Below are 121896 nucleotides of genomic sequence, written 5' to 3' on the forward strand. Positions count from 1 at the left end.
GTGTGTATTGCCTGCGACACTCCCTCCTTCGCCTTCTCCAACACACACCGCCGATGTTCATTCCCTCCATCCCTATGTCCCTCGCCTGCTCCATCTTAATTCTTCTCTGTCTATTCCCTTACTCCGTCCCACGCATGCTCTAACATACTGCCTCTGTGTTTATTTCCCCTCCCTCCTTGGCTTGCTCAAACACACGCCCACTGTGTGTAATACCAACCACTCTACATCCCCTGCTCCAACACGCACCCCATGTGTGTATTCTCTCCCTCCCACATTTCCCTGCGCTGACACACTCCCACTGTGCGTATTTCTTCCCCCCACCCCCGCCTGCTCCAAAACAAACCCTCTGTTCCAAAATAATCTCTCTTTGTGTATTCCCCCCTCTCTCCCTCTCCAGCTCGAAAACACTCCCGCTGTGTGCATGCCCTCACTCCCTCCCTCGTATGTCGTGAGGGAGGAACTCCCATGTGGCCTACTCAGTTCCTCCCTCAGTTCACCACTAGTAATTTCAGTGTAGGGTCACCACCAATATAGTTTGAGTAGATAATGAAAGAGTAGGTTCGCCATCAATATTGTTGGTGTAGACTCACCACGGGTAACATAAGAGTAGGGTTACCATTGATATTAGAATTGGGTCACCACCAGTAATGTTAAAGTAGAGTCACTACCATTAATGATGGAGTCTGTTCACCATCATTAATAATAGGTCAACACCAGGAATATTAGAGTAGGATCTCTAACTGTAATTTTAGGGTCATCAACAGTAATGTTAGAATAGAGTCGACACCAGTAATGTTAGAGTAGGGTCAACCCCGGTAATGTTAAAGTAGGTTTACCATCATTCATATCGGGTAGCGTCGCCCCCAGTATGTTAGAATACGACAAACACAAGTGAAGTTTGAGTATGATTACTATCAGTAATGTTGCACACGGTCACCACCAGTATTTTTAGTGTATAGTCACCAGCAGTAATGTAAGAGTAGGGTTACCACCAGTAGTGTTAGAGTAGAATCACCAACAGTAATGTTAGACTCGGGTTTCCACCAGTAATATTTGAGTAGGGTCATCAACATTAATGTTAGGGTAGGTTCCCCACCACTAATGTTAGAGTAGAGTCACCACCACAAATGTTTGAGTGGGATCACCATTATTAATGTTACAGTAGAATCACCACTAAAAATGTAAGAGTAGGAACATCACCAGTAAAGTTAGAGTAGGGTAACCAACTGTAATGTTAGAGCAGAGTCACCTCCAATAAGGTTAGAGTAGAGTCATCACCAATAATGTTATTGTCGAGTCACCACCATTAATGATGACCACCAGCAAAGTTTCAGAAGGATCACCATCAGTAAAGTTAGATAAGAATCTCCACTAGTAATGTTAGAGAAGGGTCACCACCAGTAATGTCAGAGTAGGGTCACCACTAGTGATGTCAGAGTATGGTCACCACCAGTAATGTCAGAGTAGGGTCACCACTAGTAATGTTATATTAGAATCAGCAGTATTAACTTTACAATACGGTCACCATCGTTTATTTTGGGTAGCGTCACCCCCAGTAATTTTAGAATAGGGCCAACACCAGTAACGATTGAGTAGCATCACCATCAGTAATGTTAGAATATGGTCACCACCAGAAATGTTGCACAGAGTCAACACCAATAATATTGATGTCGGGGCAACACCAGTAATGTTAAAATGGGGCACTGCCAATTATGATGGAGTAGCTTTAACACTAGTAATGTTAATGTAGATTCATCGTCAGAAATGTCAGTGTGGAGTCACCACCAATAATGTTAGAGGAGGATCACTACTAGAAATGTTAGAATAAAGTCACCACCAGTAATATTAGAGCAGTGTTACCACCAGTAATATTAGAGTAGTGTAAATACCAGTAATATTAGAGTAGTGTAAATACCAGTAATATTAGAGCAGTGTAAATACCAGTAATATTAGAGTAGCGCCATCACGATTAATGTTAGAGGAGCTTCGTCACTAGTCAATGTTAAAGAAGAGTCACCATCAGAAATGTTCGAGTAGATTCACCACCAGCAATGTTAGAGTAGAGTCAACACCAATAACGATGGAATAGAGTCACCACCAGTAATGTGGGAGTACGGTCTCCACCAGTATAGTTTGTTTACGATCACCATCAGTAATAATAGAGTAGGGTCACAATCAGTAATGTTAGAGTAGTGTCAACACCAGTGATGTTAAAGTAGGGTCACCACGAGTAATGTTAGAGTAGGATCATCGCCATGAATATTATAGTAAGGTCACCACCAGTAATGTTAGAATAGGATCAACACCAGTAATGTTGTTTTAGACTCACGACCATTAATGATAGAGTATGGTCAGTAACAGTAATGTTAGAGTTGTGTCACCAACATTAAAGGTGGAGAAGCATCACCATCAGTAATGTTAGAGTAGAGTCAACACCTGTACTTGTAGAGCAGGGCCAAGGCTAGTAATGTTCGAATGCAATCACAAGCAGTAATGTTACATTAGGGTCAACGCTTGTAATGTTAGAGTAGAGTCACAACCATTAAAGTTACCGTTGGGTAACCACCAGTAATGATAGAGTAGGGTCACCATCAGTCATGTTAGAGTAGGGTCACCATCAGTCATGTTAGAGTCGGGTCACCACCAGTCATGTTAGAGCAGAATCACCAGCACTTATATTAGTGTAGGGTCACCACAAGGAATGTTAGAATAGAGTCAACTCCAGTAAGGTTAGAGTAGGGTCAACACCTGTAATGTTAGATTAGGGTCACCAGCAGTAGTGATAGAGTATGATCACCATGATTAATGTTAGAGTAGGATCACCACATTAATGTTAGAGTACAGTCACCACCAGTAATGTTAGAGGAGGATCACCAACAGTAATGTTAGAGGACGATCACTACCAGAAATGTTAGAGTAGAGTCAACACAAGTAATGTTAGAATAAAGTCACCACCAGTAATATTAGGTTATGGTAACCACCAGGAATGGTAGAGTAGGGTCACTACCAGTAGTGATAGAGTAGGATCACAACCAGTAATGTTAGAGTGGAGTCAACACCATTTATGTTGGAGTATCATCAACACGATTAATGTTAGAATAGGGGCACCCCGATTAATATTAGAGGAGCTTCATCACTAGTTATGTTAAATAGAGTCACCATCAGAAATGTTCGAGTAGAGTCACCACCAATAATGTTAGAGTAGGGTCACCATCTGTAATGTTAAAATAGGGTCACCACCAGTAATGTTAGAGAAGAGTCAACACCAGTAACAATAGAATAGAGTCACTACCAGTAATGTTAGATAAGAGTCACCACCAGTAATGTTAGGATACGGTCTCCACCAGTGAAGTTAAAGTAGGGTCAACTCCAGTAATGTCATTATAGACTCACCACCATTAATGATAAAGCATGGTCAGTAACAGTAATGTTAGAGTTGTGTCACCACCATTAAAGGTGGAGAAGTATCACCATCAGTAATGTTAGAGTAGGGTCACCACCATCATAGAATATTAGTGTAAGGTCAATGTTAGATTAAAGTCACCTCCAGTAAGGTTAGAGTAGGGTCAGCACCTGTAACGTTAGAGTAGGGTCACCAGCATTAGTGATAGAGTGTGATCACCACAATTAATGTTAGAGCAGGCTCACCACCATTAATGTTAGAGTACAGTCAGTGATGTTAGAGTTGGGTCACCAGCAGCACTGTTAGAGTAGGGTCACCACCTGTAATGTGAGAGTAGGGTGACCAACAGTAATGTTAAAGTTGGTTCAACACCAGTAATGATACAGTAGAGTTGCTACTAGAAATGTTGGAGTAAGGTTATCAGCAGTATAGTTTGTGTAGGGTCACCATCAGTAATGATAGAGTAAGTTCATCACCATTATTGTTAGTGTCGATTCAATACCAGTAATGTTCGTATAGAATCACAACTAGTGATGATGGAGCAGAGTTATTATCAGTAATGTTAGAGTTGATTCACAACCAGTAATGACAGAGTAGGGGCACAAGAATTAATGTTAGAGTAGAGTCACCAATAGTCATGTTAAAGTAGGATAACCACCAGTAACGTTTGAGTAGTATCACCACCAATAATGTTGGGTTGGCGTCACCACCGCTAATGTTAGAGTAGGATCACTACCAGTGTGTTAGAGAAGGGTCACAATCAGTAATGCTAGAATAGCACAACCACCAGCAATGTTAGAGTAGAATGACCACCATTAATATTAGTGTAGGTTTACCACCAGGGATATTACAGTAGTGTCAGCACTGGTAATGTTAGAGTAGGGTCACCACCAGCAATGTTATAGTACGGTAACCACCAGCAGTGTTAGAATAAGATCACAATCATTAATTATTTGAGTAGAGTCACCACCAATAATGTTAGTGTAGGATCAGCACCAGCAATGTTAGAGCAGAATCACCACCAGTAATTTTAGAATAGGGTCACCACCAGTACTGCTAGAGTAGGGTCACCACCAGTAATGTGAGAGTAGGGTCACGACCATCAATGTTAGAGTAGGCCACCACAAGTAATGTTAGAGTCGAGTCACCAGCGGGAATATTAGAGTAAGGTCACTACCAGTAATGTTAGAGTAGCTTCACCGCCAGTATTGGTAGAGTAGGTTCACAACCAGTAATGTTAGAGTAGAGTTACCCCCATTAATGTTAGAGTAGAGTCAGCACGTTAATGATAGATTAGGATAACACCAGTAATGTTAGAGTAGGGTCAACATATTTAAAGTGAGGGTGGGTCACCACTAGTAATGTTAGGGACTGTCACCACCTGTATCGTTTGTGTAGGATCACCATCATTAATGACAGATTGGTGTCACCACCAGTATTGTTAGAGACGAGTCACCAACAGCAATGCTATAGTAGACACCATCAGTAATGTTAGAGTTAACTCAGCACAATAAATTTTAGAGTACGATCACTACCAGTAATGTTAGAGTAGATTCACCATGCGGAATGTTAGAATAGAGTCACCACAAGTAATTTTAGAGTGGGGTCACCACCATTAATGATAGAGTAGGTACGCTGCCATTAATATTAGAGTAGGGTCACCACCAGGAATGTTAGAGTAGAGTCACCATCAGTAACGTGAGACTAGGGTCACCACAAGTAATGTTAGAGTAGAGTCACCACTAGGAATGTCGGTGTGTGGTCACGACATGGAATGGTAGAGGAGAGTCACCAGCAGTAATGTTAGATTAGGGTCAGCACCAGTAATGCTAGTGTAGAGTCACAACGATTAATGATAAGAGTATATTTACCACCAGTAAAGTTTGAGTACAGTCACCATGAATAAAGTTTCAGTCGGATCACCGTCATTAATGTTAGAGGAGTTTCGCCACCAGTAATGAGAGAGTAGTTTTACGATCAATAATGTTAGAGTAGGGACATCTCCAGTAATGTTGGAATACGATCACCAGCATTAATGTTAGAGTAGGTTCACCACCAGTAATGCTAGAGTAGTTTAACCACCAGTAATGTTAGTGTAGGGTTATCATCATTAATGATACAATAGGGTTACCACCAGTAATGAGAGAGTAGGGTCACCACCAGTAACGTTAGAGTGCAGTCACCACCGGTAATGTTAGGGTAGGGTCACCAGCAGTACTGTCAGAATAGTGTCACCACGAGTAACGTTAGAGTAGAGTCCCCACCAGTAATGTTAGAGTTGGGTCACCACCTGTAAGGATGGAGTATAATCACCTCCAGGAATGTTAGATTAGAGTCACCACCATTATTGTTAGAGCAGAGCCATCTCCAGTAATGTTAGAGTCTGGACACCACGAGGAATGTTTAAAGTAAGGGAACCACCAGTAACGTTAGAGTAGAGTCGCCAGCATTAATGATAGCATAGGGGCACCAACTTTAATGTTAGAGTAGGATCACCACCAGGAATGTTAGAGTAGGGTCATAACCTGTAATGTTAGAGTAGAGTCATTAGAAGTAATTTTACAGTCGGTTCAGCACCAGTAATTTTAGAATAGGATCACCACCATTAATATTAGAGTAGGCAAACCACAATTACTGTTAAAGTAGGGTCACCAACAGTAATGTTGGAGTGGCGTCTCTACCAGTAATATTAGAATAGAGTTACCTCCATTAATTTCAGTGTAGGGACACCACCAGTAATGTTAGAGTAGACTCATTACCAGTAATGTTAGACTAGGGTCATCACCAGTGATGTTGGATTAGAGTCACCACCATTAATGCTAGTGAAGTGTTACCACCTTTAATCTTAGAGTTGGTTCAACACCAGTAATGATAGGGTAGAGTCACCACCATTAATAATAAAGTAGTGTCACCACTAGTCGGGTCATCACAAGTACTGTTGGCGTGAGGTCATCACCAGTAATGTTAGAGTAGAGACACCACCATTAATGTTAAATTAGGGTCAACACCAGTAATGTCAGCGTACTGCCACTACCAGTAATGTTAGACTAGGTTCATCACTAGCAACCTTAGACTCGGTTCATCACTAGCAATGTTGCAGTAGAGTCACAACGATGAATTTTAGAGTAGGGTCACCATCAATAATGTTAGAGTAGTGTCACTGCAAGTGATGTTAGAGCAGAGTCATCACTAGTATTATTAGAGTTGGGTTCACCAACAGGAATGTTAGAGTCGGGTCTCCATCAGTAATGTTAAGTAGGGTCATCTGCAGTAATTTTAGCGTGGGGACACCACCAGTAATATCACAGTAGAGTCACCAATATTAATGACAAAGTTGGCTCAAAACTATTAATATTATAATTGTGTCAACTTTAGGAATGTAAGAGTTAGGTCTCCACCAGTAATGTTAGAGTTAGTTCACCACCAATAAAGTTAGCGAAGGGTCACCATGAGTATCGTGGGAGTAGGGTCACCACCTTGAATGTTAGAGTAGGTTCACTGCCAGTAATGTTAGAGTAGGGTCACCACTAATATTATTCGAGTTGGGTTCACCACCAGGAATGTTAGACTAGGATCACCTCCAGGAATGTTGGAGTAGGGCGACCACCGGTAATATTTGAGTAGAGTCGCCACCAATAATGACAGTGCAGAGACACCGCCAGTAATGTTAGAGTAGAGTCATCTCTATTAATATTAGTGTAGTGTCACCATCAGTAATGTTGGCGTAGAGTCACCGCCATTAATTTTAGATTAAGCTCACCACCTGTAATGTTAAAGTAGGGTGACCACAATTAACGTTAGAGCATGGTCATCACTAGTAATGTTAGAGTAGGGTCACCGCCATTAATGTTACGCCAGGGTCATGACGTGTCACCGCCAGTGACGTCACAGTTGGTTCATCTCAAGTAATGGGTCACCAGCAGTGATTTCAGAGTAGAGAAACCGCAGGAATGTCAGACTCGCGTCACCACCAGTAATGTTAGAATAGAACCACCACCATAAACAATAGAGTAGGAACTCAACCATTAATATTAACGTAGGGTCTCCACCTGTAATGTTAGAGTGGGGTCACCAACAGTAACGTTAGAGTAGGGTCACAACAATTAATATTAGATTGGGGTCAGCACCAGTAATGTTAGAGTAGGCTCACCAGCATTCATTTTAGAGTAGGGTCACCACCAGGAAAGTTAGAATAGCGTCACCACAAGTAATGTTAAAGCAGAGTAACCACCATTAATGTTAGAGTAGGTTCATCACCAGGAATGTTAGATTAGGGTCACCACCAGGAATCCGAGAGTAGGTTTAACAGCAGTAATGTTAGAGAAGGGTCACTACCAATAATGTTAGTATAGAGTCACCACCCATAATATTAGAGTATGTTCACCACCGGGAATGTTCGAGTCCTGTCACCACCAGCAATGTTAGAGCAGACTCATCAGCAGCAATGTTGGAGTAGATTCACCAACAGCAATGTTGGAGTAGGGTCACTATCAGTAATGTTAGAGAAGGGTCACCACCATTAATGTTAGAGTAGGGTAACAACCAGTAATGTTACAGTAGGTTCATTAAAAATAATTTTAGAGTAGGGACACCACCAGCAATTTTTAATAGAGTCAACACCAGTAATGTTAGTGTAGAGTCACCACCATTAATGTTAGAGAAGTGTCACCACCATAAATGTTAGAGTAGATTCACCATAAGTAATGTTCTTGTAGATTCACCACCAGTAATGTTAAAGTGGGTTCACCAGCATTAATATTATAGTAGGAACACCACCAGTAACGTTAGAGTAGCATCAACACCATTAATATTAGAGTTGGCTCTCCACCAGTAATTTTGCACTAGGATCACCCCCGCAATGTTTAGAATTGAGTGACCACCAATAATGTTAGAGTCGGTTCACCTCCAGTAATGTTAGAGCAACGTCATCACCAGCAATGTTAGAGTAGTGTAACGAGCAGTAACTTTAGAGTAGGTCATCATCAGTAATCTTAGAGCAGGATCACCAGCAGTAATTAAGAGTAGAATCACAATCAGTCATATTTAAGTAGGGCCACCACGAGAAACGTTAGAGTACGGTCATCACCAGTAATGTTAGAGTAGGGTAACCACCAGTAAAGTTAGAGTCGGGCCATTACCAATAATGTAAGAGTAGGTTCAGCGCCAGCAATGTTAGAGTACGGTCACCACCAGTAATGTTAGGATAGGGTAACCACCAGTAATTTTAGAGTAGGATCACCACCATTAATATCAGCGTAGGGTCACCACCATGAATGTTAGATTAGAGTCACCACCAGTAATGATTGCGTCTAGTCAATAACTAGCAATGTTAGATTTGGGTCACCAAAAGTAACGTTAGAGTAGGTTTACCACCAATCACATCAGATTTGGTTCACAACAAGTAATGTTAGAGTCGGGTCACCACCAGTATTGTTAGAGTAGAGTCACCACCATTAATGTAAGGGTATGGTAACCACCAGTAATGTTACAATACGAACACCACAAGTAATGTTGGAGTGGGTTCACCACCAGTAATGTTTGAGTACAGTTAACACCATTAATGTTAGAGTAGGGTTACCACTAGTAGTGTTAGAATAGGGTCACCACAATTAATGTCAGATTAGTTTCACTAGCAGTAATGTCAGAGAAGTGAAACCACCAGTAGTGTTAGAATATGGTCACGACACGTACTGTTAGCGTGGGGTTACCACCAGTAATGTTAGAGTAGTGTCACCATCAGTAGTTTTAGGGAAGTGACACCACAATTAATGATACAGTAGTGTCAACACCATGAATATTAGATTGTTGTCATACCAGTAATATTAGAGTAGGGAGACCACCATGAATATTAGAGTAGGGTCACCAATAGTAATGTTTGAGTAGGGTCATACCATTACTGTTAGAGTAAACTCACCACAATTAATGTAGAGAAGGGTCACCTCAAGTAACGTTAGAGTAGAATTGCAACCGGTATTGTTAGCGTATGGACACCATAAGTACTGTTAGACTAAGGTTACCACCAGTAATATTAAACTTGTATCACAACTATTAATGTTAGAGTGGGGTCACCAACAGTAATGTTAGATTAGGGTCATCACCAGTAATGTTAGTGTATGGTCACCACCAGTAATGTTAGAGAAGAGCCAACACTAGTAATAATAGAGTAGGGCTACCCCAGAAATGTTAGAGTAGTGTCATCACCATTAATGTTAGAGTAGGGTTACCACTGGTAATGTTAGAATAGGGTCTCCAAAAGTAATATCAGATTCGGGTCACCACCATAAATGTAAGAGTAAGGTCACCAACAGTAATGTTAGAGTAGGGTCAACACAAATAATGTTAGAGTGGAGTCACCACCAGTAATGTTAGAGTAGGGTCACCACCAGCAACATTAGATTAGAGTCTCCACAAGTAATGTCAGATTAAGGTCACCTCCAGTAATGTTAGAGAAATGTCACCAAAAGTAATGTTAATAGGCTCACTACACGTACTGTTAGAGTGCGATTACCACCAGTAATGTTAGGGTAGTGACACAATCAATAATGTGAGGAAAGAATCACCATCATTAATGATAGATTAGAGTCACCATCATGAATATTTGTGTAGAGTCATAAGACCATAAGACAATAAGAGATACGAGCAGGTGCAGGCCATTCGGCCCCTCAAGCCTGCTCCGCCATTCAATGACATCATGGCTGATCTGATTTTACCTGAAATCTACTTTCCCGCCTTTTCCCCATATCCTTTGACTCCCTTGCTCATCAAAAATTTGTCTAACTCACCCTTGAATGTATTCAATGACTCAGCCTCCACAGATTTTTGGGGTAAAGAATTCCAAAGATTCACGACCCCCTGGGAGAAGAAATTCCTCCTCATTTCGGTCTTAAACGGGCGACCCCTTATCCTGAGACTATGCCCCGTAGTTTTAGATTACCCCATGAATTATAACATCCTCTCAGCATCTACCCTATCGAGTCCCCTCAGAATTTTGTATGTTTCAATGAGATCTCCTCTTATTCTTCTAAACTCCAATGAGTATACACCCAACCTGTTCAATCTTTCCTCGTAAGACAGCACTTCCATACCCGGGAACAACCTAGTGAACCTTCTCTGTACTGCCTCTAATGCAAGTATGTCCTTCCTTAAATAAGGGCACCAGAACTGTACGCAGTACTCCAGGTGTGGTCTCACCAGCACCCTGTACAGTTGTAGCATGACTTCCCTGCTTTATGCTCCATTCCTCTATAATAAAGTCCAAGAAATAAAGGTCATACCAGTAATATTAGAGTAGCGAGAACACCATGAATGTTAGAGTAGGGTCACCACGAGTAATGTTTGAGTCGGGTCATACTCTTACTGTTAGAGTAAGCTCACCACAATTGATGTAAAGAAGGGTCACGGCAAGTAACCTTAGAGTAGAATTACCACCAGTAATGTGAGAGCGCGGTCACTATAAGTAATGTTAGACTAAGGTCACCACAAGTAATGTTGGAGTTGTATTACAACAATAATGTTACAGTGGGATCACCAACAGTAATGTTAGATTAGGGTCATCATCATTAATGTTCGTGTATGTTCAACACCAGTAACGATAGAGTAGAGTCAACTCCGGTAATGTTAGAGTGGGATCACCACCAGATATGTTAGAACCGGGTCACCAACAGTAATGTTAGAATAGGGTCACGACAAATAATGTTTGTGTAGAGCCAACACCAAAAATGTTAGAGTAGACTCAACATAAATAAGTTAGGGTAGGTTCACCGCCAGTCATGTTAAAGTAGGGTCACCAGCATTAATATTAGAGTAGGAGCACCACCAGTAATGTTAGAGTAGTGTCAACACCATTAGTAACATAGGAACTTAGGAACAGGAGTAGGCAATTTAGCCCATCAAGCCCGCTCCGCCATTTGATAAGATCATTGCTGATCTGTGATCTAACTCCATATACCTGCCTTTCGCCCATATCCCTTAATACATTCGGTTGGCAAAAAGCTATCTATCTCAGATTTAAAATTAGTAATTGAGCTAATATCAATTGCTGTTTGCGGAAGAGAGTTAATAAACTTCAACCACACTCTGTGTGTCGAAATGTTTTCTAGTATCACTCCTGAAACGTCTGGCTCTGATCTTTAGACTGTGTCCCCTTGCCTTAGAATCCCCAACCAGCGGAAATAGTTTCTCCCTATCCATCCTATCTGTTCCCCTTAATATCTTATAAACTTCGATCAGATCACCCCTTAAACTTCTAAACTCGAGCGAATACAACCCCAATTTGTGTAATCTTTCCTCGTAACTTAACCCTTGAAGTCTGGGTATCATTCGCGTAAACTGACGCTGCATTCCCTCCAAGGCCAATATGTCCTTCCGAAGGTGCAGTGCCCAGAACTGTTCACAGTACTCCAGGTGCGGTCTAACCAGGGTTTTGTATAGCTGCAGCATAACTTCTGCTCCATTGTACTCTGGTCTTCTAGACATAAAGGACAGCATTCCATTAGCCTTCTTGATTATTTTCTGCACCTGTTCAGGACACTTCAATGATCTGTACCTGAACACATAAGTCCCTTTGGACATCCACTGTTTTTAACTTTATACCATTTAGAAAGTACCCTGTTCTATCCTGTTTTGGTCCAAAGTGGATAATTTCACAATTGCCTACATTGAATTCCATTTGCCACAGATTTGCCCTTTCACCGAATCTATCAATATCCCTTTGTAATGTTATGTTTTCATCGATATTGCTTACAATCTTTGTGTCATCGGCAAACTTAGATATGAGACTTTCTGTGCCTTCAACTGAGTCGTTAAAACAATTCTGAATAATTGAGGCCCCAAGACAGATCCCTGCGGGACTCCACTAGTCACATCCTGCCAATGTGAATACCTACTCATTATCCCTACTCTCTGTCGCCTTTCGCTCAGCCAACTTCCTAAACAAGTCCGTACTTTTCCCTCGATTCCATGGGCTTCTATCTTAGCTAACAGTCTCTTATGTGGGACTTTATCAAATGCCTTCTGAAAGTCCATATAAATAACATCCATTGACATTCCCCTGTCCACTACTTCAGTCACCTCTTCAAAAAATTCAGTCAACTTTGTCAGGCACGACCTACCTTTCACAAATCCATGCTGGCTCTCAGATTAACTGAAAATTTTCGAGGTGTTCAGTCGCCCTTTCCTTAATTATAGACTCCAGCATTTTACCCATAACAGATGTTAGGCTATCTGGTCTAAAATTCCTTGGTTTCTGTCTCTCTCCTACTTAAAAAGCGAAGTGACATGTGCAATTTTCCAATCTAGAGGGACAGTTCCTGAATCTAAAGAACTTTGAAAGATTATATTTAGGGCATATGCAACGTGCTCACCTACTTCCTTTAAAACCCTGGGATGGAAACCATCTGGTCCTCGGGATTTGTCACTCTTTAGAGCTATTATTTTCTTCATTAGTGTTGTTTTACTTATGTTAATTTTATTGAGTCCCTGTCCCGGATTCAATATTAGTTTTCTTGGTATTTTCGGCATGCTATCCTCTTTTTCCACTGTAATTAATGTTAGAGTAGTGTCACCAGCAAGAATGTTGCACTCGTGTCACTACTAGCAATGTTTAGAGTTGGCTCACCATCAATAATCTTAGAGTAGCGTCGCCACAAGCAATGTTAAATGAGGGTCACCATTACTAATGTTAGCGTAGGGTGATTACCACGAATGTTAGAATAGCGTCATCACCAGTAATGTTCGTGTACGATCAGAGAAGGGCCACCACCGGCAATGTTAGATTATGGTCACCACCATTAATGTTAGAGTCGGGTCATCTCCAGTAATGTTAGAGCAGGGTCAACACCTCTCATGTGAGAGTAGAGTAACTAGCAGTAATTTTAGAGAAGGTAATCACCAGCAATGTTAGATAAGGGTCAACGCTTATTAATGTTAGAGTAAGATCACCACCAGGAATGTTAGAGCAGGGTCACCACCAGTAATGTAGAGTGGTGTCACTACCAGTAATATTAGAGTAGGGCCACCAAGAGGAACGTTGGAGTAGGGTTATCACCAGTAATGTTAGAGTAGGGACAACAGCAGCAATGTTACAGTCGAGTCTGCAACATTAATGATAGATTAGTGTCACCACCATGAAGATCAGAGTAGGATCACCACCATGAATGTTAGAGTAGAGTCACCACCAGTAACGTTAGAGTAGAGCCACTACCAATAATGTAAGAGTAGGTTCACCCCCAGTAATGTTAGAGTAGGGTCACGACAAGTACTGTTGGCATGTGGTTGCTACCAGTAATTTTAGATTAGAGGCACCATCAGTAATGTTAGAGTGAGGTCAACAAATATAATTTTAGAGAAGAGTCGCCACAATAAATGATAGATTTGTGTCACCAACTTAATATTAGTGTAGTGTTCACAAATAATGTTAGAGTAGTGTCCCCACCAGTAACGTTAGAGTAGGGTCACCACTAATAATGTTATCAAAGGTTATTACCATTAACTTTAGAGCAGGGTCACCACCAGTAATATTAGTGTAACATCAGCACCACTAATGTTAGAGCAGGTTCACAACCAGTAATATTAGAGTAGCAGAAGTGCGGTAGTGTTAGAGTAGGTTCACGACAAGTAATGTTAGGGTAGGGTCACCACCAGTAATGTTAGAGAAGGGTCACAACCAGTAATATTAGAGTAGAATCACCACCAGTAATGTTAAAGCGCGGTCACCATGTGTACTGTTAGACTAAGATCATCAGCAGTAGTGTTAAAGTTTTATCACAACTAGTAATGTTACAGTGGGCTCACCAACAGTAATGTCAGATTAGGGTCATCACCATTTATTTTAGTGTATGATCACCACGAGTAATGTTCGAGTAGAGCCAACTCCAGTAATATTAGAGTAGGGCCACCACAGAGAACATTGGAGTAGAGTTGTCACCAGTAGAGTAGAGTTGTCACCAATAACATTGGAGTAGAGTTGTCACCAATGTTATAGTTGCGTCACCACCATATATGTTCGAGTAGGATCTCCATCAGTAATATTAGGGTAAGGTCACCACAAATAATGTTTGAGTAGTCAACGCCAAAAATGTTAGAGTAGACTCACCATAAATAATGTTAGAGTAGGTTCGCTGCCAGTAATGTTAAAGTAAGGTCACCAGCATTAATATTAGAGTAGGATCACCACCAGTAATGTTAGAGTAGAGTCAACAGCATTAATGTTAGAGCAGGATCACCGCCAGGAATGTTACGCTAATGTCACAACCAGTAATATTTAGATTTGGGTCACCATCAATAATGTTAGAGTAGCGTCGCCACAAGTAATGTTAGATAAGGATCACGACTAGTAATGTTAGCGTAGGGTCCCCACCAGTAATGTTCGAGTAGGGTCATTACCATTAATGTTAGAGTAGCGTCTTCACCGGTAATGTTCGTGTACGATCAGCGTCAATAATGCTGGAGAAGGGTCACCACCAGTAATGTTTGAGTAGGTTCACCACCAGCAATGTTAGATAAGGCTCACCACCATTAATGTTAGAATAGGGTCACCTCCAGTAATGTTAGAGTGGAGTAACCAGCAGTAATTTTAGAGTAGGTCATAACAAGCAATGTTAGATAAGGGTCACCACCATTAATGTAGAATGCTCTCACAAGCAGTAATATTAGAGTAGGGCCACCACGAAGAACATTGGAGTAGAGTTGTCACCAGTAATGTTGGAGTCGGGACAACAGCAGTAATGTTACACTCGAGTCTGCAACATTAATGATAGATTAGGGTCAACACCATGAAGATCATAGTAGGATGACCACCATGAATGTTAGAGTAGGGTCACCACCAATAATATTAGAGTAGAGCCACTACCAATAATGTAAGAATAGGTTCACCACCAGTGATGTTGGAGTAGGGTCAGCACAAGTACGGTTAGCATGTGGTTGCCACCAGTAATCTTAGATTAGAGGCACCATCAGTAATGTTAGAGTGAGGTCAACAGAAAATATTTAGGAGAAGATTCGCCTCAATAAATGGTAGATTTGTGTCACCAACGTAACATTAGAGTAGTATTCACAAGTAATGTTAGAGTAGGGTCACCACTACTAATGTTAGCGAAGGATTTTACCATTAATTTTAGAGCAGGCTCATCACCAGTAATGTTAGTGTATAATCAGCACCAGTAATGTTAGAGAAGGGTCACCACCAGTAATGTTAGAGAAGGGTCACAACCAGTAATATTAAAGTAGAATCACCACCAATAATGTTAGAGTAGTGTCCCACCAGTAATGTTAGAGTAGGGTCACCACTACTAATGTTAGCGAAGGATTTTACCATTAATTTTAGAGCAGGCTCATCACCAGTAATGTTAGTGTATAATCAGCACCAGTAATGTTCGAGCAGGGTCACCACCAGTAATGTTAGAGAAGGGTCACAACCAGTAATATTAAAGTAGAATCACCACCAATAATGTTAGAGTGGTGTCCCAACCTGTAATGCTATACTGAGGTCACCACAATTAATGTTGGTGTGCATTCACAACCAGTCATGTTTGAGTTGAGTCAACACTGGTAATGTTAGCTTACAGTCGCCATCAGTAATATTAGCGTAGGGTAACCACCTGAAGGATCACCACCATAAATGTTAGAGTATCGACACCACCAGTGATGTTAGATTTGTGTCACCACCGGTAATGTTAGGGAAGTGTCCCCACCAGTAACGTTAAAGTGGGGTCACCACAAGTAGTTTTAGAGTGGGTTAACCACCAGTAATGTTTGAGTAGATTAAGCACCAGTATTGTTAACTTAGAATCACCACCAGTAATATTAGAGTAGGGTAAACACCAGTAATGTTAGAGTATCGTCACCACCAGTGATGTTAGATTAGTGTCCACCACCGGTGATGATAGAGAAGTGTCAAAACCAATAATTTTAGATGAGAGTCACCACCATTAATGTAATAGTAGGGGCACCACGAGTCATGTTCGATTAGGATCACCACCAGTAATGTTAGAACAGGGTCACCATAATACTATCAGAGTCAGGTCACCACCAGTAATATTGGCGTAGAGTTGACAGCTGTAATGTTAGACTCGAGTCAGGACCATTAATGTTCGAGTGGTTTCAACACCGTTATTTTTAGTGTGGGGTCACCAGTAACAATGTTAGAGTCGAGTCATCACCTGTAATGATAGAGTGGAGGCAGGAGCATTAATATTAGAGCAGGGTCAACAACATTGATGCTAGTATGGGGTCACCACCAAAAATGTTAGAGTAGGTTCACCAACTGTAACGTTATAGCAGGGTCACCACCAGTAATGTTAGAGTGGCGTCACCACAATTAATTTTAGGGTAGGGTCACCACCAGTAATGTTAGAGTAGTGTCAATACATTTAATGTTAGAATGGTGTCACGACCATGAATGTTAGAATAGGTTCACCACCAGTAATGTTAGTGTCGGGTCACTACAATTAATGTTCGAATATGGTCACCACCAGTAATGTTAGATTAGGGTCACCAACATTAATATTGGACTAGGCTCTCCACCAGTAATGTAAATGTAGGGTCACCAATAGTTGTTTAGAGTGGGGCACCACCATTAATGTTATATTAGGGTCATCAGCAGTAACGTTAGACTCGGATCACCACCACTAATGTTAGATTAGGGTCACTACATTAATGTTGGAGAATAGTCACCATAATTACTGATAAAGTAGGGTCACTAGCATTAATGTTAGAATAGGTTCACTGTCAGTAATGTTTGAGTAGATTCAACACAATTAATATTAGAGTAGAGTCGCCACCATTGACGTTAAAGGACGGTCACCACCAGTGATGTTAGATTAGGCTCACCACCAGTAATGATAGAGTAGGGTGACCTCCAGTAATGTTGGAGTCGGGTCGCCAATAATAATGTTAGTGTATGATCACCATCAGTAATGTCAGAGCAGGGTTGCCACCATTAATATTAGAGTATAGTCACCTACAGTAATGATAGAGTGGGGTTACCACCAGTAATGTTAGAGAAGGGTCACCACCACTAATGATAGAGTAGCTTCACTACCAGTAATGTTAGAGTAGGGTTACCACCAGTAATGTTAGAGTAGGTTCACTACCAGTAATGTTTGTGTAGAGACAACACCAATAATGATAACTTAGAGTCATCATCAGTAATATTAGATTGAGGTAACCACCAGTTATGTTCGAGTAGGATCACCACGTGCAATGTTAGAGTATCGTCACCATCAGTAATATTAGACTAGGGTAAACTACAGTTATGTTAGAGTAGGGTCACTACCAGTAATATTGGAGTAGAGTCAACACCAGTAATGTTAGAGTCGAGTCACCACCACTAATATTAGAGTCGGGTAACCCCCATTAATTTTAGAATAGGTTCACCACCAACAATGTTGGAGCAGAGTCACAACGAGTATTGTTAGAGTAAGGTCACTACCAGTAATGTTTGTCTAAAGTCACCACAATTAACGTTAGAGAAGAGTCACCACCAGTAAGGTTACGCTAGTGTCAACACCAGTAATGTTAGAGTATGATCACCAACAATAATACTAGATTAGGCACACCACCAGGAATGTTAGTGTTGCTCAATATCAGTAATGCTAGAGCTGGGTCAGCAGCAGTAATGCTAGTGTAGGATCACCATCAATAATGTTAGATTAAAGCCAGCAGAAATAGCGTTAGATTAGGGTCACCATCATTAATGTTAGAGTAGCGACATCGCCATTAATTTTAGAGCAGGGTGCCAATGAATAATGTTACAGTAGATTCAACACCAGTCATAATCACAGTAGAAAGCAATTTTAATTATGTAATGGTTGAGTTAAGATTTCACTGATTTATTGTGAGGCCCCAAGAAGCTAACACAATGCTCAGCAGTGATATTCCCTGCACGGATCACAGTACGCGACCAGAGCACATTGGGCCTGGCATTACTTTCCGTTCATTTATTCTAATTGACGGAGTTCCATCGACTGAGGTACATTATTTCCAGATTGGCCCTCTCGGGTTCGCTGAAGTGGAAAATCTCACCTTGTTTGTTAAGTGACTGTAACTAACGCCAAATATTGTGTAATCTGATTTTCTTACCGGGCACTGTCTGGCCTATAAAGGAGGAGCATTTACGAATTTTAGATGCACTCCAGTCGGAACCGTAAAGCTGGACGGAATTCACACATTCCTTTAAAAAATGGAACGGCCAACAATTCTACTGATAACGGATATTTACTACCCCATTCTCGCCACCTTTGGTGTGCCCGGTAGGTATCCTTTTGTCTCCTAGCTGTCGATTATCTCACTGTTATTGATTATGTAACAGATTCCGAGAATGTCCTCATTGCAGAGTCTGTTATCCTCCGCGACAAATTGGTGAATATCACCGATAATCCTATCAGTCAGTTTGGCCGGTGAGGCATTGCTCTGGTCGGTAGATGGTGGGCACCGGGCGCTCAAGTTCGCTCCCTATACTGATGGAGGGCAAGGCTGATTCCCCGGTCCCTCCAACAGTATATAAATCACCAAGGGATGTGTTGCTTAGTGTCCATGGTAATCATTTCATTTGTACAGTTGTTTTTTTATGCTTTAAGTTGATAATTCCTTAGAATGCAGCCACCAGCACCCAACAGGGGACTTTAAAAAATATTTGGATAAATAATTGCCGCTCACAGAACTGTTTCCCTCCCCTCGGCTGTAAAGAACTTTCACGGTCCCACCCTAGGGTGCCATGAACTGTGTGTACAACGTCTGGTGTACAACTGCATTGATTGCACCGGCACCGTTGAATTGCATTGTACGTACCGTTGTAAATTGTATGACCTGTATTGTGTTTGAAGCATGGCTTGAATTGCATTGTATGTACTTCTACAAATGTTATCAATCAAGTTTATTTTGAAATATAAAAAAAAATCGCACCAGTTGCTGCTCTGTTCCCGAGCAGCTCCCTCGACTCGATTATAAATAGAAAAAGGCCAGAGTTTTCACCTAAATTAAATGATTATTTTCTCAGCTGAATGTTTCATTTGAATTCATATCTTTCCAGTAATTTCCGCAACATTATATTTCATACCTGAAACATGCCGGAAGGACGGCGGATTTTCAGTTCCTCTATACTGCGTGTTTAATCATTTCTTTATTTTAAACACATTGTCGTCAACGCTCGCCTATATAATAAAAGAAACAATCCGTGTTTATCAACCTAAGTGGGAACACATCTGTACATTACGCACAATATGCTGTGAGATTTATCAGAGTGGCCCCGTTACTTAACTCTTCTCCCCCTTTCTTACAGCGAACATAATGACAATCGTGATTCTCTCCAGAGGAAATTGCGGACTTTCCAAATGTATCTCTGGCTACATGGTGGCCATGGCAACCGCAGATCTCCTGGTCATGATCTTCAATGTAATAATGTATCATATTTTCAGTTATCTCTTTGTACTTTCATTCCTGTCCTACACTGCCGTTTGTAAGTTCAATCTATACATGAATGCTACTACCCTGAATGTGTCGGTATGGTTTACAGTCTTGTTCACATTTGACCGATTTGTAGCTATATGTTGTGAGAAGTTTAAGGCAAAGTATTGCATCGTGAGAACGGTAGCCTCGGTTTTAACAACCGTCACTGTCCTGCACTGTTTAAAGGACATCCCCTTTTGGTTTGCATATGAACCTGAACGAATAATTAACAATATTCACTGGGGTTGCCGCATCAGGGTGGAATTTTTTTCATCGCCTGCCGGTGTAGCGTTCTCCTGGTTGGAAAGTATTTTCATGACATGGCTTCCGTTTGCTTTGATATTACTGTTTAATTGTTTGACAGTCAAACGTATTTTAGTGGCCAACAGAGCCCGCAGGGGCCTTCGGGGTCACACTAGTGAGAATCAGAGCGATCCTGAGATGGAGAACCGAAGGAAATCCATAATATTACTGTTCACTGTGTCGGGCAGTTTTATACTGTTGTGGATGACAGCTGGCGTGAGTTTTTTAACCACCAGACTGACCAGCACCGCGCAATATCTAGGCGATTATTCAGCTCCCGCTTATATAGCAACTGAAACCGGATATATGCTTATGTATTTGAGTTCCTGTACAAACACGTGTATTTATGCAGCTACCCAAACTAAATTCAGGGAGGAGCTGAAGCAAGTGATGACATCTCCTTTGACATTTATTCTGACATTGGTAAAAAAATAAACAAGAAAATAAAGCTTCCTGTCCTAACTGGAGTTCAATTGCATCCGTGCTCCATTTTAGAATGGCCTCCTTGCTGTTACGATGAAAATGGATTGTTCTTGTGAAAATGAACAGGAATCAGAGAATATTTTTTCCATTGTGTGCCGTGTGTTTGATGTCTGCCGCTTTCCCAGGGTGAACAGAATCGTTGCCTGGTAAGAAAGCGCGCTTCCCGCTCAAGATTCAAAGAGAACAGTTCATGATTGAGCTTCAGCAGTGGTGTAGGACATGTGGGCATCAGAGTTAACTGCCTTGCACCGCAGGGACCGGAATGATACGCGCCAGTTTAATTAATAGTTTTCTTTAGTGTCGCAACATTGAAGAGTGCTATAAACTGGGTTATTTGTAATTCTTCTGTAATTTTGACGTGAATGTTACAGGCGCTGGTCTCCACATTGCCTCCCAGCCCAATAGAAAGGGGCCCTGTCCACTGATAAGTGATCTTATGAAGGAGACAGTAGGAACTTGGCTCGACAATGTGAAGTTAGGCATCTTTATTTACTTAACATATCAACTGATCAACAAAAATTTGGATTGTTATACCAGGAGAACAAACCATTCGACCCGACCAGTGCTTGTTGGCGTTTATCCTACACACGGGCAAATAGTTCCAATCACTTTACCCGCCCTGTCCTAACATGTATTCAATATATTTTTATTCAGACATCTATCCAATCTTGAATATTAACGTAATTTTTGCCTCCGTTAATTCACAGCTTCACAACTCTCGGAGTGAAGAGGTTTCTCCGACTCGAAATCTCTTTGATTTATTCTTTTATCTATGGCTATTAGATTTTGATCCCCCAACTAATGGGGGCAATCTGTTTCTATCTATCATGTCCCATCCGTACTTAACCTAAATCACCTGGGTACAACGCGACAAAAGTTATCAATCTGTTATCAATACGCAATCTAGTGAAAATAAGGACAGCTTAATTAAGATCGTTAGTTGATAGCTTTCTCTTGGAGATGATTGTGTCCTTGATTATATTGAACAGTGGGAAGAATGAATTTTATAGCTTGGCCACTACCCTATACATCGGGACCATGCAGGGGGGGTGATACTAATCAAACACCTCCAGACACCGGGGGCCCGATGTTAGCAGGCCTGCGGGTTCCCGGCGGAAGGGGGCTATCGGGCGCATGGGTATCGCGCCCGGTGAAATGAGTGCGACTCCCGCGCGATCACAGGATAATTAAAGTCATTTACCTGAGGTGACGGGTTTTCCGCTGCTCAGCTGCGCGCCGGCGGCCTGCGCATGCGCAGTGACGCCTGAGTGATGGTGGAGCTCTATTTAAAGGGGCAGTCCACCAATGCTCCTCCTGCTGCAAACAAGAAGGAGCACACCATGGAGCACCCCAGGGGTAAGGCTGCCCCACGATTCTCTGACGACTCACTCCAGCTGCTGCTGGACGGGGTAAGGAGGAGGAGGGAGACGTTGTTCCCCAGCGATGGAAGGAAGTGCCCTGCCTCCGCCACCAGGAAGGCATGGGCGGAGGTGGCCGCGGAGGTTAGCAGCAGGGGCAACACCACAAGAACATGGATCCAGTGTCGCAAGAGATTCAATGATCTCACCAGGTCCGGCAAAGTGAGTACACTAACGCATTCTCCCACACTCCGTCTTCCACATCACCTCAAACACCTCACAACCCCTTCTGCACTGCCACCACAGCGCTCCCGCATCAATCCTCACAGCCACTCAACTATCATCCTCACCGTGCCTGCACATACCCACCGTCCCTGTCCCCATTCGAACACTACCACACACCCCAATCCCCATACAATGGGATGGGCATGTGGCACACGCATCCTCCCATCCATCTCCCACACGCTCAACCCACCCACACCAATGCTTGAAGCGTCTCACAATGCAATCATCACTCAATCACGCATCTGTGTTTTGCCTTGACAGGAGAAGAGATGCAAGAACGCCCGGGAAAGGGCACGCACCGGAGGGGGCCAGCAACACGAGGTGGTTCTAACGCACGCAGAGCTGGACGCCTTGGAGATCAGCCACACGCTGCATTGCCTGTCCATGGCGGATGGCGAGGCTGGGGCTGCAGAAAAGTCCGGTAACGGAAAGCTGACACTCAGCAGTCATGATCGCGAATGATCTTAGCATCACTTGGCATCTGCCGCACCTCAACATTTGTCCACATGCCTGATATTGCCCTTTGTTCTCTTGCAGGGCCATCTGCGAGCGCCGTGTCTGTGGAGGGCGATTCCTCAGAGGACATGCCGGTCTCTGATGGTCCATCGTCACATATGAGCCAAGCATCCACCAGCGCAGATACACACACCTCGGTGGGTCCCCCTCCTCAATTAGTTGGGATTTCACATGGTGAGTCACCGCGCACATGTGAGCAAGAGCAGACCCTGGTGGCAGGGGCAGCCGCGGAGGGTCCGCGTCAGTGGGAGCACTCTTCTCCAGGCTCTGCTCAGCCGGACCCAGATGCTGAACCCCGGGGGCCACCAGTCAAAAGGAGAGTCGTCGAGGGGCACCAGCACATTGCCGAGGTACTGGAAAAGGTGCCACGCGCACTCCCCACAATCGCTCAGGTGATGGAGGAGTCCAACTCCTGCATGAGGGGAATGGTGGCACAAGTACAGGAGGGTATCGGCGACATAGTGTCGCGGGTAGGTGCGGGAACGTCTGCGGTGGAGGAAAGGCTAGCCTCCCTCGAGCGTCACGCACAGTTCAACATTGAGTCCATCCAGGCCCTGACAACGGCTGTTCGGATTCAGAGTGAGCAACATTCTGCCGCCATAAACAGGCTGACAGATACATTAGAGGTGGCCTTGCAAGGTCTCACACAGCTCATCCAAACTGCCGTCCAGCAGGGTGGAAGGAGTGATATGGGCCTAGGCCATGAGAGGGAAGATGGTGAACGGGGACATGGAAGTGGGGACACTACTCAAAGTGCCCCAACGTCTCACCCGTTGCCCCCCTCTCAACCAGTTCCCGCAATGCTGCCTCCTCTCCAGGTGGCTGAGTCTGCCCCTGCACAGGTGCAGGAGGAGCAGTCTGTGGAGGTGCCCTCACGGGCACCGAAACCCAGGGGGCGTCGGCCCAAAGCATCTACCCGGTCAGGGCACGAACAAGAGCAACCTGCCACTACCTTTGCTGGAGAGACAGGGGTAGCACCACGTAGGGGTTCCCACAAACGTGAGGCTAGGGTGTTATGAACACAAAGGGAATGCACCAGGGTGTATGACAATTTGTTATGTTTTTATTTATAGTCGTTTACTGCACATACACAATAAACACAATTGTTCTCACCACTACTGCCACCTCTTGTCCATTCTTGAGCGGCTTGTGCAATAGGTCCCTTTCGTGGGGCTCATCATGACGACAAACACCTGGTCCCACCCATTGGGTCACACTACAGTGGGTGCAGGAGTAATGGCACCGCTCTTCTGTGGAGGGGGCTGGTATGGCCGCTCCTCTGTGCACGTGATGAGGTCTGGACGCCTCAGAGAGTCTGATGTTAGAAGAACCGTTGACATATGAGTGCCTCCCTGGCCTGACGAGCATCCAGGTGAGCCAGTGTTCGGCCCATGGGTCCTTCCTCCTCCTCTTGTTCCTTCTCCTCCTCCTCCTCCTCCTCCTCATCGTCGTCCTCAATATGGGTGGCGGATGTGCATGGGGCCTCCTCCAGCGGCACCCCTCTCTGTTGTGCCATGTTGTGCAGGGCACAGCAGACAACTATAATTCGTCCCACTCTGAGTGGCGCGTATTGGAGCGCTCCCCCAGAACGATCGAGGCACCTGAAGCGCATCTTTAGCACCCCTATAGCCTGCTCAATTGTAGACCTGGTAGCAATGTGGCTGTCATTATATCAACGCTGCGGCTCGGTGATGGGATTCCTCAGAGGTGTCATAAGCCACGTGTGCAGGGGATATCCCTTGTCGCCGAGGAGCCAGCCGTTGCCGGTGTTGGGTGAGTGGAAGAGGGGCGGGACGGTGGACTCCCTGAGGACGAAGGCATCGTGGCAGCTGCCAGGGTATCTGGCGCACATGTGTAGGAATCTCTGGCGGTGGTCACAGATGAGCTGGGCGTTCATGGAGTGATACCCCTTCCTGTTGATGAACAGCCCTGGCTGATGTGGAGGTGTCCGTATTGCTATGTGGGTGCAATCGATTACACCCTGCACCCGTGGGAAGCCAGCCACAGCATGGAATCCAACCACCCTCTCCATCTGGCTGCGGTCATCCATGGCAAAGTTGATGTAGTGCGAGGCCCTGTGGAACAACCCATCGGTAACCTGCCTTATGCACTTGTGTGCAGACGAATGACAGACCCCGGTGATGTCCCCGGTGGCACCCTGGAAGGATCCAGAGGCGAAGAAGTTGAGGGCAGTGGTGACTTTGACGGCGACGGGTAAGAAGATGCTGATTGGTCCATCCGGGAGCAGCTCGTCATTAAGGAGGCTGCAGATGTCGGCGACTACCTGGTGAATGACTCTGAGCCTACGTATGCACTGCTGCTCAGAGAGGTCCAGGAAGCTGAGCCTCGGTCTGTAGACCCTGTGCCGAGGGTAGTGCCTCCTGCGACGCATCTCTCTCTGCAGTTGCCCTCCCTCCTGCTGTGCAGGTGGATGTGCCACAGCACCGTGTTGTGGGGCTCCACGTGTCTGAGGCGGACGGCGTGGCCTGCGAGGCTGCTGAGGCTGGTGATGCTGTTCGTCCTCCGAGGAGGTCAACGCGGCCCCCATCTGGAAGGTGTAGGTCTGAGGGGTTCTGCAAGGTCGGTAAGTGTGTCCTCGCACCGGGGTTGCGGTTCCAGGTCGGTGAATCTTCTTGCTAGGAGGAGGGTGGTGGAGGGCAAGCGTTGCCCTATGTGACGGAGTGGCCTCCTGCGTTGGTGAAGGGTCTCCCCCCGCCCCACCCACCTGTGGAATGCACCTTGGCAGCTGCCGCAGGCTGCTGGCTGCAACACGTCCGTTTGGAGTGAGAGTGTTTCCCCCAGTGTGGGAAACAGTCTCAGTTCAAGGTAAAATCCCACCCTTCCTAATAAAACAGCTCAATCAGGCCTGTAAACGACCTGAACGAGCAAGATCAATACTCACAAGTGGCATCCCGCTGGCTTTAATTGCCTGCGGGATTCCCACCTGCCGGGTCTGCGCGCGCACGCCGGCGCGTCCGTGGGGAACCCGGAAGTGGGCGGGTTCGAGACGGGATCCGGTCCCGCTCCGGGAATCCCCGATTTTCGGGCCCCCCCCCCCCGCCGAGAACGCACCCGATATCGGGTGGTAAAATCAAGCCCCCGATCTTTTGATAGGTAGCCAGAAAGGGCAGGAATGGAGTGCATCGGATGTTTCGTGCTGCATGATCTTGGGATATCGTTGTGTGTACAGAAGTGACAGGTGAAGCAACCAGCGTGGATCATGAATAATGAAGATAACCTGAAGAACGGGTCCAAGACATGGTTAGTCACGCTGACAACACCACTATGGAATGGTTAATGTGGCTCTGGAGAGGGAGAAGATGTGTACAATCAATGACGAGATATCTGTGCAATATAATAGTTCAAGATATATATGACTGATTAGCTTTGTTTCGTGTTGATCTAAAATACTCTAATGCCAACAGAGGGGGCACTGTAAGGAAAGGGTTAATCAGACTGTCCTTAAATCTGCTCATGTTAGACTGTATTGGTTTCTCTTTATCTTGTAGTGATGTTAACATTTAGCCTTTGCTTTTAAGCTGGGAAGCAATAGTCAATTTAAAGTACCATTGAGCTGTCGGGCCAGGGATAACCCTGCAGCAATGATGAGTTTCAGGATGAAATAACAAAGATTTAATTGAAGTCATACCATTGCATACTGATTCATACATTTCAGAGAACATTAGTCATTTCAAGATAGTGTGGGAAAGGAATCAGTTCTACAAACACCTCGGCATACATCATAATTGTTGATTGGTATATATGTTACCAAAACAAAGACAGACGATAATTAAAGTTTTAATTTGTAGAATTGCAATTATATGGATCAAGAGTGAAATTATCGACAAGATAACGAACTAAGGGAGATATAATTCTTAGCTCAATGGAAAAATAGCTCGTTAAGAAAGGAGAACTATTGTTAATATTAAAGGAGAAACTAATATCATTCTCCTTGTATAGAGTTGTATTTTAACTTCATATAATTATGTAATGCAGAATTGTGTGGAATGTCACGTGGAGGCAGTGGAGAAATGGATACAAACTAGATGTTTCTCATGAGTATTTGAATTCGTAAAGACCTAAGATACTGAGCTCAGAATTAGAAAACGATTGAGTTCCGAGCCAACCATCATCCGGTGTGATAATAAGTTCTACCTTCTATTTTCACTCAAAGGGTGGTGAGTGTCTGGAACGAGCTGCCAGAGGCAGTAGTAGAGGCGGGTACAATTTTGTCTTTTAAAAAGCATTTGGACAGTTACATGGGTAAGATGGGTATAGAGGGATATGGGCCAAGTGCAGGCAATTGGGACTAGCTTAGTGGTATAAACTGGGCGACATGGACATGTTGGGCCGAAGGGCCTGTTTCCATGTTGTAACTTCTATGATTCTATGATACTATTGCATGTACTGTATGGTTCGTAAAGCTATGATACCTCACTTCAATGTTCATGAACCTTTTTGAAAACCTTACACTGACAACAGCCTTAGCACTTCAATTGTGAATGAGCTTCATTGATTAAATTAGAAGAAATTTTGCACTCACTCTTTAACCTTCCGCTTCATCCTGAGGTTCTCCAAAAGCCAAACTCCACTTGATTTCAGGACCGCATGCAGCCGGGCTCTGTCAATCCGTCTGGCATCCAGCTTCTCGTGGAAGTGGTGATGGGTTGCCGGCAGTCGGTGCAATCGGCAGATTCTCATTTATCTGGATTCAGGTGAACAACAGTATTTAAGACACAAATCAGGCAGCAGGTAGAGGTTTTAAGTTGATCGGTCAGCGATGTATCTGCACCAAGCTCCAATCGTGAGAAGGCGATGCGTAATCATCCAAATCACCCAATGTCAACAGGTAAAATAAAAAGCTAATTAAACCAATGCATTACCGTGTCATATACAATCCCTTATGGTTGTGAATCCCGCCCCATGTTTCCAATTAAATAGTTGTTGTGTTCTCTTGGCTTTCTCTATCGATGACTAAACAGTTGCTGAGACCGCCGAATATTCCATTCTCCCCTATTTCTAATTAAACCGTCACAGTCTTCCCCTGCCACAACTTCTAAATAAGCGGTTGCTATATTCCCTTATATTCCATTTTGTTCTATTTCTAATAAGACAGTTGCTACATTCCCGTGACCTCTATTTATAATTAAACAGTTACTGTGTTTCCCAGCCGCCTACTTCGAAATAAATGGTGATTGTGTTCCTCCGGTCCCCATTTCTAATTAAACATTTGCTGTATTCTCCTAATTTCCACTGTTCGCAAAGGTGTTCCCCCTATATTCCACGTTCTTCTATTGCTAATTGAACAGTTACTGCGTTCTCCTATATTCCACTATATTATATTCCTAATTGAACAGCTACTGGGTTGCCCATACACTCCACTTCGTTCCATTTTTAATTGAACAGTTACTATGTTTCCCCGATATTCCACTTTATTCTATTTCTAATTGAAAGGTTAATCTGTTCCCCTGTATTCCAGTCTATTCTATTTTAATTGAACAGCTACTGTGTTGCCCTAAATACCCCTATCCTCTACTTCTAATTAAAACATTATTGTGTTCCCCACATATTGCACATTATTCTATTTCAAATTGAACTGTTACTGTGTTCCCCCTATATTCAACTTTATTCTATTTCTAATAGAACGGTTACTGTGTTCCCCCTATATTCAACTTTATTCTATTTCTAATAGAACGGTTACTGTGTTCCCCCTATTTTCCACTTTATTCTATTTCTAATTGAACAGTTACTTTGTTGCCCTGTATTCAATTCTATTCTATTTCTAATTGAAAAGTTACTATGGTCCACCGATATTCCAAATTATTCTATTTCTAATTCAACAGTCACTGTGCAACCCCGATATCCCATTTTAATCTATTTTTAATTGAACAGTTATTGCGTTTCCCCAATAGTGCATTTGATTCTATTTCTAATTGAACATTAACTGTTATCCCCATATATTCCAATTTATTCTATTTCTAATTGGACAGTTAATGTGGTCCCCCGATAGTCCACATTATTCTATTTCTAATTTTTAATTGAACAGTTACTGTGCTCTCCCTATATTCCAGTAGATTTTATTTCTAACTGAAAAGTTATTGTGGTCTCCTATATTCCACTCTACCATATTTCTAACTGAACGATTACTGTGTTGTTCTGTATTCCCCTGTCTTCCACTTTATTCTATTTCTAATTAAACAGTTACTGTGTACTATTATAATATACTTTATTCTTTTTATACTTGAACAGTTACTGTGTACCCCTGATATTCGACTTTATTCTCTTTCCAATAGAACTGTTACTGTGTTCCCCTATATTCCAATGTATTATATTTCTAGTTGATCAGTTACTGTGGTCGCCTGATATTCCACTTTATTCTAATTCGAGTTACACTTTCTCAAGGGCAATTATGGATGGGCAATAGAGGCTGGCCTTGCCAGCGACGCCCACAGCCCATGAACGAATAAATAAAAACAGTTATTGTGCTCCCCCATTATTCCACTTTATACTATTTCTAATTGAAGCGTTACTGCTTTCCCCATTTTCCACTCCATTATATTTCTAATAGAACAGTTGCTGTCTTCACCTATTTTCCACTTATTCTACTTCTAGGTGAAGAGTTACTGTGTTCCCCCTATTATCCACTTTATTCTGTTTACAATAGAACAAATGCTATGTTCCTCCGGTATTACACTCTATTCTATTTCTAACTGAATAGTTACTGTGTTTTTCCTATGATCCACTTTATTCTTTTTGTAATAGAACAGTTTCTGTGTTACCCTAACGTCCACTCTATTCTATTTCAAATTGAACAGTTAAATGTATCCCCCCATCTTTCACTTTAGCTAGTTCGAATTGAACCGTCACTGTTTTCCTCTGTATTCCATTTTATTCTATTTCTATTTGAACAGTCACTGTGTTGCCCCGATTTTCCACTTTAGTCTATGTATAATTGTGTATTTACTCTGTTCTTACCATATTACAATTTATACTATTTCTAATTGAACAGTTACTGTGTTCCCCCTATTATCCACGTTATTCTATTTGTAATAGAACAACTACAGTGCTCCTGTGATGTTACACTCTATTCCATTTCTAACTGAGTAATTACTCTGTTCTCCCTATTATCCACGGCATTAAACTGATAGTACAGAGATCTATATTGTTCGCTGCAACGTGACCTTTTAGCTCGCTGTATTGGTGGTGTTCTGTACCAGGCGCCTTGTCTCTGTGGCGCAATCAATTCGCGCGTTCGGCTATTAACTGAACAATTAGTAATTCAAATCCACCCAGAGACGATCGGGTCACATTCGTTGTCTCACATTTCCAGGTTTTTCATGTGAGTCTTGTTTGCAAGAAAATGTGGCATAAACATTGCCAGCTGAGCACGGCTGATGTTCCACGATTTAATCTGCGGTCGGATAGGAGGTCGAACAACATAGAAAAAACCGAGGTTGGCTTCACTCAAATCAGAATTCTTCTTCACAGACAAGGTCCGAAGCGAGGACTCATTTGTCGCCCGATAGCTGGTTCGCTGTGACATGGATATTTGTGTAATGAGCGAGACCAGACTGTTTCCTTGTTTCCATAATGAATGTCATTCCCTCTATTTTGGAAAACAGTGTTCACATTCGCACAGGTTTCATTTGCTTTGTGAGAGATTATTAAGGATCCTACAAAACTGCCTCCGTTAATAACCGCAGTTCTAAGCCGCATTTCGGATGCAGCAACAAACCTATCAGTTTCTCGGTGTTCCCCAGCTCCCGGAGTGAATGAGACCGTGACAGCAGTAACATTCGGGCCGCCTGTCCGGCCCCGCCCTCTCCAACCACCCGCTGCTGACTAAAAAGCAGCGAATGCAGTCTCAGACCGCATATTACTGTCCATCCCTGGGAAACTGGATACCACGGCCCGAACAAAACTCCCCATAAACCAAGCACAGGCAGAGGAAAATCCGGGGAGCTTGTATCCTGTTCACTCGGCCATCCAGCAGGATTAACAGAGAACCAGAGAGCGTGAAACTATCATTGGGCCTCAGTGCGAAACTGAGGGTAATTAAAAGCAAAGTTGCGGCGTTAGAATGGGCGAGCGGTCTAAAACACTATGTTTTTAATTGTAACATCCTTGTTTGGTAGGCGTGGATTCAAATCTCACTTCTGATATTTGTTCCTTTGCATTATATTTCATGTACTAAGTTGTCTTTTATGCCTTTGGCTGGACGGGATTTTTCTGCCCAGTTGATTTGCTCCTTCCAGAAAACCAACCAGACATCTGTCCACGTTAGTTTTGTTTTTATTTGCTATGATAATGTGTAGTTTTGGGGGTCAGCAAAACACGGCCCGTGGAATCAATCTATTGTAACATTGACCAGTGTTGCCCAATAACTCAGCTATTACCCTCATATGGCTAAATGGGAATCCAAATATACCTAATTATATTTGCGATTACGAAATAAAAATTGAGTCATGGATACAGTGTTTGGGCCTGTGATCTCAATACTCATATTCGCATGACGTATGCATGTGAGCTTTAACCTTTTTTGTGTTGTTAGTAAAACGGTAAAATGAAAAGCAAAGTGTGCGAGTGTTGTTTCGCTGTTGTGAATGTTTTACTTTTTTGGTTAATGAATGGTGGTCGATATTTGTTCCGGAATGTACATATGTGGAGTATATCTCCCTGTATTGTACGCGTGTAAGGTGTTTTCTACTAAAATTCGTTCATGTGGCTAAAATGGTGCCGCCATAGCCACACCTGCGACTAGTCAGCAATTTCTATTGGACAACACTGGCATTGAGCATTGTCGAGTGGTCTGAGCCCGGATATTGATGCTCCAGTATTGTCAGGGTGCGAACGATTATAAACTTTCCATAGACACAGATGGATTGATTGTTGCATAAACATCACAGTTAAACGAACACACTAGCACTTTGTGTATACATATTTCAGGTTGCACAATAGTGGAGGGCACTCGTTAAGATTCTTTAATTGAGGTGACACTAGTTGGAGTTGTATGATAGGGTGGAGCAATAGTTGCCCTTGTGTGTTAGTGATGAGGGGAATTTAACAAAGGCTGAACCAGATTCCTGGTGTCATAAACCCTTAACATTTTAACCAACTCCTAAAATACCGTCTGTAAAATGAGAACGGATTCAACACACGCAAATCACAAGGAACTTTTTAAACTTTGGACTGTCACTCGGTAACCATGTTAGGATTTCCTTCAGTCTGAAAAAGAATCTTTTCGGTTGATTAATGGCGTTTGTAACAATTTTCATCTTTTTACAGAGTTTAATGAGTTTTGTGTAAGTAATACTGTTTTGTAAAAGTTAATTCGCTGAAGAGGAATCGAAAGCTGCGCTGAAAGCCTTTGTCGACCGCAAATACGGTCTCTTCTGAGTTGATCTCATAATAACTTGCAAGCAACAGTTTCCGGAGTGCAGTGATTATCCTGATCACTTAACATGCGAAATAGTCCCCAGTTCGAAGCTGAGGCGGGAACACTTTCTTGTGGAATCTTGTGCTATGGGGAATGCTAACTGAAGAATTGGGTTTCGTTTTCATGGCAGTTGGATCTTTTCTCTTAAAACAGCAATTATGATGTTAATTGAAACATACTTGTGACAGCCTCAATTTCAGCGGGGTCACATTGCCGGGAATTCAGAGTGGGGTTCGCCCGGCAAAGTAGCATACAACTTTCCCATACGTCGGGACATATGGGGCGTCCAAAGCTAGAGCTCCCTGCACGACAAAGGAAATAGACGTTATAGTAAAACAGAGAAAGGAGGTTTGTGACAAATGTCAGGTAAAGATAACAGTCGAAAATCAGGCAGAGTGTAGGGGGAAATTGAAAACGGATACGAGCAGGGCAAAGAGAAAGTATGAGAAAATATTAATGGGTAACACAAAAGGGAACCCAAAAATCTTTTACAATTTTATAAAAAGTAAAAGGATAGTTAAAGGAAGGGTGGGGCCGACGAGGGACAGAAAAGGCAATCTTCTTGTGGAGGCAAAGGGCATGACTGGGATACTTAATTAATATTTGCATCTCTCTTCAAAAAAGATAGACGTTAATGTCGCAGTAGAGGAGGGCGGGAGTAGAGATATTGGATCGGATAAAAACAGACAGAAAGGAGGTGCTAAATAAGTTGACATCATTCAAAGATAACAAGTCACCCTTTCCAGATGGTTGGGGGATAACCTATTAGCAAGGATATAGGATTGGTTAAAGGACAGAAAATAGAGAGTAGGGATAAACGGGTCATTTTCAGGTTGTCAGGCTATAACGAGTGTGGTGCCACAAGGATCAGTGCTTGGGCCTCAGCTATTTACAATCTATAATGACTTGTATGAAGGGACCGAATGTAATGTATCCAAATATGCTGGTGATACAAAGCTAGGTGGGAAAGTAAGCATTAAGGAGGACACAAAGAGTCTGCAAAGGGATATAGACAGGTTAAGTGAATTGGCAAGAAGGTGTCAGATGGATTAAAATGTTGGGAAATGGGAGGTTATTCATTTTGGTAGGAAGAATAGAAAAACAGAATTTTGTTTTAAATGGTGAGAAGCTATTATATGTTGGTGTCAAGAAAGACTAAAATGTCCTGGTAAAAGAAACACAAAACGTTAGCATGCATGTACAGCAGGCAATTAGGAAAGCAAATGGCATGTTGTCCTTTACTGCAAGTTGTTTGGAGTACAAGAGTAAGGAAGTCTTACTGCAATTGTATAGGGCGTTGGTGAGACCTTAACTGGAGTACTGCATAGAGTTTTGGTCTCCTTACCTAAGGAAGGACACACTTGCGTTAGAGGCGATGCAATGAAGGTCCACTCGATTAATTCCTGGGACAAGAGGGTTTTCTTATGAGGAAAGGTTGACCAGAAACACAGAAACATAGAAAGTAGACGCAGGAGTAGGCCATTCGGCACTCCGAGCATGCTACACCATTTAATATGATCATGGTTGATCCTCCATCTCAATATCATATTCCCGCACTCTCCCAATACCCATTGATGCCTTTTGTGTCTGGAAATCTAACTAGCTCCTTCTTAAATATGTTCTGTGGTAGGGAATTCCACAGGTTCACCACCCTTTGAGTGAATAAATTTCTCCTCATCTCAGTCCTAAGTGTCCTACCCCGTATCCTGAGACTGTGACCACTCGTTCTGGACCCTCCAGCCAGGGGAAACATCCTCCTTGCATCCAGTCTGTCTAGCCCTGTCAGAACTTTATATGTTTCAATGAGATCACCTCTCATTCTTCAAAACTCGAGTGAAACAGGCCGAGTCGAACCAATCTCTCCTCATATGACAGTCCTGCCATCCCAGGGATCAGTCTGGTGAACCCTCGCTGCACTCCCTCTATGGCAAGTTTATCCTTTCTTAGGTAAGGAGACCAAAACTGCACACAATACTCCAGCTGTGGCCTCACCAATGCCCTGTATAACTGCAGTAAGACATCCTTGCTCCTGTACACAAATCCTCTTGCAATGAAGGCCAACATATCATTTGCCTTCCTAACTGCTTGCTGCACCTGCATGTTTGCTTTCAGTAACTGGTGTACAAGGACACCCAGGTCCCTTTGTACATCAACATTTCCCAATCTATCACCATTTAAATAATACTCTGCCTTTCTGTTTTTCCCTCCGAAGGGGATAATTGCACATTTATCCATATTATACTGCATTTTCATGTATTTACCCACTCACTCAACTTGTCTAAATCGCCTTAAAGCCTCTTTGCATCCTCCACACAACTCAAGATTCCATCTAGTTATGTGTCGTCAGGAAACTTGGAAATATTACATTTGGTTCCCTTATCCAAATCATTGATATATATTGTGAATTGCTAGGGCCCAAGCATTGATCCCTCCTGTACCCGATAGTCACTGCCTGCCACCCCGAGAAGGACCCATTTCTTCCTACTCTCTGTTTCCTGTCTGCCAGCCAGTTTTCAATCTATGCCAGTATATTACCACCAATCCCATGTGCTTTAATTTTACACACTAACCTCATATGTGGGACTTTATCAAAGGCCATCTGAAAATCCAAATGCACCACATCCACTGGTTCTCCCTTATCTATTCTACCATTTACATCCTCAAAAATCCCCAATAGGTTTGTCAAACATAATTTCTCTTTCATAAATCCATGGTGGCTTTGACTAATCCCGTTGATATTTTCCAAGTGTCCTGTTATCACATCCTTTATAATGGAAGCTAACATTTTCTCTTCCACTGATGTTAGTCTAACCGGTCTGTAGTTCCCTGTTTTGTCTCTCCCTCCATTTTCAAATAGTGGGGTTACATTTGCCACCCTCCATTCTTCAGGAACTGTTCCATAATCTATAGAATTTTGGAACATGACAACCAATGCATCCATTATTTCCATGGCTACCTCTTTTAGTACTCTGGGATGCAGATTATCAGGTCCTGGGGATTTATTGGATTTCAGTCCCATTAATTACTCCAGCACTATTTTTTTAGTAATATTAATTTCCTTCAATTCCTTCTTCTCACTAGTCCCTTGATTCCTTAGCATTTCTGAGAAGTTATTTGTGTCCTCTTCCGTGAAGACAGAAACAAAGTATTTGTTTAATTGTTCTGCCATTTCCCTGTTCCCCACTATAAATTCCCCCGTTTCTGACTGTAAGGGACCTACATTTGTCTTCACTAATCCTTTTCTTTTTACATACTTGTAGGAGCTTTTACAGTCCACTTTTATGTTCCTTGCAAGTTTACTCTCATACTCTGTCCCGTCTTAATCAATCTCTTGGTCCTATTTGCTGATTTCTAAACTGCTCCCAATCCTCAGGCTTGCTACTTATTTTGATAACATGACATGACTCATCTTTGGATATAACACTATCTTTAATTTCTTTTGTTTGCCATGTTTGGGCCGCATTTTCGTTTGTGTTTTTTTGCGCCAGAAAGGAATGTATAATTGTTGCAATTCACGTATTTGTTCCTTAAATGTTAGCCATTGCCGATCCACCGTCATGTCTTTTAATGAAGCTTCCAAATCTATCATAGCCAACTCACTCCTCATAACTTTGTAGTTTCCTTTGTTTAGATTTAGGACCCTAGTTTCGGAGTGGACTGCTTCACATTCCATCTTAATGAAGAATTCTAGCATGTCATCGTTACTCTTCCCTAAAGGACCAAGAAAAACAAGATTATTAATTCACCCCTTCTCATTGCACAATACCCAATCTAGGATAGCCTGTTCCCTGGTTGGTTCCTCAACGTACTGGTCTAAAAAAACATCTCGTAAGTATTCGAGGAATTCATCCTCCACAGTATTTTTGCTAATTTGGTTTGGCCAGTCTACATGCAGATCAAAGTCACCGATGATTACTGTAGTACCCTTGTTACATGGATCTCTAATTTCCTGTTTGATCCCATCCCCTACATTATCACTACTGTTTGGAGTCCTATACACAACTCCTACCAGTGTTTTCTGCCCCTTGGTGCTTCTTAACTCCACCCAGACTGATTCTACATCTTGATTTTCTGAGCCATTATCCTTTCTCACTAATGCTTTGAGTTCATCCTTTATTAACAACGCCACCCCACCACTTTTTCCTTTTTGCCTGTCCTTCCTAAATATCAATTAACCTTGGATACTCAGTTCCCAGCCTTGGTCACCCTGTAGCGATGTCTCTGTTATTGCTATTATATCATATCCATTTACATCTATTTGAGCTGTTAATTCGTCTAACTTATTACAAACGCTTTGTGCTTTCAGATACAATGCCTTTAGATTTATCTTTTTAACATTTTTAGACATCTTGATATTTTGTGTACTATGATCCTATTTGTCTTATGACCATTTTTTCTGACTCGGACCCTATTTTTTGTCTTTTGTTGGTACCCTCTGTCCCTTCCTGACACAATCGGGTTTTCCTTACCCCAATTACTTTCCAGCGCTGCTTCTTTGTCTTTTCTCTTTAGCATTCTAGACTTCCCTCCATTGGGACCCTCCCCTCCCCCGCTTATTTAGTTTAAAGCACTATCGACCTCCCTAGTTATTCGATTCGCTAGAACTCTGATCCCAGCATGGTTCAGGTGTAGTCCGTCCCAACTGTTGTTAGTACTGGTGCCATTGCCCCACGAATCCAAACCCACTTCTCCAAAACAATCTTTGAGCCATGCATTCATCTTCCTGATCCTATTGACCCTGTGCCAATTTGCTCGTGGTTCAGGTAATAATCCAGAGATCATCACCTTTGTGTTTCTGCTTTTTAATTTAGTCCTGAGCTGCTCAAGATCTCTTAGCAGAACCTTATTCTTAGTCCTACCTATGTCGTTGGTACATACGTGGACCACGACAACTGGATCCTTCCCCTTTCACTTCAATTTCTTCTCCAGCCCGGAGGAGATGTCCTTAACCTTGGCACCGGGTGGGCAACATAACCTTCGGGACTCTGGCTGCAGTGAACAGTGTCTATCCCCCTAACTATACTGTCGCCAACTACAACCACCTTCCTTTTCACTCCCCCGAATTGAACGGCTTCGTGTTCCACGGTGCCGTGGTCAGTTTGCTTGTCCTCCCCGCAGTCGCCGCACTTGTCCACAAGGGTTGCAAGAACCTCAAATCTATTGGACTAGCGCAGGGACTGAGGCTCCTTCAATACTAACTGCTGGATCCCCGTACCTGCCTCACTCGCAGTCAAACCTTCCTGTCCCTGACCACGTGTCAATTTTGAAGTATTTAATCTAAGGGGTATGGTTGTGTCCTGAAGCAAAATGTCCAGGTAGCTTTCTCCCTCCCTGATATCTTGCAATGTCCACAGCTCGAACTCCAGCTCCTCAACTCGGAGCCGAAGTTCCTCGAGCTGCAGACAGGGCTGTCGTCGCCCTGGACAAAATGTCCACAAGCTCTGACATATTGCAGCAGCAACACATTTCCTGTTCTCCCATTATTGTATTTAATTAATTTAGTATTAATCAAATTATTTACCTTGTTTAATTTTAGATTAATTAAATTAAGTTTAATTGTTAAAATTTAGTTATATGCTCCATGTTAACTTAAATCTTAGCCCACAGTCACGAGCAATCACTTACCTGTCTCACCTGTGAGTCACACTGCAGTGTTCTCTTGTTGCAGGTCTGCTGCTTTTATCCCCGCTCTCGATCTTCTGCTGCTCAGGTCCGCCGCCGCTCTGCAGAACAAGTTAGGAAAATCAAGGCAAATCAGCATCTCCATCCACCACTTCACCGAACTCCCACACTTACCAACCTCTGAAGCTGTTCACCCTGTGCTGGTTGCACTCACAAGCCCCTGTGTTTCTACTGTTTTTGACTCAGATGAGTCAGCCCTGCTCTGCTACTGATTCAGGAACCAGTTTAATCTAGCTAACCAATTAACTAACTACAGCAGCTCTGCAGTAGGAGAGCTTGCTTGTTTGTCTCTGCTTAAGCCTGACAGATACTTAAAAAATTAACGTTTAAAATTGAACTTTAACAGTTCATTCACACTAGATTTTAAAAGCGATTCACTCTTAAACTCCCACACTTACCAAACTCTCAAGCTGTTCGCTCTGTGCCTGCTACACTCAGAAAATGGGTCTATATTCTCTGGAATTTAGAAGAATGAGAGATGATCTCATTGAAACTTATAAGGTTCTGAGGGGGCTTGACAGGGTAGATGCTGAAAGGTTGTTTCCCCTGGCTGGAGAATCTAGAACTAGCCGGCATAGTCGCAAGAAAAGGGGTCGACCATTTAAGACTGCGATGAGAAGGAATTTCACCAATCAAAGGTTTGTGAATCTTTGGAATTCTCTACTCAAGAGGGCAGTGGATGTTGAGTCGTTGAGTCTATTGAAGGCTGCGTTGGATAGATTTTTGGACTCTAGAGGAACCAAGGAATAAGGCGATCGGTCAAGAAAGTGGAGTTAAGGTTGAAGATCAGCCATGATATGATTGAATGACGGAGCTGGCTCGAGGGGTCGTATGGCCTACTCCTGCTCCTATTTTTTATGTTCTTATGTTATGATCGATCAATCTAACTTCGATGCTGGGAAAACTGCGAGAGACCATTTTCAAGGACAAAATTAATTCTAACTTTGAGAAGCATGGGTTAATAAGGGAAGCCAGCACGGATTTGTTTAAGGTAAATCGTATCTGACTAACCTGATTGAGTTATTTGACGAAGTAATAGTCAGGGTGGAATGAGGTAGTGCAATAGATCTCCTCCAACTATATATTGGGAAGACTGAAGCTAATGGTTTTCAACCCTACGACAAACTCCGTTCCAGAGCCAGTGGCTTCATCCCTCTCCCCGGCCACTGTCTGAAGTTGATCCAGACCGTTCGTAACCTTGGTGCCTTATTTAACCCTGAGATGAGCTTGTGACAACATACCCGCTCCATAACCAAGGCAGTCTACATCCACCTTCATAACATCGCCTGTCCATGCCCCTGCCTCAGCTTATCTGCTGCTGAAACCCTCATCCATGCCTTTTTTACCTCCAGACTCGAATATTCCAATGCTTTCCTGGCCTTCCTCCCATCTTCCACCCTCCATAAACTTGAGCTCATCTAAGTCTCTGCTGCCCATATCCTAATTGGTGAGCAAGATAGCAGCAGACTTCAGGAAAACATAGACAGACGGGTGAAACGGGCAGACACATAGCAAGTGCAACTTAATGCCGATAAGTGTGAAATAACTCAATTTGGGAGGAACAACATGGAGAGGCAGTTTGAACTAAATGGTACTGTTTTGAGGGGGAGCAAGAGCAGAGGGACCTGGGGATGCATATTCACAAATCTTTGAAGGTGGCAGGACAATTTGATAATATGGTTCATTAAGTATATGGGACACTCAGCTTTGGTCTTGAAAGGGTCGTTTCTGAGAGGATGTTACCCATGGCTGGAGAGCCAAGAACTAGGCGACATAGTCTCAGGATATGGGGTCGGGCATTTAAGGCTGAAATGAGGAGGAATTTCTTCACTCAGAGGGTCGTGAATATTTGGAATTCTCTACCCCATTGTGCTGCGGATGCTGAGGCATTGAGAATATTCAAGACTGAGATCGATAGATTTTTGGACACCAAGTGAATCAAGGGATAAGGGGATCGGGCGTGAAAGTGGAGTTGAGGTAGAAGATCAGCCATTATCTTATTGAATGGTGGAGCAGGCTCGAGGGGCCGTATGCCCTACTCATGTTCCTATTTCTTATGTTTCTTAAATAGGGGCGTTGAATACAAAAACAAGGAAGTCATGCTAATACTTTAGAAATCACTGGTTAGGCCTCAGCTGGAATATTGTGAATAATTCTGGACACCACACTTTAGGAAGGGTGTCAAGGCCTTGGAGATGGATCAGAGGAGGTTTACCAGGATGATATCAGGGATGAGGGACTTCAGTTATGTGGAGAGATTGGAGAAGCTGGGATTGCTCTCCTTAGTGCAGAGAAGGTTAACAAGGGACCTAATAGAAGTATTCACATCTGTGAGGGGTTTTGATGGAGCAAGTAAGGAGAAACTGTTTCCTCTGGTAAGTGGGTCAGAACCAGAGGTCATAAAATTAAAATAATTGACAAACGAACGGGAGGGGAAATTAGGAGTTTTTTCACACTAAGGGTTGTTAAGATCTGGAACGCACTTCATGAAATTGTGTTGGTATCAGACTCGATAGAAACTTTCCAAAGGCAATTGAACATGTACTTAAAAAGAAATAACCTGCAGGGCTACGGAGAACAAGCTGGGGAGTGGGGCTAATTTGGACAGATCCTTCATAGAGACGGCACATATGGTTCTATGATTCTACACATCGACAAAATTCTCTCATCTCTATTTGACATCATCAGGATATATCTGTTATTCTTTATGCTTCTGGACTTCTGAAGTGCCGAGTAGATGATTCAACTCGGCCTCCTCCCGATATCCCCACCATCACAGAAGCCAGTCTTCAGCCAATTCGATTAATTCCACGTGATATCATGAAGCGGCTGAGTGCAGTGGATACAACAAAGGCTACGGGCCCCGACAACATCCAGGCTTTAGTTCTGAACACTTGCGCTCCAGAACTAGCCGCTCCTTTAGCCAAATTATTCCAGTACAGTAACAACACTGATATTTAGCAAACAATGTGGAAAACTGCCCAGGTATGTCCTGTCCACAAAAAGCAGGACAAATCCAATTTGGCCAATTACCGCCCCAGCAGTCTGCTCTCAATCATCAGCAAAGTAATGGAATGTGTCATCGACAGTGCTATCAGGCGGCATTTACTCACCAATAACCTGCTCACCGATGCTCAGTTTGGGTTCTGCCAAGACCACTCGGCTGCAGACCGCATTACAGCCTTGGTCGAAACATGGACAAAAGAGCTGAATTCCAGAGGTGAGGTGAGAGTGAATGCCCTTGACATCAAGGCAGCATTTGACCGAGTGGAGTGTGGCACCAAGGAGCCCTCGTAAATTGAAGTCAATGGGAATCAGGGGGGAAACTTTCCAGTGGCTGGAGTTATACCTAGCACAAAGGAAGATGGTAGTGGTTGTAGGAAGCCAATCATCTCAGCCGCAGGACATTGCTGCAGGATTTCCTCAGGACAGTGTCTGAGGCCCAACCATCTTCAGCTGCTTCATCAATGACCTACCCTCCATCATAAGGTCAGAAATCGGGAAGTTCGCGGACGATTGCACAGTTTACAGTTCCATTCACAGCCCCTCAGATAATGACGTAGTCCGTGCCCGAATGCAGCAAGACCTGGACAACATCCAGGCTTGGGCTGATAAGTGGCAATTAACATTTGCGCCAGGCAAGTGCCAGGCAATGACCATCTCCAACAATACACAGTCTAACCACATCCCTTTGACATTCAACGGCATTATCATTGCCTACTCCCGCATCATCAACATCTGGGGATCACCATTGACCAGAAACTTAACTCGACCAGCCAAATAAATACTGTGGTTACAAGAGCAGGTCTGAAGCTGGGTATTCTGTGGCAAGCGACTCACCTCCTGACTCCCCAAAGTCTTTCCACCACCTACATCAGATATATAATTGGATGCTTCATTGGGTATCATGGGGATCAGATGCACCGCTCATTCCATTTATTTGTCCAGCAGCAAACAGAAATCATTCTCTTCAACTGTTCTCGCCCGAAGGAAAAGGAAACAACATAAACTGATTCGCCCTTTGTTCTGCCTTGTTCTGTTGGTTTTCACCCACTCACCGAGAAAATGACGGAGAGACTGAAAGGTTAGAACGGCTGTTTCATTTTATAATTCATTACCATTTGTACTTATTGTAAGAGATGGTTCCATCCCAACTACCCATGTCTAATATTCTTATTGACACTAAGATGTGCTTTAAAAGAGTTTCTACTATTTGCACATTGCGGACAAAAGCTTAACATCGAAAACTGCTCTGAAACCAGCTTCGCTTCGCACCCTTGAGTGGGAGGTGGGTTGCTGGTTATAAATAAAGAAGTTCTTACAATCAGCCCCCAAGACCAGAATCCACAAAATGTGTTCCGGATACATTCTGCGTGTCAGCAGTATGGAGGAGCACTTCTGCGCTGCAATTCTGGAATCCGTTCCTTGTTGGCTCCTGAACTCAGACAAATAACGCCGTGGGATTTTTTTTTACTTCAATTCACAAATTAGTAAGTATCACTACGGAAAGTAAGACAAACGAAAGTCTCGCTGGGAGTCGAACCCGGGATCTAAATCCGATTTATTAAACAAGTTATTTCTTTAACTAAGCCACGGTGCCAAATCTCGCCAGCTCTCTCGTTGATATCTATCGGTTGCCTTAGAGCAGATCAGGTTAGTTTGATGAATGTGAGGCCACTTTTTACTCATCAATTTCTCTTGCCTATTTCCCTATGGTTTCCAGAGACTGCCTGTGTATCTCGCTGTGTTTATCTCTGTGTCCATCTGAATGTAAACGTGTGTTTGTGTTTGGTTCTTACATGAAATAAATGAGGGGATCATGCAATTCACCCTTTGACACTGAGGAACTAATCAGCCAAATTTTATTGTGATGCAGCAAAGAAAAGATGCCATCTTGAATGATGTAGCCTCAGTGACGTCCAAAAAGAAACTCTGACCACAACATATTTCGAAAACAACGCCTTTTAAGTTGATGTCAGGCATGCTATTATTGAACCTCGAGGTTTCGGCACTGCACTGATGACCTTCATTAATCTATGGGCTGTTCAGACACTTCGTGTGACACAAGACCTTTCTAATCACTACCAGCTCCTGGAGACGGAGACATCCGTCAGAAGCAGCATTCAACGCTCGGGCCGATATCGCGCTCGGATTCATGGCCTGCTCTCAGTGGACGGCAGCAAACCCAATGCTTAATATACAAAGCAATACGAACAGTGTCTGGAAACAGTTCACCGTTCAGTGAGCAGATTTTGGTGAGAACTGCAAACAGGATCCATGGAATTTATAAACTCGGCCCGTCTACATGACTGCGCTTTTGCTTTATAAAATATGGGAGTATATATATATATATATATATATATATATATGAGTGCGAGGTTTCCATATGAAGTGTGGGTGTGTATGAATCAGTGTGAAGTTTATATTGAAGACTGGGTGTGTATGTGATGTTTATAGGAACATAGGAACAGAAGTAGGTGATTCAGCCCCTCGAGTCTGTTTCGCCATTTTATTGGACCGTGGCTAATCTGTGTCTTCACTCATTCTACCCGTCTTGGTTCCCTAACCCTTAATAAACTCGCCTAACAAAAATCTTTCAATCTCAGTTTTAACATTTTCAATTAACTTCGCCTCTACAGCTTTTTTTGCGGAAAAAGTTCCAAATTTCCAATAGCCTTTGTATAAAGAAGTGTTTCCTGGCAACAGCTCTGAAAGGCCTAGCTCTAATTTAAAGGTTATGCCTCCTTGTTCCAGAAAATCCCACGAGAATAAATAGTTTCTCTCCATCTACCCTATCAACTCCTTTAATCATCTTGAACACGTCCATCAGATCACCCTTTAATGTTCTATATTTAAGGGAATACAAGACTTGTATAAGGAGCTTGTCCTCAAAATTTAACCCTTATAGCCCCAGTATCATTCCAGTGAATCTGCACTGCACCCCCGCCCCGCAAGGCCAGTATGTCTTTCCTGATTTGCGGTGTCCAGAACTGAATGCAGTGCTCCAGTTGCAGTCTAACCTGAGTTTTATATAACACCCCTTTGTATTTCAACCCCCTTGAGATTCTATTCGCCTTTTCAATTATCTTGTGTACCTGTGTACTAGATTTTAATGATTTATGTAATTTGATCCCTACATCTCTCTGCTGCTACACAGTTCCAAGCTACTCTCCAGTTAGAAAATATTCTGATATATATATATATATATATGTATATTAGGTCCAAAGTGAATGTCCTCACATTTCTCCACGTTGAACGCCATCTGCCACAGTTTGTCCACGCAATTATTTATCAATATCCTTTTGCACATTTCAGCTCCTATCTACATTATTTACGTTCCCACCTAATTTGGCGTCGTCAGCAAACTTGGATGTATATCTCTCCATTCCTTCATCGAAGTCATTTATAAATAAAGTGAAAAGCTGCAGCCCCCATAGAAATTTCTGGTAGACACCCCTAGTCACATCTTGCCAATTTGAATACATAATCATAATACCTAATCTCTATCTCCTACTTCTTAACCAAATCCCTATCCGTGTCAATAGGTTGCCTCCAATTCCATGTGCTCTCATTTTTTATTAACATTCTGTTGTGTGGAACCTTGCCGAATGCCCTCTAGAATTCCATATAAATAACATCAACAGACGTTCCCTTATCCACCACGTTGCTTACATCGTCAAAAGATTTAATTAGGTTCGTTAGACGTGACTTACACTTTAAAAAGCCATGCTTGCTATATCTGATCAGTTCATGTTCGTCGAAGGGCTCAGTAACCCTGTCCCTAATAACAGGTTCTTTGAACTTCCCCACAACAGACGCAACACAATTAGACCTATAATTTCCTAGTTTATCTCTCCCGCCCTTCTTAAATAATGGCTTGCAATTTTCCAATCCAAGAGGACATTTTCTGAATCAAGCGAGATGTGGAAGATCATGGCTAAAACATCTACAATTACCTCATCTATTACTTTTATTACCTTGGGGTGGGGACCATCACGTCCTGGAGATTTGTCTGTCTTTAGTCTCCTTATTTTCTCGATTGCCATTTTTTTTGCACAGATTCATTGGCAGCATGGGGCTGAAACGCCATACACACCTGGCACGATCCTGGTACACTGTGAAACCGCAAACAGAACTGGCAGGATCCTGATACAGTCTGAACGGCCATACACACCAAGCAGGATCCTAATACACTGAGAAATAAGTGGCTACCTTGCCATTGACGCTTCCACACCCTGAGAAAAAAAAAAATATATTATATATTTCTTAATTATGGAGCCCCTTACTTGCCAATTTGCTCCCGAGCAGAAACATTTTTGTAATTTCCAAAGCTGCAGTATCTGAATCTCATATATTAAAATGTAACAATGGGGTGTAATTATTGGCAAAACAATTGAAAAGAACTCCGAATGTTTTCAGTTCCAATATTACACTGATCGGTGATATGCCAGGGTTGTTAAAGAAAAGTATACATCCAGTTTCCGTATGTGTATAACCACTTAAAAACTCTTCGCATTTTATAAAACACAATACAACAGGAGAATGTTTAGGGACAGGAAAAGCCCATCTATCCCAAATAAGCCTGTCCCTGTTCCAGAGGACGCCACCTACTACTCCTCTCAGTGTATCGACAGAAACACATTCAAATTATCTTACACTGCCCCTTTAGTGTCCTTCCCTGGTACCCCCTGCTACATCAGAATATTCAGGCGGTGAAGGATTGGATAGTGAAACCAAGTCGTCTGTTGTTCACAAGCTTTTATTTACTGAGATGCACATCGCACACCATGCTTTACAAAAAGCTCTCCCCTTCCTAAGCTTGCTCCCTTATAAATAATTCTAAGAAATTTCCTGATTGATACGTGCTCCTGAACCCAATAACATAATTTGGCACAAATCGCATGTCAATAATTAACACTTCCGCTCTATTATTCTGAATTCCCTTCTTGATCCCGACATCCCCATTTCAGTTTTCTCCGTTATTAATTAATTGGGGTCACTCAAGTGTCTTTCCTGCATTAATTTTGTGAACTCCGTTCAGATATTTCAATAATTGAGACACTTCTCCAAATAAAACAAATCCAACTCCTATGCGCTTTCCTCAGCCTTAATTCCTGACATGTAATCACTGTTCTCATCTCCCTCTGTGTCAAATTATTCATCCTGTTCAGTCGACTAGACACAATACCCCAGGTAACCTGTTCAATGCCTGTTACAATAACAGTGGAAATTCTGTCCATTCAGAGTCTGTCCCCCTCCCAGTGCGCACAACACCCCAGATAACCTGCCCTGGGCCTGATACAATAACATTCACAGTCTGTCCCTCTCCCGTTGCACACAATACCCCAGATAACCTGCCCTAGGCCTGATAGAGTAATAGTGGAACTTCTGTCCATTCACAGTCTGTCTCTCTCCCATTGCACACATTACCCCAGATAACCTGCCCTCGGCCTGATAGAGTAACAGTCGAACTTCTGTCCATTCACAGTCTGTCCCGCTCCCACTGATACCCAACACTCTATTTGCCATTTCTGCAGCAGGTAAGCACCACTGACGGTTTCAAAGATCGATCCACTAGAACCTCTACTGCTGTATAACCAGAATCATGGGTGGATTTGTAAAGAAAGGTCTACAATACAAGGCAGGGCTGATAGCTATAACCATCAGAGGGAAAATATCACCTCCATAGATGTCTCCATGTTCAATAAATATTGGAATCAAGTGAGGATTTGAAACTTTTCACAGCCATTGGTTACCTTCAAGCGAGGTTTCCATTAACGTTGTTTTCATTTCCCACACTCTCCTCTAATGAACCTGTTAATGAAGTCTTGCAACATTTTACCAAATAGTACAATGATATTGAGAAGTTGTTTTATCTCAATACAGCTGACATTGAAAACCACTTTTTTCTATTCTAATTGAAGATGTTCAACAGAAACACAAGGAAACATTCCGGGAACAAACTGAAACATTGATTTCCCAGCTGGTTGATCGATTCGTTGAGCTAACGGTCATTTCTATTGTTCGACGTTGGACACTTGTGGAACATGAAATGTTGGCAAGAGGCCGTGGCCATGAAAAGTGGAGAGAAAGACCATCACCCAACTATATTCCTATTATATTTATAGTATTCTGTAAAACCATGGCCGAGAGATTGAAAGCCCCCATAATGTGTTACTGAAGATCGGTGAGATGGCCTTCACATGAGTCTCCGAATAGAACATTGTGTTTAGAAATAAAGATTTGAGTACAAGTACAATCTGCAACCTTCCCAGTTCCTGTCTAGGTTCATGATGGAACTTTTGGAGAGAGATCATTCTGCCCAGACCGTGGTGTACACATTCCCGCACGTCACCATCCAAGAGTTTGCAGCTGGCCTCCCACAATTCCTGACTCCAGATCCATGTGACAACTGGAAATGCCTCAGTGAAGCCCACAGCAAGGAAGATAGGCGGTTTGAGATCTTTCTCCATTTTGTTCCTGGTCTCTCCTCTCCACACAGTCAGCTCGGCACCTGAAGGAGATTCTGGGTCCATTTCTTCATCAAACCACCTGACGAGTTACTGACTTGTTGAAGGAGATGGTTGAAGGCAGATTGGAAATACAGGGAGTTTTACTGGTAAAAGGGACCTCCTGAACACATTTCACTACCTGTTTGAGTCTCAGAATAAAGCACTAACACGGGCCACAGTAGGAGCTGTGGAAAAAAATGTATTTGGAGACTGGAACCCACACAAAGCATTAAGACTGACCCGAATTGGCTGTGCAGTGCTGGCTCATGTCATCGAATTCTGCGATATAATATAACAGCTCGATCTACAGAGCTGCGACATTCTGTGTGAAAGGCTCCAGTGACTGGCACCCGCACTATACAAATGCCGGGTGTGAGGTAACTGTTTATTTATCTATAACTGTTAGGCAAATTATAGAACAGACTTGGATTGTGTTGTTGCTCAGTAATGAAAGAAAACAAACATTTCAGTTAAACCAGAAAGAAGCAGATTTTACACAACTGTGACAAAGGATAACAGGATCGGAGTATCTAAAATAGATCCTCTGAACAAGTAGGGATTTCACAGTCATTATCGGATCAGTAAATACAGGTCACTGAAAGAGTCTGATAATTTAATTGCAATAAATGACATTTATTGCTGTTTTTCTCACTGCCCAAGATACGTCCACAGAAGAGGCTCCTTCTCACTGTTTCTTGCACGTCGGCCGACACCAACTACAGCAGTCTGTATGTCAGAGCATCCCACCCTCTTGCTGAGTTTAGGGGCAAGCCTCAGCCACCGGACTGTCAACGTGTGTAGGAGAGGGAAGCAGAAACACCAAACATTCAGTAACAAAGAGCAAAACACAGCTTGCGAGTCCACGTCGGTTTCTATGCAAGAGCAATCCAGCCAGTCCCACTCCCCCGCCCTTTCCCCGAAGCTCTGCAATTGTTTTTACCTCCAAGTACTTATCCAGTTCCCCTTTGAAGGCCATGATTTAATCTGCCTCCACCACCCCCTCGGGCAGTGCATTCCAGATCCTAAACACTCGCTGTGTAAAAAAGTGTTTCCTCATGTCACCCTTGGTTCTTCTTCCTCATGTCACCTTTAGTATCAGTAATACTGTTATTAATAAACACTGTACATTATTAGTATGAGTAATAGTGTTAATAAACACTGCACATTATTATTATCAGTAATAATGCTATTAATGTGTTATTAATTAACACTGCACATTATTATTAGTATCAGTGACAGTGTTATTAATAAACACAGGTGGTTTATCCTGATTCCTGTTATTTCTCTCTCTGTCTCGTTATATGTCTCGCTCTCGCTTTCACTCTCAGTGATCCCCAGGCTGAATTATTACGGTCGCACAGAATCTTTTGCAGAGGATCTCGCCTCCGCTCTGAATACCAACCGGTCATTGACGGTTCTGTTCTTGGATAAAAATAATCAGGGAGATTCAGGAGTGAAACTGCTGTCTGCAGCTCTGAGGAACCCGGAGTGTAAAATACAGAAACTGCAGTAAGTACCAGACTGTGTGAGATTGTGTTTTTAATAACTGGATGCCTAACACTACATTATTATTAGTATCAGTAATATCGTTATTAACAAACACTGTACATTATTAGTGTCAATGTTACTAAAAGTAAAGTAGTGTTTATTAATATCAGTAATACTGTTATTAATGAACACTGGGGATTTACCCTGATTCCTGTTATTTCTCTCTCCATGGTCCCCAGACTGGATCGTGTGGGTTTCACAGATTCTTGTACTAATTGATCTCGTCTCTGGCCTCAGGACAAACCGATCACTGACGTTTCTGTCCCTGAGATTAAACTCCTTCACAGACCGACCTGTCCCCGCTCTCCGCTCCCTCATACTGACCCGCGAGAGTCTGGAGTGGATCGGGTGAGTATTTGTGTTAATGCATAATGTAATGAATAAAATATCAATGGGATTCAGTCCCTTTTATGGTGATACTTGTCTGTAATTATGATTGAAATATTAGCTCGAGTCTCCCTGTCACTTATACTGATGTGCATTCGGATTATTTCCTGTTTAATCTTTAATCTGTTTCAGGCTGTCGAGGGATCAAACGGCAGGAGACACCTGGAGTCGCTGTGGCAATCCAGACCCGGATTGAGAGCGGAATTTGATCATTTCAGTTTATAAACATTATTGGTCTCATTGTCTGGACATTTTTAGCTGATTCCCGGTCCCTCCCCTTTAACCGGCCCCGCTCCAGGTTTAAATCCTAACGGCCCTTTAACGGTTTCCGGCTCGAGCTGAGCGAGCGCCGTCTCCCATTGTGACGTCAGAGGCCCAGCGACAGGGTCACGAGGATCAGTCACCCGGTCCCCCAGCGCTGATTCCGCCGGTGACCCGGGACTGGATGGTCCCCAATGGGGAACTGGGTAAACGCACAGACAGTGAGGTCCCAGGGTGGGGCTCAGTCTGGGCTGCAGTGGGAATCTGGGTAAAATCACAGACAGTGAGGTCCCAGGGTGGGGCTCAGTCTGGGCTGCAGTGGGAATCTGGGTAAAATCACAGACAGGAAGGTCCCAGGGTGGGGCTCAGTCTGGGCTGCAGTGGGAATCTGGGTAAAATCACAGACAGTAAGGTCCCAGGGTGGGGCTCAGTCTGGGCTGCAGTGGGAATCTGGGTAAAATCACAGACAGGAAGGTCCCAGGGTGGGGCTCAGTCTGGGCTGCAGTGGGAATCTGGGTAAAATCACAGACAGGAAGGTCCCAGGGTGGGGCTCAGTCTGGGCTGCAGTGGGAATCTGGGTAAACGCACAGACAGTGAGGTCCCAGGGTGGGGCTCAGTCTGGGCTGCAGTGGGACTCTGGGTAAACGCACAGACAGGAAGGTCCCAGGGTGGGGCTCAGTCTGGGCTGCAGTGGGAATCTGGGTAAAATCACAGACAGTAAGGTCCCAGGGTGGGGCTCAGTCTGGGCTGCAGTGGGAATCTGGGTAAAATCACAGACAGGAAGGTCCCAGGGTGGGGCTCAGTCTGGGCTGCAGTGGGACTCTGGGTAAACGCACAGACAGTAAGGTCCCAGGGTGGGGCTCAGTCTGGGCTGCAGTGGGAATCTGGGTAAAATCACAGACAGTAAGGTCCCATGGTGGGGCTCAGTCTGGGCTGCAGTGGGAATCTGGGTAAAATCACAGACAGTAAGGTCCCAGGGTGGGGCTCAGTCTGGGCTGCAGTGGGACTCTGGGTAAACGCACAGACAGTAAGGTCCCAGGGTGGGGCTCAGTCTGGGCTGCAGTGGGAATCTGGGTAAAATCACAGACAGTGAGGTCCCAGGGTGGGGCTCAGTCTGGGCTGCAGTGGGAATCTGGGTAAACGCACAGACAGTAAGGTCCCAGGGTGGGGCTCAGTCTGGGCTGCAGTGGGACTCTGGGTAAACGCACAGACAGTGAGGTCCCAGGGTGGGGCTCAGTCTGGGCTGCAGTGGGAATCTGGGTAAAATCACAGACAGTAAGGTCCCAGGGTGGGGCTCAGTCTGGGCTGCAGTGGGAATCTGGGTAAAATCACAGACAGTAAGGTCCCAGGGTGGGGCTCAGTCTGGGCTGCAGTGGGACTCTGGGTAAACGCACAGACAGTAAGGTCCCAGGGTGGGGCTCAGTCTGGGCTGCAGTGGGAATCTGGGTAAAATCACAGACAGTAAGGTCCCAGGGTGGGGCTCAGTCTGGGCTGCAGTGGGAATCTGGGTAAAATCACAGACAGTAAGGTCCCAGGGTGGGGCTCAGTCTGGGCTGCAGTGGGAATCTGGGTAAACGCACAGACAGTGAGGTCCCAGGGTGGGGCTCAGTCTGGGCTGCAGTGGGAATCTGGGTAAACGCACAGACAGTAAGGTCCCAGGGTGGGGCTCAGTCTGGGCTGCAGTGGGAATCTGGGTAAAATCACAGACAGTAAGGTCCCAGGGTGGGGCTCAGTCTGGGCTGCAGTGGGAATCTGGGTAAAATCACAGACAGTAAGGTCCCAGGGTGGGGCTCAGTCTGGGCTGCAGTGGGAATCTGGGTAAACGCACAGACAGTAAGGTCCCAGGGTGGGGCTCAGTCTGGGCTGCAGTGGAAACTGGGTAAATTATCAATACTTTCCTGCCTTCCCAAAATGAGAAAACAATCGTTGCTGAAACAATTTCTTTAGTACAGATTCCTGTCATTTACACACTGAAGGGTGAATTTTTAAACAGCTGGAACTACACAAGGGGACTGGAGAGAGTGAAATTGAAGAACTTGTAATGATAAATTCACCCACCCGCTCATAAAGTAAAACGTTGTGAAAGTTTATTCAACCAGTGGAAATTATACTGCAGCAAGTGGGCAGGACCCATGTCAGGCCCTCCAGTCTGAACTACTCTGGGCCTAAAAAATAAGCAGAAGATGGTCTAAATACACAGCTCGTTCGTCAGCATTTGAGCGGAAAGAAGATAGTTTGATGTTTCTGGTCATGTTGCTTATGATGTAACTTTTTGTGATGAGACTATTTTTCAGGTACTGACGGATCTGCTGTATATTTATATTATTTTCTGTTTTCTTTTAAGTTCACCACCATAAGCAGTTTCTCTCCCCTCTCCACTCTGGGATAACAAAATACCAACATTTCTCACTGTCTTCATCATACGTCAAAAATCAAGAGATGGGACCCAATAATCCATTGTACTGAGCAATGTTCAGATTAGAACAAACACATACAAGGAATATGAACCGATCTACAGACTGACCGATCGAGGGGGCGGGAGACTAGACTATGGTTTAATGCCAAATATCACAAGACAGACATGTCATAATAATCACTATACACGAAGCAATAATATATATATAGTGGGTTGAACAAGTAATCGGAAGAAGAAAAGAAAATACTTGCATTTTCTAACACCTTTCATGTATTTTTGAGCTGAGTAACTGTGGTAATGTAGGCACACCAGGCAACCAATTCTCTCTCATATCCCAACAAATTGCAATGAGATATCAGGCCATTTAATGGACTAGCTTCCAACTATCACGATACGGTAGTGTAGTGATTATATTACTGGACTGATAATCCAGAAACGGTGTTAATAACCCAGCGAACTTGAGTTCAAATGGCAGTTTGAGAATTCTAATTCAGTTGAAAAGAAATTGGATCTTTTAAAAAGTGATATCACAGACCATTAAACTGTCCCAGTTTCATTTAAAAACAGGTTTATCAATGATTTTTGGGAAGGAAACCAGCCGTCTTTACCCGGTCTGACCTATATATGACTCCAATCCCTCAGCAATGTGTTCGACTGTTAGGTTACCTGCTCTCAGAAGTGCCCGAGTGAGCCATTCAGTTGTCTGAAACAGCGACGTCAACCGTTGAAGAAGGCCCACCAGCAACTTCTCAGGGTAATTGAAGTGAGCAATTAATGTGGCCTTACCAGCGACGCCCACAGCTCAAGAATGAACAAACAAAAACTTAACACTCGGGCGTAGAACTGGTGTTTCTGATGATTGAAATGAAAATCGAACAACTTCTGTGAATCCGCTGATTTCTACCGCCAGTTTCACACCCGAGCAGAAAGTTGGGGGATAAATGTTCATTGGAACATCGGGGGACTCTCCTACTCTTCACGCCTTAGTGCTGTCGGATCTGTTCCGTCCACTGAAACAGATAGAGGGGGCCCTGGTTCAACATCTCATCGGGAAAAGCAACAGTCAATGGAAAAGGAAATCGGACCGAGCACAAAACAGGGCTGCCTAATCGCTATCGCCCGTTTTGCTCCAACGTCCGAGGCGAAATTATTCTGTAATCTGTTCAGGAGACAGGCGAGCTAATGCTGTTAAAATGTCAGATATCTAAATAGTTCATCTTGGGGGAGGGGAATGTGTCAGATTTTTTGGGGAGGGAACTATGTCAAATTTTGTGGGATGGGAATGTGTCATATTTTAGGGGGAGGGGACTGTGTCAGATTTTGGAGGAGGGGACTGCTTCAGATTTTTGGGGGAGGGGACTGTTTCAGATTTTTGGGGGAGGGGACTGTGTCTGATTTTTGGGGGAGGGGACTGTGTCTGATTTTTGGGGGAGGGGAATGTGTCAGATTTTGGAGGAGGGGAATGTGTCTGATTTTTGGGGGAGGGGACTGTGTCTGATTTTTGGGGGAGGAGACTGTGTCTGATTTTTGGGGGAGGGGACTGTGTTAGACATTGGAGGAGGAGACTGTTTCAGATTTTTGAGGGAGGGGACTGTGTCTGATTTTTGGGGGAGGAGACTGTGTCTGATTTTTGGGGGAGGGGACTGTGTTAGACATTGGAGGAGGAGACTGTTTCAGATTTTTGGGGGAGGGGACTGTGTCTGATTTTTGGGGGAGGGGACTGTGTCTGATTTTTGGGGGAGGGGACTGTGTCTGATTTTTGGAGGAGGGGACTGTGTCTGATTTTTGGGGGAGGGGACTGTGTCTGATTTTTGGGGGAGGGGACTGTGTCTGATTTTTGGGGGAGGGGACTGTGTCTGATTTTTGGAGGAGGGGACTGTGTCTGATTTTTGGGGGAGGGGACTGTGTCTGATTTTTGGGGGAGGGGACTGTGTCTGATTTTTGGGGGAGGAGACTGTGTCTGATTTTTGGGGGAGGGGACTGTGTCTGATTTTTGGGGGAGGGGACTGTGTCTGATTTTTGGAGGAGGAGACTGTGTCTGATTTTTGGAGGAGGGGACTGTGTCTGATTTTTGGGGGAGGGGACTGTGTCTGATTTTTGGGGGAGGGGACTGTGTCTGATTTTTGGGGGAGGAGACTGTGTCTGATTTTTGGGGGAGGGGACTGTGTTAGACATTGGAGGAGGAGACTGTTTCAGATTTTTGGGGGAGGGGACTGTGTCTGATTTTTGGGGGAGGGGACTGTGTCTGATTTTTGGGGGAGGGGACTGTGTCTGATTTTTGGAGGAGGGGACTGTGTCTGATTTTTGGGGGAGGGGACTGTGTCTGATTTTTGGGGGAGGGGACTGTGTCTGATTTTTGGGGGAGGGGACTGTGTCTGATTTTTGGAGGAGGGGACTGTGTCTGATTTTTGGGGGAGGGGACTGTGTCTGATTTTTGGGGGAGGGGACTGTGTCTGATTTTTGGGGGAGGAGACTGTGTCTGATTTTTGGGGGAGGGGACTGTGTCTGATTTTTGGGGGAGGGGACTGTGTCTGATTTTTGGAGGAGGAGACTGTGTCTGATTTTTGGAGGAGGGGACTGTGTCTGATTTTTGGGGGAGGGGACTGTGTCTGATTTTTGGGGGAGGGGACTGTGTCTGATTTTTGGGGGAGGGGACTGTGTCTGATTTTTGGGGGAGGGGACTGTGTCAGATTTTTGGAGGAGGGGACTGTGTCTGATTTTTGGAGGAGGGGACTGTGTCTGATTTTTGGAGGAGGGAACTGTGTCTGATTGTGGGGGGAGGGGACTGTGTCTGATTTTTGGGGGAGGGGGCTGTGTCAGATTGTGGGGGGAGGGGACTGTGTCAGATTGTGGGGGGAGGGGACTGTGTCTGATTTTTGGGGGAGGGGACTGTGTCTGATTTTTGGAGGAGGGGACTGTGTCTGATTTTTGGAGGAGGGGACTGTGTCTGATTTTTGGGGGAGGGGACTGTGTCAGATTGTGGGGGGAGGGGACTGTGTCTGATTTTTGGGGGAGGGGACTGTGTCTGATTTTTGGGGGAGGGGACTGTGTGTGATTTTTGGAGGAGGGGACTGTGTCTGATTTTTGGGGGAGGGGACTGTGTCAGATTGTGGGGGGAGGGGACTGTGTCTGATTTTTGGGGGAGGGGACTGTGTCAGATTGTGGGGGGAGGGGACTGTGTCTGATCCTATTCATTCAATTCGGTGGGATCTGATAATATGCGTTTAATTCGCTGGGATCTGATCCCACGCCTTTAATTCGATGTGATTTGATCCCATTCAATTAATTCTCTGGGATCTGATCCCATGCCTTTAATTAACTGGAATCTGATCCCATTCATTTAATTTGCTGAGATCTGATTCCAACCATCTAATTGGCTGCGATCTCATCCCATGCTTTTAATTCGCTGGGATCTGATCCCATGTTTTTAACTCACTGGGTTTTGATCCCATTCCATAATTTTCTGCGATCTGATCACATTCCTTTAATTCTCTGGAATCTGATCACATTCCTTTAATTCACTGGGATCTGATCCCATTCCATAATTTTCTGCGATCTGATCACATTCCTTTAATTCTCTGGAATCTGATCACATTCCTTTAACTCACTGGGTTTTGATCCCATTCCATAATTTTCTGCGATCTGATCACATTCCTTTAATTCACTGGGATCTGATCCCATTCCTTTAATTCACTGGATCTGATCCCATTCCTTTAATTCACTGGGATCTGATCCCATGCATTTAATCCATTGGATCTGATCCCATTCCTTTAATTCACTGGGAGCTGATCCCATTCCTTTAATTCACTGGGATCTGATCCCATTCCTTTCGGCCGTACTGTGCTCAGTGGATTGGAATACAGTTACTGAGCCAGCAGTAACTGGATGAAACACCAGTTCCAAAACATTGACGGGACGAATGGGCTAGAATGTAAATCTAATTATCACGATGTGAGGGAAAATCACTGATAACGTGACCTCCTCTTCAAGACATTTTATAAGCATCCTGACTTTGCAGGGCACGACACAGGTTTTCCCCTCCCTCACCAGCTCCCGAGCAACGTTAACTTTTAGCACACCACAAAACTCAGTTTGTTGATATAAGAACATAAGAAATAGGAGCAGGAGTAGGCCATATGGCCCCTCGAACCTGCTTCACCATTCAATCAGATCATGGCTCAGCTTCGACCTCAACTCCACTTTCCCGCCCGATTCTCATATCGCTTGATTCCACTAGAGTCCAAAATCTATTCATCTCAGCCGTGAAAATATTCAATAATCTGCACCCAAAGGCAAATCAGGACAAGGAAAAGAAACGGACCAAACACTTCCCACAAGGCCCAAGAGACAAGCTGGCGGGTGGAAAGTGACGAGTTATTTGAAGAATGAAGAGGCGCTTAAAAGAGATCAACTTACAAGGTGGTAGTTTACAAGGGGGCAGTTTACACGAGAGCAGGTTACAAGGGATCAGTTTACAAGGGGGCAGTTTACACGAGAGCAGCTTGCAAGGGATCAGTTTACAAGGGGCTGTTTAAAAGAGAGCAGTTTAAAAGGGATCAGTTTACAGGGATCAGTTTACAATGGATCAGTTTACAAAGGGTCAGTTTACAATGGGGCAGTTTACGAGTGATCAGTTTACAAGGGGGCAATTTACAAGGAGGCAGTTTACAACGGGGCAGTTTAAAAGGGGACAGTTTACAAGGGAACAGTTTACAAGACGCAGTTTACAAGGGATCTGTTTACAAGAGATCAGCTTACAAGGCATCATTTTACAAGGAGGCAGTTTTTAAGGCACCAGTTTATAAGGGAATAGTTTACAAGGGAACAGTTTACAAGGGATCAGTTTACAAGGGATCAGTTTACAAGGGAACAGTTTATAAGGGATCAGTTTACAAGGGATCAGTTTACAAGGGAACAATTTATAAGGGGAAAGTTTACAAGGGATCAGTTGACAAGGGAACGGTTTATAAGGGATCAGTTTACAAGGGAACAGTTTATAAGGGGACAGTTTACAAGGGATCAGTTTACAAGGGAACAATTTATAAGGGGAAAGTTTACAAGGGATCAGTTTACAAGGGATCAGTTTACAAGGGAAAGTTTACAAGGGAAAGTTTACAAGGGATCAGTTTACAAGGGATCAGTTTACAAGGGAACAATTTACAAGGGAAAGTTTACAAGGGATCAGTTTACAAGGGAAAGTTTACAAGGGATCAGTTTACAAGGGGACAGTTTACAAGGGATCAGTTTATAAGGGGACAGTTTACAAGGGATCAGTTTACAAGGGATCAGTTTACAAGGGAAAGTTTACAAGGGATCAGTTTACAAGGGAACAATTTACAAGGGAAAGTTTACAAGGGATCAGTTTACAAGGGAAAGTTTACAAGGGATCAGTTTACAAGGGATCAGTTTACAAGGGAAAGTTTACAAGGGATCAGTTTACAAGGGAACAGTTTATAAGGGGACAGTTTACAAGGGATCAGTTTGCAAGGGGGTAATTTACAAGGGAGCAGTTTACAAGGGAGCATTATACAAGGGATCAAGTTACAAGTGGGCAGTTTACAAGGGACCAATTTACAAGGGATCAGTTTACAAGGGACCAGTTTATAAGGGAGCAGTTTACAACGGATCCATTTACAAAGGGGCGGTTTGCAAGGGATCATTTTACAAGGGGACAGTTTACAAGGGAGCAGCTGCCAAGAGGGCAGTTTAAAAGGGAGCAGTTTACAAGGGTTGAGTTTAAAAGGGACGTTATCATAAGTGACCAGGACACTTATGATAAAGTGAGCATTACCCACGAATGCCAACCTGAGCAGTGATACCTGGTAAAGATAGGAGGGTGGCTCCATGTTAGAGGTGTGTTTGGGAAACAAGTACTGTGTCCACCACGGTCAGTACCATACTGCTAATCTACCCGAATCTGATAGACATTCCATCTCAAAAGCCAGGCCATCAATCAAAAGCGAGCAGGATCCTGATCCTGAAGGTTCACCTTACTGTTTGGATCTAGCAGCCGTGAATAACAATCAATTAGATCTGTTTGTGCTGGAAGCCAGAGTGTGTTCCCTTGCAGTGCCCACCCTTCTCGCCCTGAGTACCACTCGGACTGTGTCCAGCAGTGTGTGGAGTACGTCCGAATGAAGAATGAAGATTCCATAAGAAAGGTAGAGTCATAGAACCACAGAAAGTTACGGCATAGAAGGACGTCATTCGGCCCATTGCGTCCGTGCCGGCAGAAAAAGAGCTCTCCAGCTTGATCCCACTTTCCAGCACATGGTCCGTAGCCCTGTAGATTACGGCATTTCAAGTGTGCATCCAATTACTTTGCCAATGATTTGAGGGTTTCTGCCTCCACCACTCTTTCAGGCAGTGAGTTCCAGACCTCCACCACCCTCTGGGTAAAAAAAAAATTCTCCTCAGCTGCCGTCTAATCCGCAGACCAATTACTTTAAAGCTATGCCCCCTGATCACTGACCCCTCTACTAAGGGAAAAAGGTCCTCCCTATCCACTCTATCTAGTCCCATCATAATTTTACATACCTAAATTAAATCTCCCAATTAGCCTCCTTTGTTCCAAAGAAAACAGCCCCAGCCTATCCAATCTTTTCTCATAGCTAAAATTCTCAAGCCCTGGCAACATCCTCGTAAATCTTCTCTGTAGCCTCTCTAGTGCAATCACATATTTCCTGTAATATAGTGACGAGAACTGTACGCAGTACTCAAGCTGTGGACTAACCAATGTTTTATACATTTCTAGCATAACCTCCCTGCTCTAATATTCTATGCCACGGCTAATAAAGGGAAGTATTCCGTATGCCTTTTTAACCAGCTTATCGACTTGTGCTGCTACTTTCAGGATCTGTGGACATGCACTCCAAGGTCCCTTTTGTTTCTCAATATCCTACCATTTATTGTGTACTCCCTTACCTTGTTTGACCTCCCCAAATGCATTACCTCACACTTCCCTGGATTGAATTCTATTTGCCACTTTTCTGCCCACCTGACCAGTCCATCGATATCGTCTTGCAGACTATAGCTTTCCTCCTCACTACCAAACTCACAGCCAATTTTTATATCGTCTGCAAACTTCTTGATCAAGCCCCCCACATTCAAGTCCAAATCATTAATATATACCACAAAAAGCAAGGGACCTAGTACTGAGCCTTGTGGTAACCCACTGGAAACAGCCTTCCAATCACGAAAAAAACCATCAACCATTACCCTTTGTTCTTACCACTGAGCCAATTCTGGAGCAACTAGCCCCTTTCCCTTGGATTCCATGGGCTTTTACTTTGTTAACCAGTCTGCCATGTGGGACCTTGTCAAAAGCCTTGCAAAAATCCATGTACACTACATCGTATATGTTACCCTGATCAACCCTCCTTGTTAAGTGCACAAAAAATTGAATCAAATTATTTAGACACAAACTTCCCTTAACAAATCCATGCTGAATGTCCTTGATTAACCTGTGCCTTTCTAAATGACGATTATGCTGTCCCTCAGAATCGATTCCAATTATTTGCCCACCATCGAGGTTACACTCACTGGTTTTTAATTACTCGGTCTTTCTGTTTCTCGCTTTTTAAACAACCGTACAACATTAGCATTCCTGCAATCCTCTGGCCGAGCCAGTGAGGATTGGAAAGTGATAGTCAAAGCCTCCGTTATTTCCTCCCTTGCTTCTCTTAACAGCCTGAAATGCATTCCATCCGGGCCTGGCGGTTTATCTACTTTCATAAATGCTAAACCCCTTAATACTTCCTCTCTCACTATGTTAATCCCATCCATTATTTCACACTCATTCTTAATTTCAATCTCTGCATCATTCCCTGTTTTTGTGAAGAAACATGCAAAGTATTAATTGAGAACCATACCCATATCTTCCATCTCCACACATATGTTAACTTTTCGATCTCTAATAGACCTTATAGGGTCTTCAAAAGACTTGGTGTTCTCCCGTGGACTCCTCAAGTCAGACTGGCAGCATTCAAAACCGGAGTGCCTGAGAAGCACGGTTTGTGAGGCCAGGAAAGGTTTAACGAGAATCACGTTCTGCTGTAATTTTCTACAGCATTCTGGAGATCAGGCAATCCTGAACAACATAATCTAGAAACAAAAGAATGAGAGACTATCCCAGTCTCCACCCTGACTGCCTGAGGTCCTTTAGCAGATTGGTGATTGTCCAGTAATGTGAGCAAGTTGATTGATTTGTTAACTCCCCAACTCCTGATGATATTCTGGACTACCTACGTGTGGATCATCCACTCGTCAGGGTGGATTACAAGTTAGCTGAGTGTGCCGACTGTTTTATTGTCCATCCCGACCAAAATTGGCACCAAGAATATCAACCCATGCTTCAAGCACCAATGGGAAGTAACGTGTCATGTTGACAGAGGTACCGGGTCTGGGCCCCTCCCTGTTTGTAGGCGCTCCGGACTACTGTCAAATTGTGTGTCTGGAGGCGCAGTGACTTACGCCGCATCAAGTCTGAAGGTATATAATGTCTTATTGTAGCATTCAAACCTTGAGCCTGTTGAAATGCCAAGTGAACTCATCCATATCGATTGGCCTAGAAGTCCATTGATCCTGAATGTAGCCTCCCACCCATATCGAAGCTGAACAGCCTGATGGCTGCAGCACCAATACCTGGAGAACACTGTGATCTCAGGACCAGCAGCTCTAGTTCAGATGCTGTGACAAAGGAGGCCTGTGGAAACTTAATTGATGGAGCAAGGCTTAACTGGTGAAATATCCCCAACAGTTCGTCCTTCTGGAGGAAGAAGATGACTATGACTATCACTCACTCGCTCTCAGTGTGGATGGTCGAAGATACTGATCTCAACTGCCAGTTTGCCCATTAGTAGCTGGTTGCTTTGATGGTCAAACCAAACTACATTATGAAAACATGAAGGCTCAAGGAGCTAATGCATTGGATGCTCACTAATTCTGGTCTCCGAGGCCCAAGTGTCCCGAGTGATCCATTTCCACATGGAAGTAGTAGAAATGGCTCATCCATCCACATCTGTGGTGGGCAATCAAAGGCAGGAATCACTGCTTGGAGAGGGAGAGCTGGAGAGGGCCTTGAAGGTTACTTGTTGCGTGCTCCCTGCTTTCCAGGTCCTAATCTGGAAAGACGGGCTAACATGACACAAAGACATTGCAGTCCGGCGAAAGCTTTGAAAAGACTGCTGTCCCTGAAAGGGCCTGTAGATGGGGTGGGCTCAGCTGCAAAGTGAGACAGTGTCTCCTTGCATGCCAATCCGGGAATGCCTGAAAGTTCTGCTGGAGATGCTTGTACCCTGAAGCAGCTCCTCCACTCGCTCGCCACAGAAGCCCTCAGCATCTAAGGGCATCTGCAGTGGTTGTTGCTGCAGTTACTGAAGGAACTCCAAGATGCGCAGCCAAGCTAAGTGGTGATACAAGATCCACTGGACGATAGACCCTGCTCCTTTATTAATGGCAGCCACACAACCTGCTGCTGCAGTGATGCTCTCTGAAAGTGGTCCTCACTCTGTGGCAGGGATTGCTCCCTCAATTCACCTGTGAGGCATTATCCTGCAATAAGTAAAGCTGGCCACTATGGATTTGGTGGTGGAGAACACGAATATGCGTCAAACACTGAAGGAAGCTCCGCCAAACCCACATGTCCCACTATTTGGATTGTGGTGGGTGGAACAGGACTAGTTTCCTGAGCGATGACTTTCCCTCTGATGCTTTCACGACTGAAGTTCAGCAGTTGGATCAATGAACTGAAAAGTGTGAAGCAGGTTGGCGGAGGCACTATAGACGCTGTCTACATTGGCCACAACCGGAGGGTGCTGATCAAGACCGACCAAACGGCCCTGGAGTTTGGTAGATCGCATCCAGCAAAGGTCGATGGCTGAGACCTTTGCAAGACCCCAATAAAGACTCAATTCTCCAGGTGCAGGGACTTCCAGAACCTCCAGTTTCAGACTCTGCGTCACACATGTGTTGAATACATGAATAAGCCTCAGTGACTGGAGGTTGTGGTCGGACTCAGGCTCCCAACTGGACTTCCGAAGGTGGGAAGCCGCCAAGCAGCTTCTGTGGGCTGAACCGACAGAGAAGGTTCATAACGGGATGCAACCAACAGAGTACCCTTTGTCGTCCAGTACTTCCCCGGAGCGGAGAAACTACGCCATGTTCCCCGCAGCCTTCAACATGTCATCAATGACGACGAACACCTCGCTATGGCCATCCCCACACCTCCAATACTCGCCTTCAAACAGCCACCCAACCTCAAACAGACCATCGTTCGCAGCAAATTACCTAGCTTTCAAGAGAACAGCGTCCACGACACCACACAACCCTGCCACGGTAACCTCTGCAAGACATGCCAGATCATCGACACAGATACCACCATCACACGAGAGGACACCACCCACCAGGTGCATGGTTCATACTCCTGTGACTCGGCCAACGTTGTCTACCTCATACGTTTCAGGAAAGGATGACCCAGAGCATGGTACATTGGCGAGACCATGCAGACGCTGCGACAACGGATGAACGGACACCGCGCAACAATCGCCAAACAGGAGGGTTCCCTCCCAGTCGGGGAACACTTCAGCAGTCATGGACATTCATCCACCGACCTTCGGGCAAGCGTACTCCAAGGCAGCCTTCGAGACACACGACAACGCAAAATCGTCGAGCAGAAATTGATAGCCAAGTTCCGCACCCATGAGGACGGCCTCAACCGGGATCTTGGGTTCATGTCACGCGACACGTTACCCCACCAGCGAACAAATGTTATCTGTTTTTAATATAACGGGTCAGTTGCTGTCTTTTCTATGTTTCTACCTCTCTATCTCTGTTTATTTTTGTTTGTTTTTTTTTTGGTGATTTGTATATTCTGAGACCTTGCAGGTAACAACTGTCTGTCTGCACACTGATTGCCTTGGCAACGGGCAGTTGAAAAAACTGTCTGTAATCATCAAGCAATGTTCTGTGAATTATAAATGCGATTTCATTTCGAGGATTTCATTTCGTTCACCTGAGGAAGGAGGAAGCCTCCGAAAGCTTGCGAATTTAAAATAAAATTGTTGGACTATAACTTGGTGTTGTAAAATTGTTTACATTTCTTTAAAATGTGTTGACACTGATCAAAGTTTGTGGGAAGATTTTTTTTGCCATTTCTCCCAAGATTCAGAAAAGACCTGTTGCTTGTCACTTTAATTGTCGCCAACCTTTAACTGTAGCTCACAGTGTCAGAACAGTAACTGTTCTCATTAGCCATTTATGTCTCTCCTGGCACGACATCTCCTTAACAACACCAACTAATCACAGCACCTCTTTCTTCAAATTGAATTCCAGTGTAAAAAATGAGCGTTTTCAAAGCTAAGGAAGATGTGCAAGATTGGAAGGAGTATGCGACTGGAGATAATGGGCCTGAGGCAGTGAGAACATCTCTTGAACATTATCAGTACCTGAAAGGAGGGAGATGAGATCTTTGAGTTTATTTCTCCTGGCATCAGCAAAACCCATCGTCCCTCAATGCCCAACATCTTTCATCCATTTCGAGTGCATGCCGACCCGAACTTGGTGCTGTCATTGTCTGAACAAGTGTTTCATGTTCTTCGATGACCGTCGCAGACACGATGGGCCGAATGGCCTCCTTCTGTGCCCTGAATGTTCTGTGTTTCTCTGTAGTAAAAGAAAATGCCATTTTGGCCGAGCAGCTTGTTTGGGGAGAAAGGGACGTGAATTGCAGAGACAAATAGGAAAAAGAGGCTTGGACTGATGGCCTGCAAGATCGTGCCATGTGCTTCCCTGGTGGTCTAGTGGTTAGGCTTCGGGGCTTTCACCGCCACGGCCCGGGTTCGATTCCCAGTCAGGGAATGTTATTTGCAAAGTGCTGTTCGTTCTGATGCCAGTGATTGCTCCTGATCACTATCAGTTTTACACTGCTGTGGTTGCAACAAGGGGCTGCCCATCATTCCTTTATCTCACAACCCATTAGAGTGACACACAATGTACTTTCTTGCCTTCTGTAAAATGCCAGTATTTATTTTTAAAGAGTCGTGACGCTGATCAAAGTTTGTGGGAAGGTTTTTGTTGCCATTTCTAACAGATTTGGAAAAGATCTGCTGCCTGACACTCTAATTGTCGCCAACCTTTAACTATAGCTCACAGTGTCAGCACAGTCACTGTTTTTTTAGACTTTTATGTCTCTTCTGCCACTACATCTCCTTAACAACACCAGCTGATCACAGCACCGCTTTCTTCAAAATGAGGCCCAGTGTAAAAAAAAATGCACGGTTTCAAAGCGAAGGGAGGTGTGCAAGATTGGAAGGAGTGTGCGACTGGATATAATGGGCCTGAGGCAGTGAGAACATCTCTTGAGCATAAAGACATTCAGTATCTGAAAGAAGCAGGCTGATGAGCTCTTTCAGTTTATTTATCCTGGCATCTGCAAAACCCATCGTCTCTCAAAGTCCATCATCTTTCATCCATTTTGTGTGCATGCCTACCCGAACTTGGTGCTGTCATTGTCTGAACCAGTGTTTTATGTTGTTCGATGACCGTCACAAACACGATGGGCCGAATGGCCTCCCACTGTGCCGTGAATGTTCTGTGTTCCAAAGTGCAAAAAGAAAATGCCATTTTGGGCGAGCAGCTTTTTTTTGGATCGAAAGAGACCTGAATTTCAAAGGGACAATTAGGAAAGAAAAGGTTGGACTCCTCTCTCGCATGCATCAGCCGTAGCTTCCCTGGTGGTCTAGTGGTTAGGATTCGGCGCTCTCACCGCCGCGGCCCGGGTTAGATTCCCGGTCAGGGCAGATTGCTTTCTTGGTGCTCGTCGTTCTGGTGCCAACGAATGTCCCATCACTGAGCCCAATGCTTGCTCCTGATCAACATTAGCTTTTTCGCCAACATAAATGCTAATCGAGCAGCGGGCAGCCGATCATTCTTTAATCTAACAAGCCATTGGAGCGACATACAATGCACTTTCATGCCTTCTGTAAAATGCCTACATTTCTTTAAAATGTGTTGACGCTGATCAAAGTTTGTGGGAAGATTTTTTTTGCCATTTCTCCCAAGATTCGGAAAAGACCTGTTGCTTGTCACTTTAATTGTCGCCAACCTTTAACTGTAGCTCACAGTGTCAGAACAGTAACTGTTCTCATCAGCCATTTATGTCTCTCCTGGCACGACATCTCCTTAACAACACCAACTAATCACAGCACCTCTTTCTTCAAATTGAATTCCAGTGTAAAAAATGAGCGTTTTCAAAGCTAAGGAAGATGTGCAAGATTGGAAGGAGTGTGCGACTGGAGATAATGGGCCTGTGGCAGTGAGAACATCTCTTGAACATTATCAGTACCTGAAAGGAGGGAGATGAGATCTTTGAGTTTATTTCTCCTGGCATCAGCAAAACCCATCGTCCCTCAATGCCCAACATCTTTCATCCATTTCGAGTGCATGCCGACCCGAACTTGGTGCTGTCATTGTCTGAACAAGTGTTTCATGTTCTTCGATGACCGTCACAAACACGATGGGCCGAATGGCCTCCCACTGTGCCGTGAATGTTCTATGTTCCAATGTGCTAAAAGAAAATGCCATTTTGGGCGAGCAGCTTTTTTTTGGATCGAAAGAGACCTGAATTTCAAAGGGACAATTAGGAATGAAAAGGTTGGACTCCTCTCTCGCATGCATCAGCCGTAGCTTCCCTGGTGGTATAGTGGTTAGGATTCGGCGCTCTCACCGCCGCGGCCCGGGTTCGATTCCCGGTCAGGGAAGATTGCTTTCTTGGTGCTCGTCGTTCTGGTGCCAACGAATGTCCCATCACTGAGCCCAATGCTTGCTCCTGATCAACATTAGCTTTTTCGCCAACATAAATGCTAATCGAGCAGCGGGCAGCCGATCATTCTTTAATCTAACAAGCCATTAGAGCGACATACAATGCACTTTCATGCCTTCTGTAAAATGCCTACATTTCTTTAAAATGTGTTGACGCTGATCAAAGTTTGTGGGAAGATTTTTTTTGCCATTTCTCCCAAGATTCGGCAAAGACCTGTTGCTTGTCACTTTAATTGTCGCCAACCTTTAACTGTAGCTCACAGTGTCAGAACAGTAACTGTTCTCATTAGCCATTTATGTCTCTCCTGGCACGACATCTCCTTAACAACACCAACTAATCACAGCACCTCTTTCTTCAAATTGAATTCCAGTGTAAAAAATGAGCGTTTTCAAAGCTAAGGAAGATGTGCAAGATTGGAAGGAGTGTGCGACTGGAGATAATGGGCCTGAGGCAGTGAGAACATCTCTTGAACATTATCAGTACCTGAAAGGAGGGAGATGAGATCTTTGAGTTTATTTCTCCTGGCATCAGCAAAACCCATCGTCCCTCAATGCCCAACATCTTTCATCCATTTCGAGTGCATGCCGACCCGAACTTGGTGCTGTCATTGTCTGAACAAGTGTTTCATGTTCTTCGATGACCGTCGCAGACACGATGGGCCGAATGGCCTCCTTCTGTGCCCTGAATGTTCTGTGTTTCTATGTACGAAAAGAAAATGCCATTTTGGCCGAGCAGCTTGTTTGGGGAGAAAGGGACGTGAAATGCAGAGACAAATAGGAAAAAGAGGCTTGGACTGATGGCCTGCAAGATCATGCCATGTGCTTCCCTGGTGGTCTAGTGGTTAGGATTCGGCGCTTTCACCGCCGCGGCCCGGGTTCGATTCCCGGTCAGGGAACGTTATTTGCAAAGTGCTGTTTGTTCTGATGCCAGTGATTGCTCCTGATCGCTATCAGTTTTACACTGCTGTGGATGCAACATGGGGCTGCCCATCATTCCTTTATCTCACAACCCATTAGAGTGACACACAATGTACTTTCTTGCCTTCTGTAAAATGCCAGTATTTATTTTTAAAGAGTCGTGACGCTGATCAAAGTTTGTGGGAAGGTTTTTGTTGCCATTTCCAGCAGATTTGGAAAAGATCTGCTGCCTGACACTCTAATTGTCGCCAACCTTTAACTATAGCTCACAGTGTCAGCACAGTCACTGTTTTTTTAGACTTTTATGTCTCTTCTGCCACTACATCTCCTTAACAACACCAGCTGATCACAGCACCGCTTTCTTCAAAATGAGGCCCAGTGTAAAAAAAAATGCACGGTTTCAAAGCGAAGGGAGGTGTGCAAGATTGGAAGGAGTGTGCGACTGGATATAATGGGCCTGAGGCAGTGAGAACATCTCTTGAGCATAAAGACATTCAGTATCTGAAAGAAGCAGGCTGATGAGCTCTTTCAGTTTATTTATCCTGGCATCTGCAAAACCCATCGTCTCTCAAAGTCCATCATCTTTCATCCATTTTGTGTGCATGCCTACCCGAACTTGGTGCTGTCATTGTCTGAACCAGTGTTTTATGTTGTTCAATGACCGTCACAAACACGATGGGCCGAATGGCCTCCCACTGTGCCGTGAATGTTCTATGTTCCAATGTGCTAAAAGAAAATGCCATTTTGGGCGAGCAGCTTTTTTTTGGATCGAAAGAGACCTGAATTTCAAAGGGACAATTAGGAAAGAAAAGGTTGGACTCCTCTCTCGCATGCATCAGCCGTAGCTTCCCTGGTGGTCTAGTGGTTCGGATTCGGCGCTCTCACCGCCGCGGCCTGGGTTTGATTCCCGGTCAGGGAAGATTGCTTTCTTGGTGCTCGTCGTTCTGGTGCCAACGAATGTCCCATCACTGAGCCCAATGCTTGCTCCTGATCAACATGAGCTTTTTCGCCAACATAAATGCTAATCGAGCAGCGGGCAGCCGATCATTCTTTAATCTAACAAGCCATTAGAGCGACATACAATGCACTTTCATGCCTTCTGTAAAATGCCTACATTTCTTTAAAATGTGTTGACGCTGATCAAAGTTTGTGGGAAGATTTTTGTTGCCATTTCTCCCAAGATTCGGAAAAGACCTGTTGCTTGTCACTTTAATTGTCGCCAACCTTTCACTGTAGCTCACAGTGTCAGAACAGTAACTGTTCTCATTAGCCATTTATGTCTCTCCTGGCACGACATCTCCTTAACAACACCAACTAATCACAGCACCTCTTTCTTCAAATTGAATTCCAGTGTAAAAAATGAGCGTTTTCAAAGCTAAGGAAGATGTGCAAGATTGGAAGGAGTGTGCGACTGGAGATAATGGGCCTGAGGCAGTGAGAACATCTCTTGAACATTATCAGTACCTGAAAGGTGGGAGATGAGATCTTTGAGTTTATTTCTCCTGGCATCAGCAAAACCCATCGTCCCTCAATGCCCAACATCTTTCATCCATTTCGAGTGCATGCCGACCCGAACTTGGTGCTGTCATTGTCTGAACAAGTGTTTCATGTTCTTCGATGACCGTCGCAGACACGATGGGCCGAATGGCCTCCTTCTGTGCCCTGAATGTTCTGTGTTTCTATGTACGAAAAGAAAATGCCATTTTGGCCGAGCAGCTTGTTTGGGGAGAAAGGGACGTGAAATGCAGAGACAAATAGGAAAAAGAGGCTTGGACTGATGGCCTGCAAGATCGTGCCATGTGCTTCCCTGGTGGTCTAGTGGTTAGGATTCGGCGCTTTTATCCGCCGCGGCCCGGGTTCGATTCCCGGTCAGGGAACGTTATTTGCAAAGTGCTGTTTGTTCTGATGCCAGTGATTGCTCCTGATCGCTATCAGTTTTACACTGCTGTGGTTGCAACAAGGGGCTGCCCATCATTCCTTTATCTCACAACCCATTAGAGTGACACACAATGTACTTTCTTGCCTTCTGTAAAATGCCAGTATTTATTTTTAAAGAGTCGTGACGCTGATCAAAGTTTGTGGGAAGGTTTTTGTTGCCATTTCTAACAGATTTGGAAAAGATCTGCTGCCTGACACTCTAATTGTCGCCAACCTTTAACTATAGCTCACAGTGTCAGCACAGTCACTGTTTTTTTAGACTTTTATGTCTCTTCTGCCACTACATGTCCTTAACAACACCAGCTGATCACAGCACCGCTTTCTTCAAAATGAGGCCCAGTGTAAAAAAAAATGCACGTTTTCAAAGCGAAGGGAGGTGTGCAAGATTGGAAGGAGTGTGCGACTGGATATAATGGGCCTGAGGCAGTGAGAACATCTCTTGAGCATAAAGACATTCAGTATCTGAAAGAAGCAGGCTGATGAGCTCTTTCAGTTTATTTATCCTGGCATCTGCAAAACCCATCGTCTCTCAAAGTCCATCATCTTTCATTCATTTTGTGTGCATGCCTACCCGAACTTGGTGCTGTCATTGTCTGAACCAGTGTTTTATGTTGTTCGATGACCGTCACAAACACGATGGGCCGAATGGCCTCCCACTGTGCCGTGAATGTTCTATGTTCCAATGTGCTAAAAGAAAATGCCATTTTGGGCGAGCAGCTTTTTTTTGGATCGAAAGAGACCTGAATTTCAAAGGGACAATTAGGAAAGAAAAGGTTGGACTCCTCTCTCGCATGCGTCAGCCGTAGCTTCCCTGGTGGTCTAGTGGTTAGGATTCGGCGCTCTCACCGCCGCGGCCCGGGTTCGATTCCCGGTCAGGGAAGATTGCTTTCTTGGTGCTCGTCGTTCTGGTGCCAACGAATGTCCCATCACTGAGCCCAATGCTTGCTCCTGATCAACATTAGCTTTTTCGCCAACATAAATGCTAATCGAGCAGCGGGCAGCCGATCATTCTTTAATCTAACAAGCCATTAGAGCGACATACAATGCACTTTCATGCCTTCTGTAAAATGCCTACATTTCTTTAAAATGTGTTGACGCTGATCAAAGTTTGTGGGCAGATTTTTGTTGCCATTTCTCCCAAGATTCGGAAAAGACTGTTGCTTGTCACTTTAATTGTCGCCAACCTTTAACTGTAGCTCACAGTGTCAGAACAGTAACTGTTCTCATTAGCCATTTATGTCTCTCCTGGCACGACATCTCCTTAACAACACCAACTAATCACAGCACCTCTTTCTTCAAATTGAATTCCAGTGTAAAAAATGAGCGTTTTCAAAGCTAAGGAAGATGTGCAAGATTGGAAGGAGTGTGCGACTGGAGATAATGGGCCTGAGGCAGTGAGAACATCTCTTGAACATTATCAGTACCTGAAAGGAGGGAGATGAGATCTTTGAGTTTATTTCTCCTGGCATCAGCAAAACCCATCGTCCCTCAATGCCCAACATCTTTCATCCATTTCGAGTGCATGCCGACCCGAACTTGGTGCTGTCATTGTCTGAACAAGTGTTTCATGTTCTTCGATGACCGTCGCAGACACGATGGGCCGAATGGCCTCCTTCTGTGCCCTGAATGTTCTGTGTTTCTATGTACGAAAAGAAAATGCCATTTTGGCCGAGCAGCTTGTTTGGGGAGAAAGGGACGTGAAATGCAGAGACAAATAGGAAAAAGAGGCTTGGACTGATGGCCTGCAAGATCGTGCCATGTGCTTCCCTGGTGGTCTAGTGGTTAGGATTCGGCGCTTTCACCGCCGCGGCCCGGGTTCGATTCCCGGTCAGGGAACGTTATTTGCAAAGTGCTGTTCGTTCTGATGCCAGTGATTGCTCCTGATCGCTATCAGTTTTACACTGCTGTGGTTGCAACAAGGGGCTGCCCATCATTCCTTTATCTCACAACCCATTAGAGTGACACACAATGTACTTTCTTGCCTTCTGTAAAATGCCAGTATTTATTTTTAAAGAGTCGTGACGCTGATCAGAGTTTGTGGGAAGGTTTTTGTTGCCATTTCTAACAGATTTGGAAAAGATCTGCTGCCTGACACTCTAATTGTCGCCAACCTTTAACTATAGCTCACAGTGTCAAAACAGTCACTGTTTTTTTAGACTTTTATGTCTCTTCTGCCACTACATCTCCTTAACAACACCAGCTGATCACAGCACCGCTTTCTTCAAAATGAGGCCCAGTGTAAAAAAAAATGCACGGTTTCAAAGCGAAGGGAGGTGTGCAAGATTGGAAGGAGTGTGCGATTGGATATAATGGGCCTGAGGCAGTGAGAACATCTCTTGAGCATAAAGACATTCAGTATCTGAAAGAAGCAGGCTGATGAGCTCTTTCAGTTTATTTATCCTGGCATCTGCAAAACCCATCGTCTCTCAAAGTCCATCATCTTTCATCCATTTTGTGTGCATGCCTACCCGAACTTGGTGCTGTCATTGTCTGAACCAGTGTTTTATGTTGTTCGATGACCGTCACAAACACGATGGGCCGAATGGCCTCCCACTGTGCCGTGAATGTTCTATGTTCCAATGTGCTAAAAGAAAATGCCATTTTGGGCGAGCAGCTTTTTTTTGGATCGAAAGAGACCTGAATTTCAAAGGGACAATTAGGAAAGAAAAGGTTGGACTCCTCTCTCGCATGCATCAGCCGTAGCTTCCCTGGTGGTCTAGTGGTTAAGATTCGGCGCTCTCACCGCCGCGGCCCGGATTCGATTCCCGGTCAGGGAAGATTCCTTTCTTGGTGCTCGTCGTTCTGGTGCCAACGAATGTCCCATCACTGAGCCCAATGCTTGCTCCTGATCAACATTAGCTTTTTCGCCAACATAAATGCTAATCGAGCAGCGGGCAGCCGATCATTCTTTAATCTAACAAGCCATTAGAGCGACATACAATGCACTTTCATGCCTTCTGTAAAATGCCTACATTTCTTTGAAATGTGTTGACGCTGATCAAAGTTTGTGGGAAGATTTTTTTTGCCATTTCTCCCAAGATTCGGAAAAGACCTGTTGCTTGTCACTTTAATTGTCGCCAACCTTTAACTGTAGCTCACAGTGTCAGATCAGTAACTGTTCTCATTAGCCATTTATGTCTCTCCTGGCACGACATCTCCTTAACAACACCAACTAATCACAGCACCTCTTTCTTCAAATTGAATTCCAGTGTAAAAAATTAGCGTTTTCAAAGCTAAGGAAGATGTGCAAGATTGGAAGGAGTGTGCGACTGGAGATAATGGGCCTGAGGCAGTGAGAACATCTCTTGAACATTATCAGTACCTGAAAGGAGGGAGATGAGATCTTTGAGTTTACTTCTCCTGGCATCAGCAAAACCCATCGTCCCTCAATGCCCAACATCTTTCATCCATTTCGAGTGCATGCCGACCCGAACTTGGTGCTGTCATCGTCTGAACAATTGTTTCATGTTCTTCGATGACCGTCGCAGACACGATGGGCCGAATGGCCTCCTTCTGTGCCCTGAATGTTCTGTGTTTCTATGTACGAAAAGAAAATGCCATTTTGGCCGAGCAGCTTGTTTGGGGAGAAAGGGACGTGAAATGCAGAGACAAATAGGAAAAAGAGGCTTGGACTGATGGCCTGCAAGATCGCGCTATGTGCTTCCCTGGTGGTCTGGTGGTCTAGTGGTTAGGATTCGGTGCTTTCACCGCCGCGGCCCGGTTTCGATTCCCGGTCAGGAAACGTTATTTGCAAAGTGCTGTTCGTTCTGATGCCAGTGATTACTCCTGATCGCTATCAGTTTTGCACTGCTGTGGTTGCAACAAGGGCTGCCCATCATTCCTTTATCTCACAACCCATTAGAGTGACACACAATGTACTTTCTTGCCTTCTGTAAAATGCCAGTATTTATTTTTAAAGAGTCGTGATGCTGATCAAAGTTTGTGGGAAGGTTTTTGTTGCCATTTCCAGCAGATTTGGAAAAGATCTGCTGCCTGACACTCTAATTGTCGCCAACCTTTAACTATAGCTCACTGTGTCAGAACAGTCACTGTTTTTTAGACTTTTATGTCTCTTCTGCCACTACATCTCCTTAACAACACCAGCTGATCACAGCACCGCTTTCTTCAAAATGAGGCCCAGTGTAAAAAAAAATGCACGGTTTCAAAGCGAAGGGAGGTGTGCAAAATTGGAAGGAGTGTGCGACTGGATATAATGGGCCTGAGGCAGTGAGAACATCTCTTGAGCATAAAGACATTCAGTATCTGAAAGAAGCAGGCTGATGAGCTCTTTCAGTTTATTTATCCTGGCATCTGCAAAACCCATCGTCTCTCAAAGTCCATCATCTTTCATCCATTTTGTGTGCATGCCTACCCGAACTTGGTGCTGTCATTGTCTGAACCAGTGTTTTATGTTGTTCGATGACCGTCACAAACACGATGGGCCGAATGGCCTCCCACTGTGCCGTGAATGTTCTATGTTCCAATGTGCTAAAAGAAAATGCCATTTTGGGCGAGCAGCTTTTTTTTGGATCGAAAGAGACCTGAATTTCAAAGGGACAATTAGGAAAGAAAAGGTTGGACTCCTCTCTCGCATGCATCAGCCGTAGCTTCCCTGGTGGTCTAGTGGTTAGGATTCGGCGCTCTCACCGCCGCGGCCCGGGTTCGATTCCCGGTCAGGGAAGATTGCTTTCTTGGTGCTCGTCGTTCTGGTGCCAACGAATGTCCCATCACTGAGCCCAATGCTTGCTCCTGATCAACATTAGCTTTTTCGCCAACATAAATGATAATCGAGCAGCGGGCAGCCGATCATTCTTTAATCTAACAAGCCATTAGAGCGACATACAATGCACTTTCATGCCTTCTGTAAAATGCCTACATTTCTTTAAAATGTGTTGACGCTGATCAAAGTTTGTGGGAAGATTTTTGTTGCCATTTCTCCCAAGATTCGGAAAAGACCTGTTGCTTGTCACTTTAATTGTCGCCAACCTTTAACTGTAGCTCACAGTGTCAGAACAGTAACTGTTCTCATTAGCCATTTATGTCTCTCCTGGCACGACATCTCCTTAACAACACCAACTAATCACAGCACCTCTTTCTTCAAATTGAATTCCAGTGTAAAAAATGAGCGTTTTCAAAGCTAAGGAAGATGTGCAAGATTGGAAGGAGTGTGCGACTGGAGATAATGGGCCTGAGGCAGTGAGAACATCTCTTGAACATTATCAGTACCTGAAAGGAGGGAGATGAGATCTTTGAGTTTACTTCTCCTGGCATCAGCAAAACCCATCGTCCCTCAATGCCCAATATCTTTCATCCATTTCGAGTGCATGCCGACCCGAACTTGGTGCTGTCATTGTCTGAACAAGTGTTTCATGTTCTTCGATGACCGTCGCAGACATGATGGGCCGAATGGCCTCCTTCTGTGCCCTGAATGTTCTGTGTTTCGATGTACGAAAAGAAAATGCCATTTTGGCCGAGCAGCTTGTTTGGGGAGAAAGGGACGTGAAATGCAGAGACAAATAGGAAAAAGAGGCTTGGACTGATGGCCTGCAAGATCGTGCCATGTGCTTCCCTGGTGGTCTAGTGGTTAGGATTCGGCACTTTCACCGCCGCGGCCAGGGTTCGATTCCCGGTCAGGAAACGTTATTTGCAAAGTGCTGTTCGTTCTGATGCCAGTGATTGCTCCTGATCGCTATCAGTTTTACACTGCTGTGGTTGCAACAAGGGGCTGCCCATCATTCCTTTATCTCACAACCCATTAGAGTGACACACAATGTACTTTCTTGCCTTCTGTAAAATGCCAGTATTTATTTTTAAAGAGTCGTGATGCTGATCAAAGTTTGTGGGAAGGTTTTTGTTGCCATTTCCAGCAGATTTGGAAAAGATCTGCTGCCTGACACTCTAATTGTCGCCAACCTTTAACTGTAGCTCACAGTGTCAGAACAGTAACTGTTCTCATTAGCCATTTATGTCTCTCCTGGCACGACATCTCCTTAACAACACCAACTAATCACAGCACCTCTTTCTTCAAATTGAATTCCAGTGTAAAAAATGAGCGTTTTCAAAGCTAAGGAAGATGTGCAAAATTGGAAGGAGTGTGCGACTGGAGATAATGGGCCTGAGGCAGTGAGAACATCTCTTGAACATTATCAGTACCTGAAAGGAGGGAGATGAGATCTTTGAGTTTATTTCTCCTGGCATCAGCAAAACCCATCGTCCCTCAATGCCCAACATCTTTCATCCATTTCGAGTGCATGCCGACCCGAACTTGGTGCTGTCATTGTCTGAACAAGTGTTTCATGTTCTTCGATGACCGTCGGAGACACGATGGGCCGAATGGCCTCCTTCTGTGCCCTGAATGTTCTGTGTTTCTATGTACGAAAAGAAAATGCCATTTTGGCCGAGCAGCTTGTTTGGGGAGAAAGGGACGTGAAATGCAGAGACAAATAGGAAAAAGAGGCTTGGACTGATGGCCTGCAAGATCGTGCCATGTGCTTCCCTGGTGGTCTAGTGGTTAGGATTCGGCGCTTTCACCGCCGCGGCCCGGGTTCGATTCCCGGTCAGGGAATGTTATTTGCTAAGTGCTGTTCGTTCTGATGCCAGTGATTGTTCCTGATCGCTATCAGTTTTACACTGCTGTGGTTGCAACAAGGGGCTGCCCATCATTCCTTTATCTCACAACCCATTAGAGTGACACACAATGTACTTTCTTGCCTTCTGTAAAATGCCAGTATTTATTTTAAAAGAGTCGTGACGCTGATCAAAGTTTGTGGGAAGGTTTTTGTTGCCATTTCTAACAGATTTGGAAAAGATCTGCTGCCTGACACTCTAATTGTCGCCAACCTTTAACTATAGCTCACAGTGTCAGCACAGTCACTATTTTTTTAGACTTTTATGTCTCTTCTGCCACTACATGTCCTTAACAACACCAGCTGATCACAGCACCGCTTTCTTCAAAATGAGGCCCAGTGTAAAAAAAAATGCACGGTTTCAAAGCGAAGGGAGGTGTGCAAGATTGGAAGGAGTGTGCGACTGGATATAATGGGCCTGAGGCAGTGAGAACATCTCTTGAGCATAAAGACATTCAGTATCTGAAAGAAGCAGGCTGATGAGCTCTTTCAGTTTATTTATCCTGGCATCTGCAAAACCCATCGTCTCTCAAAGTCCATCATCTTTCAACCATTTTGTGTGCATGCCTACCCGAACTTGGTGCTGTCATTGTCTGAACCAGTGTTTTATGTTGTTCGATGACCGTCACAAACACGATGGGCCGAATGGCCTCCCACTGTGCCGTGAATGTTCTATGTTCCAATGTGCTAAAAGAAAATGCCATTTTGGGCGAGCAGCTTTTTTTTGGATCGAAAGAGACCTGAATTTCAAATGGACAATTAGGAAAGAAAAGGTTGGACTCCTCTCTCGCATGCATCAGCCGTAGCTTCCCTGGTGGTCTAGTGGTTAGGATTCGGCGCTCTCACCGCCGCGGCCCGGGTTGGATTCCCGGTCAGGGAAGATTGCTTTCTTGGTGCTCGTCGTTCTGGTGCCAACGAATGTCCCATCACTGAGCCCAATGCTTGCTCCTGATCAACATTAGCTTTTTCGCCAACATAAATGCTAATCGAGCAGCGGGCAGCCGATCATTCTTTAATCTAACAAGCCATTAGAGCGACATACAATGCACTTTCATGCCTTCTGTAAAATGCCTACATTTCTTTAAAATGTGTTGACGCTGATCAAAGTTTGTGGGAAGATTTTTGTTGCCATTTCTCCCAAGATTCGGAAAAGACCTGTTGCTTGTCACTTTAATTGTCGCCAACCTTTAACTGTAGCTCACAGTGTCAGAACAGTAACTGTTCTCATTAGCCATTTATGTCTCTCCTGGCACGACATCTCCTTAACAACACCAACTAATCACAGCACCTCTTTCTTCAAATTGAATTCCAGTGTAAAAAATGAGCGTTTTCAAAGCTAAGGAAGATGTGCAAGATTGGAAGGAGTGTGCGACTGGAGATAATGGGCCTGAGGCAGTGAGAACATCTCTTGAACATTATCAGTACCTGAAAGGAGGGAGATGAGATCTTTGAGTTTATTTCTCCTGGCATCAGCAAAACCCATCGTCCCTCAATGCCCAACATCTTTCATCCATTTCGAGTGCATGCCGACCCGAACTTGGTGCTGTCATTGTCTGAACAAGTGTTTCATGTTCTTCGATGACCGTCGCAGACACGATGGGCCGAATGGCCTCCTTCTGTGCCCTGAATGTTCTGTGTTTCTATGTACGAAAAGAAAATGCCATTTTGGCCGAGCAGCTTGTTTGGGGAGAAAGGGACGTGAAATGCAGAGACAAATAGGAAAAAGAGGCTTGGACTGATGGCCTGCAAGATCATGCCATGTGCTTCCCTGGTGGTCTAGTGGTTAGGATTCGGCGCTTTCACCGCCGCGGCCTGGGTTCGATTCCCGGTCAGGAAACGTTATTTGCAAAGTGCTGTTCGTTCTGATGCCAGTGATTGCTCCTGATCACTATCAGTTTTACACTGCTGTGGTTGCAACAAAGGGCTGCCCATCATTCCTTTATCTCACAACCCATTAGAGTGACACACAATGTACTTTCTTGCCTTCTGTAAAATGCCAGTATTTATTTTTAAAGAGTCGTGATGCTGATCAAAGTTTGTGGGAAGGTTTTTGTTGCCATTTCTAACAGATTTGGAAAAGATCTGCTGCCTGACACTCTAATTGTCGCCAACCTTTAACTATAGCTCACAGTGTCAGCACAGTCACTGTTTTTTTAGACTTTTATGTCTCTTCTGCCACTACATCTCCTTAACAACACCAGCTGATCACAGCACCGCTTTCTTCAAAATGAGGCCCAGTGTAAAAAAAAATGCACGGTTTCAAAGCGAAGGGAGGTGTGCAAGATTGGAAGGAGTGTGCGACTGGATATAATGGGCCTGAGGCAGTGAGAACATCTCTTGAGCATAAAGACATTCAGTATCTGAAAGAAGCAGGCTGATGAGCTCTTTCAGTTTATTTATCCTGGCATCTGCAAAACCCATCGTCTCTCAAAGTCCATCATCTTTCATCCATTTTGTGTGCATGCCTACCCGAACTTGGTGCTGTCATTGTCTGAACCAGTGTTTTATGTTGTTCGATGACCGTCACAAACACGATGGGCCGAATGGCCTCCCACTGTGCCGTGAATGTTCTATGTTCCAATGTGCTAAAAGAAAATGCCATTTTGGGCGAGCAGCTTTTTTTTGGATCGAAAGAGACCTGAATTTCAAAGGGACAATTAGGAAAGAAAAGGTTGGACTCCTCTCTCGCATGCATCAGCTGTAGATTAGATGGTGGTCTAGTGGTTAGGATTCGGCACTCTCACCGCCGCGGCCCGGGTTCGATTCCCGGTCAGGGTAGATTGCTTTCTTGGTGCTCGTCGTTCTGGTGCCAACGAATGTCCCATCACTGAGCCCAATGCTTGCTCCTGATCAACATTAGCTTTTTCGCCAACATAAATGCTAATCGAGCAGCGGGCAGCCGATCATTCTTTAATCTAACAAGCCATTAGAGCGACATACAATGCACTTTCATGCCTTCTGTAAAATGCCTACATTTCTTTAAAATGTGTTGACGCTGATCAAATTTTGTGGGAAGATTTTTGTTGCCATTTCTCCCAAGATTCGGAAAAGACCTGTTGCTTGTCACTTTAATTGTCGCCAACCTTTAACTGTAGCTCACAGTGTCAGAACAGTAACTGTTCTCATTAGCCATTTATGTCTCTCCTGGCACGACATCTCCTTAACAACACCAACTAATCACAGCACCTCTTTCTTCAAATTGAATTCCAGTGTAAAAAATGAGCGTTTTCAAAGCTAAGGAAGATGTGCAAGATTGGAAGGAGTGTGCGACTGGAGATAATGGGCCTGAGGCAGTGAGAACATCTCTTGAACATTATCAGTACCTGAAAGGAGGGAGATGAGATCTTTGAGTTGATTTCTCCTGGCATCAGCAAAACCCATCGTCCCTCAATTCCCAACATCTTTCATCCATTTCGAGTGCATGCCGACCTGAACTTGGTGCTGTCATTGTCTGAACAAGTGTTTCATGTTCTTCGATGACCGTCGCAGACACGATGGGCCGAATGGCCTCCTTCTGTGCCCTGAATGTTCTGTGTTTCTATGTACGAAAAGAAAATGCCATTTTGGCCGAGCAGCTTGTTTGGGGAAAAAGGGACGTGAAATGCAGAGACAAATAGAAAAAAGAGGCTTGGACTGATGGCCTGCAAGATCGTGCCATGTGCTTCCCTGGTGGTCTAGTGGTTAGGATTCGGCGCTTTCACCGCCGCGGCTCGGGTTCGATTCCCGGTCAGGGAGCGTTATTTCCAAAGTGCTGTTTGTTCTGATGCCAGTGATTGCTCCTGATCGCTATCAGTTTTACACTGCTGTGGTTGCAACAAGGGGCTGCCCATCATTCCTTTATCTCACAACCCATTAGAGTGACACACAATGTACTTTCTTGCCTTCTGTAAAATGCCAGTATTTATTTTTAAAGAGTCGTGATGCTGATCAAAGTTTGTGGGAAGGTTTTTGTTGCCATTTCCAGCAGATTTGGAAAAGATCTGCTGCCTGACACTCTAATTGTCGCCAACCTTTAACTATAGCTCACAGTGTCAGCACAGTCACTGTTTTTTTAGACTTTTATGTCTCTTCTGCCACTACATCTCCTTAACAACACCAGCTGATCACAGCACCGCTTTCTTCAAAATGAGGCCCAGTGTAAAAAAAAATGCACGGTTTCAAAGCGAAGGGAGGTGTGCAAGATTGGAAGGAGTGTGCGACTGGATATAATGGGCCTGAGGCAGTGAGAACATCTCTTGAGCATAAAGACATTCAGTATCTGAAAGAAGCAGGCTGATGAGCTCTTTCAGTTTATTTATCCTGGCATCTGCAAAACCCATCGTCTCTCAAAGTCCATCATCTTTCATCCATTTTGTGTGCATGCCTACCCGAACTTGGTGCTGTCATTGTCTGAACCAGTGTTTTATGTTGTTCGATGACCGTCACAAACACGATGGGCCGAATGGCCTCCCACTGTGCCGTGAATGTTCTATGTTCCAATGCGCTAAAAGAAAATGCCATTTTGGGCGAGCAGCTTTTTTTTGGATCGAAAGAGACCTGAATTTCAAAGGGACAATTAGGAAAGAAAAGGTTGGACTCCTCTCTCGCATGCGTCAGCCGTAGCTTCCCTGGTGGTCTAGTGGTTAGGATTCGGCGCTCTCACCGCCGCGGCCCGGGTTCGATTCCTGGTCAGGGAAGATTGCTTTCTTGGTGCTCGTCGTTCTGGTGCCAACGAATGTCCCATCACTGAGCCCAATGCTTGCTCCTGATCAACATTAGCTTTTTCGCCAACATAAATGCTAATCGAGCAGCGGGCAGCCGATCATTCTTTAATCTAACAAGCCATTAGAGCGACATACAATGCACTTTCATGCCTTCTGTAAAATGCCTACATTTCTTTAAAATGTGTTGACGCTGATCAAAGTTTGTGGGAAGATTTTTGTTGCCATTTCTCCCAAGATTCGGAAAAGACCTGTTGCTTGTCACTTTAATTGTCGCCAACCTTTAACTGTAGCTCACAGTGTCAGAACAGTAACTGTTCTCATTAGCCATTTATGTCTCTCCTGGCACGACATCTCCTTAACAACAGCAACTAATCACAGCACCTCTTTCTTCAAATTGAATTCCAGTGTAAAAAATGAGCGTTTTCAAAGCTAAGGAAGATGTGCAAGATTGGAAGGAGTGTGCGACTGGAGATAATGGGCCTGAGGCAGTGAGAACATCTCTTGAACATTATCAGTACCTGAAAGGAGGGAGATGAGATCTTTGAGTTTATTTCTCCTGGCATCAGCAAAACCCATCGTCCCTCAATGCCCAACATCTTTCATCCATTTCGAGTGCATGCCGACCCGAACTTGGTGCTGTCATTGTCTGAACAAGTGTTTCATGTTCTTCGATGACCGTCGGAGACACGATGGGCCGAATGGCCTCCTTCTGTGCCCTGAATGTTCTGTGTTTCTATGTACGAAAAGAAAATGCCATTTTGGCCGAGCAGCTTGTTTGGGGAGAAAGGGACGTGAAATGCAGAGACAAATAGGAAAAAGAGGCTTGGACTGATGGCCTGCAAGATCGTGCCATGTGCTTCCCTGGTGGTCTAGTGGTTAGGATTCGGCGCTTTCACCGCCACGGCCTGGGTTCGATCCCCGGTCAGGGAATGTTATTTGCAAAGTGCTGTTCGTTCTGATGCCAGTGATTGCTCCTGATCGCTATCAGTTTTACACTGCTGTGGTTGCAACAAGGGGCTGCCCATCATTCCTTTATCTCACAACCCATTAGAGTGACACACAATGTACTTTCTTGCCTTCTGTAAAATGCCAGTATTTATTTTTAAAGTGTCGTGATGCTGATCAAAGTTTGTGGGAAGGTTTTTGTTGCCATTTCTAACAGATTTGGAAAAGATCTGCTGCCTGACACTCTAATTGTCGCCAACCTTTAACTATAGCTCACAGTGTCAGAACAGTCACTGTTTTTTAGACTTTTATGTCTCTTCTGCCACTACATCTCCTTAACAACACCAGCTGATCACAGCACCGCTTTCTTCAAAATGAGGCCCAGTGTAAAAAAAAATGCACGGTTTCAAAGCGAAGGGAGGTGTGCAAGATTGGAAGGAGTGTGCGACTGGATATAATGGGCCTGAGGCAGTGAGAACATCTCTTGAGCATAAAGACATTCAGTATCTGAAAGAAGCAGGCTGATGAGCTCTTTCAGTTTATTTATCCTGGCATCTGCAAAACCCATCGTCTCTCAAAGTCCATCATCTTTCATCCATTTTGTGTGCATGCCTACCCGAACTTGGTGCTGTCATTGTCTGAACCAGTGTTTTATGTTGTTCGATGACCGTCACAAACACGATGGGCCGAATGGCCTCCCACTGTGCCGTGAATGTTCTATGTTCCAATGTGCTAAAAGAAAATGCCATTTTGGGCGAGCAGCTTTTTTTTGGATCGAAAGAGACCTGAATTTCAAAGGGACAATTAGGAAAGAAAAGTTTGGACTCCTCTCTCGCATGCATCAGCCGTAGCTTCCCTGGTGGTCTAGTGGTTAGGATTCGGCGCTCTCACCGCCGCGGCCCGGGTTCGATTCCCGGTCAGGGAAGATTGCTTTCTTGGTGCTCGTTGTTCTGGTGCCAATGAATGTCCCATCACTGAGCCCAATGCTTGCTCCTGATCAACATTAGCTTTTTCGCCAACATAAATGCGAATCGAGCAGCGGGCAGCCGATCATTCTTTAATCTAACAAGCCATTAGAGCGACATACAATGCACTTTCATGCCTTCTGTAAAATGCCTACATTTCTTTAAAATGTGTTGACGCTGATCAAAGTTTGTGGGAAGATTTTTGTTGCCATTTCTCCCAAGATTCGGAAAAGACCTGTTGCTTGTCACTTTAATTGTCGCCAACCTTTAACTGTAGCTCACAGTGTCAGAACAGTAACTGTTCTCATTAGCCATTTATGTCTCTCCTGGCACGACATCTCCTTAACAACACCAACTAATCACAGCAACTGTTTCTTCAAATTGAATTCCAGTGTAAAAAATGAGCGTTTTCAAAGCTAAGGAAGATGTGCAAGATTGGAAGGAGTGTGCGACTGGAGATAATGGGCCTGAGGCAGTGAGAACATCTCTTGAACATTATCAGTACCTGAAAGGAGGGAGATGAGATCTTTGAGTTTATTTCTCCTGGCATCAGCAAAACCCATCGTCCCTCAATGCCCAACATCTTTCATCCATTTCGAGTGCATGCCGACCCGAACTTGGTGCTGTCATTGTCTGAACAAGTGTTTCATGTTCTTCGATGACCGTCGCAGACACGATGGGCCGAATGGCCTCCTTCTGTGCCCTGAATGTTCTGTGTTTCTATGTACGAAAAGAAAATGCCATTTTGGCCGAGCAGCTTGTTTGGGGAGAAAGGGACGTGAAATGAAGAGACAAATAGGAAAAAGAGGCTTGGACTGATGGCCTGCAAGATCGTGCCATGTGCTTCCCTGGTGGTCTAGTGGTTAGGATTCGGCGCTTTCACCGCCGCGGCCCGGGTTCGATTCCCGGTCAGGGAACGTTATTTGCAAAGTGCTGTTCGTTCTGATGCCAGTGATTGCTCCTGATCGCTGTCAGTTTTACACTGCTGTGGTTGCAACAAGGGGCAGCCCATCATTCCTTTATCTCACAACCCATTAGAGTGACACACAATGTACTTTCTTGCCTTCTGTAAAATGCCAGTATTTATTTTTAAAGAGTCGTGACGCTGATCAAAGTTTGTGGGAAGGTTTTTGTTGCCATTTCTAACAGATTTGGAAAAGATCTGCTGCCTGACACTCTAATTGTCGCCAACCTTTAACTATAGCTCACAGTGTCAGCACAGTCACTGTTTTTTAGACTTTTATGTCTCTTCTGCCACTACATCTCCTTAACAACACCAGCTGATCACAGCACCGCTTTCTTCAAAATGAGGCCCAGTGTAAAAAAAAATGCACGGTTTCAAAGCGAAGGGAGGTGTGCAAGCTTGGAATGAGTGTGCGACTGGATATAATGGGCCTGAGGCAGTGAGAACATCTCTTGAGCATAAAGACATTCAGTATCTGAAAGAAGCAGGCTTATGAGCTCTTTCAGTTTATTTATCCTGGCATCTGCAAAACCCATCGTCTCTCAAAGTCCATCATCTTTCATCCATTTTGTGTGCATGCCTACCCGAACTTGGTGCTGTCATTGTCTGAACCAGTGTTTTATGTTGTTCGATGACCGTCACAAACACGATGGGCCGAATGGCCTCCCACTGTGCCGTGAATGTTCTATGTTCCAATGTGCTAAAAGAAAATGCCATTTTGGGCGAGCAGCTTTTTTTTGGATCGAAAGAGACCTGAATTTCAAAGGGACAATTAGGAAAGAAAAGGTTGGACTCCTCTCTCGCATGCATCAGCCGTAGCTTCCCTGGTGGTCTAGTGGTTAGGATTCGGCGTTCTCACCGCCGCGGCCCGAGTTCGATTCCCGGTCAGGGAACGTCACTTGCAAAGTGTTGTTCGTTCTGATGCCAGTGATTGCTCCTGATCGCTATCAGTTTTACACTGCTGTGGTTGCAACAAGGGGCTGCCCATCATTCCTTTATCTCACAACCCATTGGAGTGACACACAATGCACTTTCTTGCCTTCTGTAAAATGCCAGTATTTATTTTTAAAGAGTCGTGACGCTGATCAAAGTTTGTGGGAAGGTTTTTGTTGCCATTTCTAACAGATTTGGAAAAGATCTGCTGCCTGACACTCTAATTGTCGCCAACCTTTAACTATAGCTCACAGTGTCAGCACAGTCACTGTTTTTTTAGACTTTTATGTCTCTTCTGCCACTACATCTCCTTAACAACACCAGCTGATCACAGCACCGCTTTCTTCAAAATGAGGCCCAGTGTAAAAAAAAATGCACGGTTTCAAAGCGAAGGGAGGTGTGCAAGATTGGAAGGAGTGTGCGACTGGATATAATGGGCCTGAGGCAGTGAGAACATCTCTTGAGCATAAAGACATTCAGTATCTGAAAGAAGCAGGCTGATGAGCTCTTTCAGTTTATTTATCCTGGCATCTGCAAAACCCATCGTCTCTCAAAGTCCATCATCTTTCATCCATTTTGTGTGCATGCCTCCCCGAACTTGGTGCTGTCATTGTCTGAACCAGTGTTTTATGTTGTTCGATGACCGTCACAAACACGATGGGCCGAATGGCCTCCCACTGTGCCGTGAATGTTCTATGTTCCAATGTGCTAAAAGAAAATGCCATTTTGGGCGAGCAGCTTTTTTTTGGATTGAAAGAGACCTGAATTTCAAAGGGACAATTAGGAAAGAAAAGGTTGGACTCCTCTCTCGCATGCATCAGCCGTAGCTTCCCTGGTGGTCTAGTGGTTAGGATTCGGCGCTCTCACCGCCGCGGCCCGGGTTCGATTCCCGGTCAGGGAAGATTGCTTTCTTGGTGCTCGTCGTTCTGGTGCCAACGAATGTCCCATCACTGAGCCCAATGCTTGCTCCTGATCAACATTAGCTTTTTCGCCAACATAAATGCTAATCGAGCAGCAGGCAGCCGATCATTCTTTAATCTAACAAGCCATTAGAGCGACATACAATGCACTTTCATGCCTTCTGTAAAATGCCTACATTTCTTTAAAATGTGTTGACGCTGATCAAAGTTTGTGGGAAGATTTTTGTTGCCTTTTCTCCCAAGATTCGGAAAAGACCTGTTGCTTGTCACTTTAATTGTCGCCAACCTTTAACTGTAGCTCACAGTGTCAGAACAGTAACTGTTCTCATTAGCCATTTATGTCTCTCCTGGCACGACATCTCCTTAACAACACCAACTAATCACAGCACCTCTTTCTTCAAATTGAATTCCAGTGTAAAAAATGAGCGTTTTCAAAGCTAAGGAAGATGTGCAAGATTGGAAGGAGTGTGCGACTGGAGATAATGGGCCTGAGGCAGTGAGAACATCTCTTGAACATTATCAGTACCTGAAAGGAGGGAGATGAGATCTTTGAGTTTATTTCTCCTGGCATCAGCAAAACCCATCGTCCCTCAATGCCCAACATCTTTCATCCATTTCGAGTGCATGCCGACCCGAACTTGGTGCTGTCATTGTCTGAACAAGTGTTTCATGTTCTTCGATGACCGTCGCAGACACGATGGGCCGAATGGCCTCCTTCTGTGCCCTGAATGTTCTGTGTTTCTATGTACGAAAAGAAAATGCCATTTTGGCCGAGCAGCTTGTTTGGGGAGAAAGGGACGTGAAATGCAGAGACAAATAGGAAAAAGAGGCTTGGACTGATGGCCTGCAAGATCGTGCCATGTGCTTCCCTGGTGGTCTAGTGGTTAGGATTCGGCGCTTTCACCGCCGCGGCCCGGGTTCGATTCCCGGTCAGGGAACGTTATTTGCAAAGTGCTGTTCGTTCTGATGCCAGTGATTGCTCCTGATCGCTATCAGTTTTACACTGCTGTGGTTGCAACAAGGGGCTGCCCATCATTCCTTTATCTCACAACCCATTAGAGTGACACACAATGTACTTTCTTGCCTTCTGTAAAATGCCAGTATTTATTTTTAAAGAGTCGTGACGCTGATCAAAGTTTGTGGGAAGGTTTTTGTTGCCATTTCTAACAGATTTGGAAAAGATCTGCTGCCTGACACTCTAATTGTCGCCAACCTTTAACTATAGCTCACAGTGTCAGCACAGTCACTGTTTTTTTAGACTTTTATGTCTCTTCTGCCACTACATCTCCTTAACAACACCAACTGATCACAGCACCGCTTTCTTCAAAATGAGGCCCAGTGTAAAAAAAAAATGCACGGTTTCAAAGCGAAGGGAGGTGTGCAAGATTGGAAGGAGTGTGCGACTGGATATAATGGGCCTGAGGCAGTGAGAACATCTCTTGAGCATAAAGACATTCAGTATCTGAAAGAAGCAGGCTGATGAGCTCTTTCAGTTTATTTATCCTGGCATCTGCAAAACCCATCGTCTCTCAAAGTCCATCATCTTTCATCCATTTTGTGTGCATGCCTACCCGAACTTGGTGCTGTCATTGTCTGAACCAGTGTTTTATGTTGTTCGATGACCGTCACAAACACGATGGGCCGAATGGCCTCCCACTGTGCCGTGAATGTTCTATGTTCCAATGTGCTAAAAGAAAATGCCATTTTGGGCGAGCAGCTTTTTTTTGGATCGAAAGAGACCTGAATTTCAAAGGGACAATTAGGAAAGAAAAGGTTGGACTCCTCTCTCGCATGCATCAGCCGTAGCTTCCCTGGTGGTCTAGTGGTTAGGATTCGGTGCTCTCACCGCCGCGGCCCGGGTTCTATTCCCGGTCAGGGACGATTGCTTTCTTGGTGCTCGTCGTTCTGGTGCCAACGAATGTCCCATCACTGAGCCCAATGCTTGCTCCTGATCAACATTAGCTTTTTCGCCAACATAAATGCTAATCGAGCAGCGGGCAGCCGATCATTCTTTAATCTAACAAGCCATTCGAGCGACATACAATGCACTTTCATGCCTTCTGTAAAATGCCTACATTTCTTTAAAATGTGTTGACGCTGATCAAAGTTTGTGGGAAGATTTTTTTTGCCATTTCTCCCAAGATTCGGAAAAGACCTGTTGCTTGTCACTTTAATTGTCGCCAACCTTTATCTGTAGCTCACAGTGTCAGAACAGTAACTGTTCTCATTAGCCATTTATGTCTCTCCTGGCACGACATCTCCTTAACAACACCAACTAATCACAGCACCTCTTTCTTCAAATTGAATTCCAGTGTAAAAAATGAGCGTTTTCAAAGCTAAGGAAGATGTGCAAGATTGGAAGGAGTGTGCGACTGGAGATAATGGGCCTGAGGCAGTGAGAACATCTCTTGAACATTATCAGTACCTGAAAGGAGGGAGATGAGATCTTTGAGTTTATTTCTCCTGGCATCAGCAAAACCCATCGTCCCTCAATGCCCAACATCTTTCATCCATTTCGAGTGCATGCCGACCCGAACTTGGTGCTGTCATTGTCTGAACAAGTGTTTCATGTTCTTCGATGACCGTCGCAGACACGATGGGCCGAATGGCCTCCTTCTGTGCCCTGAATGTTCTGTGTTTCTATGTACGAAAAGAAAATGCCATTTTGGCCGAGCAGCTTGTTTGGGGAGAAGGGGACGTGAAATGCAGAGACAAATAGGAAAAAAGGCTTGGACTGATGGCCTGCAAAATCGTGCCATGTGCTTCCCTGGTGGTCCAGTGGTTAGGATTCGGCGCTTTCACCGCCGCGGCCTGGGTTCGATTCCCGGTCAGGAAACGTTATTTGCAAAGTGCTGTTTGTTCTGATGCCAGTGATTGCTCCTGATCGCTATCAGTTTTACACTGCTGTGGTTGCAACAAGGGGCTGCCCATCATTCCTTTATCTCACAACCCATTAGAGTGACACACAATGTACTTTCTTGCCTTCTGTAAAATGCCAGTATTTATTTTTAAAGAGTCGTGACGCTGATCAAAGTTTGTGGGAAGGTTTTTGTTGCCATTTCTAACAGATTTGGAAAAGATCTGCTGCCTGACACTCTAATTGTCGCCAACCTTTAACTATAGCTCACAGTGTCAGCACAGTCACTGTTTTTTTAGACTTTTATGTCTCTTCTGCCACTACATCTCCTTAACAACACCAGCTGATCACAGCACCGCTTTCTTCAAAATGAGGCCCAGTGTAAAAAAAAATGCACGGTTTCAAAGCGAAAGGAGGTGTGCAAGATTGGAAGGAGTGTGCGACTGGATATAATGGGCCTGAGGCAGTGAGAACATCTCTTGAGCATAAAGACATTCAGTATCTGAAAGAAGCAGGCTGATGAGCTCTTTCAGTTTATTTATCCTGGCATCTGCAAAACCCATCGTCTCTCAAAGTCCATCATCTTTCATCCATTTTGTGTGCATGCCTACCCGAACTTGGTGCTGTCATTGTCTGAACCAGTGTTTTATGTTGTTCGATGACCGTCACAAACACGATGGGCCGAATGGCCTCCCACTGTGCCGTGAATGTTCTATGTTCCAATGTGCTAAAAGAAAATGCCATTTTGGGCGAGCAGCTTTTTTTTGGATCGAAAGAGACCTGAATTTCAAAGGGACAATTAGGAAAGAAAAGGTTGGACTCCTCTCTCGCATGCATCAGCCGTAGCTTCCCTGGTGGTCTCGTGGTTAGGATTCGGCGCTCTCACCGCCGCGGCCCGGGTTCTATTCCCGGTCAGGGAAGATTGCTTTCTTGGTGCTCGTTGTTCTGATGCCAACGAATGTCCCATCACTGAGCCCAATGCTTGCTCCTGATCAACATCAGCTTTTTCGCCAACATAAATGCTAATCGAGCAGCGGGCAGCCGATCATTCTTTAATCTAACAAGCCATTAGAGCGACATACAATGCACTTTCATGCCTTCTGTAAAATGCCTACATTTCTTTAAAATGTGTTGACGCTGATCAAAGTTTGTGGGAAGATTTTTGTTGCCATTTCTCCCAAGATTCGGAAAAGACCTGTTGCTTGTCACTTTAATTGTCGCCAACCTTTAACTGTAGCTCACAGTGTCAGAACAGTAACTGTTCTCATTAGCCATTTATGTCTCTCCTCGCACGACATCTCCTTAACAACACCAACTAATCACAGCACCTCTTTCTTCAAATTTAATTCCAGTGTAAAAAATGAGCGTTTTCAAAGCTAAGGAAGATGTGCAAGATTGGAAGGAGTGTGCGACTGGAGATAATGGGCCTGAGGCAGTGAGAACATTTCTTGAACATTATCAGTACCTGAAAGGAGGGAGATGAGATCTTTGAGTTTATTTCTCCTGGCATCAGCAAAACCCATCGTCCCTCAATGCCCAACATCTTTCATCCATTTCGAGTGCATACCGACCCGAACTTGGTGCTGTCATTGTCTGAACAAGTGTTTCATGTTCTTCGATGACCGTCGCAGACACGATGGGCCGAATGGCCTCCTTCTGTGCCCTGAATGTTCTGTGTTTCTATGTACGAAAAGAAAATGCCATTTTGGCCGAGCAGCTTGTTTGGGGAGAAAGGGACGTGAATTGCAGAGACAAATAGGAAAAAGAGGCTTGGACTGATGACCTGCAAGATCGTGCCATGTGCTTCCCTGGTGGTCTAGTGGTTAGGATTCGGCGCTTTCACCGCCGCGGCCCGGGTTTGATTTCCGGTCAGGGAACGTTACTTGTGAAGTGCTGTTCGTTCTGATGCCAGTGATTGCTCCTGATCGCTATCAGTTTTACACTGCTGTGGTTGCAACAAGGGGCTGCCCATCATTCCTTTATCTCACAACCCATTCGAGTGACACACAATGTACTTTCTTGCCTTTTGTAAAATGCCAGTATTTATTTTTAAAGAGTCGTGACGCTGATCAAAGTTTGTGGGAAGGTTTTTGTTGCCATTTCTAACAGATTTGGAAAAGATCTGCTGCCTGACACTCTAATTGTCGCCAACCTTTAACTATAGCTCAGAGTGTCAGAACAGTCTCTGTTTTTTTAGACTTTTATGTCTCTTCTGCCACTACATCTCCTTAACAACACCAGCTGATCACAGCACCGCTTTGTTCAAAATGAGGCCCAGTGTAAAAAAAAATGCACGGTTTCAAAGCGAAGGGAGGTGTGCAAGATTGGAAGGAGTGTGCGACTGGATATAATGGGCCTGAGGCAGTGAGAACATCTCTTGAGCATAAAGACATTCAGTATCTGAAAGAAGCAGGCTGATGAGCTCTTTCAGTTTATTTATCCTGGCATCTGCAAAACCCATCGTCTCTCAAAGTCCATCATCTTTCATCCATTTTGTGTGCATGCCTACCCGAACTTGGTGCTGTCATTGTCTGAACCAGTGTTTTATGTTGTTCGATGACCGTCACAAACACGATGGGCCGAATGGCCTCCCACTGTGCCGTGAATGTTCTATGTTCCAATGTGCTAAAAGAAAATGCCATTTTGGGCGAGCAGCTTTTTTTTGGATCGAAAGAGACCTGAATTTCAAAGGGACAATTAGGAAAGAAAAGGTTGGACTCCTCTCTCGCATGCATCAGCCGTAGCTTCCCTGGTGGTCTCGTGGTTAGGATTCGGCGCTCTCACCGCCGCGGCCCGGGTTCGATTCCCGGTCAGGGAAGATTGCTTTCTTGGTGCTCGTCGTTCTGGTGCCAACGAATGTCCCATCACTGAGCCCAATGCTTGCTCCTGATCAACATTAGCTTTTTCGCCAACATAAATGCTAATCGAGCAGCGGGCAGCCGATCATTCTTTAATCTAACAAGCCATTCGAGCGACATACAATGCACTTTCATGCCTTCTGTAAAATGCCTACATTTCTTTAAAATGTGTTGACGCTGATCAAAGTTTGTGGGAAGATTTTTTTTGCCATTTCTCCCAAGATTCGGAAAAGACCTGTTGCTTGTCACTTTAATTGTCGCCAACCTTTATCTGTAGCTCACAGTGTCAGAACAGTAACTGTTCTCATTAGCCATTTATGTCTCTCCTGGCACGACATCTCCTTAACAACACCAACTAATCACAGCACCTCTTTCTTCAAATTGAATTCCAGTGTAAAAAATGAGCGTTTTCAAAGCTAAGGAAGATGTGCAAGATTGGAAGGAGTGTGCGACTGGAGATAATGGGCCTGAGGCAGTGAGAACATCTCTTGAACATTATCAGTACCTGAAAGGAGGGAGATGAGATCTTTGAGTTTATTTCTCCTGGCATCAGCAAAACCCATCGTCCCTCAATGCCCAACATCTTTCATCCATTTCGAGTGCATGCCGACCCGAACTTGGTGCTGTCATTGTCTGAACAAGTGTTTCATGTTCTTCGATGACCGTCGCAGACACGATGGGCCGAATGGCCTCCTTCTGTGCCCTGAATGTTCTGTGTTTCTATGTACGAAAAGAAAATGCCATTTTGGCCGAGCAGCTTGTTTGGGGAGAAGGGGACGTGAAATGCAGAGACAAATAGGAAAAAAGGCTTGGACTGATGGCCTGCAAAATCGTGCCATGTGCTTCCCTGGTGGTCCAGTGGTTAGGATTCGGCGCTTTCACCGCCGCGGCCCGGGTTCGATTCCCGGTCAGGGAACGTTATTTGCAAAGTGCTGTTTGTTCTGATGCCAGTGATTGCTCCTGATCGCTATCAGTTTTACACTGCTGTGTTTGCAACAAGGGGCTGCCCATCATTCCTTTATCTCACAACCCATTCGAGTGACACACAATGTACTTTCTTGCCTTCTGTAAAATGCCAGTATTTATTTTTAAAGAGTCGTGACGCTGATCAAAGTTTGTGGGAAGGTTTTTGTTGCCATTTCTAACAGATTTGGAAAAGATCTGCTGCCTGACACTCTAATTGTCGCCAACCTTTAACTATAGCTCACAGTGTCAGCACAGTCACTGTTTTTTTAGACTTTTATGTCTCTTCTGCCACTACATCTCCTTAACAACACCAGCTGATCACAGCACCGCTTTCTTCAAAATGAGGCCCAGTGTAAAAAAAAATGCACGGTTTCAAAGCGAAAGGAGGTGTGCAAGATTGGAAGGAGTGTGCGACTGGATATAATGGGCCTGAGGCAGTGAGAACATCTCTTGAGCATAAAGACATTCAGTATCTGAAAGAAGCAGGCTGATGAGCTCTTTCAGTTTATTTATCCTGGCATCTGCAAAACCCATCGTCTCTCAAAGTCCATCATCTTTCATCCATTTTGTGTGCATGCCTACCCGAACTTGGTGCTGTCATTGTCTGAACCAGTGTTTTATGTTGTTCGATGACCGTCACAAACACGATGGGCCGAATGGCCTCCCACTGTGCCGTGAATGTTCTATGTTCCAATGTGCTAAAAGAAAATGCCATTTTGGGCGAGCAGCTTTTTTTTGGATCGAAAGAGACCTGAATTTCAAAGGGACAATTAGGAAAGAAAAGGTTGGACTCCTCTCTCGCATGCATCAGCCGTAGCTTCCCTGGTGGTCTCGTGGTTAGGATTCGGCGCTCTCACCGCCGCGGCCCGGGTTCTATTCCCGGTCAGTGAAGATTGCTTTCTTGGTGCTCGTTGTTCTGATGCCAACGAATGTCCCATCACTGAGCCCAATGCTTGCTCCTGATCAACATTAGCTTTTTCGCCAACATAAATGCTAATCGAGCAGCGGGCAGCCGATCATTCTTTAATCTAACAAGCCATTAGAGCGACATACAATGCACTTTCATGCCTTCTGTAAAATGCCTACATTTCTTTAAAATGTGTTGACGCTGATCAAAGTTTGTGGGAAGATTTTTGTTGCCATTTCTCCCAAGATTCGGAAAAGACCTGTTGCTTGTCACTTTAATTGTCGCCAACCTTTAACTGTAGCTCACAGTGTCAGAACAGTAACTGTTCTCATTAGCCATTTATGTCTCTCCTGGCACGACATCTCCTTAACAACACCAACTAATCACAGCACCTCTTTCTTCAAATTGAATTCCAGTGTAAAAAATGAGCGTTTTCAAAGCTAAGGAAGATGTGCAAGATTGGAAGGAGTGTGCGACTGGAGATAATGGGCCTGAGGCAGTGAGAACATCTCTTGAACATTATCAGTACCTGAAAGGAGGGAGATGAGATCTTTGAGTTTATTTCTCCTGGCATCAGCAAAACCCATCGTCCCTCAATGCCCAACATCTTTCATCCATTTCGAGTGCATGCCGACCCGAACTTGGTGCTGTCATTGTCTGAACAAGTGTTTCATGTTCTTCGATGACCGTCGCAGACACGATGGGCCGAATGGCCTCCTTCTGTGCCCTGAATGTTCTGTGTTTCTATGTACGAAAAGAAAATGCCATTTTGGCCGAGCAGCTTGTTTGGGGAGAAAGGGACGTGAATTGCAGAGACAAATAGGAAAAAGAGGCTTGGACTGATGGCCTGCAAGATCGTGCCATGTGCTTCCCTGGTGGTCTAGTGGTTAGGATTCGGCGCTTTCACCGCCGCGGCCTGGGTTTGATTTCCGGTCAGGGAACGTTACTTGTGAAGTGCTGTTCGTTCTGATGCCAGTGATTGCTCCTGATCGCTATCAGTTTTACACTGCTGTGGTTGCAACAAGGGGCTGCCCATCATTCCTTTATCTCACAACCCATTAGAGTGACACACAATGTACTTTCTTGCCTTTTGTAAAATGCCAGTATTTATTTTTAAAGAGTCGTGACGCTGATCAAAGTTTGTGGGAAGGTTTTTGTTGCCATTTCTAACAGATTTGGAAAAGATCTGCTGCCTGACACTCTAATTGTCGCCAACCTTTAACTATAGCTCACAGTGTCAGAACAGTCTCTGTTAAATAAGTCTTTTATGTCTCTTCTGCCACTACATCTCCTTAACAACACCAGCTGATCACAGCACCGCTTTCTTCAAAATGAGGCCCAGTGTAAAAAAATGCAAGGTTTCAAAGCGAAGGGAGGTGTGCAAGATTGGAAGGAGTGTGCGACTGGAGATAATGGGCAGTGAGAACATCTCTTGAGCACAAAGACATTCAGTATCTGAAAGAAGCAGGCTGATGAGCTCTTTCAGTTTATTTATCCTGGCATCTGCAAAACCCATCGTCTCCCAAAGTCCATCATCTTTCATCCATTTTGTGTGCATGCCTACCCGAACTTGGTGCTGTCATTGTCTGAACCAGTGTTTTATGTTGTTCGATGACCGTCACATACACGATGGGCCGAATGGCCTCCCGCTGTGCCGTGAATGTTCCATGTTCCGATGTACTAAAAGAAAATGCCATTTTGGGCCAGCAGCTTTTTTTTGGATCGAAAGAGACCTGAATTTCAAAGGGACAATTAGGAAAGAAAAGGTTGGACTCCTCTCTCGCATGCATCAGCCGTAGCTTCCCTGGTGGTCTAGTGGTTCGGATTCGGCGCTCTCACCGCCACGGCCCGGGTTCGATTCCCGTTCAGGGAACATTGCTTTCTTGGTGCTCATCGTTCTGGTCCCAACGAATGTCCCACCACTGAGCCCAATGCTTGTTCCTGATCAACATTAGCTTTTTCGCCACCATAAATGCTAATCGAGCAGCGGGCAGCCGATCATTCTTTAATCTAACAAGCCATTCGAGCGACACACAATGCACTTTGATGCCTTCTGTAAAATGCCTATTTTTCTTTAAAAAGTGTTGACGCTGATCAAAGTTTGTGGGAAGATTTTCTGTCTGAAGATGCTGTCAACATTGGGTCATTGGGAGTCTCATGGTCGCGTGTAACGCAAATTAAACCACTTGGAACACAAAAGGGGGAAATGAGAAAAAATCAGGAGTGAGACACATTATTCCATCGTACAAATTATTTTGTTTTCACTGTCTCTATAAAAAGACTGTCTGAATGGTATTGTCTCTTTAAAAGCCTTTGTCAATATTTCGATGCTGTTGGCTGTCGCTCCGTTTCCTTCCCTCAAGTTTAAAGGATCTACTGCTGTCTCTGTGATAACAATCTGATGAAATCTAGTGGAATGGACTATAGCATTGTTGCACAGTGTTAAAGTCAGAGTAGACGACTTCGAAAAAAAAATCTGGGTTTAGTTGTATTCGGAACTTTGAGCATGTTTAGCAGACACGAAATCTTTATAAGAGAAGAATGGAATGTTGCTCTTCTTCATTTGGCAAAGTTTTTTTTTTAAGTTAACTTGAAAGCTGTGAACGGCTGTGTGGCACAGGTTGGTGATGCCTGTGTCCGTCTTCTTCCTGCTAAGAAGTTGACGGCTTCCACAAAAAATTGTGTATCTTTTGTTTTTGGTTTCTAGTATGTGCTTGACTCTGCTTGAACCTTGTCAACAATCAGAAGAAGGAGAAAATGTTGAAGTGAACGATGAAAACGTTGTTACTCTTACAGATGAGCGCTAATAAAGAATCCCTGGTCGTGAATCGAGCCACGATCCAATGCGATTGAGAGAAATGGCATCGTGGTTATACTCTCTTGTCTGTGGTATGTTTTTGCTCATGGTTGGTTTACAATGGTACTGAATAAAACTCTCACCTATGAAACGTTTGCCTTTGTCCAACCGAGCCTTGTTATCCATCGGGCTGAATGGGTGGAAGAAGTAAATGATCACTGTCGTATCTCTGGGACTGCTTTTACCGATGTGACCCGAGATGAGTCTTTGTGTTGGTATAATTGCTCGGTGAAATGCTTTGAGAATCAATGAATCAGTTTTGGACGGCAGAGTTAAGGTCCTTACAACAATGGAATGCGGGGACAATATTATATTTCTGTTATGTTTGCGCCAGGGTGCTTACGGTGTAAATTAAATAACAACTTTGTACGTGTATTAAGAAAGAGGATTGCACGTCGCAGCTGCAATCCTTTTATGTGATGCAGTGACGAATGTATGGGACACGATGATTGTTTACAATAAAAAGTCCGTTATCAGATTGTTCACAAAAGGGGCTCGGCCTCCGTGTGGAGTGATATCAATGGTCTGGGGTAATGATGGAACCATCCTCAGTCACTTTCTCACTGCATGGTGGCATGGTAATGAAACCTCTTACACGTAAAACTTTTCAACCAACAATGGAATATTGCCATGAACATCTGTGTAAATACTTCACATACGTACACAGGCAATATTGGGAGGTTGCACGTAACACTTCCACTCTCCTGACATTTTTGTGTGGGAGAGCAGGCAATATGATATCGTTTCCTATAAGGGTGAAACATTTATCCTATCCTAATGTGATTTGTCGCAGAAGTATAATAAATGTTCACGGTCCTTGTCCAGTGTCCAAATTAGAGTAAAACATGACCGCCTAGATACCCAAGCGGCCTGAGTAACACTGGGAGCGGCGTCCCTTAATGCTGAGTAATGAGGTCCTCGTGAACAAATTACAAAGCGTTGTAAGATGTACAAGCAGTGGTCCACCCCATGAAAGGTGAGCTCGGGGCTGAATCAGCCATGGCTCAGGAGCTTGTAAATATGGTAATTACTGAATCATAAGATTTATGGGATAAAATTAAGAGCAATTACTTCGGATCCTTTAAAGATATCTTGGGCTGTGGTCTGTCTCGATATTCAAGCTGTCATGGATGGCTAGAAAATGTCACTACAACAGACCATAGGCACTCAATTACCCTACTGGGCTGGAGTCAACTTTCTAGTCATCTTAGCCAGTTTGCTAATGGTAACCTGCGCTCCTGGGCCCTACTGTCCGGACTGTGTACTGAAATGGTTTGCCAATAGTTCTGGTGAATCCCACAGGATGTTAATGCTATACTCTTATGTTGACGTGAGACTAATTATAGGGGGGCTCCGATACGTTTGTAAAGACCGAGAAGACTGGGGATCCACCTTTGATACCGCAACAGGCAGCTATCTGCACTATCATGTAACAAGTTGCCTGGATAATAAGTTTGGATGGATAAGCTTTCCACCCACTCAGCCGATTAGAGAGAACGTAACTCGGGTGATTGTAACCCATGTGTGGAAACTTGTGAGCCTATGTTATATAGTGCTAGACGTGGACTGTTATGTTTTAGAACTAAATGTAATATTGTGACTATTGATATGATCGATTGTCAGACTATATATATGTATTGTATTGTGTACACGGTACTCGATCGATATCAATGTATGACGGTTCCTTGTTGAATGCTCCACAATGGTATATTGTAAGACTGTGGGACAGTTTAACTATTCGATTAGTAATATGGAGGTGGGACTAAATATCAAGAAAAGTAGACAATTAATAGGTAATGAGCATGTGAAGATGGAACTGAACAAGTTGAAATATAGTGATTGGAGGTTAGATTTGGGAACTGAAGACGATATGGATCAGATAAAGGTGATCCAAACGAGAACAGAGCGTGAGTTTAAGCACTCATGGTGGGAGTCGTTACTAGGGTGGGAGCCGTTAAGAGGGTGGGAGCCTTTACTGGGTCGCATTGTTACTAGGCTGGGAGTCTTTGCTAGGGTGGGAGCTGTTACTAGGGTGGGAGATATTACAAGGGTGGGAGTCGTTTCTAAGTGGGAGCAGTAACTAGCGTGGTCACCATCAGCCACTGGAAATTTCGAATATTGCATTGCACCCCATAGTTTGCATTGTGACCTCTCAGATTCTGTTACTGATCATCATGTTAACACTTTGCAGTTGGGCGAAGAAGATAATGTCATTGACCCAACTGTCAGAAGAGCAACTGAAGCCTGTAATGTACACACAGTCCACCTCACCATACACAGTCCATCTCATCATACACAGTCCACCTCACTATAGGAGAAACTACGCCATGTTCTCCGCAGCCTTCAACATGTCATCAATGAGGACAAACACCTCGCTGTGGCCATCCCCACACCTCCACTACTCGCCTTTAAACAGCCACCCAACCTCAAACAGACCATCGTTCGCAGCAAATTACCTAGCTTTCAAGAGAACAGCGTCCACGACACCACACAACCCTGCCACGGTAACCTCTGCAAGACATGCCAGATCATCGACACAGATACCACCATCACACGAGAGGACACCACCCACCAGGTGCATGGTTCATACTCCTGTGACTCGGCCAACGTTGTCTACCTCATACGTTGCAGGAAAGGATGCCCCAGAGCATGGTACATTGGCGAGACCATGCAGACGCTGCGACAACGGATGAACGGACACCGCGCAACAATCGCCAAACAGGAGGGTTCCCTCCCAGTCGGGGAACACTTCAGCAGTCATGGACATTCATCCACCGACCTTCGGGTAAGCGTACTCCAAGGCGGTCTTCGAGACACACGACAACGCAAAATCGTCGAGCAGAAATTGATAGCCAAGTTCCGCACCCATGAGGACGGCCTTAAACGGGATCTTGGGTTCATGTCACGCTACACGTTACCCCACCAGCGAACAAATGTTATCTGTTTTTAATATAATGGGTCATTTGCTGGCTCTCTCTGCCTTCCGGATGTTTCTGCCTCTCTCTGTTTTTTTTCCCTGTTTGTTTTTTTGTTGAATGTGTATTCGGGGGTTCTGCAGGTGACACCTCTCTGTCTGAACACGGTGATTGCCTTGGCAACGGGCAGTTGCAGGGGCAGTCTGTAAACACCATGTATTGTTCTATATGTATAAATGCGTAGGCTTCAAGGAGCTCCTGAAACATTTACCTGAGGAAGGAGGAAGTCTCCGAAAGCTTGTGAATTTAAAATAAAATTGCTGGACTATAACTTGGTGTTGTAAAATTGTTTACAATTGTCAACCCCAGTCCATCACCGGCATCTCCACATCATCACTATATGATGCATAAGAAGAAATAAAAAGTGGTGAATATGTTGGAAATGTTGGAGAGTTAATGGTTAATAATCGAAATAACCTGTATAACTACAAATGGTTATGAAAGCAACAGGCTTTATAAGATAAACAGGAAACTAGAAGGGAATTGGGAGAAGAGGCGATGGACTTCTTCAAGTGTCTGATAACAATCTACAAAGGGGTGTTGCAAAGAGATAGTGTTTGGGATTGCATCGACCATGAGTGATTATTGTACAACTTAGTGATTAGTGTAATAAACATAGGTAGAGGGATCAATTAACCATGGTATAGAGTGGTGGTTTAGGTAAATAAGCTGTCAATAAACTGTTCTTGAAAGGTTCCGAGGACAGTTTGTCAGGAAGTCTTGTTTATGGAATGTACTCAACTAAGACTGTTTATTTAATAAGTTGTTCTTGAAAGAATCCAAGAACAGATCAGTCATGAAGTCTTATCTGTGAGGTATACCTTTGAAGTCAGAAAACTGAAGTGTATAAGAAGGGTGGATAGTTCCAGAGTTAGTTGGGAGAGCTCGAAAGAGAGAGGGATCCGGAGCTATTCCTGTATACGGTATAAATTGACCACCTGCACTGTAAAGGATTACAGTCTGTTCTGTATATTCCACCATCAAGTGTCTTGTACTTACTCGAAGCATGTGGTGGTGAAACTTAGGAGGAAGAAGGTCAACAGCCCGCAAGGATCTATCCTTGACACCCTCCGATTTCTCCGCTACATGCAGCATCAGATACACACATGTACTCTAACCATACCCAGCTCTACCTCACCTACCTACCTCTCTCGATCCTTCCACTGCCTGTGATTTGTCACGCTGCTTGTCCGAAATTCAGTAATGAATTTTCCTCCAATTAAATATTGGGAAGACCGAAACCATTGTCTTTGGCCCCACCACAAACTCCATTCCATAGCCACCGACTCGATCCACCTGCTGAGCCACTGTCTCAAGCTGAACCAAACTTTTCACAACGTTGGAGTCCTATTTGACTCTGTGCTGAGCTTTTGACCACATAGTCTCTCCTCACCAAGTCGGTCTATTTCCACCTCTGTAACATCGCCCGTCTACACCCTGCCCATCTCCCGTTGAAACCCTCATCGATGCTTTTGTTACCTCTAGACTTGACTATTCCAATGCTCTCCTGGCCGACCTCCGGTATCCCACCCTCCATAAACTTGAGCTCATCCAAAACCCTGCTGTCCATATCCAAACTCACACCAAGGCCCGTTCACCCTTCACCTCTATGCTTGTTGACATACATTAGCTCCCGTTCCGACAACGGCTCGATTTAAAATTAACATTCTTTCGTTCAAATCCCCCTCTATCTCTGTAACCTCCTCCAGCCCGATAACCCTCTCTGCATACCTTCAATTACTGCCTTTTGCGCATCCCCGATTTTAATCGCTCCACCAATCGCGGCAGTTCCTTCAAATACCTGGGCCCGAAGCTCTGGAATTCACTCTCTAAATCTCTCAGCCTCTCTACCTCTCACTCATCCGTTAAGACGCCACTTAAAACGTAACTTTTTTTGACCAAGTTTTAGGTCACCTGCCCTAATATCTCATTTTGTGGATCGGTACCAAATTTTATCTGATAACGCTCCTGTGAAGCACCTTGGGGTGTTTTCTTTAGTTAAAGGCGCTATGTATGCAAGTTGTTGTTAATTGTAAGGTCTCCCACCATTTAAAGAAGTAAGGATATGGTAGTGAGCTTGATAACTCCGAAGCATCTATTGCTGCACCGTGTCCATCACCAACCCAGATGAACCCTTTCGAGAGGATGTATAAAGTGCGGCTAAGGATATATCACGGGGTGAAGCACCAAGCACCAGCGAGCAGGAGGAGCTGGAAATAGTTCTATATTTCTCCCCTGGGGAGGCCGAGAAACAACTGTCCTTGGCTGAGGGTCCCAGTCTTCAAGAGAATTAAGACTTGCTCGCACAGACCTAATGTGCAGGCCGTGGAGACATTCATCTCCCACATTCTGGAGATGGCCGATTAGTTGGAGAAGTTCAAGAGCCGCATTTGTAAGACAACGCATGAGGTATGTAAGGCCAGGCAGATCACTCTGGACAATGTGACAGTCCAGGTGATTCCAGCAGCAGCAAGGAATCTGGTGGAGATTCTAAGGGAGTTCGTTACTTCTGAATGGCAGCTATTACGGCTTCCATAGATTAATTGTGTGATGCCTTTAACAACATCATATCTCAGGGCTTTCACAACTTCATTGTAACAATTTGGTCTGTCTCACGCTGAGCTTCAGCGCAACCGAGCCCATTCCCAGTACCAATGACATGCAAGAAATGGTTGCTGATTTCAGTGTTTCTGATGACGTGGTTAATGAGGTTGTGTCATTCCAGTTTGTGGTTATGGACTGAACCCAGTAGGCATGGCAAGTACAAGTGAGATGAGAGCAGAAGCAGGCCCTGCGAGCACATCAACATTCTATCTCGTAGAAGCTGCGGCACAGAAGCAGGCCATTCGGCCCAACAGGTCCAGCCAGTTTTTACGCTCCTCCCTCCCTACTTCACCTCACCGTATCAGAATATCCTCCTATTCCTTTCTCCCTCATGTGCTTATCTAACTTCCTCTTGAATGCATCTATGCTAGTCGCCTCAACTACTCCTTGTGGTAACACATTGCACATTCTAACCACTCTCTCGATAAAGAAGTTTCTCCTGAATTCCTTAGAAAACATAAACATAGAAAACATAGAAAATAGGAGCAGGAGTAGGACATTCGTCCCTTCGAGCCTGCTCCGCCATTCAATAATGGGTGTATAATGGGCGGCCCATCCATTACCGTCTGTGTTGTGCCCTGGTCGAAGTTGAATTTTACCCTCGTTGGCTGATTCTTTATCTCATGTCCAAGTCTCATTGCTGTTACGGTATTGAACCTGACACAGAATGGCTGACGGGAAGATAGTTTGCGTTAGATTGATAACAGTCATAAATTAAAATGTTATATTCCTTATACTCAAGTTGACCAGGCTTAAACAATGTTTTGGTGCAGGAATTAAGTGTTCGACTATCCGAGATGTGGAAAGATATGGGCTGCTTGACAGGTGTTCAATGATTTCAGTCTGGAGTCAATCGGCTGAGTGCCCCGGATCAGGTCGGAGGCTGGTGGCTGCACCCTGTGGATTATCAGGGATGAAATGTAACTTCGGCGGGGCGGAATTATAGGCCGCAGTGCATCGGCCGCTCGTTTTGCACCCCATGACTTCAATGGAAAGGAGAATTGAGTGGGATGTATAATGGGCGGCCCATCCATTACCGTCTGTGTTGTGCCCTGGTCGAAGTTGAATTTTACCCTCCTTGTTTCTGAGTTGCTTTCACCAGGGTTTTCTGTATTTGCACGTTTAGAATCTGCTTCTTTAGAAACTAAAGGTCTGACACAACTGGTGGAGTGGCGGGATGGGGAAATCTCGGGCCCACAGACGGGTTGCGTCTGACTCCAGTCGGTTTAAATTAGTGGGTGGAAATAAAGCGCTGCGGCCTTGTGTTTGAGAGCTCGGCTCTCCCCGAGAGTGGCGCTCATCGCTGGGAGCGCCCATTCGTGGAATCAGCCCTGACATCAACAGCACTTGCAGAATGAAATCTTTCCATCACAAACTGTTCTCTGGCAGACTGTACACACAATCGCAGAGTATCCCATCGCACACTACTTCCCCAGGTGACTTACAAAATTCAATGCTCTCTGAAAAAAAACTGGGGTTGAAATTGGTCTCCGGCAGTAGTGCAAAATGAGCGAAAGCGCAAAATGAGCGACAGTGTAAAATGAGCGATAGAGCACCAGCAACCCGTTTTATTGTTGGTCCGATTTTCCAAACAATTGATTTCAATGTTAAAGGAAATCGGGCGGATTGTAGAAGGGGCTGCTGATTCGTTACCGAACGTTTTACACTACGGCCGGAAATCAATTTATGCCCTATGGTTCACAAAGCTTTCCATAGCTCATATCTGGGTCTGTTGTCGACTCATTGGGGTAGATTGGGACTTTGTGCGGTCGTGTAAAACGGGTGACAGGGAATCCGCAGCAGGTTTTACATCTCAATGAAATAAAAGTTGGAGAGATGTAAAAGGGACTGTCAATTCATTCTCACCCCTTTTACACGATCACAATGTGTCACAATCCAGCCCATTGATGGTGATCGAGTGCTATGATTAATCACCAACTTCATTATCATTGTATCGGACTAGCTGGACCTTGCTCATCTTTTGTCCAGCGATTATTATGTGTTTAATTCCCCCCTTCCGGGGTGATATTTACGGTTAATTCTCTATTTTTCGCAAGTCCCCTACACATTTTTATTCCACATCTGCTCCCTGAGGTGATTTTTATATTTGGTCCTTGTTTCTTCCCAATATTTGCCCCTATCTTCATGTTTTCCCTCTCTCCCTGCTATCATGATTTTGCTGCTAAATCTGTATTCCTACTTCCGGATCCTATCTGTGTTTTTCCTTGCGTCTCTGCCAGAAGTCATTTTTAGATTGAAATCTTTGCTGATTCTTGGCATCAGATCCTTCCACTAATTTATTCGCTCTCTTCTTCCTGAGGTGATTTCCATGTTTAATCTCTGTTCATTCCTAATTTCATTCCCTCTCTGCAGGTTATTCCCAGTCTCTCTCCTGACGTGCCTGTGATCAGTTTAAGGCCCTCTTCGCAGCTTATTCCCAGTCTCACTGCTGAAGTGTTCGTGAACAGTTACAGGCCATTCTCTGTTTGTAATTTCAATTTTTTCCTTCCTTTGGTGATTTATGTCTTTAATTTTATGTCTTTCCCAAATTTCAGACCGTTTCTCCATGTTTACACTCTCTCCTTCCTGAGCAGATTTAGTTTATATTTAAATCTCTATATCCATGTGTATAATATAGTAAAAAAAAGAATAAGAATACAAAAGTCAGTATTAATGTATTATGAGAATGTATTATTTTAATAGAGGCTACACTTGTTTTCGATTAGGTCGTTAGGATTCTGCCGGGGTAGGCAAAGTAAGGATGAAGGTGTCAGTTTAACGAAATTTAATGAAGAATCAAAGGCTTTGTGTAAAAATCATAGCTGGTTTGGAGACAACATATCTTATGTTTCAACCGTTACTATTCTATTAAAGTGTGGTGATTATAACCGTGCAAAATTGTTTCATCTTCGTCATGAACAAAACACACATTCCAGTCAAAACTTGTTATGGTGAGAGCCACGGAGAGGGGTCATTTGCTGTTCCTGTCAAATCACTGTTGCACTATAATTAAAGATACAAACTGAGTGAGAATGGCACTATCTGGTGTTTAAGACAAAGACAGTGGTGCAGTGAGTGAATTAAACACTAAAACGTGAACTTCTGCAAATAAAATCGATTAACATTTGGTTATTTCGACATAATGCTTACAGAGATGGAGAGACCAGACATTCGGAGGGAAGGTCAAATTAGCCATTTTGTGTAGAGAATGCAATTCCAGCTTCTAGTAAATAAATCAAAGTAAAATTGAACTCAACGTTAAAGTAGTTCGGATCTAGGTTTGCGTTCTCCATTATTGATATTTCAATTTAATCTGATGCAATAACAGTATTTGTAACAGTAGCATTGCAGAAGAGAGCTGCGGGACCCTGTCCACTTTAGTAACACTGCAGAGGGGGTAAGAGTACATTGTGATTTATTATAGAATCCAACAGGTCTCTGGGAAAGTTACACATGGTACAGATGTTGGAGCAAAAAGGTGCAAAGTGATTTTACATTTTAATTTGGGGCAATGTCTTTTTATCTCCACAAGATTTAATTTTATGGAGTCTTTTTTCTAAAGAAACTTCAGGCACAAACCAGGGTTTTATAAAAAAAAAACAATCATTTATTATTAATACACTAGAAAATTGACATTAGATTTTAAACAAAATATTGGGTTGGTGCCCGATTTAGAATTGCTTTAACAACAGCAAAACAACACATTCTGAATTCTCAAAATGCATAACAGTTTGGAAATCAAATGTTTATCTTAGACTAACCCCATAACGAAAGTCATATCCTTATAGTTGGCTCAAGATTGCCGGAAAGATTCCAGGTATTTTGATGGATACCGTTGTAGGGTCGCATGGCTTTCTCTTGCAACCAGTTCATCTGATTCACAGGCAGTCTCTAAACCTGCATGGAGGCATCAAACTGGGAGGCAGGGAGCAGCCTTGAAGATTGAAGTGTGGTGGCGCTGCCAGGAAGCGAAGGGCGAGATTGGAGCAGTCCTGGTGGATCTGTGTCTCTTCCCACTCAACTTCTGCCAGCTTTCAAAGACCTTTTTAACACAGAACCACACCTCTGGGGCGGTGGCTTTTCCACAACAGGTTGCTACAAATACAACCCACGATTGATTGACACTTCACTTGTTTTGTCTCAGCGGCCACAACGTAACCACATTAAGCAGGCAGGTGTTCAAACGACCTCTAGCCCTTCTGGAATCGTTCTTGATGCTCTGGCGATCCATCCTCTGTTGTGTGATCTTTTACAATGTGTCCTTAACACTCCTTTTAACAGTCCTTTCACTTTTTAAGAATCCTTTTTGTTCAGACATACTGGAGCCGATTTAATATCAGGCTTTCGTTTATCAGGTGAATTTTTACTACAAAAATGCTCTGGGGAAACTCCTGCAATAAGTAATGTTCAGGGTCAGTTGAACAAGACTGGGTGACTTTATTTTGCAGCCTCGAGGCATCACCTTTAGAACTCTCAACATTATATAAACAAGAGCATTACCCCGGAACAAACATGAACTGTCTGGCCTGCTTCATCTGCTGCTGTTCTGCTAGTCAGCACTCTCACACACTCCAGGCTGATTACACAGTTTGTTTGGTTATTGCATGCTTTCTGTGTTCTATTCTCATTCCTGTTTCTACCCTTCTGTCAATATATATGGTTGTCCATCTTTTATTGTGTTTGTTCTCTGTGTAATATCGTTGATCCTTTTTTTATTTTCTGTTTGTTTTTCTATCTTGTTATTTCTACTTCTATTTAATTTCCATCTCTCTGCCGCTGTTTATGTCTCAACCTTTTCTATCTGTTACTCTTGGCTTCTTTTCGACTCATCTCTCTCTCTCTGTTTCTATGTCGCTGCCTGTCTTCTCTCTCTGCCTTCTCTGCAGGCAGAGAGAACGGAGCACGGGATCAGAGATAAAAGGAGGAGCGAGAGAGGAGAGAGAAAGCGGAAGGCGGGATCAGCGATAAGAGGAGCGAGAGAGGAGAGGGAGATGAGCGCGTGTTCAGCGATAAAAGGAGGAGCGAGAGAGGAGAGAGAGAGCGGAACGCGGGATCAGCGATAAAAGGAGGAGCGAGAGAGGAGAGAGAGAGCGGAAGGCGGGATCAGCGATAAGAGGAGCGAGAGAGCGGAGCGCCGGATCATGGATAATACAAGAGAAGGGACGGAGAGCGGAGCACCGGCGGGAAGAGAGGTAAAAAAAAAACACCTGAAGTGAATTCAGCACAAGGGAAGGAGCTGATTGGTGAGTAGCTGGTGAGTATTTTTTCTGGTGAGTTTTTTTGAAAGTTTTTTCGTTTTTTTAAGTTTAGTTAATAATATAATAAATCGAGTCATACAGGGCACCTCAGACCAGTTGAATGCACGGCCTGTGCCATGTGGGAACTCCAGGAAACTTTCCCTCTCCTGGAGTGCAGGAAGTGTCATCAACTGCAGGAGCTTGAGCTCCGGTTTTCGGAGCTTGAGCAGCGGCTGGTGTCACTGCAGTGCAGCCGCGAGGCTGAAAGTTTCATGGATAGCACGTTTCAGAAGGTGGTTACCCCACAGTTTAAGAGAGTGCAGGCAGAGAGGGACTAGGTGACCGCCTGACAGAGAAGGAGGACGAGGCAGGTAGAGCAGGTCTCCACTGAGGGCATCTCACTCTCTAGCCAGTATTCAAATGTAAATACTGGTGGGGGAGAGGGTTCCTCTGGGGAGTGCAGCCAGATCCAAGTCCACAGCACCATGGGTGGCTCAGCTGTAAGGGGAGGAAGAGCATGGTCAGGAGAGCGATAGTGATAGGGGATTCTATAGTTAGGGGGACAGAGAGGCGTTTCTGCGGCTGCAGACATGATTCCGGGATGGTATATTGCCTCCCTTGTGCCAGGGTCAAAGATGTTATCGAGCAGATGCAGTACATTCTGAAGGGGGAGGGTGAACAGCCAGAGGTCATGGCCCATATTGGTACCAATGACATAGATAGAAAGGGGGATGAGGTCCTGTAGACAGATTTTAAGGAGTTAGGAAAGAGATTAATAAGCAGGACCTCAAAGGAAGTAATCTCTTGATTACTCCCAGTGCCATGCACTATCGGTTGTAGAAATAGGAGGATAAAGCAGATGAACGCGTGGCTGGAGAGATGGGGAAGGAGGGGGGGCTTTAGATTCCTGGGGCATTGGGTTCACTTCAGGGGGAGGTGAGACCTGTACAAGTCGGACAGGTTGCACCTCAACAGGGCCGGGACCAATATCCTTGTGGTGTGGTTTGCTCGTGATGTTGGGGAGGGTTCAAATGAGCTTGGCAGGGGGATGGGAACCTGAGCATAGATTCAGAAGGGCGAGAAGCAGAGCTGGAAATGGAAGGCAGAAAATTAGTTTTAAAGGCAGAGCAAACAAAGGTTAGAAACTAGACAACAAAAGTATTTGGCCATGCTTAATGGTATATACCTCAATGCAAGGATTATAGTGAATATAAGGCAGATGAGCTAAAGGCACAGATAGATACGTGGAAGTACGATATCTTAGCTAGTACAGAAGCATGGCTTAAACAGGGGCAGGAATAGCAGCTCAACCTTCCTGGTTACAGAGTTTTCAGACGAGATGGAGAGGGAGATAAAGAAATAGGGGGAGTTGCAATATTGGTGACAAAAAAACAATTATGGCTGTGAGGAGGAATTATATGTTAAAAGGATCATCAAATTAGGCCACATGGGTTGAGCTGGAGAACAAAAAAGGGGCAGCCACACTGCTGGAAGTGTACTATAGACCACCAAACATTCAGAGGGAGATAGCAGAGCAAATATGTAAGCAAATTTCTGAGAAGTGCTAAAACAATAGAGCAATAATAGTAGGGGATGTCAACTACCCTAATATTAACTGGGATCGAATCGGTGCTAAAGGTATAGAGAGCACAGAATTCTTAAAGTGCATTCAGGAAAACTTTTTTAGCCAGTACGAAGCAAGCCCAACAAGTAGGGGCAGTTCTGGACTTAGTTTTGGGGAATGAAGCTGGGCACGTGGAAGGAGTATCAGTGGGAGAGCATTTTGCTGGTAGTGATCATAATTCAGTTAGATTTAGTATAGTTATGGAAAAGGACAGAAATAGAACAGGATTACTGTTCTAAATTGGGGAAAGGCCAATTTTACTAAGCTGAGAAGTGATTTAGCAAAAGTGGACAGAAACAGCTACTTGAAGGTAAATCAGTGTCAGAGCAGTGGGAGGCATTCAAGAGGGAGATTCAAGGGGTTCAGAGGAAACATGTTCCCACAAAGAAAAAGGGCGGGACTGCCAAATCTAAAGCCCCGTGAATGACAAGAAGCATACAGGATAAGATAAGTCAAAAAGTGAATCTTATGTCAGACAGCGAGATCTCAATACTGCAGAAAGCCAAGACAAGTATAGAACGTGCAGGGGTGATATTAAAAAGGAAATTAGGAAAGCAAAGTTGGGGGGGGCATTAAGAAATCCTGCAACTAAAATTAAGGAATACCCAAAAATGTTTGAAAATACATAAAGAGTAAAAAGATAACTAAAGAAAGTACAGTTAACCTATGTGTGGAGTCTGAAGATGTGTGTATGTTATTTAATGAATACATTGCGTCTTTCTTCAGAAAAGAGAGGGACGATGCAGAGAATGTAGTTAAGGAGGAGGATTATGAAATATTGAATGAGGTAAAGATGTTTAGCATCTATGAAAGTCGATAAATCGCCAGACACAGAGGAAATATATCCCCAGCTGCTAAGAGAAGCAAGGGAGAAAATAACAGAGGCTCTAAAATCATATTCCAATCTCCCATGGACACAGGCATGGTGCCGGAGGATTGGAGGACTGCTAACATCGTACCGTTGTTTAAAAAGGGAGAAAGTGATAGACCGAGTAATTATATTCCAGTCAGTCTAACCTCGATGGTGGGCAAATTATTGGAATCGATTCTGAAGGACAGCATAAATCGTCATTTAAAAAGGAACGAGTTAATCAAGGATAGTCAGCATGGATTTGTTAAGGGAAGGTCATGTCTGACTAATTTGATTGATTTGTTTGAGCAGGTAATAAGAAGGGGCCATGAGGGTAACGCATTTGAGGTAGTGTACATGGATTTACCAAGGCTTTTGACAAGGTCCCACATGGCAGACTGGTCAAAAAAGTAAAAGCCTGTGGGATGAAAGGGAAAGCGGCTAATTGGATCCAAAATTGTCGCAGTGGCAGGAAGCAAAGTGTAATGGTTGACAAGTGTTTTTGTGACTGGAAGGCTGTTCCCTGTGATACAAGGTCCCTTGCTTTTTGTGGTATATTTTAATGATTTGGACTTGAATGAGAAGTTTGAGAAGGCTTGATCAAGAAGTTTGCAGATGATACAAAAATTGGCTGTGTAGTTGATAGTGAAGAGTAAAGCTGCAGACTGCAGGAAGATATCAATGGACCGGACAGGTGGGCAGAGAAAATGGAATTCAATCCAAGGAAGTGTGAGTTAATGCATTTGGAGAGGGCAAATAAGACAAAGCAGTACACAGTAAATGGGAGGATAATTCGAGGTGTAGAGGATCAAAAGCGACCTTGGAGTGCACGTCCACAGATCCATGAAGGTAGCAGGACTGGTAGATAAAGTGGTTAAAAAGGCATAAGGGATACCTTCCTTACTAGCCGAGGCATACAATATAAGAGCAGGGAGGTTATGACAGAACTGTATAAAATACTGGTTAGGCCACAGCTTGAGTACTGCGTACACTTCTGGTCACCACATTACAGGAAAAACGTGATTGCACGAGAGAGGGTACAGAGGAGATTTACGAGGATGCTGCCAGGGCTAGAGAATTTTAGTTATGAGAAAAAATTGGATAGGATGGGGTTGTTTTCTTTGGAACAAAGGAGGTTGAGGGGTGATGTTAAGGTATGTAAAATTATAACAGGACTAGATAAAGTGAAGAGAGATGACCTATTTCGCTTAGCAGAGGTGCCAGTGAACATGGGGCATAGATTTAAAGTGATTGTAAGGGGATTAGAGGGGAGCTGAGGAGAATTTTTTTCACCCAGAGGGTGGTGGGGGTCTGGAAATCACTGCCTGAAAGGGTGGCAGAGGCAGAAACCCTCAAGTCATTTAAAAAGTACTTGCATGTGCGCTCGAAGTTCTGTAGCCTACAGGGCTGTGGACCAAGTGCTGGAAAGTGGGATTAAACTGGACAGCTGTTTTTCGGCCGGCACGGACACGACGGGCCGAATGGCCTCCTTCTCTGCGGTAACTTTCTATGATTCTGCCTTTTTTACATCTGCCTCCCTGTGCCCCTCTCTCTCTCTCTCTCTTTCTCCCTCCTGATTTCATCCGTCTTTTTGTCTTTCCACCTCTGTCTGCAATCTGTTTCACTCCGTATGTGGGAAAGTTTACTGAAACACATTACAACCAATGTCAATCAGAGTCCGGGTATGTTTACTGAAACACATTACAACCAATGTCAATCAGAGTCCGGGTATGTTTACTGACGCACATTACAACCTGTATCACTCAGTATCCAGGTATGCTTACGGACACACATGACACCGTGTATCACTCAGTATACCGCTTTGTTTACTGACACACATTACAATCTGAGTCACTCAGTACCTGTGTATGCATACTGACACACATTACAATCTGTGTCACTCAGTATCCGGGTATGTTTACTGACACACATTACAATCTGTGTCACTCAGTATCCGGGTATGTTTACTGACACACATTACAATCTGAGTAACTCAGTATCTGTGTATGCATACTGACACACATTACAATCTGTGTCACTCAGTATCCGGGTATGTTTACTGACGCACATTACAACCTGTGTCACTCAGTATCCGGGTATGTTTACTGACACTCATTACAACCTGTGTCACTCAGTATCCGGGTATGTTTACTGAAACACATTACAATCTGTGTCACTCAGTATCCGGGTATGTTTACTGACACTCATGACAACCTGTGTCACTCAGTATCCGGGTATGTTTACTGAAACACATTACAATCTGTGTCACTCAGTATCCGGGTATGTTTACTGACGCACATTACAACCTGTGTCACTCAGTATCCGGGTATGTTTACTGAAACACATTACAACCTGTGTCACTCAGTATGTGGGTATGTTTACTGAAACACTTGATACAATCTGTGTCACTCAGAATCTGGGTATGTTTTCTGAAACACATTACAATCTGTGTTACTCAGTATCCGGGTATGTTTACTGACACACATTACAATCTGCGTCACTCAGTATGTGGGGATGTTTACTGACACACATTACAATCTGTGTTACTCAGTATGTGGGGATGTTCAGAGAAACACATTACTATCTCTGTCAATCAGAATCTGGGTTTGTTTAGTGAAACACATTACAATCTGTTTCACTCAGTATCTGGGTATGTTTACTGACACACATTACAATCTGCGTGACTCAGTGTCTGGGTATGTTTACTGACACACATGACAACCTGTGTCACTCAGTATCTGGGTATGTTTACTGACGCACATTACAATCTGTGTCACTCAGTATCCGAGAAATCACAGCCTTGGATATGGGGTGAAATACACTGAAGTGTTTATAAAAAGTCACGGAACACAATTTGTGCGTAGAATTCTTCTTTGTTTTCTCGGCAGTGATGGGTTGTGAAGGGAGAGACGGGCCCGAGCTCCCTCTGATGGGTTGTGAAGGGAGAGACGGGCCCGAGCTCCCTCTGATGGGTTGTGAAGGGAGAGACGGGCCCGAGCTCCCTCTGATGGGTTGTGAAGGGAGAGACGGGCCCGAGCTCCCTCTGATGGGTTGTGAAGGGAGAGGTGGGCCCGAGCTCCCTCTGATGGGTTGTGAAGGGGGAGACGGCCCGAGCTCCCTCAGATCCGCACTGACCCCGAGCTGCGGGTGAAATGAAATAAAGTTCAACCTGCAGCAGTGAGCCGTTGGAGAGAGATCAGAGTCCGGAAACAAGGAGGACATTTATGATACTGTCCTTGAATATAATTTATATCAAATACTCCTTGAATTCTCTGCCTGGGGAATTCATAACTGGGAATCGCCTGTGAAATCAGCCTAAATATTAAAATAGGAACCGCCCAACGAGGGGCTCGATCCCATGAACCTGAGAACAGTTCACTTCGCACAGGCTGGAGAGTGAGACTGTGTCTTTCCAGTTCAGAGTGGGGCTCATTCCCACCCCAGGTGAGATCAGATAATCATAGAAATGTTACAGCACAGAAGGAGGCCATGATTGAATCTCCTTCACCACCCCCTCGGGCAGTGCATTCCAGATCCTAACCACTCGCTGTGTAAAAAAGTTTTTCCTCATGTCGCCTTTGGTTCTTTTGCCAATCACCTTAAATCTATATCCTCTGTTTCTTGACCCTTCTGCCAATGGGAACAGTTTCTCTCTATCTACTCTGTCTCGACCCTTCATGATTTTGAATACCTCGATCAAATCTCCTCGCAACTGTCTCTGTTCCGAGGAGAACAACCCCAGCTTCTTCAGTCTAACCATGTAACTAAAGTCCCTCATCCCTGGAATCATTCTAGTAAATCTCTTCTGCACCCTCTCTAAGGCCTTCACATATTTCCTAAAGTGCGGTGCCCAGAACTGGACACAATACTCCAGTTGTGGCCGAACCAGTGTTTTATAAAGGTTCTCCATAGCTTCCTTGCTTTTGTACTCTAGCCTTCTATTTATAAAGCCCAGGATCCCCTACGCTTTTGTAACTGCTTTCTCAACCTGCCCTGCCACCTTCAATGATTTGTGCACATATACCCCCAGATCTCTCTGTTCCTGAACCCCTTTTAGAATTGTGCCCTCTTGTTTATATTGCCTTTCCTCATTCTTCCTACCGAAATGCATCACCTCGCATTTTTCTGCATTAAATATCATCTGCCATGTGTCCGCCCAGTCCACCAGCCTGTCTATTGCCTCTTGAAGTCTATCACCATCATCCTCAATGTTCACTGCACTTCCAAGTTTTGTTTCACTCCCAAATTTGGAAATTATGTCCTGTACACCCAAGTCCAAGTCATTCATATATATCAAGAAAAGCAGGGGTCCCAGTACTGACCCCTGTGGAACCCCACTGCACACCTCCCTCCAGTCCGAAAAACAACCGTTCACCATTACTCTCTCTTTCTTGTTCCTTAGCCAATTCTTTATCCATGTTGCTACTGCACCTTTTATTCCACGGTCTTCAATCTTGACGACAAGCCTATTATGCGGCACTTTATTGAACACCTTTTGGAAGTCCATAAACATCACATCAACTGCATTGCCCTCATCTACCCTCTCTGTTACCTCATCAAAAAACGTTATCAATTTGATTTAACATGATTTGCCTTTATCAAATCCATGCTGGCTTTCCCTAATCAATCTACACTTGTCCAAGTGACTGTTAATTCTGTCCCGGAATATCATTTCTAAAAGTCTCCCCTCCAATGAGGTTAAACTGACTGGCCTATAGTTGCTGGGTTTATCCTTACACCCTTTTTTGAACAAGGGTGTAACGTTTGCAATTCTCCAGTCCTCTGGCACCACCCCTGTATCTGAGGATGTTTGGAAGATTATGGCCAGTACCTCCGCAATTTCCACCCTTACTCCCCTCAACAACCTAGGGTGCATCCCATCCGGACCGGGTGACTTATCTACTTTAAGTACACCTAGCCTTTCTACGACCTCTTCTTTATCAACTTGTAGCCCATCCAGTATCTTAACTACATCTTCATTTACTGAGACTCTGGTAGCATCTTCTTCCTTGGTAAAGACAGATGCAAAGTACTCATTTAGCACCTCGGCCATGCCCTCTGCCTTAATGAGTAGGTCTCCTTTTTGGTCGCTAGTCATTCCCGACCCTCCTCTTACTGCCCATTTACTGTTTACATGCCTATAGAAGACTTTTGGATTCCCTTTTATGTTGGCCGCCAGTCTATTCTCACACTCTCTCTTTTCTCCTCTTATTTCCTTTTTCACTTCCTCTCTGAACTTTCTATATTCAGCCTGGTTCTCACTTGTGTTATCAACCTGACATCTGTCATATGCTCTTTTTTCTGCTTTGTCTTACTCTCTATCTCTTTTATTATCCAGGGAGCTCTGGCTTTAGTTGCCCTACCTTTCTCCCTCATGGGAATGTGCCTAGACTGAACCCGAATCATCTCCTCTTTAAATGCTGCCCATTGTTCAATTACAGTTTACCTGCCAATCTTTGATTCCAATTTACCCGGGCCAGATCTGTTCTCATTCCACTGAAATTGGCCCTCCTCCAATTGAGTATTTTTACTTTAGAGTGGTCCGTGTCCTTTTCCATAGCTATTCAAAACCTTATGATACTATGATCGCTGCTCCCTAAATGCTCCCCCACTGACACTTGCTCCACTTGGCCCACCTCATTCCTGAATAACACAGCACAGGCCGAGGATCGAGCCTGGGCCTTTCCTGCTCTGTGTGGGGCTCAATATGTAAATGAACCTGCTCTCTCCTCACATCAGTGCTGCCAGACTGTGGGTCTCATAGTTTCTGTTCTTCCAAACATTCATTAAAATAGTATACTGGGCTTTGGGCTTTCTATCCTTGTAATATTTGGTTAAATATATGTTATGTTATAAACATTGTTTGGTTTAACTGAATCTGTTTGTTCAGTGAGTGTAATTAATGTCAGTCTCCGTGGGCCCTAATTGTGTCACTGGAGTGTTTCTCTCTGCTATTAATAAGCGACTTCTTTCAACGTGTTATCCCATAGTGTCAGTGGGAGCATCACCTCCGGCACTAACAGGGATCAGCGACTCCACAGAGAGGGAAAGAATATATCGGAATCTGAGAACAACAGATTGGAATATTTCAACAATGGATCGGAATCCGGGAACAACAGATTGGAATATTTCAACAATGGATCGGAATCTGGGAACAATAGATTGGAACAGCCCATTATGGACTTTTCAAGTTGTGTATCTACTTTATGATTCACTGGCATTCGAGGAGCGGGCACTTTATGTGATTCTTGGTCTACAAGTAATTTACTATCCTCCCCTCGCTGCTGTTGGTGTCTCTGGTAAGTCTCGATATCCAGCTATTAATCCTATAACCAATGATTCACTTATGACTGTTCTTGTAGTACCCTGTCCCACACTCGCTGCAGTTCGATTTGATGACAAGTCTCCATATCCAGCTGTTAATTATATAAACCATATCTTACTGTATTGCTCTTCTAGTCATTTACTGACCAACACTCGCTGCTGTCGATGTCACTGGTAAGTCTCGATATCCAGCTGTTAATTCTATGAACCATGTTTCACTGCATTACTGTTCTTTTTTCCCCTGTCCCATACTCACTGCCATTGTTGTTCCAGGTAATTCACTATATCCAGTTATTAATTCTATAAACCAGGTTTCACTGTATCACTGTTATTTTTGTCCCCTGCCCTGCATTTGCTGCTGTACGATTTGATGGTAAGTTTTTATAACCAGCTCAAAAATTAAAGGGGGCACTCGGGAAGGGAGATATATTGATGGGTGGAACAGGGATGGGAGATATATTTAAGGGGATTTTCTGGGTGTGAGATTTAATTCACAATGGATCCCTGAGAGTGAGGCTGTATTTCAGGGATTCTGAATGTATGCATGTTTCACAGGGTCCTTGGGGTGTGTCAGTGTTTGAATGGGGTCCAGGCATGGCACTAATATACAAGGGATCCAGTAATGGTACTAATATACAAGGGGTCCAGAGACAGTGATAATATACAGCAGATTCAGAGATGGTACTAATATACAGGGGATACTGAAACGGTGCTAATGTTCAGGGGATCCAGAGGCGGTGTTAATATACAGGGGGTGCAGAGATGGTGCTAATATTTACAAAGGGAAGCTATGAACAATTGCAGGGGATCGAGAGACAGTGCTAATATTTACAGAGAGATCCAGAGACACTACTAATAACTACAAAGGATCCATAGACGGTGCGAATGTACTGGGGATCCAGAGACGGTGCTAATATTTACAGGGGATCCAGAAATGGTATTAATAATAACAGAGGATAAAGAGATGGAAATAATACATACTGGGTATCCAGAGACAGTACTAATATTTACTGGGGATCCAGAGACAGTACTAATATTTACTGGGGATCCAGAGACAGTACTAATATTTACTGGGGATCCAGAGACAGTACTAATATTTACTGGGGATCCAGAGGCGGTACTAATACTGACAGGGGATACAGAGACGTTACTAATATTTACAGTGGATGTAGAGACATTATTAATATGTACAGGGGATGTCGAGAAGGTACAAATATTTTCAGGGGATCCAGAGATTGTTCCAATATTGACAGGCCATCCAGTGAGGGTACGAATATTTACAAGGGATCTGGAGATGGTACTGATAGTTACAGGTGATGTAGAGACATTACAAATAAATATCGCGGATGTAGAGATGGTACAAATATTTACACAGGATCCAGCGATGGAATTAATATTTACAGGAGATGTAGAAAATTCATTGGTATTTACAGGGGATCCAGGGATTGTACTATTATTCACACATTGATATTGAGATGGTAATAATATTTACAGAGGGATCCAGAAACCGTACTAATGTTTAAAGGTGGTCCAGAGATGGTACTAATATTTACAGGGGAGGTATAGACATAATTAATATTTACAGGTGATGTAGGGAAGCTACTAATAACTACACGGGATCCAGGAACGGTACTAATATTACAGGGGATCCAGGGTCAGTAGAACGTTTATAGTGGATCCAGAGACTGTACTAGTAGTTACAGGGGACCCAGGGATGGTACTAATATTCAGAGGGATCTCGAGAGCTCATAATAATTACATGTGGTCCAGAGATGCTACTAATATTTGCAGGGGCTCCAGTGATGGTACTCATATTTATATGTGGTTCAGAGACGGTACAAATATTTACAGGACGGTACAAGTATATACAGATTCTCTCAATCCACTGTAAATCGTGATAATATTTACAGTGGATTTAGAGAATCTACTAATATTTACAGGGGTGTAGAGACGTTATTACTATTTACAGGGGCTGTGGAGAAGATACTAATATTTACAAGGGATCTGGAGACACTGCTAATATTTACAGTGGGTCTAGAGACGGTAATAATATTTATAGGTTATCTAGAGACTCGACTAATATTTACAGGGGAAACAGAGACAGTACTAATTCTTACAGGGGACAAAAAAATGTTAGTATCATTCAGAGTGGAATGCAGAGACAGTAATAATATTTACTGAGGAATGCAAAGACATTACTAGTATTTGCAGGAAACCCAGAGATGGTATTAATCTTTACAGGGGATTCAGAGACGGTGCTAATATTTACAGGGAATCCAGATATGATACTAACATGAAACAAAAATGGTACTAATATTCACAGTGGGATCCGGAGATGGTGTTAATGTTTACAGGGAATCAAGAGATGGTACTGAAATTTATAGGGGGTCCAGAGATGGTGCTAATATTGCTAATAATGGTGCACAGGATCCAGATGCATTACTAATATTTACAGGGGATCCAGAGAGGGTACCAATATTTACAGGGGATCCAGAGACAGTACTAATATTTACAGGGGATCCAGAGATGCTACTAATATTTACAGGAGATCCAGAGATGGTCCTAATATTGATAAAGAAGAGGTACTTGAAAGGCTAGCTGTACTTAAAGTAGATAAGTCACCCAGTCCGGATGGGATGCATCCTAGGTTGCTGAGGGGAGTAAGGGTGGAAATTGCGGAGGTACTGGCCATAATCTTCCAAACATCCTTAGATACGGGGGTGGTGCCAGAGGATTGGAGAATTGCAAATATTACACCCTTGTTCAAAAAAGTGTGTAAGGATAAACCCAGCAACTATAGACCAGTCAGTTTAACCTCAGTTGTGGGGAAACTTTTAGAAACGATAATCCAGGACAGGATTAACAGCCACTTGGACGAGTGTGGATTGATTATGGAAAGCCAGCATGGATTTGTTAAAGGCAAATCGTGTTTAACTAACCTGATAGAGTTTTTTGATGAGGTAACAGAGAGGGTAGAAGAGGGCAATACAGTTGATGTGGTGTATATAGACTTTCAAAAGACGTTTGATAAAGTGCCGCACGGTAAGCTTATCATAAAGATTGCGGCCCATGGAATAAAGGGGGCAGTCGCAAGATGGATACAGAATTGGGTAAGAGGCAGGAAACAGAGAGTAGTGGTGAACGGTTGTTTTTTGGACTGGAGGGAGGTGTACAGTGATGTTCCCCAGGGGTCGGTGCTGGGACCACTGCTTTTCTTGATATGTATTAATGACTTGGACTTGGGTGTACAGGGCACAATTTCAAAATTTGCAGATGACACAAAACTTGGAAGGGTAGTAAACAGTGAGGAGGATAGTGATAGACTTCAAGAGGACATAGACAGGCTGGTGGCATGGGTGGACACATGGCAGATGAAATTTAACGCAGAAAAATGCAAAGTGATACACTTTGGCAGGAAGAATGAGGAGAGGCAATATAAACTAGAGGGCACAACTCTAAAAGGGGCACAGGAACAGAGAGGTCTGGGGGTATATGTGCATAAATCGTTGAAGATGGCAGGGCAGGTTGAGAAAGCGGTTAAAAAAGCATACGGGATCCTGGGCTTTATAAATAGAGGCATAGAGTACAAAAGTATGGAAGTCATGATGAACCTTTATAAAACACTGGTTCGGCCACAACTGGAGTATTGTGTCCAGTTCTGGACACCGCACTTTAGGAAGGATGTGAAGGCCTTAGAGAGGGTGCAGAAGAGATTTACCAGAATGATTTCAGGGATGAGTGACTTTAGTTACGTGGATAGACTGGAGAAGCTGGGGTTGTTCTCCTTGGAAGAGAGAAGGTTGCGAGGAGATTTGATAGAGGTATTCAAAATCATGAACAGAGTAGTTAGAGAGAAACTATTCCCATTGGCGGAAGGGTCAAGAACCAGAGGAGATAGATTTACGGTGATTGGCAAAAGAACCAAAGGTGACATGAGGAAAAACTTCTTTACACAGCGAGTGGTTAGGATCTGGAATGCACTGCCCGAGGCAGTTTCAATTGTGGCTTTCAAAAGGGAACTGGATAAGTACTTGAAAGGAAAAGAAATTGAAGGACTACGGGGATAGGGCAGGGGATGGAACTAGCTGGATTGTTCTTGCATAGAGCCGGTGTGCACTCGATGGGCTGAATGGCCTCCTTCCGTGCTGTAACCTTTCTTTGATTCTACAGGGGATCCAGAGATGATACTAATTTTTACAGGGGACCCAGTGAAAATAATAATATTTACAGGGGATCCAGAGATGATACTAATTTTTACAGGGGATCCAGAGACAGTACTAATATTTACAATGGGATCTGGAGACAGCACTAATATTTACAGTTGATCCAGAGATGGTACTAATATTCATTGCAGGATCCATATGCAGTAATAATACTTACAGCGGATCCAGGCACAGTACTAATATATACTGGGGATCCAATATTTATAGCAGTTCTAGAGTTGGTACTCATATTTACAGAGTGATACAGAGACGGTAATAATTTTTACAGAAGATCCAGAAACAGTGCTAATATTTACAGGCTATCCAGAGACAGTACTAATATTTACAGGAATCCAGAGAAGTTACTAATATTCACAGACGAGAAAGAAATGGTAACAAAAATCACAGGGGGATCCACTGGCAGGAGTAATATTTACATGGGATCCGGAGATGGTGCTAAAATTTACTGGGGATCCAGAGATGGTACTAGTATTCACTGGTGATCCAGAGACAGATACAGATGCAGTCCTATTATTTACAGTGAATCCAGATTTGGTACTAACATTTACAGGTGATCCAGAGACTGTACTAAGATTTACAGGGAATCCACAGATGGTACTAATGTTTACACTGTATCCAGAGACACTACTACTATTTAAAGAAGGATCCAGAAATGGTAATAATATTTTCAGAGGATCCAGAGACGTCACTAATATTTAGATGGGATGTAGACACGTTATTAATGATTACAGAGGATGTAGAGAAGGTACTAATATTTACAAGGGATCAAGGGAAGGTAATAATACCTACAGAGCATCCCGTACACTACTAATATTTACAGGGGATCAAGGGACAGGACTAATATTTACAGGATCTCCAGAGACAGTACTAATATTTACATGGGATACAGATACAGTGCTAATATTCACAGGGTGAACCAGAGACTGTAATAATGTTTACCGAAGGATCCAGAGATGGTATTAATATTTATAGGTTATCCAGAGAATTTACCAATAGTTACAGGGGCTCCAGAGATGGTATTAATATTTACAGGGGCTCCAGAGATGGTATTAATAATTACAGGGGCTCCACAGATGGTATTAATATTTACAGGGGCTCCAGAGATGGTATTAATATTTACAGAGGATCCAGAGATGGTATTAATATTTACAGAGGATCCAGAGATGGTATTAATATTTACAGGGGCTCCAGAGATGGTATTAATATTTACAGAGGATCCAGAGGCAGTATTAATATTTACAGGGGCTCCAGAGATGGTATTAATATTTACAGAGGATCCAGAGGCGGTATTAATATTTACAGGGGCTCCAGAGGAGGTATTAATATTTACAGGGGATCCAGAGATGGTATTAATATTTGCAGAGGATCCAGAGGCGGTATTAATATTTACAGGGGCTCCAGAGATGGTATTAATATTTACAGAGGATCCAGACACAGTATTAATATTTACAGGGGATCCAGAGGCGTTACTAATATTTACAGAATATCCAGAGACGGTATTGATACTTATAGGGGCTCCAGAGACTGTGCTAATATTTACACAGTGTCCCTGCCTGATGTATAATTCCCCTGTTTGTTTCCCTTTCTTACAGTTAATTTACTGGCGATTGTGACCCTGTCTCGGGGAAAGTGCGGTCTCTCCAAATGTGTCACTCGCTACCTGGTGGCGATGGCAGCGGGGGATTTAATGGTCATTATCTTCGATCTGATACTCAGACAGATTCCGATTGCTTATGCGAGTCACTTTCGTTTCCTGTACTCCATCCCCTTGTGTAATATCCACGCCGTCCTGCTTTTCGCAGCCACAGACTGTTCTGTCTGGTTCACCATCACTTTCACCTTTGATCGATTTGTGGCCATTTGTTGTGAGAAGCTGAAAACTAAATATTGCACCGAGAGAACGGCGGCTGTGGTTCTGGGAACAGTGATTTTGCTGAGCTGTTTGAAGAACATTTCCTGGTACTTTATGTTCACGGGTTGGTATCAATTTTCCAATACGCCCTGGTTTTGTTTGGTAACAGTCAGTGTTGTGGAATCACGTGTGTGGGGAGTGATCGAACTCCTGCAGTATATCCTCACCCCGGGGGTCCCATTTGTTCTGATTCTGCTGCTCAATGCTTTCACCGTCAGATTCATTTTAGTGGCCAGCAGAGCCCGCAGGAGACTCCGGGGTCACAGCAGTGGGGAGAGTCCCAGAGACCCAGAGATGGAGAGCAGAAGGAAATCCATCATTTTACTGTTTCTTATCTCGGGGAATTTCATACTGTTATGGGCATTGTTATTAGTGTATTCCATATGGAACCGGATGTTTTATTTGGGGTTTGAGTCTGTATTTCTATCTCAGTTTATACTAGAACTGGGATACATGCTCCAGCTCCTGAGTTGCTGCACAAACACTTTTATTTATGCTGTGACCCAAACGAAATTCAGAGAGCAGTTGAAGAATGTGGTGAAATATCCCTTCATTGCAAGTGTTCAAATCATTAAATCATGAGTGGATCTGAAGACTTTCTCAGAGCAGAGTCAGTTTTGTATCATACGGTGTCTGATTCTCTCTCCACCAGACACTGTGTATTCTGCAATCACTGAAACCTTTATAACTTGAGGCTATTTATCAACTCATTTCAGAGCGTGTCTCAAAGTTCATGGGGGAAAAATTGGATAGGGGCCGTTTTCGGGTGTTGGTAGCGTGATGTGCTATTACCCCCGCCCGATGACTCCTGCACAGGCAGGTCACAAGTTTCAGCCCACCAGAGGACTGACCTGCAATCAGGACTCCATTCCAGGCCTTGCAGGTGGAATCAATGCAATTCGCACTTTCCACCACCAGGGGAGCTCAATCTCTTAAAGG

General features: G+C 44.1%; 2 protein-coding genes and 27 non-coding genes across 29 annotated transcripts; all 29 read left to right on the forward strand.

Annotated features, from left to right (window-relative positions):
- Positions 1–18581: 18581 nt before the first annotated feature.
- On the forward strand, positions 18582–29258 carry LOC137331614 (probable G-protein coupled receptor 139). Its single transcript, XM_067995531.1, has 3 exons — positions 18582–18651; positions 19680–20536; positions 29130–29258. The coding sequence occupies exons 1-3, from the start codon at positions 18582–18584 to the stop codon at positions 29256–29258; spliced, it is 1056 nt and encodes a 351-aa protein (XP_067851632.1).
- Positions 29259–64758: 35500 nt separating this feature from the next.
- On the forward strand, positions 64759–64830 carry trnae-cuc (transfer RNA glutamic acid (anticodon CUC)). Its single transcript has one exon. It is a non-coding gene; the product is annotated as a tRNA-Glu (tRNA).
- An 888-nt stretch (positions 64831–65718) lies between these two features.
- On the forward strand, positions 65719–65790 carry trnae-cuc (transfer RNA glutamic acid (anticodon CUC)). Its single transcript has one exon. It is a non-coding gene; the product is annotated as a tRNA-Glu (tRNA).
- Positions 65791–66675: 885 nt separating this feature from the next.
- Positions 66676–66747, forward strand: trnae-uuc (transfer RNA glutamic acid (anticodon UUC)). Its single transcript has one exon. It is a non-coding gene; the product is annotated as a tRNA-Glu (tRNA).
- An 869-nt stretch (positions 66748–67616) lies between these two features.
- On the forward strand, positions 67617–67688 carry trnae-cuc (transfer RNA glutamic acid (anticodon CUC)). The gene has a single exon. It is a non-coding gene; the product is annotated as a tRNA-Glu (tRNA).
- Positions 67689–68573: 885 nt separating this feature from the next.
- trnak-uuu (transfer RNA lysine (anticodon UUU)) lies at positions 68574–68646 on the forward strand. The gene has a single exon. It is a non-coding gene; the product is annotated as a tRNA-Lys (tRNA).
- An 869-nt stretch (positions 68647–69515) lies between these two features.
- On the forward strand, positions 69516–69587 carry trnae-cuc (transfer RNA glutamic acid (anticodon CUC)). Its single transcript has one exon. It is a non-coding gene; the product is annotated as a tRNA-Glu (tRNA).
- Positions 69588–70471: 884 nt separating this feature from the next.
- trnae-uuc (transfer RNA glutamic acid (anticodon UUC)) lies at positions 70472–70543 on the forward strand. Its single transcript has one exon. It is a non-coding gene; the product is annotated as a tRNA-Glu (tRNA).
- Positions 70544–71412: 869 nt separating this feature from the next.
- Positions 71413–71484, forward strand: trnae-cuc (transfer RNA glutamic acid (anticodon CUC)). Its single transcript has one exon. It is a non-coding gene; the product is annotated as a tRNA-Glu (tRNA).
- A 1832-nt stretch (positions 71485–73316) lies between these two features.
- trnae-cuc (transfer RNA glutamic acid (anticodon CUC)) lies at positions 73317–73388 on the forward strand. Its single transcript has one exon. It is a non-coding gene; the product is annotated as a tRNA-Glu (tRNA).
- Positions 73389–74273: 885 nt separating this feature from the next.
- Positions 74274–74345, forward strand: trnae-uuc (transfer RNA glutamic acid (anticodon UUC)). The gene has a single exon. It is a non-coding gene; the product is annotated as a tRNA-Glu (tRNA).
- Positions 74346–75200: 855 nt separating this feature from the next.
- On the forward strand, positions 75201–75272 carry trnae-uuc (transfer RNA glutamic acid (anticodon UUC)). The gene has a single exon. It is a non-coding gene; the product is annotated as a tRNA-Glu (tRNA).
- Positions 75273–76141: 869 nt separating this feature from the next.
- trnae-cuc (transfer RNA glutamic acid (anticodon CUC)) lies at positions 76142–76213 on the forward strand. Its single transcript has one exon. It is a non-coding gene; the product is annotated as a tRNA-Glu (tRNA).
- An 885-nt stretch (positions 76214–77098) lies between these two features.
- On the forward strand, positions 77099–77170 carry trnae-uuc (transfer RNA glutamic acid (anticodon UUC)). The gene has a single exon. It is a non-coding gene; the product is annotated as a tRNA-Glu (tRNA).
- Positions 77171–78996: 1826 nt separating this feature from the next.
- Positions 78997–79068, forward strand: trnae-uuc (transfer RNA glutamic acid (anticodon UUC)). The gene has a single exon. It is a non-coding gene; the product is annotated as a tRNA-Glu (tRNA).
- Positions 79069–79937: 869 nt separating this feature from the next.
- Positions 79938–80009, forward strand: trnae-cuc (transfer RNA glutamic acid (anticodon CUC)). The gene has a single exon. It is a non-coding gene; the product is annotated as a tRNA-Glu (tRNA).
- Positions 80010–80894: 885 nt separating this feature from the next.
- Positions 80895–80966, forward strand: trnae-uuc (transfer RNA glutamic acid (anticodon UUC)). Its single transcript has one exon. It is a non-coding gene; the product is annotated as a tRNA-Glu (tRNA).
- Positions 80967–81834: 868 nt separating this feature from the next.
- Positions 81835–81906, forward strand: trnae-cuc (transfer RNA glutamic acid (anticodon CUC)). Its single transcript has one exon. It is a non-coding gene; the product is annotated as a tRNA-Glu (tRNA).
- An 885-nt stretch (positions 81907–82791) lies between these two features.
- On the forward strand, positions 82792–82863 carry trnae-uuc (transfer RNA glutamic acid (anticodon UUC)). The gene has a single exon. It is a non-coding gene; the product is annotated as a tRNA-Glu (tRNA).
- An 868-nt stretch (positions 82864–83731) lies between these two features.
- On the forward strand, positions 83732–83803 carry trnae-cuc (transfer RNA glutamic acid (anticodon CUC)). The gene has a single exon. It is a non-coding gene; the product is annotated as a tRNA-Glu (tRNA).
- An 869-nt stretch (positions 83804–84672) lies between these two features.
- On the forward strand, positions 84673–84744 carry trnae-cuc (transfer RNA glutamic acid (anticodon CUC)). The gene has a single exon. It is a non-coding gene; the product is annotated as a tRNA-Glu (tRNA).
- Positions 84745–85629: 885 nt separating this feature from the next.
- On the forward strand, positions 85630–85701 carry trnae-uuc (transfer RNA glutamic acid (anticodon UUC)). The gene has a single exon. It is a non-coding gene; the product is annotated as a tRNA-Glu (tRNA).
- Positions 85702–86571: 870 nt separating this feature from the next.
- Positions 86572–86643, forward strand: trnae-cuc (transfer RNA glutamic acid (anticodon CUC)). Its single transcript has one exon. It is a non-coding gene; the product is annotated as a tRNA-Glu (tRNA).
- An 884-nt stretch (positions 86644–87527) lies between these two features.
- trnae-uuc (transfer RNA glutamic acid (anticodon UUC)) lies at positions 87528–87599 on the forward strand. The gene has a single exon. It is a non-coding gene; the product is annotated as a tRNA-Glu (tRNA).
- Positions 87600–89425: 1826 nt separating this feature from the next.
- On the forward strand, positions 89426–89497 carry trnae-uuc (transfer RNA glutamic acid (anticodon UUC)). Its single transcript has one exon. It is a non-coding gene; the product is annotated as a tRNA-Glu (tRNA).
- An 869-nt stretch (positions 89498–90366) lies between these two features.
- trnae-cuc (transfer RNA glutamic acid (anticodon CUC)) lies at positions 90367–90438 on the forward strand. The gene has a single exon. It is a non-coding gene; the product is annotated as a tRNA-Glu (tRNA).
- Positions 90439–91322: 884 nt separating this feature from the next.
- trnae-uuc (transfer RNA glutamic acid (anticodon UUC)) lies at positions 91323–91394 on the forward strand. The gene has a single exon. It is a non-coding gene; the product is annotated as a tRNA-Glu (tRNA).
- Positions 91395–93220: 1826 nt separating this feature from the next.
- Positions 93221–93292, forward strand: trnae-uuc (transfer RNA glutamic acid (anticodon UUC)). The gene has a single exon. It is a non-coding gene; the product is annotated as a tRNA-Glu (tRNA).
- Positions 93293–97018: 3726 nt separating this feature from the next.
- On the forward strand, positions 97019–121539 carry LOC137331622 (probable G-protein coupled receptor 139). Its single transcript, XM_067995544.1, has 3 exons — positions 97019–97115; positions 114489–114797; positions 120638–121539. Exons 1-3 carry the CDS (start codon positions 97019–97021, stop codon positions 121537–121539), a joined length of 1308 nt encoding a protein of 435 aa, XP_067851645.1.
- The last annotated feature ends 357 nt before the right edge of the window (positions 121540–121896 follow it).

Source organism: Heptranchias perlo, chromosome 2 (assembly GCF_035084215.1).
Source record: "Heptranchias perlo isolate sHepPer1 chromosome 2, sHepPer1.hap1, whole genome shotgun sequence".
In the NCBI taxonomy this organism is placed as follows: domain Eukaryota; kingdom Metazoa; phylum Chordata; class Chondrichthyes; order Hexanchiformes; family Hexanchidae; genus Heptranchias; species Heptranchias perlo.

Coding starts and splice junctions, on each gene's coding strand:
- LOC137331614 (XM_067995531.1), top strand. CDS start 18,582: ATGGAACGGCCAACAATTCTACTGATAACGGATATTTACTACCCCATT. Junction 18,652..19,679: donor CGCCACCTTTGGTGTGCCCG/GTAGGTATCCTT, acceptor CCTTTCTTACAG/CGAACATAATGACAATCGTG. Junction 20,537..29,129: donor TCAGGGAGGAGCTGAAGCAA/GTGATGACATCT, acceptor TTATATTTCTAG/TTGATCAGTTACTGTGGTCG.
- LOC137331622 (XM_067995544.1), top strand. CDS start 97,019: ATGGAACTGAACAAGTTGAAATATAGTGATTGGAGGTTAGATTTGGGA. Junction 97,116..114,488: donor GATCCAAACGAGAACAGAGC/GTGAGTTTAAGC, acceptor GTTATCCCATAG/TGTCAGTGGGAGCATCACCT. Junction 114,798..120,637: donor CGCTGCTGTTGGTGTCTCTG/GTAAGTCTCGAT, acceptor CCTTTCTTACAG/TTAATTTACTGGCGATTGTG.